Below are 106,926 nucleotides of genomic sequence, written 5' to 3'. Positions count from 1 at the left end.
TCTTAGGAATCCGTAGACTTGATACTGTGAAGTTTTGCGAGATGGCTCTAAAGGAAAACATTTTCCCCACAAGAGATTACAAAGAGCTATTGAAACTGGCTTTTATGTACTTATGTCCTGAAAGAGTTTTTCAAATTCAAACTCCAGGGTGCGTGTCGCATGCACGTTTTATGTCCAAAGCTATCTCAAGATTAAAATATTGAGTTCGCAACTTTCATATGAATTGACAGATAATCAAAAAAAAAAGTGCAGTCTACGGCCAAGTTATCTCAATCTTTTATTCAGTCTTATTTTTAAAAACTTCTTTATCTTATGCTGCGCCTTACCAAGATATAAAAGACTATTAGCAAATTTTGTTGTTGTTGTTAATTCACCACCTCAAAGCTGAGAAGGCCACTACAGGCGAGGAGGCTACTTATTTGTGGTATAACCCTCTCTCAACTCTATTACTCCGAAACACGAACCTTGACAAATAAGGCTGCTTCGCAGAGAAATGAGTACTACCAGGGACCTGGTGGGGATCAAACTCAGACCCTCTCACTTATGAAGCGAGCGCTCTACCACTACGCCACTACCACATAATTGCAAATGATGAAATATAAAGAATACCAAGAACAATATGTACAGAATTCTGAAACAATTTTAAATGGACGCCAAAATGGTTTATATTAAATCACATTCATTGTACCTTGATGAAATCTTGGTTCCACCTGCTTTTTTACATCAAAAAATTTCTGTTTCAGAGAGAGAAGATGTTGTAAAAATGCTCTTCTCAAGACCAGTTCCTGAATTTTTTTGGCATTCCTAGAAATTGAATTTGTTAAAAGCTCTTAACTTTAAGCTAGAAAAACCACCAAGTATTACATAATTAGTGGGAGAAAATTCTTGGTTCATATTTAGTTTGCTAAACCTCACTAAACTGAATGATAATTTTTGGTTAAACAGACTTACACCACTAAGGGAGTATGTTGACCAGTTTGAGATTTTTTCCCAATTTGACTCCAACTTTGCAGTGATTAACAGCATTTCTGAAAGATCTATTAAAGTTCATCAGACTTTGTAAACAATATTCACAATGAAGATGATTGTCAGGAGGTACTCCTAGCTATTTACCAAAGGAGAGAAAGCCTTCACTAGGCAAAGACTAAGGAAGATTTGCAATCAGCATATGAAGCAATTGCATAATATATAATATTGTTTTTTAATGAGTTTATAAATATAGTTTTTAATAAAGTTTTGTAAACATTTATTTAATGATGAAATATTGAATTGTAAATATAAATTTTTTATTTAATAATACTTAAACTTTTTTTTTTTTTTTTTTTGCTTTTTTACAAAAGCAACTATGCAACAATACCACGAGAATCATTTAAAGTTAAAGAGTTACAATATTCTTGCTAATCTTGACGCAACAAAACTAATAACAATACCACTTTTAACCATTTTGCAGTAAGTTCATTAAGATTTTTTATCGTAAAAAAAACTAAGATAAATTATTATTATTAGGCTTTTAAGGTTAGTGTAAGAGTCAGGTTATCTCCAAGGGTAAAAGAAATTTATTTAAAGACCTATATAAACCTCATTAGACACTATTATGAAAACTATCCAGGTTATTGTTTTTTCAGCGTCTGAAAATAGTTTGTTAGAAAATCAAACACATTTTTATATTCCAACAAGTTATAAAAAAAGTTTTTGTAAAGAAAAATTTAAATTTTTCACCGTTTTTAGAAGAATCTGTAGACTAATTTCTTAATTTTTTCAACTTTTTATGTGTTTAATATTCAATCCAACATCTAATATTTAAAAGAATAAAAAATTAGGATAAATTTTAGGGTACCCATCAAGCATTTAAAACACGCAGCATTTTTGGCCCAAAATCAAACTGAGGAGAACCCTAAAAATTATAATTTTTTTTTTATGCTTAAACTTATTTTCATATTTAAATTTTGTTTAAAAATGGAAATTTCGATTCGCGAGTTTAATTTCAAAAATTGATAGCGTATGAAACACCCTTTAGTGTAGTCATTAACCAAAAGGTAAATATCTTATATGCATTATACTAAAGTTAGCCACAGTATCATACAAATTTTCAAGAGACAGTTCTTATAATAGCTGCATTGAGTATTGTTACTCTTTTTCCTTTTTTTTTTGTAAACAAAAAAATTTTTTCTTAAAGGTGTGAATTTCATTCATGCACACCTTTAAGTGTTCCAGTATTTGTAGAATTGTTCTCAAAGACATACAATTTTGAATAAGGCCCAGTATGTTTTTTGAATCAAATTTTTAAGTTTCTATGCTTTAAAAGTTATTAAAACCAAAAGTGTTTCAGAGCATGAAATTGGTTTTAAGCAACAAAATAAATAACCACCAATATTTTTTAATATCTCTAGTCAAACTTTTTTTGTTTAAATTCAAAGTAATTCAACTTTGATTCTGTAACATATTTGAGCTAGCTTTTAGAATCAGAAGATTATATAAATTTTATGTATGGATGCTGTATCCATCATAGGTCATTTGTAGTATGGCTGTGTTGCTGGATGTAAAAAATTAGTTTTAAACAACAAAAGAAATACTCTTTGGTATCTCTAGTATGGCTTTTGTTGTTTGGATTTAAAGTAACATGTGCGTTTTTTTGATAACAAAAGTTAAACACTTGAATAAATTATGGGTTTTTAAGTCTAAAAGTCATATCAAGAAATTTTTATTTTAAAACTTGATATATATATATTAGTAATAATTTCAATAAGGTCTGTATAATGCCTGGATTATCTAGTTACTCAGCATTTGTTTAACTAAGTTAATTTTTTGCATTTTAAAAATAATTGTAAACACAAATCATTGTGTTGATAAATAACTCTGGAGCAATAATATCTATTATTTGATTTTTTCACATTTTAAAAAATTATCCATTAATTTCATAACTTCTCCTAAACTGTGGGTATACTTTTGAACAAATAATAAAAAGTTATACATAAAAGTATACTCATGCATTTCATTGACATATTCATATAAATATTCATATAAATATCCATATAAATATTCATATAAACACAATACTTGTTATATTAAAGTTATACAAATAAATTTTACAAACAGATAGCAATTTATATTTTTGTTTTTCTCCTTAAAAAAAAAAGATAAATAGAGTATAGAAAAATCATTTTTTTTAATGTCGACTTTAAACTATTTTTTTTTTTTTTTTTGCTTTGCCTTATCTAATTTTGTCGCTGAAATTAACAATCACTCTAAAGAAAAATAAGAAAAAAACAGAGCACAAATTATTTAAATTATAAATATTTTTAAATTATTTTCTATTCAAATTAATTTTAATTTCTAGGAAGGCCTAATTTTTTACCCACTACCAGAAATGTTTAATAAGTTAGAATATAGTGTATTAAGTCTGAAATCATTATTTTAAGTTTATGAAATTTTAATTAAAGTTTTAATTTAACTTGCATGTTGCATCTAAAGTATCATTTGCAATTTATTTGTAATTTTTATGAATAGTTTACTGAGGTTAGGGAGGCAGTGTACACATTTTGAAATCCAAGTTGCGAACATTTGGAAATCAAAGTTTTAAAATTTAATCTGCAAAACATAGTTTTGCTTAGGCGTTTTTGTCATAGAAGTTTTACTGACAAAATTTTTACTGACTCAATAGTATTATTGAGTCAGTAACACTCCTCAGGAAATTCCCTATAAGCAAGACAAATTTTGAATTACAGTTTTTAAGACAACTCAAAGCGTCTGTCATATAAAATGAAAGGATCTTGGTTGCTCTTTCAAAATTAAAATTGTAATGGTAAATTATTCAAACTGCCTCCTTTAGAATGGGAGGAAGTTGGAAATTATATTAAATATGAAATTTTTTCATTAAACAGTCAAATTTATAATTTACAAGTACAATATGTTAAAGTCAGCAAAGATAGTAAATGATGAAAGATGAAATGTTTCGCTTAAAACAAGTTAATCAATAAAAATCAACATGGTTTCGTTACTAATAAAAGTTGTGTACTAAAATAAAAAGATTCTCTACAGTATGCTTCGTTTTGCTTATTATGAACAAATTGTTACTACAATTAAAGGTGTAAATACAACAACTATAAGTTTAGGTAATATTAAACATCACTTGGACCTTATCACATTGATGTATCCTGTGTCTCAATTTTGTAGCCATAAATCTTGACTTATTTCTAGGAATAGTTACTGACAACTGCTCTTCTTCTTCTTCTTCTTCTTCTTCTTCTTCTTCTTCTTCTTCTTCTTCTTCTTCTTCTTCTTCTTCTTCTTCTTCTTCTTCTTCTTCTACTTCTTCTTCTTCTTCTTCTTCTTCTTCTTCTTATTTCCCGTTTAGGGGTCACCACAGCGGATCATAATCCTCCATCCAGCCCTGTCGTGAGTGTCCTCCTCTGACACACCAGCCTATCTCGTCTCCTACTGACAACTGCTCTGTAATGTTTTTTTCCCAAAAATATATTTGTAAAAAAATCTCTATTTAGAGATGTCAAGTTTAAAAAAATGTATAAAATCAAATGTATAACCACAAACTTAGGAGTGAGAGCAAGTCTAACTGCATTTATAATATGTTTTTGAATTATGTTTAAAAGAAATATAAACATACAACATAGAAACTTTTTTGTTTATGAAAGTAAGGACAACTCCACTTAACTTTTTAAATTTGTGTGGGAATGCAAAAGTAAAGCTTCAGAACCTATACAAAAATGTAATATGTTCGATCAAGCAGAGCCATACAACCTGGTGGTAAATTTTGCAATTTATGCTTGACAGAAAAGTACCACATTATTACATCACCATAAAATTTGCTTAACAAAGGAACCGAGCTTGCCATGAAAATACATTTCTAATAAACCTTAATGTTATCAAAGCAGACACTCCATAGCATTTTTTGTATATAATTTTTGTGGTTACTTTTTTGTTGTTGTTCAAGTATATATATATATATATATATATATATATATATATATATATATATATATATATATATATATATATATATATAATATATATATATATTCTTGTAGCAGCAAAATATTTTTAAATATTTTTAGATTTTCAATCAGTTTCATATGTATTTTTATCTGCTAAAAGTAAAAAAAAAAAAAAAAGTAAAGTATTTTCACATTTGATCTTTCATTTTGATCCTCCCCTCTTTTTTTTGTGTTTTAAAAATTCTAAAAAAACAACACAAAGGACTAAAATAATTTTTAATAATCAACTGTGTTCGCATTTTTTATAATTTTCTTGTGTAATTTTGTTTAATAAAACTTAATCAAATGTTATTTTCAAAAAAATTTCATATTTGACCCTCCTCATAACCCTTTTACAGTGTTTTTGCCCTAAAACAATCCTTAATATACTCCTTTTATATATATATTATTTATATGCAATATAATTAATTATTATTATAGTTACAAATAGTTTTGTAATAAATAAAAATAAAAATTTAATAAAAATAAATTGGCACCTGGTTTATGACCCCCTTCCCCTGTCCCCCATCCTTTTTAATAATACCCTTGTTGTATGATTTTTTTCTGACTAAATATGGAACTTTATAAATTATAATTTATAATTAAAACAAAAAACTTGTTAAAAACTCAATTATCAAACAAAGAAGCAAAGAAATGATTGGTGTAAATTTATAATATTAAATCACAATGGGAATAAGTACTAAGAAATTCAAAATCTCATTTTTTTTTAAATTATAAAAACAAAATTTCAATATTTAAAGGTATAATAGAAAAGAGATTGTTTAGAGCATATTTTCAAAAATTAAGTTTTTGAATTACTTGTTTATTTATGTGAGGAAGAACTTTTCAGTGGTGTTCTAAAAGAAATTCTTTCTGCTCTTCGTCTTTTGTAATGTTGCATAGTCTTGAATTAGTTTAAGAGCTCGTTCTGCTGTATTGTTTACAGATTTCAGTGATTTGATATGCTCAAACATGTATTTAAAATTTCTGTTAGCTTTCCAAAACTTTATGGATTTTGGTCCAATTAAATCAGTCAAACAAGTACTCCGCTTCATAAGTAGAAATTGTGGAAAGCCTATATCATGTTCAAATTTTTATTTTATATTTTTCAAAATTGTTTTAGCAATTTTAGTTTTATTAAGATCAGATACCTTATCAAAAAATAAAAAGAGGACATTTCTTTGGTTAAGAGGACATTTCTTTGGTTAAATACCAAAGAGAATAGTAAAGTAAGTTTACAAAACCGTGGTAATTTCTCAATAATACTTTCTTCATACTCTGCCAGGTCAACAAAAACAAACATTTTTGATGTGTACAATCTGGTACACATTCATCTAGCATGATGGAAGGCTCCAGGTTTGTGCCACTGTATATTAATTTGTTTTGGATTGATTAATTCCAAAGCACGTTGATAACATTCTTGATAATCATCTCCTAATATTTTTTGAGACTTCTGGTTATGTAAACCAGGCAAAAAAATATAACTTCTGCTTGTTTGGTCTTTAATATTGGTTCTTTGATTTTTGTTTTTCTAAAAGTAGTATCTAAAGTTAATGAAAGTTTGGTCACTGAAACTAGAGCCAAGCCATTTAGTGGTTAACATTCGCAAGCATTCACCCACTAAATGGGTGAATGCTTGCGAATGTAAATGACCAGGCCAAGCATGTGACTATTGGAGTCATTACGAATTAAAGGAAGATAACCATCAACGTTATGATCACAAGATGAAACAGCTGAACTCAAATTAGTCTCACTAAGAGCAAGTATGTCTGGTGAATTTTGCAAGAGATAAGACTCAACAGAAGAAAAGTTACTTCGAAGACCACGAATATTAGTGAATGAGAATATTAGTTTTAGAGAACTTGGTTATTCATTTTTAAATTTGTTAAAGAACTTGACTTGAAGCATTGACTGTACTCAGTACACTGTTTAATAGCCCAAGCAATTGCCTCATTACTGATAAAAAACCCTAAGCTGTAACAAAGGGTTCCAAATGTGGCCTTGACAATGCACACCAAAAATACAAACAAATATACCATTTATGCTCAACATGCCACTGTTGATACTTCAATATTTTTTAGCTGGCAATGGAATCAGTTTCTCTGAGACCTACATCAGAGTTAAGGAAACCTGACTACCAGCCGGCCTCAGAAAACTGTGTTTTAAGGAACGCTATGTCCTCAGGAGGTAATAGAATGAGTTGCCTAGTCATAAAAACGGAGACACAAGCAAAACCCATTCATTGACTCAAGAAGATCCAGCATTCAACATCCTAAACTGGAAACAATATATTAAAATTACATCTGCGCCAGCCTAATAGATGAAGAAGGATGCCGGAGGCTGGTTAACAGATAGAATCTGTTTACCCCTTAAGTCTTTGTCTAGTAAACTTTGCCTACAGAAGATAGTAGTCGGATGCATTTAACATCTGCCCAAGATGAGTGTTTGTCAAGACACCATCTCTAGCCTTAACTTAATCATGAGCCCCAAGGCATGAGGTGTTTTATGTCAGAGTTGGCTTCTCCTAGCCTTTGCCTAAAAAAGTATATCCTACAAGGCAGTAGGACATGAGGCAGGTTGTACTGGGTTACACGTTACCAGTAGCATTTTAGTTGAATTGTTCAACGATATTTTCTTTATGTGTTCCAAAATCCTGCACCAAAAAAAAACACTATGTTTATTAATTTAAGAAATATGTTGTACTTATCTTTCACTGATTACGATAAATAAATTAACAGTTTGGCTATTGTAAAGTGATTTTTTGTTGATCTTTGAAACTTTTTACTTCATTTTGGTATCAAACGATGTTTTTATTTAAACACTGCTACTGGAGTCTTGGATCAAGCAAATCCAAATCTAAAATAGTTTTCTTAAAAGATTGGGTAAAGGACTTTCGATCTTTTGTTGTAAACTAAACTAGACCCAAACAAATCAATGTAATTCAATAATATATATGCACATTTTTCTGTGGTTATTTTAGGTGATCGAAGATCTAGTGGTCACATCACTTCAGAAGGGCATTTAACTTAAAAGTTTGTGCTTGCTTCATATTGAAAAAAAGCCTAGAGTAGGCATCGAACTACAGATCTGTGAATGATCCAGCTCATTATCTCCCAGCGTACATAAATTGTGACCATATAAAGTATAAACCTCCTCAGTTTGAGGGAGTCACAAATTTTATTTGCTCATGATTTTTGAACACTTAGAGATTGTAAAACAATACTGAAATTTTATCAATGAATATAAATTTCGTTATGAATAAGTAAAAAAATTATTTCATCAACTTCTTGCTCTCGCGTTTGGGGCAGGGGGATAAAATTTTAGTGCTTATTTGTTCCCAGCCTCCATTCATTGCAACTTTTTTAAAGCATTATTTCTTGACATAAACATACAAATGCTTCGATTTTACTCCATGTTAGCTATCTCAAACACCATAAAATGCTGGATCCGTCATTACCACAGATCTTATTTTTCTTAATCAAATTTGCCTCAGACTTCAGCGTTTAAGCACTGCAAATGTACAATAAATATTTATATACATATAAGACAAATATCTCAAGAAAATATGTAAAAAAATAATTTTTAAATGTAGTTTTAAGGTTCAGAGTCTGCAGTTAGGTTTCGGATCAAAATTCAAGTTGTTATATCTATTTAATAACAAGAAAGCGAGAAGAGTTGCTGTAGAAAAAAAAGTGTGCACCGTAGCAAGCTCTTTTAATCCACTCTTCTTTTTTAATGTTTTTTTAAAGAATCTTTTATTTGAAGTAGCTTCTGAAGCTTCCTTAAGCTTATCACACATTCTACATTATCCTGAATAAATATTAAAACAAAAAATAGATTTCTTGTTTTGAGAAATAAGATTTTTAAACTATGCTTAATAGATTTACGATTTTGCTGTGAGTTCTGATGAATTGTAAGCAACTTTAAAAGATTTTTAAAGTTTTGAAATTCATTGTGTCCAAAAATTCTACAGGAGTTTCATCCATAGGCATTTTTCAAACTATGACCTAGAATATCAAAAATTAACTAGTAGACTGGTGAAGTATACAACTCAAGACCTAGTGGCTGGTCTTTATCATCAAAAACTGCTTTCACAAGGATTTCATCTCATCTTTCTGAACTTTTCAATTCATCCATAAACATTTCACACTATATTTGTCAATTCTAAACCCTCTCCCTCCTTTAAACAATCACATATACCCCTCTTCTAAACTGTGATAGCAATTTTTACGTCACAAATATTTTAAAAGATTTAAATGTACTTTGCAGCATTTTAAAAAATTAACCTTATGAAAATAAAGCAATACGCATAAACGTAAGAAGTGTAAGTAAATACTTCAACAAACCAATCACATAATTAAGTAATAATAAAGTTGTAATACTAAAATAATTTTTTGAAGTTGCTCTTTGTCTGGCAGAAAAACTGTTATGGATTTGATAACTTTGATGAATGTTATGAAAAATCACTGAGGAAGAGTGCCACTAGTTTTTAAAAATTTCCTTTGTTAATTATTTTTAAAAATTGTTTTTAACAATTTTTAACAAATGAGTTCAATACTTTTGCAATTCTTTTCTTATGTAACTCTAACTCTTAATTATAGATTAAAAAATTCACGATAATAATCGCTTAATAATCGCTCGATAATGTAAGTGATGTAATGTAAGTAAAATATACAATATCAAAAAAAATTTATTTTCCTTAGCCGGTTAACTCTGATAGATTTTTATATATTTTTAAATTGGTATAGAATTCGCAACATCTTGTGAAAGTGTCTAAAACAAACCGCTTCCAAGCTCTTTTGGACAAACTCAAAACTTTTTAACTTATTTTGTTCATTAGACTAACAGCTTTTATATAAAATAGCTAAAAGTTTAATTTAAAGTTTAAATAAGCAAGTATTTGGTAAAGTTGTTGCGCATTTAACATTAAGTTAAAAATGAAATTGCCCATATATATATTATTTTTATGTTTTTATTTTCTCATTAATAACTATAATAATATATTATTAGTAAGAAAAATAAAATAATATGACAAATAAGTTTGTTTTTTTCAGCGCGTTTTTAAAATGCACTATTTTTAATATATGCAAAAAATTGCGGCAAAATAGACAAAAAAATATATGCGTGGTAATTTAAGGCATGCAACCGCACGCTACTCCTGAGAAGGCCTACTTATTTGAGAATCCCAATTATTTTTTTATTTTCATATAAAGTTATCTAATTATTGCTATAAATTTTTTTAATATTTATTGATTTCTTTTAAAAGAAATAATGGAGAAAAGAAAACCTTCAGGTTGTGAGTTTAAACAAAAATGCCTACGAAAAGAGGAACAATTGAAATCAAATCAAACATCTTAGAAAAATTTCTATCAAAAACTCATCATGATAAAAATGTCAAAGAAAGTACAATAGTTCAAGATCTGGTTGATTCTGGAAATGAAAGCAAACTGACTCTACTAATTCAATTGAAACTATTCCAACAATTGAAAGATTGACTGAAACTGGTGCTACCTCTGAATGCTTTGACGATATTAGCGATTGGAAGGAAAATTTAACCTATGATTTCATACAAGATGCTGTTATAATAGGTCCTAACAGTATCAAAGACGATTCTAATAACTATCCAAGAATTTTTGATAATTTGAGTTTTTCAAATCATTTTTTTAACTGCATCATGGATAATGGTGAAAAAAATCATAAGAACATGGTTAGTTTATTCAAAAAAAGCTAACAAAGTTTTTTGTTTTTGTTGTAAACTTTTTTTTTTAAATCCTATTATGTTGGCTCATAATGGTGGTAATGATTGGTGCCATATTTCCATTTAATTTTTAAAAGACACAAAAAAGCCTTGATTATTTTGACTGCTACAGCAAGTGGATGGATTTAAAATATAGATTACAAAAAATCACTTTAATTGATAAAATTTTGGATAGAAACTTATTTAAAGTAGAACATTGGGACAATGTAGTTAGAAGAATAATTTCCCTAACTATTTTGATGGCAAAGCAAAATCTGCCATTCAGAGGCTCTTGTGAAAAAGTCTATCAAAATAATATTAGAAACTTTCTTAAAATTTTAGAATTTTTTGCCGAATTTGATAAAAGATAAGATTGAAGGTAGAGGATAAGATTGAAATTCATATTAATTAAAGTTTTCTTGGATTTTACTTAATTGAAGGTTCGACAGGACATGACTTTTCAAATGAGATATTTGACTCCCTGGTAAAAAATAGCTTGTCAGTGGAAAACTGTAATTTTCTTGCAGGCAGCACAACATTACAATTTTAAAATCTTACTTTTTACTCATTTAAAAAACTTTACAATAATTTTGCGTTCAATTTATACATTACAAATCACCTTAAATATGCTCATAAAAAAACCACTTATACTATATATATATATTTTCTTAAGGAAACTACGTCAGTCAAAACCTCCGTACATAATTTCTCCCACGCAATTCAATTACAAAAACATAAGAGGTCAGACCTATGACAATTGTGCAAATGCGTAAGAAATGGTGATCAAGCTTTTATTCTTAAAAAAAGCAGCTGAGCGGTTTATATTCCATGCTGCAGACACACATTAAATCTGGTAGTTGTTGATTCTAAGAGATGTTCACCTAATATTTCTATGTTTTCTAATATAATTGATCAAGTTTACTTTTTTTTTCTGCTTTAACAATATGATGGTTAATTTTGCAATCAAAGTGTCAATCTTTAACAGTTAAACCATTAAGTGAGACAAGATAGGAAAGCCACATCAGCGCTATAAATACTCTTCAATTTCTGGCGAGGAACTAAGCTTTGAATTAACGTCTCTTTCTTTTCATTTTACTAAAAATATAGATCCTGAAAATGCTATAAAATATTTGTACACAAACGATTTGAATGAAATCCACGCAAAAGAATCTATTGCATTAAGAATTCTTCTCACATTACCAATAATAGTAGCTAGCGCTACCAAAAATTATTTAAGTCAACAATGGGTTAGGACAGGTTGAACAATCTTGCAATTTCCATTGAAAATAAACTTGTTGCTGATTTAAATATTGTAGATATCTGGTTGAAATTTTCGAAAATGGAAGCTCCAAAAGTACTAATTTCGAAATAATTTATTTTATCGAAAAGTTTGTGTTAAAGTAAGTTAAAAATATAAACTTTGATTTATTAACTTTGATTAAGGCTCATAATTTTGAAAAAAACTAGTGGAATAAGAGTTTTTGGAGCACTTAGGAACAGTCACAGAAAAGATGAGACTTAATTGAATGACGAATAACGAGAGAATGAATTTTAGTAGATGGCACTAGAGACGCAAGCTCTTTAATATATGGTTTCAATGAGAGTAAAGACGTACAATAAAGAAGAATCCAAGATGATGTAAAGTAGAGGACTTAGTAAGAGTGTTGTAAAATGATGACTTAGTAAGAGTGTCATCAGAGGGTTGGGTAAGGTGTTGTCATTCATCAGTATCAGAATATCCTCAATATTGCAATAAAAATTTGCATAAAAAAATGAAAGTTTTTAAGTGAGTTGTTTTTATAAAAAAGATGAATATTTCATTCATTGCGTTTAGAAATAGAAGGTTCACAAGTACCAAATGAAACCTTCCATTCCTACCTGAATCCAAAAGAATGTTGAGGAGGCATATTTTTCAGTATTAAGATGAAAAACATCTGCTGAAGTACCATTACAGTACATTAGAGTCACATAGTTGACTTAATGAATTGGAGATTGAAAAACACAAAAACAGTGACAACAGTGTTAGTTGTACTAGAGTTAAGCTATTCAGTGTGAGGAGCATTAGTTTCATCATGATAATTTATCTATAACCATGTTACTTAATCAGGATTTTTTTTTATTAATATAATTGATTGATGTTTTCTAGTCATATATTTCTATTGACTTATATTATTTATGTTATATGAATATATAATTCTGTGACTTAATACAGAGCACAATAATTTTACTTTATGTTTTTTCTTAAGATTCGTGTTTCTTTGTTGTTATGATAGTAATGATTGCATAACTTTTTATTTATATTATATTACTCAAAATAATTTTATTTTGACTAACAACATTAAAAAAAAAAACCTTCAGCTGGATATAAATCAAGCTAAATTTTTCAGGTTTTTTTTTTTAATGTTGTTAGTCAAAATAAAATTATTTTGAGTAATATAATATAAATAAAAAGTTATGCAATCATTACTATCATAACAACAAATAATATTAATCTTAAGAAAAAACATAAAGTAAAATTATTGTGCTCTGTATTAAGTCACAGAATTATATATTCATATAACATAAATAATATAAGTCAATAGAAATATATGACTAGAAAACATCAATCAATTATATTAATAAAAAAAAATCCTGATTAAGTAACATGGTTATAGATAAATTATCATGATGAAACTAATGCTCCTCACACTGAATAGCTTAACTCTAGTACAACTAACACTGTTGTCACTGTTTTTGTGTTTTTCAATCTCCAATTCATTAAGTCAACTATGTGACTCTAATGTACTGTAATGGTACTTCAGCAGATGTTTTTCATCTTAATATTGAAAAATATGCCTCCTCAACATTCTTTTGGATTCAGGTAGGAATGGAAGGTTTCATTTGTACTTGTGAACCTTCTATTTCTAAACGCAATGAATGAAATATTCATCTTTTTTATAAAAACAACTCACTTAAAAAGTTTCATTTTTTTATGCAAATTTTTATTGCAATATTGAGGATATTCTGATCTGATGAATGACGACACCTTACCCAACCCTCTGATGACACTCTTACTAAGTCATCATTTTACAACACTCTTACTAAGTCCTCTACTTTACATCATCTTGGATTCTTCTTTATTGTACGTCTTTACTCTCATTGAAACCATATATTGAAGACTGCATTCTCTAGTGCCATCTACTAAAATTCATTCTCTCGTTATTCGTCATTCAATTAAGTCTCATCTTTTCTGTGACTGTTCCTAAGTGCTCAAAAACTCTTACTCCACTAGTTTTTTTCAAAATTATGAGCCTTAATCAAAGTTAATAAATCAAAGTTTATATTTTTAACTTACTTTAACACAAACTTTTCGATAAAATAAATTATTTCGAAATTAGTACTTTTCGAAGCTCCATTTTCGAAAATTTCAACCAGATATCTACAATATTTAAATCAGCAACAAGTTTATTTTCAATGGAAATTGCAAGATTGTTCAACCTGTCCTAACCCATTTGTGATCTTAAATAATTTTTGCATAAGCCACTAGCTACTATTATTGGTAATCTGAGAAGAATTCTTAATGCAATAGATTCTTTTGCGTGGATTTCATTCAAATCGTTTGTGTACAAATATTTTATAGCATTTTCAGGATCTATATTTTTAGTAAAATGAAAAGAAAGAGACGTTAATTCAAAGCTTAGTTCCTCGCCAGAAATTGAAGAGTATTTATAGCGCTGGATGTCCTATCTTGTCTCACTTAATGGTTTAACTGTTAAAGATTGACACTTTGATTGCAAAATTAACCATCATATTGTTAAAGCAGAAAAAAAAAGTAAACTTGATCAATTATATTAGAAAACATAAAAATATTAGGTGAACATCTTTCTGAGAATCAACAACTACCAGATTTAATGTGTGTCTGCAGCATGGAATATAAACCGCTCAGCTGCTTTTTTTAAGAATAAAAGCTTGATCACATTTCTTACGCATTTGCACAATTGTCATAGGTCTGACCTCTTATGTTTTTGTAATTGAATTGCGTGGGAGAAATTATGTACGGAGGTTTTGACTGACGTAGTTTCCTTAAGAAAATATATATATATAGTATAAGTGGTTTTTTTATGAGCATATTTAAGGTGATTTGTAATGTATAAATTGAACGCAAAATTATTGTAAAGTTTTTTAAATGAGTAAAAAGTAAGATTTAAAATTGTAATGTTGTGCTGCCTGCAAGAAAATTACAGTTTTCCACTGACGAGCCTATTTTTTACCAGGGAGTCAAATATCTCATTTGAAAAGTCATGTATGTCGAACCTTCAATTAAGTAAAATCCAAGAAACTTTTAATTAATATGAATTTCAATCTTATCCTCTACCTTCAATCTTATCTTTTATCAAATTCGGCAAAAAATTCTAAAATTTTAAGAAAGTTTCTAATATTATTTTGATAAGACTTTTCACAAGAGCCTCTGAATGGCAGATTTTGCTTTGCCATCAAAATAGTTGGCAATTATTCTTCTAACTACATTGTCCCAATGTTCTACTTTAAATAAGTTTCTATCCAAAATTTTATCAATTAAAGTGATTTTTTGTAATCTATATTTTAAATCCCATTCCACTTGCTGTAGCAGTCAAAATAATAAAAAGTTTTTTGTGTTCTTTAAAAATTAAATGGAAATATGGCACCAATCATTACCACCATTATGAGCCAACATAATAGGATTTAAAAAAAAAAGTTTACAACAAAAACAAAAAACTTTGTTAGCTTTTTGAATAAACTAACCATGTTCTATGATTTTTTCACCATTATCCATGATGCAGTTAAAAAAATGATTTGAAAAACTCAAATTATCAAAAATTCTTGGATAGTTATTAGAAATCGTCTTTGATACTGTTAGGACCTATTATAACAGCATCTTGTATGAAATCATAGGTTAAATTTTCCTTTCCAATCGCTAATATCGTCAACAATTCAGAGGTAGCACCAGTTTCAGTCAATCTTTCAATTGTTGGAATAGTTTCAATTGAATTAGTAGAGTCAGTTTGCTTTCATTTCCAGAATCAACCAGATCTTGAACTATTGACTTTCTTTGACATTTTTATCCATGATGAGTTTGATAGAAATTTTTCTAAGATGTTTGATTTGATTTCAATTGTTCTCTCGTAGGCATTTTTGTTTAAACTCACAACCTGAAGGTTTTCTTTCTCATTATTTCTTTTAAAAGAAATCAATAAATATTAAAAAAATTTATAGCAATAATTAGATAACTTTATATGAAAATAAAAAATAATTGGGATTCTCAAATAAGTAGGCCTTCTCAGAGGTGTGGTTGCCTTAAATTACCACGCATATATTTTTTTGTTGATATCTTTGCCGCAATTTTTTGCATATATTAAAAATAGTGTCTAAAAACGCGCTGAAAAAAACAAACTTATTTGTCATATTATTTTATTTTTCTTACTAATAATATATTTGTATAGTTATTAATGAGAAAATAAAAACATAAAAATAATATATATATGGGCAATTTCATTTTTAACTAATGTTAAATGCGCAACAACTTTACCAAATACTTGCTTATTTAAAGCTAAATTAAACTTTTAGCTATTTTATATAAAAGCTGTTAACTCTAATGAACAAAATAAGTTAAAAAGTTTTGAGTTTGTCCAAAAGAGCTTGGAAGCTGTTTTAGACACTTTTTCACAAGATGTTGCGAATTCTATACCAATTTAAAAAATATATAAAAATCTATCAGATTTAACCGGCTAAGGAAAATAAATTTTTTTTGATATTGTATATTTTACTTACATTACATCACTTACATTATCGAGCGATTATTAAGCGATTATTATCGTGAATTTTTTAATCTATAATTAAGAGTTAGAGTTACATAAGAAAAGAATTGCAAAAGTATTGAACTCATTTGTTAAAAATTGTTAAAAACAATTTTTAAAAATAATTAACAAAGGAAATTTTTAAAAACTAGTGGTACCCTCAGTGATTTTTCATAACATTCATCAAAGTTATCAAATCCATAACTTTCCAGACAAAGAGCAACTTCAAAAAATTATTTTAGTGTACAACTTTATTATTACTTAATTATGTGATTGGTTTGTTGAAGTATTTACTTACACTTCTTACGTTTATGCGTATTGCTTTATTTTCATAAGGTTAATTTTTTAAAATGCTGCAAAGTACATTTAAATCTTTTAAAATATTTGTCAATTAAAAATTGCTATCACAGTTTAGAAGAGGGGTATATGTGATTGTTTAAAGGAGGGAGAGGGTTTAGAATTGACAAATATAGTGTGAAATGTTTATGGATGAATTGAAAAGTTCAGAAAGATGAGATAGAAATCCTCTGAAAGCAGTTTTTGATGATAAAGACCACCACTAGGTCTTGAGTTGTATACTTCACCAGTCTACTAGTTAATTTTTGATATTCTAGGTCATAGTTTGAAAAATGCCTATGGATGAAACTCCTGTAGAATTTTTGGACACAATGAACTTCAAAACTTTAAAAATCTTTTAAAGTTGCTTACAATTCATAGAAATATGGCAGGTCGTTGAGAAATCTATTAAGCATAGTTTAAAAATCTTATTTCTCAAAACAAGAAATATATTTTTTGTTTTAAAAACTTATTCAAGATAATGTAAGAATGTGTGATAAGCTTAAGGAAGTTTCAGAAGCTACTTAGAAAAAGTTGTTTAAAAAAACATTAAAAAAGAAGAGTCAAGAAAAAGAGCTTGCTACCGGTGACTCTTTTTTTCTACAGCGAGACTCTTTCTCTTTGCTTGTTATTAAATAGATATAACAACTTGAATTTAATGCGATTCCAGACTTCTGAACCTTAAAACTACATTTAAAAATTATTTTTTTACATATTTTCTTGAGATATTTGTCTTATATGTATATAAATATTTATTGTACATTTGCAGTACTTAAACGCTGAAGTCTGAGGCAAATTTGATTAAGAAAAATAAGATCTGTGGTAATGACGGATCCAGCATTTTTGGTGTTTGAGATAGCTAACATGGAGTAAAATCGAAGCATTTGTATGTTTATGTCAAGAAATAATGCTTTAAAAAAGTTGCCAATGGAGTGTAGGGAACAAATAAGCACTAAAATTTTATCCCCCTGCCCCAAACGCGAGAGGAGTTTGATGAAATAATTTTTTTACTATTCATAACGAAATTTATATTCATTGAATTGAGAAAATTTCAGTATTGTTTTACAATCTCTAAGTGTTCAAAAATCATAGCAAATAAAATTTGTGACTCCCTCAAACTGAGGAGGTTTATACTTTATATGGTCACAATTTATGTACACTGGGAGATAATGAGCTAAATATCACCAATCTTGTAGTTCGATGCCTACTCTAGGCTTTTTTTCAATATGAAGCAAGCACAAACTTTTAAGTTAAATGCCCTTCTGAAGTGATGTGACCACTAAATCTCGAATAGCCTAAAATAACCACAGAAAAATGTGCATATATTATTGAATTACATTGATTTGTTTGGGTCTAGTTTAGTTTACAACAAAAGATCGAAAGTCCTTTACCCAATCTTTTAAAAGTTGTTTAGATTTGGATTTGCTGAATAAATCAAGTAGCAGTGTTTAAATAAAACATCGTTTGATACCAAAATGAAGTAAAAAGTTTCAAAGATCAACAAAAAATCACTTTACAATAGCCAAACTGTTAATTTATTTATCGTAATCAGTGAAAGATAAGTTGAACATATTTCTTAAATTAATAAACATAGTGTTTTTTTTTGGTGCAGGATTTTGGAACACATAAAGAAAATATCGTTGAACAATTCAACTAAAATGCTACTGGTAACGTGTAACCAGTCAGACATGTCCTACTGCCTTGTAGGATACACTTTTTAGGCAAAGGCTAGGAGAAGCCAACTCCTGACATAAAACACCTCATGCCTTAGGGGCTCATGATTAAGTTGAGAAGAGATGGTGTCTTGATAAAAACACTCATCTTGGGCAGATGTTAAATGCATCTATCTTGTAGGCAAAGTTTACTAGACAAAGACTTTAAGGGGTAAACAGATTCTATCTGTTAACCAGCCTCGTACCCCTTCTTCATCTATTAGGCTGGCGCAGATGTAATTTTAATATATTGTTTCCAGTTTAGGATGTTGAATGCTGAATCTTCTTGCCTTAATGCATGGGTTTTGCTTGTGTTTTAATGACTAGGCAACTTATTCTATTACCTCCTGAGGACATAGCTCTAAAACACAGTTTTCTGAGGCCGGCTGGTAGTCAGGTTTCCTTAACTCTGATGTAGGTCTCAGAGAAACTGATTTCATTGCCAGCTAAAAAATATTGAAGTATCAACAGTGGCATGTTGAGCATAAATGGTATATTTGTTTGTATTTTTGGTGTGCATTGTCAAGGCCACATTTGGAACCCTTTGTTACAGCTTAGGGTTTTTTATGAGTAATGAGGCAATTGCTTGGGCTATTAAACAGTGTACTGAGTACAGTCAAATACTTCAAGTCAAGTTCTTTAACAAATTTAAAAATGAATAACCAAGTTCTCTAAAACTAATATTCTCATTCACTAATATTCGTGGTCTTCGAAGTAACTTTCTTCTGTGAGTCTTATCTCTTGCGCCAGACATACTTGCTCTTAGTGAGACTAATTTGGGTTCACTGTTTCATCTTGTGATCATAACGTTGATGGTTATCTTCCTTTAATTCGTAATGACTCCAATAGTCACATGCTTGGCCTGGTCATTTACATTCGCAAGCATTCACCCATTTAATGGGTGAATGCTTGCGAATGTTAACCACTAAATGGCTTGGCTCTAGTTTCAGTGACTCTACTGGCGTTAAAGCCCTCAACTTTTGCCTTTTTTCAATCCCTAACTCAAAGAGTCAACTTTCCAACTTGCTTTCCAGACAACACGAATCATTTATCTTCTCTACTCGACTTATGCATTGTTTCTGATCCTAGTCAGTGCTCAGTTTCTCCACATTCACCCTTAGGTGCTTCTGATCACGGTTTCATCTCTCTAAAACTATTTTCTCTCATTCTTCTTCGTCATCCTATCATCGTACCTCTTATAACTACCTTAAAGCTGACTGGGGGTCTTTCTCTGATTTTCTTAGTGATGGCCCTTGGGTAGAAATCTTTTGTCTTCCTGCTGGCAAATGTGCTACTTAGATAACGTTGTGGATTCAGGCTGACATGGAATCTTTTATTCCCTCTTGACAATCAAGGTCATTGAAGCCTCAACTCTCTTGATAGTTTTGCCTCATCTGTGCTGCTGCCATTGCCAAATTGAATCTTTCTTATTTCTGTATCTAAGAAACAGCAAAACAATTCTTTGAACAAACATGTGTTTATTACTGCTAGAAACCATTGTGAAAAAGGTTTTGTCTAACACCAAGCCCGCCATCTTAGGTCACAAAATCTTGTATTACGTCAAAAATTAGGTTACGTGACTTCTGTAGAATCTTAAACAGTCTCAATAATAAGGGCAAATCTATTATTCTAATTCTCTTTTATTGTTCAGACTTTGTCACCTCACCTAAAGATAAAGCTGAATTGTTTGCTAAGAACTTTTCATCAATATCATCTCTTGATTCCACTAGTTGCGTTCTCACTGATTTGCCGTCAACAGGTTGATCCATTGATTGACATTCGTATCACTCCAGCTTTAGTATCTAAAGTGATTTCCTGCATAGACTGCTTTACAGCTTGTGATCCATACAACATACCTGTTATAGTCTTGCAGAAGTGTTCTCCATAGCTGTCATCTATACTTTTAAAACTTTTTAATAAGTCCTTATCAGAGTCTTGTTTTCCAACCTGCCGGAAAGCGGCATCTGTTATCCTATTTAATCGCATCTGTTATCCTATTTAATCTGTTATCCTATTTAATTGCATCTGCTATAAATATTTTAATCATAAGGATAATATGCCAAAAAAATAAAAGTTAGTATAAAATGTTTTTCAGAATTTTTTCAAATTGATATTGTTTAAGATGGAATAAAGGTATTTTAGGATATAATTTTTTGACTCATTCAAAATGCATACAAGGCTCCTGTTCCATTCACAGACGCACTGTTTCTAGTAGAGTAAGAATGTAAGTCTACTTTCTGTGAACAAGTTTGTGATAGGAGATGGTAAGTTTTTATTTAATGAGTCAAAAACAAAGAAAATTAGCATACTTTACTAGCGCTGGAAATGTTGGAATAAAAAGTTTTTTGAAGGACTTCGATGTATCAATTGGTTGGAAGTTTATTATTCTAATGGATTGACTCTAGACTATAGCAACTACTAAATAAGATAGTTTCCAACTTGACTCCAAACTTGACAATAATATCTGAGATGAGAATAATGCACAGTAAATATTCTTAAGTGCAACTTTATTGACATAATGACGAATTATTGAAAGCATATATTCTGAAGCTCTTGCTTGGTTAATTAATGTCAATGTTCCATGTAAGATTACAATTAATACACCAAGATATTTAATATTCTTGAGGGATATAGCCATTTCTTATTAATTCTGATTTTATTTTCATCATTTTTACAGAGATAGTTTTCGAAGAAAATTAGTTCATTTTTTGGTGTTGAGACATAATAGTTAAGCATTTAACCAGTAACTTTACCTTTTAGATCCGAATTAACATTTTTACATAAATAACGATACGATTTGTTGATGTGCAAAAGATTTGTATTATCAGCAAACAGATGAACTGAGGAGAAGTGAACAAGTTGATTAGTTGTAACGTAGATTAAAAATAAAGAGGACCTAGAACAGAACCTTGAGGAACACCACACAAAACTGATTTATTCTACGAATTGAAAACATTAATACTTACAAATTGTTTTTGATCTGAAAGATAAGATCAAAACCAGTCATTTACAATACCGCAAATTCGATAATGTTTTAATTTAGAAATCAAAATACTATGGTTTTTGTAAATCAATAAAAACACCACAAAAACAAAATCAGTATCAAGAGCTTTCCTAATTTTCTTTGCTATACTTATTAATGCATGGCAAGTAGAATGTTTTGATCGAAAACCAAATCAAAAACCATTTAAACAATTGAATGAGTTAGAAAAGAGTACACTCTAGAATACATAAGTTTCTAAAGAAACTTAATAATGTTAGATAAAAGAGAGGTCTGTAGTTAGTGCATGAAAGTTTAGAGCCATTTTTAAATATTGGATAACGGGAGATAATTTTATCTCAAGAAAATTCATAGTTAAAATCTATAAAAATAATTATGGGAATGCTGTTTGGACCTAATAAAATAGGGGTTAAAAAAATTAAATAAAAAAAAGGGAAAAAAGGGATCCTGTATACAGGATTGCCATTTTTAGTATTTATGAACAAAAAATCAAAATCCTTTATAAATAATTTTTAATTATCCTATTTTTTTTTACGCACATTGACCACGTTGATGGCACTTATATACAATCATGCGTATGTTGTTACATTATTCTTGTTAACTTTAAAAAATTATAAAAAACAATGCTAGTCACTATTGCTTTAGTGGTTTATTAAATTTTATTAAATTAAAACAGTGTTGAATTATATGTATTATATATAAAAAAGTTGTATTGTTATTTTGTTCTTGTTAACATTAGCAAATTAAAAAGAACATCAAAAAATTAATATAAACAAAACAGTATTGATTTAATAAAATAACATTTTTTGAACAATAATTACATGATAACATGTCATTTATGTATCTAAATTATAATAATTACAAAAATAAAGTACATCTAAGCTTCTTGCTTAGATGTACTTTATTTTTGAATTTCTATAATTTAGATACATAAATGACAAAGTTTTTATATATATATTGATGCACTATCAAAATATTATACCCTGAAGTGATACTTTAAATTTATTGTCTTCAAATTTATATAAATAGTTATAAACGCAATGCTACAGTGGTATAGTCATGACATTTGCAACTCTAAAAATTTGGTGATAATCAATGAACCATTTTTCAAGCAACTGCTACTTTAGCATTGTTAATCACATAAAAATTTCACTCTGACCTGCTCATTCATTTATTCAGATATTCCTTCAACTGATACCCTAGGACTACACCGCCTTGAACTACCTATTCTTCTCCCCCTAAGAAGGATCAGGCATATTCAAGAGAAAGCAGTTCTTAACAGCAAAGGGGATATCGGAGGTACAAGCTATAGTTTAAGAGGTGAGGTTGATAAACTATAGCTTGTACCATAATTGTTGAGGCCATAATTGCCTAGTTAAAAACAACAATGATTTAATGAGAGACCAAGGTTTTATAGTGAACTTTTGATATCAAAGCTTAAACTGGAATTTGCTGAACAAAAAAAAATCACAATTCAAGAAAACCCATCAAAAATTTTACAACCTATTCAGTCAGAAAGCCCATTGCTTCTGTATCGTTGTGGTTGATTTTTTCAAAGCCAACCAAGTAAATAGCACCTTTTTATAGACAGTTCATTTGGAGAGTTGCCGACGTGTTGCTTCCCAATGATTAAAAATAGCCAGACCCCCTTCTGTTGGCTTCTTATCTAGGAGGACAAGACTAGTGCCAAGATGTTGATGAGTACCTTGATGTATGATGACTAGAGGTCATCAAAAACTTGAAAATGGCATTATTATATTATTCTACTAGACCTTCAAGGTTTTCAAACTAATTCTCAATATCTTTCGCTTCACTACAAAAGGTAAGAACTGGCTACAACAAAGTGAGTTCTCTGTGGGAAAGAGCAATGTGGAAGCTGCTGCTAGAACTCCAGAAAACACTGCCAATACCGAAAATCAATGCGCATATTTGTAAAAATCTTTTCCAGAACCTGTCTGAGGATAAGGTTAGAGCTTATACCTTAGCCAAACCACAGATAAAAAAGATCATAGAATCAAGATAATTATAAGACTGAAAACTCTGTGGAAAACAGTTTATCCCAGAAACTCAAAGCCAAGTTGTTTACAATGAAAACAACTACCCTTCTGCTCTGATGGTTCATTCTACGCATCTCAAGGACAAGACTCTCAAGTGCCTTGATGTATAACAACTACAGAGGTCATCAAAGATTCAAAATTGGCATCATTTTACTGGCCCTTATTGTATAATTTTCCAATTTCCTTTGTCTTTGGGACAGTAAGAACACTACCACAGAAAGAACTGCAGTTTTATGCGACTGAGGGTAGACGGGAGAGTTTTAGTGGGAGCAGCTGATAAACCCCAAGAAAAAACTGCCACCACTGCAATTCAGGTTTCATCAAAATCTTTTCAGAAGATGAGGCTAGCTTACAGAGCTAGTAACTTTGTTGAAACACAGATCAAAGAGTATCAGAAAATGATGCCCTCAAAGAGTAATTGTATATATGATAACCACAATTATAGGTAAATACAAGATTTGGCTCTAAATGCAAAACACAACAAATGGTCTGAACTATCAAGAAAAAGCATAAAATCAAGCCCAAGATGTATAAAGCCCTTGATCACAATGCTGAAGAAAATTTAGTGGCAAAAAGTCATGCAGGAAAATTATTACAATTATTTTGTAGAATAAAAAGTATAATCATGGATCATAAAACTTATGTAAAATTAATTTTCAAAACGATTCCAAGACATCATTTTTATATGGGAGTTTCCAGGAAAAAGGCAAAGGCTAAACTTTAATAGTCACTTCATAAAACTAAAAAATTCCCAAAAAATTACGGTTTGGCAAGCCAGATGTACGTGGATTGAAACATTAAGTCTTGTTACTTATTTCACAATAAAAAGGGAAATTTCCTTTTCAGGTATTAGCTCAGTAGCTTGGCCTCATCTTCTGAAAAAGATTTTGATAAAACCTGAATTGCATTAAATTGAATTATTGCCAATGTGGAACACCCATGACAATAATGCAATCTTTTGCCTGACCTAGCGTCTTGTCAATACTCCAAATCTATGTTATTAATAGTATAAAGATTATTCCTCAAACGCACGATCCTACAATATTTCCGTCCCATTAGGCAATTATTAAAGCCAAATAACAGAAAAAGTTTAGGCAAGCAAAACTAAGTACTGATCACAAAGTATGGATCTCACCTAGTACAAAATCTTATGACTCCAAATTGCAGGAAAAATTAAAAAATTTTATTGTACTAAGGAAACTTTTTATTTAATCATTTATTTATTTTTGTTATTAGACTTAATAAGCATTCAATAAAAAAAATCAAAAGAATGACAAGGTAAAACATTTAGGTTGATGAAAAAAAAGCAACTGAAAAGACATTAGGAACCATCAGCAATCTGATTAAAAAGTACAAAATGCTTAAAATCTAGCATAGACAAGAAGCGACACTAAGCATACGTCAACGAAAGTAAAAGTATTTATGCAGAAGCAGACTAGTTACATAAAATGGCGTTTTCAAAGCCTAGATTTTATTGCAATTGAACACCAATATGCGCCATTCTGGATCAAAAAAGTGACAATTTCTAAAGCAAAAGGAAGACTCAAATCAGTCCAGATACAACGAAATGAGTTGAATTAATGCAAAATCAACTTCAGAAAATCTAGAAGCACAAGATAACTCGATATTAAAAAGTCAAAAAATTTGATTACTTGAAGAAATGTTTAATACTCAAAATTTGTTTGAATACTTTTATTTAAAGTTCAAAAAAATGCATTGTTTGAATGCATCATTAAGTTTTTAGCACATAAAGTTAACTTAATTTATTTAAATTCTTTTAAGTTATTGAATTCTTCATTATATTTGCATTTATAACAATCATAAATTTTTTATATTAACTTATTTTTCTGAAATTTCTTGTCAAAGTTTTGATTTTTTTTTTTAATAAATTTCATTCAGGTAATTATATCTCCTACTGTATAAGATGTGTGACACAGATGAATTTACTTATATTGTTAAACATACTAAATACGAAAGAGATAGAGTCTATATTTTAGCAAAGTAAAGAAAAAATAGCTTTAAAAAAAAACTTAATGTTTATAAACTTTTGATTTTAATAAACATATACTTTTGATAAATAGATAAACTTTATCTAAAATGACTTATAATAATGCAACAAAGTGACAAGAAAACTACCAAAAATAAAAAACAAAAAAGAAGATACTTTGCAATTTTTTCAATGATTCAGGTTAATAAGAAACTTTAATAAACTATTTTCATTTTTATCGGTTAAACCACAAATCATTGATAAACAACTCTTCCACTTTAATTGTCTATAATCTCTTCAATACTTAAACAATTGTATGCATATACAGATGCACAAAACTCATTATTGTCAAATGTGCAAATTAATAAAAATAACCTAGATTTGTTTCAATCCTTTCAATAAATCCAAAAAAATTTTCTACATTTTCATCAAAGTCAATGATAAAACTTTGAATATCTTCTTTGGAAAAAATTACTCTATTTCAATAAACAATTGATATGCCGTTTACAAATGTTTAAAATATATATTCTATTGGAATTGTTTTCCATCAATTGATAAATCAATTCATTGTTTTTGATGATGTGATTTTGCAAAAAGTATAAAAAAATATTTGCATACAAATCTGTCATTGTTAAGAAAAAAGAACTTTTGCATAAATTTTTTGAATTACTAATAATCTTTCACATGGAAGATAAATAAAATAAAACTAATGCCATGGACTTTGCAATTGCAGATTCTTCTTTCGCCAACATCTTTTTTCCTCTAAAACGCTATTTTCAATATAATTATATATTCCGCTTTCATTGAATCCCATAATTTGAATGTTTATCTTATCACAATGCTCTGTAGTTATACTTTGGTACTTATCAATTGCATAAACTCTCACAACTACATATTTATATTTTTGAATTTCTGTTAAAGCATTAACAATTGGATAGTTTTTAACTCAAGATACAATTTATTAATTCATTTAAATATTTAAACTCATATTAGTTTCATTCAAGTACAAAGTACCAGGTGGATTACATACAAAATCATTTATAACATCTTTGTAGAAAAAGTTTACTAATTGATTAATGTTACCGATACTAGGACATAAGATAAGCCTCCTGCATTCCAAATAAAAAACAAGTTTAAGATTTCCCCAAATTAGCCATTGACCAATCAAGCAAACAACCATGTTTTCCAATACCAGCTATTCCAGATATTAATGTTACAGATCTTTCTTTCATAAATATTTCACTATATAAATGGTTTATATCGCAATTGCTTTTCAAGAAATTCTTTTTGATTCAACACTAAATACAGCATCTGTTTTTGAGTATTAACTGCATCAACGATACATAGATCAACAAATTTATGCATTAAATAAACACATTTTCCAGGAAATTTTAAGGGTGGTTGAACTTCACATATTTTCCCATAGTTTATAAGATAAAAACTTTTGAGTGCTGTGCATATCTCTGATATATCTGATATAACTCATCATCATAATCATCAAATCATCATCATCATTATCATCATCATCATCATCATCATCATCAACTTTAACACTACCATCATCATCATCATCATCATCATCATCATCATCATCATCATCATCATCATCATCATCATCATCATCATCATCATCATCATCATCATCATCATCATCATCATCATCATCATCATCATCATCATCATCGTCATCATCATCATCATCAAATATAAAAGATTACAAGTCATTATCATGGTTAAATATGAAGACCTTTCAATATTTTAATTAACTAATTAAAGAAAAAGTTTAAATAAATATGTACATATTTTTTATTGAAAATATATGCACCAGATTAATCTGCCAAAAAGTTGTTCTTTTATATTTATAATAACCTAGACAGCCAAGTCGAAACAAAAATTGAATAAAAAAAAAGTTTGTTTTCTATTAAAAAACAGACTTAAATTTTAAATATTTCATTATATGTCTAAAAAACTGGAGATTTGGTAATACTAAACCATATATCATTTTGAGTGCATTTTATTTATATTTAATTTTAGTTTAGCAATTACCAAGTTTTGTAATAATAATAATAATAATTTTAATAATAATAATAATAATTTGTAAATATAATAGTAATAAATTTCTACCAAGTTTTACTTATTTTTTTTGGATTTATGAACAAGAAATGTAATGTTAAACTTTTTTTCTAATTTACAGAACTAAAATAACTTGTGAACAGTCACTGTCAAGCCATTGAGATGTTATTATCCTTACTAATGCCTTTATATTTTTTTTATAAAATTCTTAACTAGATGACATGAGCCCAAAAACAAGTAGACCATACCATTAAGCTGATGTTTTCAGCTGAGCGGTATGGTCTTTTGTTGTCAACTGATTCTCATACTATATCATCTAGTAAAAAACTATTATAAAAAATTAGATTCAGTTTTCCATTTTTTTTCACTTTCATTTTTTTCCAATAAGGGTAAATTTATGTCGCTAGATCAATATATGCATGATAGGGCGAACCCTATGTTACATGCTCAAGAACAAGATTTTTTGTAGTTTGTAATTTAAAGGTGATAAACGTTCATAATAAGGTAAATCAGTTAGAACATTTCCACATTAAAAGTAATGCATGTTTTTATAATTATTTAAATACTAATAGCTTATACCCATTCTCAAAATAGCCTGCGTCAAGGAACAAATCTCTTATGCCAAATCTATTTTTTTAATAATTCATTATACTGGCCTAAATAAAAGCAATTTTTATAAAAAATTTATATTAACCACTGCATATTATTAGTAGTAAATATAACTTATTCACAATTATTACAAATTGGTAATTTATGGGTCAACCATAAATTACACAATGCAATTTTTAACTTTTGCACCAAGCTCCTTTGTCACAACATTGTAACTCCTTAGTAACAAGTCCCAATCAAGTAAATATAAAAAAAAAAAAACTAACCACTCTCCTTCTCTCTCCCCCCATCAAACCATCCTCCTTTCCCCAGAGTGTTATGTAATTTATAGACAACCCCTTAACCGCTATACATTATAAAGAGAGAGTGGTCTAAACAGGTTTGATGTCATTGACACAATTTAAAATCGAACTGACAACAAAAACTAAATTAGTATAATCTGAAAAATATTTTGAGGTTTAAAATATAAAATATATTTTTTATAAATTTAGTCATTTGAAATATTTTACAATTTGTTATAAGTTATTGTTTACTAAAAATTTTATATTGAAATGACATGTATTAAACTGAATTATATCTTAAATAAGAATAACAAATGCAGAAACAGGTCAGGTGACAGGATCATCATGATCACACTGGTACTGGTACCATGTAACCAAGTACTACCCTGTCCCATGCCCTGCTGTCTTTTAGGGTTTATTTATTAAAGCAAAGGTTAAGAGAAATATACTCTAACTTAAAAATTTCCCTGTCTTGGAGCAAAAACTAGAGATAGTGTCTCAATAAAAATACTCATTCTGGACAGGCGTTAACTGTATCCAGCTGAAAAATTTTCCTTCCTTGGGGCTCTTGGTTGAGTATAGGCTAGAGATGGTCTCAATAAAAATATTTATAAGGTGCAGATCAAGCTACCAGTCGTCAGTTACTGTCTTGTAGAAGGCCTCCAAGGCAAGGACTATAAGGGTAACTAGAATGATTCTATCAATTAGACTTGAACCCCTTCTTTACCTATTAGGTTGGCTTGGATGTAAACATGCTTACATTGCTTTATAGTGACTCTTCCTTTTAACTCTTAATGAGATACAGCTCTAAAACTCAGTTTAGTGGTTCTGAGGCTGGCTGGTTGTGAAGTTTCCTGAACTCTGTGATAGCTCTCAGAGGCTGATTCCATCTACAGCTGTAAAATATCAGAGTATTAACAGTGCCATGTTGTGCATGGATAGTGTCTATCTTAATGCTTAGTGTGCATTAACGAGGCCACATAAGGAGAGCTAAGTCACAACTTGACTTAATTGGCAGGACTGACACAACTGTCGTCTCTATATATGAATGAGTCAAGTTGCATTTGTCTGTCTATGAATGAGTCAAATTCTTTTTAAACTTCAAATTGTGCCTAAAGTAACCCAAAATATTAATCATAAAAAATCGTGTTCACCACCTTACTGTTTCAATACAACTTTCACAAATAATATTGGTCTTCGAAGTAACTTACCATCAGTCAAATCATTCCTCTTACAAAATTTTGCCAGACTTGTTCGGTTTTGGTGAGATTAATTTAAATTTAGCATTTCTTCTTTGGATTTCAGCATTGATGGGTTCAATCTTTTGATTTGCAAAGAGTTCGTTGCATGTCTAAATTCAAGGAATATACTTAACTATCAATTCACCCATTATCATCGAACCTCTGATCATTCTTTTATTTGCTTCCACTTAGCACCTCTTCACTCTAACACTATTTTCTTGGTTCTTTAACGCTCTCCAACTTTTCAAGACTTTTTTTATGATGATAGCTTTTTGATGTTAATTTCTTCATCTAAAAGCTTACATCATAAAAATTAAAGCTGTCTTTTCTCTTTATCCCCTGCCAATATTGTTGTTATTGGTTACTTTAACGCTCATCACACTAAGTGGCATGGCAATTCTTACACCACTAATAACCTTGCTGGCACAAGTTTCCTGCCTTTCTCAGAGAGTTAACTTTGTGACGAGGTAAGTAGTTAGGGTTTTCTTCCAGAAAACCCTAACTACTTACCTTGACTCCTTAATTTGTATCTTTTCTCAAACCCAAGCTTGTGTTCGTGCCTCCATTTTTGGTTTTCAAAATGACTCTACAATAACTTCTTATGTACCTAAGAAAAGTCATATTGTTCTCAGCATTTAATAGTAAAATTCTTATAGACCAAAATGAAAAATCACATATTTGTGGATTTTACACAAATATTGGGTGGAAAAGGAAAAATCCAATCAACTTTAAATTGAGATTTCTATAAAACTACAAATGCTTTTTACTTCTTTTATTTTTTTAATTAAACGATACTTCCTTATCTATAGTTATGATAAACTTTTGTTGACAAATCCATGATTTGCAAAATGTTTGTAAACTAAGATAGCAAGCTAAAGATCAAAAGTTCATTCATTCAAAATTAAATTTTCTCGTTAGCTATTAGGACTGAAATTTTTTACTTGTGTTCATTTATTATCAAAAGCAGTTTACTCTTTTTTGCCAAAAAATAAAAGTTAGCTTTACTCTGAATGGATATTTTAAAATCGCTCTATCTTTGAATAAAGCAAATGACATACATTCCATTGTTATAAAATTTTACAAGTTTTTAAAATAAAATTCTGTAATGACATTCATTTTTTTTCAAACTAATATTCAGTTAGTAACCAAAGAACAGTTATGGTTTACATAAAAAAGCAATTTCTTTTTAATTTATTTTATTGTCCTGAAGAAAAAATGAGGCAGCTTAAATAAACTTAAAATTATTTATATACAACTGGGTTATTCCATATGAAATCACCTAGCTATTCAAAAGTGCCCCAGGGTACCACCTCAAATTTGCTTCAAATTTTGACCACTCACAGCTTTTATGAAGAAAATACAATCCTGAAAGATTTTTTTCTTTTTACACTAAGGTGTAAAAAGAAAAAAATCTGCGAAATGATGGCATTAACCTGCTATAGAATTCGATCTCTTGCTAAACATCTAAACAGCCCATCAAGCCCCCTAAAATTAAGTAAAAACTCTAATTGATGTAAATACATTTAATGTTAACAAATTTGAAACAAAATCGCAAATGGAGGAAGTTTTTGTTTAACAGTGAAAAGTAAAAAAAAAAAAATTTTATGAAGAAAAATAAATCAAAAAACATTTTGGTAATAAAAGTAATGCGTAATATAGGCTTTAATATTGTATGTAGTAGTGTATGTATAATATTTTATGAAAAAAAAAGAAAACAAAATTTTTATTAATTTTATACATTGTTTATGCCATGTATTTATGAATATAAAAAATGCTGAATGCATTTTTTTGTTTGCATTTTTCTCTGTCAATTTAGTTGTTGTTGCTTTTTCTATATCTTGATATTTACTTTTGTTTAACTCATCTATGTAATGTGTAATGTATACTTTAATATTGTATGTAGTAGTACGTATATACTTTTTTTATTTAAGTTTGCCTTTATTTTGCTTTTTTATATTTTTCTGCGAATATTTTCTTTCCTCACTCTATCCTTCTGAACTTATGTGATTAAAATTTTTGTTTTCTCTTAAACTTTTTTCTCATTATCTTATCTCATCCGTTCATTCTTTCTTTTTTTTCCATTTTTCTGAGCCTTACTCCCTTTTATTTTTATTCTGATTCCAACTTTTTTAATACTAATGTTCCTATTACTTCTTTTTTTTTTACTTGTATTGTAGTTTATCATTTCCTTGTTTTAATATTTTTTAATCTTATTTGTTTACGTTATGAAGGTGTCACTCCATTGACTAGTTTTTAACTATATGAGTGACACCAAACCAATCTTTGTAAATTATAATTAAATTTGCAATTTTTGATTTTGAGGTTAAATAAATGGACAAAAAAAAGAAAAGAAAAAGTATAAATAATAACAACAATAAATATAATTTAGATATTAATAATAGCATGGTATATGTTCAAGAGTGTCTCAAGATTAAAATATTGGCAAACTTCAGCCAACATGCGATTAGATCTACATAGTTTCATTGCTAAGTCTTTACATTGGAATAAAAAGGAAAGATTTAAATCAATTTTTATACCTAGATAATTAATTGAGTTAACAGGTTCAATTTTTTTACTAAATTTTTACTAAAGTTCAATCTATTGATTTTTGTTCTATTTGATTTAAAGATAATGAGTTCAGTTTTATAAGATTTTAGAAAAAGTTTGTTGGAGCGAAGCCACTGAACTAGATTGGCAAGATCATGGTTTATGTGTTGGTTTATTTTTTTAACGGATTTATTAATTAGCATTAGATTAGTATCATCAGCAAAGTGATATATAGTAGTAAACTTGATGGATGTATGAAGATCATTTATATAAAGAAGGAAAACCAGTGGTCCCAATACTAAACCCTGAGGAACAGCATTTGAATATTTTACAAGGGTAGATTTTGAGTCATTGATAGAAACAAATTAGTTCTTTTGTTTGAATATGTAGTAAACCATTTAAGGGGTATGCCTCTGATCCCATAATATTCTAATTTTTTCAATAAAATTGAATGATCTACTGTATCGAACGCTTTCTGTAAATTGACAAATACACCACATGCAAAATATTTATCATTGATTGCTTTTCTAATCAATTCAGCAATTTCAATGAGAGTATGAGTTGTTGAGTGATTGGCACGAAATCCATACTGATGGGTGTAAAAGCACTTAAGTGTTAAGCATTTTTAAGAAAAGCATAAAGCCTATTAACCATCACCTTCTCAAAGAGTTCAACTATATTAGAAAGCAGGGAGATGGGTCTGTAATTGGTGAAATCTAGTTGAGAGCCTTTTTCAATCATCGGAATGACTTTAGCAACTTTAAAAATATCTGGGAAAATACCACCTTTTTTGAGTTATTTATAACAGTACAGAGCGGTATTGAAATAATGTAAAGGAATGTAAGTACGCTTTTAGGACCAATACTTTCAGTTTTGAGCATGTTTGTAATGAGACCAGATATTTCATTTTCAGTTATAGGATTAATAAAAAAGGCATTTGGAATGTTATTCACTAAATACATGTTTAGATATTCACTAAATACATGCTTAGGGGGTATGGCTTTACTAAGTAGTTTGTTATGTAAAGTGCTAAAAAAATTATCAAATAAATTAGATACAGCAGTGTGATTGGTGATAAAATTTTCGTATAATTTAAAAGTATAGTTTCGTATAGTTTAAAAAATGTATTGTGTGTAGAAGGTCTAATATTAATGATTTCTTTTATACCCTTCCAGGTGCTTTTAAAATTGTTCCGATTCTTATTAAAATATGTAATAATGTATGTTTTTTTGCTATATTTTAATAAACTGGAAATTTTGTTTCTATAAAATTTAAATTTTGCAAATAATTTGTTTTTCTTATAAAAATTGTTGATTTTATGAATTTTATATAAACTTTGTTTTGAAATGAAATTTTACGTATTCCATACATAATCCAAGGTTTTGATTTCAGTTTCAACTTGTTGGTTGGTTAGTATTGTGTAAGGAGCATGTTAGTCTAAGATTTCATCAAATGTTTTTAAAATGAAATTCATGGATTTATTAACATCATCATCTTTTTTTAATGGAGAGTTCCCAGTTGGTATCAGAAATTTCTTCAATAAATATACTTTTATTAAATTTTTTGAAGCATTTTCAGAAAGTTTTTTCTTTTTTGGAGTGGTTGGGTTTGCCAGGAATGCAAAAAAATTGTGCCATGTGGTCTGAAATTGAAATTGTAAGCTTACCAAAGAATTAATCAGCTGAGTGAAAGTTCGTGAATATGTTATCAATGTTATTGATGTAGCTGTTATGTGTGATGGTAAAATTACAGAAGGACTTAGTGATTAAGATGTTAAAGATATGTAGAAACAAGGTTAGATTCACTGTGACTTAATGGATCCATACTAAAATCACCCATTAGAAAGATTTTTTTTTTCATTAATTAACTTTTCAAGTAGAGGAGTTAAGTGGGAAGAAGTTAATTCATGTTGATTCATTGAGGGATAACAATAAATGCAACCAATTATTATATTTAATTTGCAATGTTTTGCAATTTCAAAAAAAAAAGACTCTAAATATTTAGAAGAGTAAATCATAAGGTCAATGCGAACCTTAAATAAGAACGTATATTTTTTTACGTACGTTTTTTTATAGGGAGTCTATCTTTTAGCCAGAACCGCACTCCTTGCGGGTCTGGCTAAAAGATAGTAGATGTAGCAGCACTCCCTTGCGGGTCAGGCTATTTGTCAGTCGATGTAGCAGCACTCCCTTGCGAGTCAGGCTATTTGTCAGTCGATGTAGCAGCACTCCCTTGCGAGTTAGGCTATAAGATAGTCGATGTAGCAACACTTCGCGTATGATTTACAGTAAAAATATATATATATATATATATATATGTAAAATACATATATATATATATATATATATATATATGTATATAAAATATTAGAAAATCACTAAACAAAATAATTGTGAAAAATAAAAACTGCTAGAAGCATGAAATGAAGAACTGCCAAAAAATAAAAAAACGTTAGTAAAACCAAATGAAGAATTACAGTTAAGGTGAAAAAAATTATTGTTAGAAGAATGGAATGAATTTTTTAGAAATAGAAAAAAACTTGCTAAATACGATAGAACAAAATGTTTATAATAACATTCAGAATGTTTTAAAAACATTCTGGCATTCTAGTCAATTAAATTTGCGTTTTTGTGGTTTTTTTAAAAAAACGATTAATTTGTAATTAAATTAATGGTTTTTACTTTCGTCCAACACGCAAATGTTGGATGAAAGTCAAAAGTAATTAAAAGTGACGTATGTGTTGGCGTAAGAAGCATTTTTTTCCTTCCGTGCTTCCCAAATGCAACAAACTATATATATATATATATATATATATATATATATATATATATATATATATATATATATATATATATATATATATATATATATATATATATATATATATATATATATATATATATATATATATATATGAGAACTGTATTTTTTTTCAGTAGAACAAAATTAATCTCAATATACATTAATGATGGAATATAGACTATAATGATTTTAATGTTTAACAAATTTTTGTTACAAATTTATCTTTTCACTTAAATTTAAAAACATCTTTTTAGGCGGAAAAAAGTTATAATTATGGTAAAAACAGAAGAAATTTTTATAGATAAAGCTATTATGCTTTATAAAACAAAATTTTTTATTTTTGATACAATTTTCTCTAAAAGCTATAGCTTCTAAACACAAACTAAAGAAACTCAAACAAGGCCTCTGCATGGTTAGATGAATTGAGCATGATACTTCCAATGACACAGTGAGGTCTTGGTCATAATTGTTTACTTTTAAACAGATTTTAAAAAGATTAAAACAACTAATTTTTTTTTTTTAAATCTCATGCTTTTAAGTAAAACCAAAATAAGGCATCACTTGATAAATGAATATAAAATATTTGTGTTGTTCAATCAAGTAATTCTTAAGAGATTTTTTAGAAGTTTTGAAGCAAGCAATGATAATAAGCATTGATAATCAATGATCGTTTACATGTGCAACTGACAAAGTAAACAAAACTAATGATTGTAACATTATCAAAGCAATCTGAGCTAACACGATGCTAAATTTAATGTACAGTATTCTTTTACAATGTAATAAAAATCATATTATCAATAACCACTTAAATATCTGTCTCTAAATCATCTGAAATATCCATTGCCATTTATAACATAATTTTAAAGCAAACAAAGCATACTTATTCCTGATTGTTAATGTTAAATAAAACATATGAATTACCTTTCTTAGCAGAAAACTTTGTAGAGTTTACTGGTGAATTCGATGTTTCTAAACAATATGTAAAAAAATTTGTATATATTTATTAAAAAGAACATGAAAAAATTAATGACATTGATTTATACTATTTTTTACCGCAATTTAATTAAATATTTAAATATATAAAATTTTAAACTTTAAACTTTACAATTTTCGAACGCTGAGAGATAATACTATGAAACTTAAAATTATTATATAAGTCTAATTGAGAAGAGTTAATGTTAAATAAAACATATGAATTACCTTTCTTAGCAGAAAATTTTGTAGAGCTTACTGGTGAATTTGAAATTTCTAAACAATATATAAAAAAATTGGTGTATATTTATTTAAAAGAACATGAAAAAAATAATGACATTGATTTATAGTATTTTTTTACCGCAATATAATTAAATATTTAAATAAAATTTGAATAATTAAAATTATAAAATAATTAAATATTTTAATGTAATAAAAGTCACAATAACAACACTGAAATAAATAAAATCATCATTTTCTATTGTACTTTTAAAACAAACAAAACTGAAACTTAATTCAGGAGAAACAAACTCCTAAAAATAGGGTATTTTTATGTTGGAGTTTGTTGTCTTAAGGCTCTTGATTAAGTAAAGGTTAGAGATGGTGTCTTGATAAAATAACTTATCTTGAGCAGATGCTAACTGTTTCCAATTAAAAATCCCCTGCCTTGAGGCTCTTGGTTAAGTAAAGGCTATAGAGAGTGTCTAGATAAAGTTAAATATATTGGGCAGATGTTAACTGCATGTTGTTAACAGCTACAGCCTTGTAAAATAGGCAATCCTAGGCAAAAAACTTCAGGTATAAGTAAAATAATTCTATTGACCAGCCTCAAACCCCTTCTTACACAGTTCAGGAAACCTGACTACCAGCTGGTTTTAGAACCATAAAACTGAGTTTAGAGCTGTACCTTCATTAGGAGATAATAGATTGAGCCATAAAGTAGTCATAAAAACAGAGACACAAGCAAAACCCATGCATCGATTCAAAAAGATCTAGCATTCAACATTAAACTAGAAACAATGTATTATAAATACATCTGCGCCAGCCTAATAAATGAAGAAGGGGTGTGAGGCTGGTTAACAATTAGAATCTGTTTACCTTTTAAACTCAACACAAGATAGGATCAGGTCAATTTGATCAGAAATTACATCTAAAAGTTTTTGGTCTTGGGAAGAAGGAGAACAATAAAGAACAAAGAGAATTAAATATGTTTTTAATATGTTTAAAATGAAAAGAATAATTTCATTATTTTTTCATTTTTAACATTAAAATTATTTCATTATTTTTTTCATTTTAAATATTTCAAAATTATTTCATTACTTTTATATTTTAAAATTTCAAAATAATTTCATACTTTGTCATTTTAAACAATTTAAAATTATTTCATTACTATTTTCATTTTAGATTTATTGTTTGAAGTATTTTTATGCTATCAAAGGAAATAGAGGGCTAACATCCTATGGTGAGCATAGAGTATGGATCTGAAATAGGGGCAAATCCCTTGTTTCATTTCAGAGCATCTTCTATATAAAAGTTGCTTCATATAGAAGATGCTAAGAAAGGATTAGAAAACATTTAATGACAATTTGTACTTTGTTAACCTAATTTTAGTTTTTATTGAATATTTTTTGTAAATAAATTTTTTTCAGTATATTATTTTGTTATTTTGTATAAATTATGTATAAAATACAATTTTTTTGTATATAACAATGTAAGCATTGTTAAAAAAGGTAAAACAGTCAAGATGTTGCTGACTGTATATTAAAAAATATTTTGAATTGCCTACTAATGGCGTAAATATGCATTTAATGAGGGATGGGGGAAAGAGTGTGTCACATCCCACACACTCCTCACTTCACGCTGAAGTTATATATATATATGTATAAACAATATATACAATTTTTTGTATATATTAATTTGTTCTTTTGTTGTTGTTGTTGTTTTACTATCTGCTTATCCTGATTAAAAACCTTTATTATTTTTGAATAAAATTTACCTAATTCAATTCATTTTTTTTTATTCATATTTTTGTATATAAAATATGTATTATAGAATATGCAAAAAAAGTAAAGTTTGAAGATTTATTGTAAGTTTCATCATAACAAAACAAGTGAGCACTGCTTGATCCTAAGCAGTGTATATTAAATATGTACATAGAAAGCTGTCTACGATAATAAATATCGTTTGTAGAAACATTAGGACAATATATATTTTTAGCAAAGTCAAATGCAAGAGCTGCTTGGCCGGTATTTTCATTTTGCATTTTTGCATTGCAGTTTTTGCATTTCAACGTGTTTCTTTCTTTCTGGCATAAAACACCTCTGCTTTCCGCAAGTGAAGCTCTTTTTCTTGACGACTCTTGATGAATTGTTTTACAGAGGTGCTTTGGTTTTTAAGTATAATATTGAGCTTGTCACATGTGAAGCATGTATCTTTATGAGGATAACCAAAGCTAATGTTAAACTTTTCTACAAATATTTTACTGGTAAGAAAAAAAAGTAGAAAATTAGATAATATCTAATTATATTCTGAAATAATCACACATTATTAAAGTGTCTGTAGCTTTCTTGACAAACTTTATTCAGTGGGAAGCACTCCTTGTACATATTCTATATTTGATAAATTAAGATCCTCTGGTAAATAAAGCTTTTTAGTGTCATGTAATACATAATGACCTTTTTGTCCTTTAATGCTTTATAGTAGTTTTTACTGAAATATAATTAAATATTTAAATAAAATTAGAATAATTAAATATTTTAATGTAATAAAAGTCATAATAACAACAAATCAGTGAAATAAATAAAATCATTTCTATTGTACTTAAAACAAACAAAACTGAAACTCAATTCAGGAGAAACAAACTCTGACATAAAAACAGGGGATTTTTATGTCGGAGTTTGTTGTCTTTAAGGCTCTTGATTAAGAAAAGGTTAGAGATGGTGTCTTGATAAAAAAAATTTATCTTGGGCAGATGTTAACTGCATCCAGCTAAAAATCCCCTACCTTGAGGCTCTTTGTTGAGTTAATGTCTCGTAAAATAGGAGATCCTAGGCAAAGATTTCAGGAATAAGTAGAATAATTCTATTGACCATAGAAGTATAGATCTGAAATAGCATAGAGTATGGATCGGAAATAGAGACAAGAACAAATCCCTCGTTTCATTTGAGAGTTGCCTCATATAGAAGATGCTCAGGAAAGATAAGAAAACATTTAATGACAAATTGAACGTTGTTAGTTTTAGTTTTCATTGAATATTTTTTGTAAATATGTATATATATTTTTAAGTACATTATTTTGTTATTTTGTATAAATTAATTATAAATAAAACACCATTTTTTGTATGTGTTAAAAAAGGAAAAACAGACTATTTTGCTGAATGTATCTAAAGAAAAAATTTGATTTGCCAACTAATTGCATAAATATGCATTTAATGAGGGATGGGGGAAAGGGTGTGTCACATCCCACACACCCCTCACTTTGCGCTGACCTTGCATATATGTATAAACAATATATACAATTTTTTGTATATTAATTTGCTCCACTTTTTTCTTTTTGATTTACAAACAGCTTCTCCTGATTAAAAATCTTTATTATTTTGGAATAAAATTTACCTAATTCACTTCATTTTTTATATTCATATTTTTGTATATAGAATATGTATTATAATAATATTAACTTTGTGTTTAATTTTTGTGTTTCAGCTGCAAATAATAAAGAATATTCTTATTTTATGACTAATAACAATACATTAATGAAAATTAAAAAGACTAGAAAAAGACATTGGTGTTTATATATCAAGTGATTTGAAATGGGCCAAACAAGTAAAATATGCAGCCAGTAAAGCAAATAGTATGCTCTCACTACTAAATAATACATTCAAGTACAAGGATAAAGATCTAATATGCAGCCAGTAAAGTAAATAATATGCTCTCACTACTAAATAATACATTCAAGTACAAAGATAAAGATCTAATAAAAACACTGTATTGTACGTATGTTTTCGATTCAATTATGGAGCTTGTATTATACAAGTTGTTAATGAAATGAAAATGTGTGGTGTGTTGAACTAGAAAAAGTTCAACAAAGAGCAACCAAAATGATAGCGGAACTGAGCATCTTGAGTACGGAAAAAGATTAGAAATTTTGGATATTACAACTTTAGAGACTCGGCGGCTAAGAGGTGACTTGATCCAGCAATTCAAGGTATTTAAAAGTATTGAAAAGATTGATATTAAACAAAATCAAGCAATGAACTCTATTTACTCATCAGGTCCAACATCTAATATTAGAGGAGCTAAACATCGACTGAAACCTGAATTGGTTAGAAATTGAATGAAAAGACAATATTTTTTCAGCAATAGAGTCGTTTATGAATGGAATAGTCTACCAGCAGAAGTCGTTCAATCAATTACACTTAACAACTTTAAATCAAATTTGCAATCGGTCGATTTAAAAACAATAGCAAACAGGACAAAAATCAAGAAAGCTTATTATTAACACTTTTTTATTTAAAACTGAACAGTAATTAATATAAACCAGCTGTTATAGATATTGCTTGGCGCTTTATCTCATCAGCATTAACTATTATTATTATTATTATTATTATAAAGTTTTATTTAAATATAAAATTAAAAAAAAATTTATAATTGATAAATGGCAAATTTTAATTAGGATAGGTGAATGCAAATTTTTTAACATTTGTTTCTAAATATTAACAATTATAATTGTAATAGTATATATATTAATATAATATATATATATATATATATATAAATATATATTTTTATATATAATATAAATTTTTAAATATTATTATTAATAATTATAATAGTAATGGTAACTAAAGTTAAAACAAAAAATATTTTTACATTTTAACTTCTGTCAGATTGCAAATTTTGTTTAAAGAAATTTAATGATTCAGTTTTCAATTTTAATAATATTTTATCAGATAATTTTTAGGTTAACAAATAATTGAAAAACTATGGTTGCATGCTTCATAGGGCTTCATATAACAGTTTTCTATTTAAAAAATTGTGTATTCTACATCTTAACTTAACTTGTTAATTATAGAATAAATTAACTAAAGTTCTTGAAAAAATTTGTTATTATAACATTAGTGATATTACATAATTAATTGTTTTTTATAACATTATACTAGTATTACTATTTTTTTTCCGAATAAGTAAACTCTATAGCTACTATAAAAAGCCACTTGAAAAGTCACTGAAATTCTTCAGAAGACAATAGAATTAAACATAGTAACAGAAGGCAACAGAATTAACATATTAAAAGAAGGCAAAAGAATTAACCATATTAACCATAATAAGAAGTAGAAACAAAAAACTTTAAGAAACTTCTTAGTACAAAAGATTCTTAAAGATGTTTTCCTATAAAATGAACTTTTTATTGCACACATTAGTTACCATCACATTAGATCACTTTTGGTCACATTACTTCACTCTTAGGTCACATCTTTTTTGCCAAAAGAGATTTTAGATTTAAGTTCATAGTATGCAAGCGCTGATCCGATGCAGATTATGGAGCAACTGAATAAACATGTACATTTGTGTTCAGAATGGCCATAATATTTTAAGCACCGTAACCATATCCAGCGTGTGAGCCTAATATATGCTTTGTGTATCTTTTAAAATATCTTTTAAAGCTATAGCTTCAAAGCATAAACTCAAAAAATTCAAACAACGTTCTCTGCACAGATAAACAAACTGAGGAAGGTACTACCAAGGACATTTAGGTCAATTCATGTCTAATCAATCAAAGAAAATATTTTCAGAACCATGACATCTCCTATTTTCAGAAGCATGACATTTCGGATTTTGATGATTTTTGGAATACAAGCTTAAATTAATTAAAGAAAACTTCACTAAAAATTTAATGTCTGACTCCTTAAAGTTTCAGAGATATCAATACTCAGTCCCAATCTCTTTTTTTATTGTTTTTATTAGCGCCATTTAATTTTAAGGCTAATTTTATAACACAACTAGCTTTAACTTAAGAAATACTTGCTTAAATATTGCTAAAAATTTGTACCAGTCTATTTTTACACCATTTTGAAATTGAATTTTTATATAGAAGCTTTAATTTTTTAGTGTTTTAGCCATCATTTTTGAGTTCCTCTTCCTTGAAAATAAGTCACAAATTTTCAACACTATTGAGCAAGTATTTTATAAGTTAAAGCTAATTAAGTTATGCTATCAGCTTAAAAAATTAATGGCGTGGAAAAAAATGATCAAAAAAGAGATTGGGACTGAGTATCCATATCTCTGATTTCATTAATTATTTTTTCATTATGAATCAAAGATTCATTATCATAAAAGTAGAATTTTTAAGATTTTAAATTGCGTCTTTTGGTTAAAAAGTAATGCTGATTTAACAACATTTTGATTGACCATGGAAACTTCTTAGGTTTACTTAATAAGATATTTTTTATTTATTAGGTCAAATTTAGACAAGATTAATAATATAATCTTGTATATTAAATTATTTTATAACTCTTTATAAGATGTTATTTAAAGTTTGTAATAAATTTGACGTATTAAATAAAAAATACCTTAATACAATTATTAGGTAAAAATGATCAAAATTATTATTGAAAAAAAAATTTGAAAAAATTCATGTTTGGATTGGATTTATTAAATAATAAATTACTTCCCTCATCTCCACTAGATCTAGGGTTAGTAGATATGGTAGTGTTTTTGTATATTTTTATTCCTAAGCTCTACATAAAATATTTATATTGAATTGTTTAAAAAAAAAATCAACAATTAAACCTAGCATAAATGAATGAAAGTTAATTTGGCCCCAAAAAATCCACACCTATCTCCATGTATCTATAATAACCATGGTAAACATCAAAAACTAAAAAAATCTCTACTCAATATTTACTCTATATTTTCATAAATACATTCAAAATTATATTTAAATAGAAACTTACATAATCAACTATATTTTTAAACTATTTACTAAATATAATATAACTATGGTATTGGTGACATTAATCTTTTACTGAAGCCCAAAAGATTAGTAACAAATATATAATGTTAATATTTTGATAACTTTATTTTTAAATGTATACTATGCGACTGAGACTTTTGCTGAATTAATTTATTATATTAACCAGTGTTCCTTATTTAAAAATCATACATATAACAACTGCTTAACATTTCATTAATTTTTTAATCATTTCATTCCATAAATAAAAAAAAGATGCATTAATACTTCATGTTGTAATACACATGAGGTATATTATATTATTTTAAAGATTATTAATGTTAATAGTTGATATTATTTTATTATTATATGCTAATAATATATGTAAGTACTTTTTTATCTCATTTTATGTGATTATTAACTAAAGAACCAAAGAATCAAAAAAAAATTGTAGTAGATAATGTCCTCCAAGATTTATAAGCAAAAAATAACTGCTAAAGAAACCTAAGCTTTTAATTACAATTTTTAACAAAAAAAACAACCTTTTAGAGCATCAATAATTCACCTTGTACATCTATAATTCTGTATTATATGTACATCTTTATATCTGATTGCAGTATTATAAAGCTGATTGAATCAGCTAACAACCTCCCACAATTTCTTACAACTATTTAATTTATGTTTGAAGAATGCAGTACCAAGGCATTTAAAGATTATTGTCATCCATCATTAGTAGTACTGCTTGCATTTTTTTTGGGGTCAAAAATATAGAGATGCAGAAAGAATTCTTTCAAATATTCAGGTTTCATACACATATACAGTCCAATAGTATCTATTTGAAACTATGTATTATTTGTGAATAAAATTGAGTGAAAATTGTAACACTACTAAACCAGAACAACAAAAAATAAAACTTACAAAACTCAAAAAACTAATGTTTGAAAAAAAAAATTTGTTAAAAAAGTTATTTGACAGGAAGTAATGGACAAATAAAACATTTAAATGACCAATACCACAAAAATTACGTTTGATAATTTTTTTTATGGTTTATGAAATTAGGTATGATTTTAAAAACACAGTACAAAGCTACATTCAAAGAGTCTGTTGAATATTTGGTTTCTATTATCAAAAATGTTATACTTCATGGTAAACCTGTGATTGCACAATGAGGCAAAAGGGATGATTGCAATGGAAGTCTTGAAATGATGGTTTTATAAAAGCAGATAAAAGCTTAAACGCGTTATTAGTTTACTGAGTTTATGCTGGAAACAAAGATATAGAACACCATTTAAAAAGTTCAGGAATGAAAGTAAATAGTACATTTTAAACAAACAATAACAAAATAATTAAAGTAGTTAAAAGTATTTTTCAGGAATAGTTGACCAAATAAATTTTCTCATTTGGGAGCTGATCAAATGAATTTTCTCTTTTGTGAACTGATCAAATGAACTTTCTCATTTGTGAGGGTAAAAATTGTCTACACACAGAAAATAATTTTTAAATTTTAAGAAAACTAATGATCTAAGTGGCGAAGTGATAGGTGATAAAAAAAAGTGATATTGTTTGAAAAAGAAAATCGCAACCATTATTACTTCGTTGGTCAAGATTAAAGGGCACATCAACTATGCTTGTGGATAACATTGTTGAACATTGAATTTTTTTTTAGTTTTAAAACTTATTTTTATAAACTTGTGAATTTTAATTTTTTCTACAGTACTTGAAATTCCTAAAACTTTTAATGACAAAATCTAAACAATACCTTTCTCAAATATTTGTTTTAAACAACAGCAATTACTAACCATAATTACTAAAAGGGTTTTATCCATTACTAAAAACAAGGCCACAATTTTATTTTTAAGTATAAAATTTGTTTTTTTAAAAGGTTTGGAGAGGATTTACAAGTCTGTGTTTAAAGCTCATAGCCCCCTCCCACAATATCTCTGTTGATACATTTTCACTATTTACCCCCTCCCCCTCTTCCACCAAAAAATCCTGGATCCTTCACTTAAAATTGATAGGTTTAAACCTATTATTATATAAAAGCACAGCAAGGCAGAAATCTTTTGGCAGCAATTAGTACTGATGCACTATTCCAAAAAGAAAATGGATTTGTACATTCAAAATAGCATCAAAACCATCCTAAAAGATGTGAATCCTTGAAACTGCACTAAGCAGCGTACAATCGAGAGATACTTTTAAAAGGAATTTTATTGAAAAGCTCTGAATTTGCAAATGATGATGAAGAACTTACGCAAAAATGGACAGCAAAATCAAAAAAAGTTACTAAAGCAAAATACTGGTAATGATGGCACCTACTCTCAAAAAAATTCAACTAGTTTCTAAGCATCTTTTAAAACATGTACTGAATTGTCATAAAAAAAACTTTCAATAAAGATTTAAAAAATCAGTTTAATATAGACAGTGTAAATGCTGTAACTGCATGTACGAGTAATAAAGACAAGGATTTTCTTCTTGCACAGAGAAACTGGTAGAATAGGAGTAATGAAATCAATGGACAAGATCCTAGCCGCTAAAAAAGCACTAATTGAGCAAAGAAAAAGCTCAGAAACACTGGAATTAGCACATTGAATCTTGGCACACTCAAAAAGCTGAAGTAGCATTACATCTTCTGCATTAGTCCAGTTGGAAACGTCTGACAGCAGTACTAGTAACAAGGAATTATATAAAGAGAATTCTGGTGCTTTGCCTGAAGTTATAATTCCAAAACCAATGAAGCAAAAAAGTGCCACAAAAAATATACCTATTGCTGCACTTTCAATGGCCTTAGACAGGTCTAATGTTTCTAACAGAAATGCAGTTTAGACAAAAAATTATTAGTTCGTCCACTTGTTGCGAGTGCACAAATCACTGCACCTAGATTGTTAAAAAACTGAAAGCTGATTTTAAAGAAGATGCTCCCATAGTTGTTAATTGGGGTCGCAAGCTGATGCAAGATTGACAATTAAAACTTATGTTGAGCAGCTGTTGACTGTTGCAAAAGTAATAAATCTCAAGCAACACTGTTGTAAGTGCCTTCGAAGAATGGGACTTACAACTGTTAAAAAAATTATTGGTTCGACATTTGACACAACTGCCTCAAATACTGGATAAAAAAATGGGGCATGTATTATTATTGGAGCTAAACTTGAGAAGGACTTACTCTATTTTACATGTCAGTATCACACCTTGGGGGTGTTAACTAAAACTTGTAGTTTTAGCTCTCATAGAATTATTCAATGTGAAAATGTCTGGGATCTGACCAGACAATACTATTCAAGAGATTTTAAGTGCAATTGGAAAACATTGACAAGTTCCAATTCCTATGTTGTTTCTCCAGGGGTGTGGTATATGCAGTAATTTACCATGTATGCAGGATGTAAAGTCCTATACATACACACACACATATATATATATATATATATATATATATATATATATATATATATATATATATATATATATATATATATATATATATATATATATATATATATATATGTATATATATATATATATATATATATATATATATATATATATATATATATATATATATATATATATATATACAATGCTGCTCAAAAATTTAGCACACATAAGATTTAAGTTTCATTTTTCTTCTTTTAATTGAATTTTTAGGCGGTAAACTTCTTATGCCATTTTACAACAAAAAAGTAACGACAAAAAATGTATACAAAAAATATTATGGAGTGTCCACTTTGATGACATTAAGGTTCTTTATTAGAAATTTATTTTCATGGCGAGCTTGGTTCCTTTGTTAAGCAAATTTAATGGTGATGTAACAATGTGGTATTTTTCTGTCAAGCATAAATTTAACATTTGTACTCAAAAATGCTTTTGCTACGTTTGTTATGACATTGAGCGAAAAACATTGAGGTGGGTTAAACCAGATGTTTCTTTTTTGAGATTTTGTATTATATTTTTGGATATTTCGCATAAAGTTTCTAAAGCTAAGTTTTTATAGCTTATCTTTGAATGCACTAGAATTGAGAGAATTATTATAAATGGTGCTTTTTTGCTTATATTACTGAACAAAATTAAAAGCTTCTTTGCTTAAAGATACATTTTTGGTATTGATTTAATGATGCTTGGTCTCAAATATCTTCAGTTATATTAAGTAAACACAGTTATGATGCTTAAAAATATATGATGCCTAAATAAATATTAACAATTTTTCTTGAAAACATTACAATGAAAACATCATGAATAAATATCAGAAAAACAACCGTTGCTGACAATTAATTTTCTAATGTATTTATGATATGATACAAAACATTATAAAAAATTGCAAATTTTAAATTTTAAAAGACTAAAATATATATTAAAATATATACTAAAACATCTTTAAAAAAAAAAAAATAAAGTAAATATAAAAATATTTGTGGATTTTTTTTAGAAAAAAGTAAAAAGTGGTAAAAGTATTTAGATAAAAAGTAAAAGACTCATGCAAGAATCTTGAAAGCCACCACACTCTTTTATTTCTCAACTACATGAATGATCTTTAATATTTTTTTTACCACTAAAGTGGCTCTGTTTGCTTAATGAGACTTTGCTCAAAAAAGTTAGGAGATTTTAATTACTGCAAAAAAGCAGCCATCTTGAATGTGATCACTCTTCTAAGATAGCTCCTGTTTTCATACACCTCATTCCATTCTATAGCTCTATAAATCTAATATTCATACTTGTATGGAATACTGTTGTCATACTTGGGTTGGTACTTTCAATTATGCTCGTTTTCTTTTGAACATAATTCAAAAACATATTATAAATGAAGTTAGGATTGCTCTAGCTTCTATGTTTGTGGTTCTGTCCCATTTGTCATATGGTTGCATCTTTTTCTATTTTCTAAATTTAATAACTGCTCAAGTGATGTATCTCTCAAGTCTCAAGTGATGTATCTCTCACACATCTCTTAATTATTCATAAAAACTTTTATAATACTAAAAAGTTTTTTACCTCAAACACAATACTTTAAAATATAAATGTTTTGGAATGTAAATACTTACAAATATAAACACAAAACTTCCTGTCTTTTTGTTTTCTTTACTGATTCGTCTAACTACCTGATTCGTCTAACTTATCTGATTCGTTCAACTACCATCCCATTAGTCTTCTTCCTATCATAAGCAAGGTGTTTGAATCTTCAATTAACAAACACTTAATTTCTCATCTTGAACCTACTAACTTACTTTCTGATCATCAATATGGATTTCGATCTTCTCGTTCTACAGCTGATTTGCTATCAGTAATTACTGATAGATTTTATTGTGCATCAGATAAAGGTGGAGAAGTTAAGGCCATCGCTCTTGACATTTCAAAAGCTTTTGATAAAGTTTGGCATGCTGGTTTTCTCCATAAGCTTTCTTCATATGGTGTCTCTGGCAACAAGATTATTGAATCCTTCATTTCCAATAGTAGCATAAAACTTGTCCTAGATGGAAAGCACTCTTCTTCTTATTCTGTAACTTCAGGGGTTCCTCAAGGTTCTATCCTTGGCCCTATACTCTTTTTAATTTACATTAACAATCTTCCAGATATTCTCACATCTAAGGTGGCATTGTTTGCTGATGATACTACCATTTATTCTTGTCATGATAAGAAGCCAACACTCTCTGATTGCTTAAAGGGGGCATTTGAGCTTGAACAGGATCTCACTTCTGCTGAAGAATGGGGCTCACAGTGGCTGGTGAACTTCAATACTGATAAAACTCAATTTTTTTCAGTCAATTGTTATTGCAATAATTTAGATCTTCCTTTATTTACGAAAAAGTAATGTACTCGATGAGTCATTGACTCTTCATATTTTAGGATTAACTCTTACTTCCGATCTTTCTTGGAAACCATATATCAAATCAGTTGCAAAATTAGTATCTGCTAAGGTTGCATCTCTTTATGGAGCTTGACACTTCCTTACTTCCGATTCTATTCTCTATCTCTATAAATCTCAAATCCGGCCTTGGGTGGAATACTGTTGCCATATCTGGGACGGATCTTCTAGTGATCCCTTTTCTTTTTTTAGACAAGGTACAAAAATCCATTGTGAACATAGTTAGACCTGCTCTTGCAGCTAACCTCCAACCATTATCACATCATTGTAATGTTGCTTCTCTTTCTCTTTTCTATAAATACTATAATGGGCACGGCTCTAATGAGCTAGCGTTTCTTGTGCCATCTACTAAAATTCATTCTCACTTTACTCGTCACTCATTTAAGTTTCATCCTTTTTCTGTGACTGTTCCTAAGTGCTCCAAAAACGCTTATTTGTCTAGTTTTTTTCCTCATTCTTCAGTTATCTGGAATTCGCTTCCTTCATCTTGCTTTCCTGATTCATATAATTTGCAATCCTTTAAGTCCTCTGTCAATCATTACCATGCTCTACAATCTTCATCTTTTCTCTTCCAGTAACTTTCAACTTTAATTAGTGTTGCAGCAGCCTTGTTGGAAGCGAAGATGTTTAAAAAAAAAAGAACTTATACAGTTTACAGATACAAGTAAGCTAAAGCTGATAAAACTATTTAACATGCAATATATATATATATATATATATATATATATATATATATATATATATATATATATATATATATATATATATATATATATATATATATATATATAGGCCTTGTTAAGAAGCATTATGTTGTTTGCATTTTACATACAAAATGGCGATTTTGCCTACGCATTAAACCATTTTTTAAACATTGTCACTTCCAACAAGGCTGCAAGTAACCACTATTAGAATTGGAAGTTACTGGAAGAGAACAGATAAAGTTATTAAAGCAAGATAGCGATTAACAGAAAACTTAAAATAGAGTAGATGGCACAAAAGAGTAGCATCTATTATAGTATTTAGAAAATAGAGAAAGAGAAGCAACATTATGACGCCTGACAATGATTGAAGGTTGGCTGCAAGAGCAGGCCCAATTGTATTTACAATGCATATTTGCAGCTTGTCTAAAAGTAAAAATCATTTAAAGATGAAAAGCACATAAAAGAATAGTCTGTTGATTCAAACTTTCCCAACAAATGGGTGAATGGTTACAAATGTAAATGCCAAGACCATGCATGGGACTATTGGAGCCTTCACAAAGTAAAAGAAGATTACCATCAACACTAAAATCACAAAATGAAATAGCTAAACTCAAAATGAAACAGCTAAACTCAAATTAGTCTCACAAAGAGCAAGTAGGTCTGGTAAACTTTGCAAGAGATAAGCTTCAACAGAAGAAAAGTTACTTCGAAGACCACAAATATTTGTGAATTATAGATTTTAGAGAACTTAGTGATGGCAATGGTTTTATATTTTATAGGTATTATTACGTTATGGTATTATTGTTTTTGGTACTTTAGTCAATTTTGGATTTGTTAAAAAACTTGACTTTAGGCACAGATAGTATTCAGTACACTATTTAATAGTCTAAGCAAATGCCTTATTAATATTATTAAAGCTGCAATAAATGACTTCAAAAGCGGCCTGGACAGTGCACACCTAAAGTAAGAACAGGGACGCCATACATGCGCAACATGGCATTGTTAATATTATGATACTTTACAGCTGCTTCCGCCTCTCTGAGAGCTACAAAACTTAGGTATTGATTCAGGAAGATCCAGCATTCAACATCCTAAACTGGAAACAATGTATTATGAATACATACTACAACAGCGTGATAAATAAATAGGGGTGCGAAGGTCGTCACTCTACAAGATAGTAGCCAAATACATATAATGTCTGCCCAAGATGAGTATTTTTATCAAGACACTATCTCTAGCCTTTGCTCAACCAAGAGCCATAAGACAGGGGGTCTGTTAGAAAAGATTTGGCTTCTCTTATCCTTTGCCTAAAAAAGTTTTTCTACAAGGCAGCAGGATATGATTATTTATATTACGCCTAAATTTACATACTGCCAAAACTTTTTTAAATTGGAATATTTAAGCATTCTTTTGAAATAGTTAATACCGAAAACAGTAGGCAGTTATTATTTGTTAAAAACATTTTTACTGTAACTGTGGAATATTTGTAAAATTGTGGAGTTTTTTGTGATAAAAAAAAAATGATAGTTAATGTTTTTTCTTCTCTCTGTTTTTAAAAATTTTTTAATTTAAATTTATTCTGTTATATTTGAATAAAATTTATTAATAAATAATAATAAATTTTTTTTAATGCTAAATTTTCCGCACCATGTTAAAGAAAAGATAATTCTTTTTTTCATCTTGTTACAAAAGTGCTAATATGTAAAAGTGTTTAATGCACTTATAACTATATAGAAATAACTTTATGTAACAAAGTTATGAAAAAATGATTTTTTAGTTTTGATTTTGCGAAAGTTGACAAAGATTTATGAGTAGTATGCATTGAGTTTGTTAAAGCCAAAATGTTTTATAAAATGTTTGTATTTTTCTTGATTTTGACATTGAAGCCATTGAGTCGGCATGTTACAATAATAATAAAATATATACGGAATAATCATCAAACTGGAGCTTATACAGAAAGTGGAGTAACAAAATTGCCACTTCCTACTAAAACACACTGCAATTCTTTATTTGATTCACTTAAAAAATATGTCAAATATAATAAAATAATATGGAAGCAAATAATATCCCACTTTTATTTAAAAGGTCTCTAAAGTCTTAGGAGGGTAAAAATATATGAAATCATCCAAAAAAAATAATTTTCGACACCCTTACGTCTCAGAATTTGTTTATTTTTACACCACTTGCAGTCCATATCAGAAAAATAATAACTGCGAAAATTTTAGTTAAAAATACCAATGGGTTCCAGAGATATCGTCACTTGAAATAATGCTGACTCAGCATTTTAGTGATTTTCTGAAGTGACTACAAAGCAACTTTGACATACAGTATCTTCATAATGGCTTGGGGAAATTTCCTAAAATTTGGTACTCTAATAGATTTTAACTTGAGAAATCCAAAAATAGCACTCTTAAGACTCAATTATCTCAAGAAATGCCTCATTTATCCAATTTTGTTCAAAATTATTGACTTGTAAATTAGTGATTTTTGGAGGTAAAATGAAGACTGTGGCCCAAAATCCCGAGTAAAAAGTTAAGTTGTCATCTTAGGTCTACTGAAAAAAATTAGATTCATCAATTGTCTCTCTAATACATGACCAAAATTTGCATTTAAAAATGGTGTCTTTTTAGAAAAATTTAAATTTTGTAACAGAGGCAATTAAAATATTTTGTAAAACATTTATTTGAATAAAACATCAAATAGTGTTATTTATTGACTAGTTTAGGATATTTATAGCCATGGGCCAAGGAAGACGCCCTCCCCTCCCATGGGAGGCCCCCACGCCGCCGCCCATCTCCCTAGATTTTTTTTTATTTTTTTTTTTTACATAAAATGAATAAATAATAGTTGATTGTTAAAATACATTTTAAAAACATATTTTTTCAGTTTAAGTTTGAGAAACAGTTTATTTGCGTTACTTCAAATCAATAAATACTTACCTCTTATTTCAAAGATCTTTTTATGATTTTAAGTCATAAATTTTAAAACCAAAGATATTAAAACATTTTTAAAACATTTTGACAATCAATATCTTTATGTAGTTTTAGACTAATATAGTCATTGACATAATAAGATGGGAGTGATTTGTGATTTATTTAAACCCCCACCCCTCCTTTTCAGCATACAATTCAAGAATTTGAAAAAATAAAAGACAATTTATATGCAAAATAGGTAAAGAAAATAAAAACAAAATTATTTTAAACATAATTAATTTTTTTTGTAACCAACAGCTTATATTCTTCAAATCTAAATCAGATATGTTGTATGTATGACCTGATATTGTTCGCGTGTAGAAATTAGGCATATAACTTCAGAATTGAGCACCCAACACTCATCAGTTCTCATTGGCCAAAAGAAGTTTTTACCTGGTCCATGTGGATGCATGAATCTGACTTTTATATCAAGCTCACTTACATCTTCAGCAATCCCTACCCACCAAAATCCATCATAAAAACATGAAATATAATCCATTTTTTTAATATTTAATGAAATATCTACATAATGTTTGCTTTTTGGAATGATATCAAATATTTCAGTGCATGCATCAGTACTTATTTTTTTATAACTTATAGTGTTTGGAGCAATTGGAATAAAATGATGATACATCCTTGTGCCAGGAACTGTTCTTCCACCTAAATATCTTTTTTCTAATTGTGCTCGTGTTTGATCAATTTCTTCTTTTGAAAATAACTTAAAATAAATTCCATTTATCTTGGCTTTACAAAAGAAGTACACTAAATTAACATCTAAAATCTGCCCAGTAGTTATTTGTTTTAGACTTTCTTGACATACTACTCTTTTAACAGTCCCACCAATACCATCACAGGGGGATTTACCATGACTGGTAGCAAAAAATACCCATTCAGCATTTAAATCAAAGTCTTTACTGTGATGACAAAGATTGATAAAATTTTTAAAATTTTTAAATTGTGCTGCACAACCATCGGAAAAGTATTTCACACTTGATACATCAGATAGATTTTCTTTGATATATCTAGTTATATCTTCCTGAGTCTTGTAAATAAATCCTGTGTCATGATCAACATCTTCTGAAAGGTAACAAAAAGATTTATGTTTGAGAAGTTTGTTCTCTATAAAATAAAGTACAATTGTATAAAGTGAGCATTGACTTTTGCTCCAGTGATAACTTTAAACCTCATCCTGAACAACATATTGATAGTTTTCAGCAAAATCTCCTAAAATTAAGCATTCGTTTTGGTTAAGATTTTCTTTACAGTTTTTTAAGTATCTACTTTGTGTTTTTGCAATATATGAATGAGTGGTAAGGTTGTCAATGCTGTCACATAATAAATCATTAAATTCATCTAGTGGCAATGACTGTGAAAGTAGTGTTGTACGATCGGTACTCTGCCATTGCTTAAATACTACATCTTCTTCATGCTCATGGTCCATAAACTCCTGCACTAAAAAACTTTTTAACACTTCAATACCAGGGCATTGGTTACATCGATGCAACATACATTCTGCATTTTCAAGAGAGCAAACAATCAATGCCATGAAATCTTTATAACTTTTATTCCACCTAATGGCATCAATGAGAAATTTTGTATTTTGGTGATGTATGCAAACACATACATTGTGGGTACCTGACGCATTAGTTGTAATACACCATTTAGGTTTAAGAGTACAAAATTTTGACAAACTGACTTTGACATTAGGGTAGTCTTTTTTAAATGCAACATGTAATTCATTAAGATTGAGTAGCAATAATCTTTTTTGAACATGTTGGTCTTTCTTAATACTTACATAATCTTTTTTTCCTGGCATCATTCTTGAAAATTCATCACTTTGATAAAAGTTAATCACTAAATTAAGTGTTTCTGGTGAAAGTGGGTTTCCAGTTTTTTTTCCGGGTAATGATAGAATTCCATTCTCATTTTTAACTTTTCTTGCTGTTCGAACAAGATACTCAGACACTTCAAAGTAGCTTGATATCTTTTAACGTGTCCATGATTTTGGTGCGAGTGTTAACATTTGCACCTTATGGCAATAAGAGTCAGTCTCTGAAATTTTATTTTTTACTTCATACATTAAAATGTCTAGATCATGGTCATTGTTAATGTTGTTGTTTAAAATGGGGCTTTTTATTTCTGTTGTTAAAAAAGTTTCTTTAATATTATATGCTAATGAGACCATTTTTGCAACTCTGTCAATAGTGTTCTCAAACTTTTGTTTTGCTACAGGCAATTTGCTGTGTTTTGAAAGACTTTTTAGTTTGACTGGTGAAATTCCAAGCAATTCTATAGTGGTATCTAACTTAATTTTTTCTCACTTTTGGATTCCCATTCCTCCTGTGAATTTAAATCTTCATCAGTTTCTATTGCTTTTTTGTAATATTTACTGCAGAATTTCCAACCTGGGGTTACATAAACATTATTTTTTTGCAAATAGTTTGCCATGTCTATGGAAATCTTTATATTACCTAAAAAACAAATTTAGTTTTACGTGGTTAAAATAACTGAAATTATCAAACATTTTATAAATAATAAATTGTTTTCTTTTAATTTCCATATCAATTCTGTTGTAAATAAGGTAAGATTACCTTTTATAGCAATTTTTTTACTTTCCTTGTGTGTTCCAAAAAGATTGCAACACTTTGTAATTTTTCTCTCAAAATATTTTCCATAGAATTGCTCATGATAACAACATATAATTCTTATTGAACTATATTTTTCCTTTAAATTTGCTCGCCATATTATTTCTTCTTGTTTTTCACAAGGAAGATCTTTAAATTGAACAAAACCTTGTTTTCTTGAAAATCCAGTTTTGTGGCAATGAATGTTAAGACTTTTTCCAATGTCACATTTCTCCATATTAATTATTTTTATTATTTATTACCTAACAAAATAATATAAAAACTATAAAATTAAAAGTAAAAGAACAAAACAAAACTTATGTTTGTTTTCTATATAAAAGGAGGTTTTAAGTCACCAATTTGAAATAATGAAAATTTTTTTTTTTCAAAATTAAAATTAAATTGTATGTTTTTGCATTATTTATTCATTTTATGCAAAAAAAAAATAAAAAATTTTCATTATTTCAAATTGGTGACTTAAAACCTCCTTTTATATAAAATACAAACATAAGTTTTGTTTTGTTCTTTTTAAAGGTATTTACTTGTTTGTATTTTCTTAAAGAATTACTTTTAATTTTATAGTTTTTATATTATTATGTTAGGTAATAAATAATAAAAATAATTAATATGGAGAAATGTGACATTGGAAAAAGTCTTAACATTCATTGCCACAAAACTGGATTTTCAAGAAAACAAGGTTTTGTTCAATTTAAAGATCTTCCTTGTGAAAAACAAGAAGAAATAATATGGCAAGCAAATTTAAAGGAATTTTAGAATTCTTCCGCATTCCTTACACTTTCCAGAAGGATCACGCTCACCTGGAGATGTGTCATTAGGAGTTTTTATTTTGTCAAACTCTTTCCACAATGATTTTGTTGAAGGAGCCTGTATTTTAAATTTTCTTACCGTCACGGCTCTTTTCATATTCGTCAACATCAACCAAAGCTTGGTAAAGTTCCAGTGAATTCGCGTCATCTTGCTCAGTTTCTGCTAGCTCAGAGGCTACCACTCTTGCAAGAATTCCTTTGTGACACTTTAAGTGAGACCTTAAAGCGCCAGTTGATGAGTTTTTCATTTTTAGAATTCTTCTGCATTCCTTACACTTTCCAGAAGGATCACACTCACCTGGAGGTGCGTCATCAGGAGCCTTTATTTTGTCAAACTTTTGTTTTTCTTTTAGCAGTTTTATTTTTATTATTTTATTTTTTCAAGGGAAAATAGGGGTATGGATGTTATTTAAAGTTATACTAATGCTATTTCCATAAAATGGTTATTACTACTTTGAAATTTCTGTGATGCTATTAACTATTTTTGTTCTTTTTTAGAAAATTTAGAAAAATAAATTAAAATTGTGTCAATGCCAACACTGACATGGCATGTCACATGTTATTGTATGTAAAGGTTAAATTTTGTTATGAGGATTACAATTGTTATGAAAAAAAAATAGGTAAATAGTATTGTTTGTAAATATATATTTTGTTTACTTTGAATCTTTTTAAATTTTATTGCGTCCTTTTTTAAAAATTTTGTTTGCACACGTTTATTGTTTGCATATATGCTTTTTTGATATGTATGTGTATGTGGTAATAAGTGCTTTATAGTTGTTTTATCAATGTGTTTTTATAATAATGTAAAGTGTTTTTATGTGTTAATATGTGTTATATAATTGTTTCAAAAATGTGTTTAAATATGTATATAAGGTATATATTTAACCTTATATACATATTTAAACACATTTATTGTGTTTATAGTTGGTACATATGTTTATATTATGTTGTTTCCGTGTTTTCAAAGGGATGTAACTTGGTAAACGTGTAGAGCAAGATTTGTAAACTTTGCCAGCCAAGTGATGTACTTATAACAGAGGGTTACATGATAGAGTTTAGTGTCAAACTATTACTGATTTAGGTCTAGCTATTTTCAAGCCTTTATTATTAATTATTCTAAAAATACATAATAATGTATTTTAATAACATTTTGCCAAATGTTGTTACTTATGTTCTGTTATATTGAATGTTATCTTACTTGAGTTATGTAATATACATAATATATTAACTTATGGTGTGTGCTATTGTTGTGTGTTGTTGCTGTGATGTTTTTTTGTTATCTTTTGAGTTGATAGACATTTGGCTTATCTTCATGTTGGTGTCTATTGTTAAAAATGGTAAATAGGTAATTTTATTAAAAATCACTGCTTTTAAGCATTCACTAAAAGCCAATACAAATTATTTTGCCATATATACAATTTGTTTTATTTCAATTTGATTTTTTGTCTTGAGCGTTGTTTACTACATAATTTTGCTATATATATTTTGGAATAATGATGTTCCAGCATAAACTAGTTTGTAAAAGCTAACATGAAATAATATTTTACAACTACTACCCTGGTAAATCACAACAGCTTTTCTCTAATGAATATACCATTCATTTTCATTTTTTGTATGTAATGTTTTTCTTATTTACTTATTTGTTACATTTTTTATTTTAGATTTATCAGATGATGTATTTATGTGGTATAGAAGAACAAAATATTGTAAAGTTTTGTAAATTTTTTAAAAACGTTTACTAATAATTTTTTTGAAGAAATTTTAAATTTAAGTTTGCAAAAAAAGGTTTACAACGTTTTTTTAAATTTTTCTTTGTTAGCAGTATGTTTATTATTAGAATAACATGTTTTTAATAATTTTTTAATTATTATTTGCTAAGCTAATTTTTTTCAAACATCTCCTAGCTGATATATATATATTTTTAAAGTTATAAGATTATTGTTAAGTTTATTTTAAATGACAGTCTGTTATATATAAAAATTATTTGCGTGTGCTAGTTAGAGTAGAAAAAAATTATTTAGGAAAGATCACAATATTCGAGATTTGCTTATGATTTTTTGTGACTACTTTCAATTAAAAGTGAAGTTTAAATGGATGATATTAGGCTAGGAGCAGATATTAGTTTAGAAAATGGAAATGTTAATAGGCAAGTTAATTGGCTCAGAAATGAAAGAGATAGGCTAAGGCGAGATGAAATTAATAATCAACAAAATGTTAGAAATGCTGCTTGGCAAGCAGCATTTCTAACATTTTGTTAGAAGAGCTTTTTAGGAGAGCGTGGTTAGGCGAGTTGAAAATATTCGTTGCAGTAATGAAAGAGACTTAGGCGAGATGAAATTAAAAACTGACAAAATGCTAGAAATGCTGCTTGATACGAAATAATGCATCATAAAGAAAAAAAATTTACTACTCCAGATTATAATTATTTAGGAGAAATGAATGATATTTGTAGGCATTGTGGTGCTAAGAAATTTCCTGATGAAACACATTTTTTATGTTGCCATAAAGGAAAGGTAGTTTTGTCGCAATCTTCATCATTTCCACTAGATTAAGAAGATTTATTTAAAGGAAACTATGCAGATAAAAATGCCAATCTGAATTTTTTAAAATATATTAGAAATTATAATGCCTGTCTTTCTTTTGCTTCATTAGAACCTAATGTAGTTCAACCCATGAATCATGAGCCGCCATGTTTTAGAATATGTGGTCAAGTTTTTCATTGTATTGGTAATTTAAGACCAAATCAAGATGTTCCGCCGACATATTGTCAATTATACATCTATGATCCACTTGCAGCAGTAAATTTTAGAATGCAACAACGTGGTAATGATCTTTGCTTAAATGATTTAATGTTTTAATTGCAAACTATTATTAGTGAAGAGAACCCATTTGCTCTTGCATTTAAAAACATGGCTGAAGTGAAAGATGAAGAAATTTGTCGAACAGCTCTAGAAGGTCGCTCAGTGTCAGTTGTAAAAATGTCTTTACTTGAAGGGCAAGATAGATGTCGCTATAATCTCTCTTCACATAATGAAGTTGCAATTGTATTTGTTGGTGAAGATGGTGCACCACCTGTTTCCAGGGAAGTTGTAATTTACCCAAGAGATCATCCTCTTAAAACTATATCAAGTATGTCTGCCAACTTAGATCCTATGGTTTATCCTCTATTTTTTCTGAGGGGTGATGCTGGTTGGCATAATCAATTGTTTCACAACCCTGAACGTGCTACATTGGTTAGAAATCATGTTACATTATCTCAGTATTACTATTATAAACTTTCAGTCAAACAATTTTTTTCTTCACTCTTTTATGGCAAAAAACTGTTTTAGCAATATGCTGTTGATGCCTATGTTAAAATTGAAGGCCAGCATCAGAAATAACCAAAACAAACTGAGAAGCGAGCAGTATGATGTCTTACACGAACATGTAAACAACCTTGGAAATGATCATGTTAGACCAAGCGTGTTATAGTTTTGCCATCAACTTATGCAGGAAGTCCTTGAGCTTTAAAAGAAAACTTTGAAAATGCTATGGCTATAATTAAAAAGTATAAAAAACTAGATCTTTTTATTACTTTCACTTGCAACCCAAAATGGCGCGAGATAACTGAAAATTTATATCCAGGTCAGACAGCAAATCATAGACCTGACTTGGTTATTCAAGTATTTAAACTCAAATTAAATAACCTTCTCAATGACATTTTTAAGCATGGTGTATTAGGGAAAGTTGTAACACATGTTCAGGTTATTGAATTTCAAAAGCCTGGTTTGCCACACGTTAATATATTATTGAACTTTGCAAATGATGATAAGCTTGAAACAGCACATGATATCAAAAATTTAATATCTGCAGAAATTCCAGATCCAATTGATAATCAAGACCATTATGACGTTGTTAAAACTTGCATGATTAACGGTCCATGTGGCATACTGAATCCAAGATCTCCCTGCATGAAAGATGGGGTGTGCAGCAAAAACTATCCTAAAGAATTTAATCCTAACACAGTAGCAGTTCCTAATGGTTATCCACGCTATAGACGTCGTGATAATGGTTTAGCTATCAATATTAAAGGTAACAATGTAGATAAACGCTGGTTGGTACCTTACAATCTATGGTTAACAAAGAAATATCAAGCTCGCATTAATGTTGAAGCTTGCATGTCTGTTAATGCTGTTAAATATTTGTACAAATACATATACAAGGATCACGATAGTGCCAACATTTTAATAAATGAACAAATTAATTATAAGCCATCCTTTAAATGGAGAAAAAAAATTAATTGGAAGTTTAATTTATTGAACTCACTGCTTTTAAAATTTACTAAAAGCCAAGACAATGTCACTGAAATATCTCTCTCTAAATCATCTGATATATCCATCACCATTTATAACATAATTTTAAGGCAAAAAAAGCATACTTAATCCTGATAGTTAATGTTAAATAAAACATATGAACTACCTTTCTCAGCAGAAAATGTTGTAGAGCTTACTGGCGAATTTGAAGTTTCTAAACGATATATAGAAAAATGTCATGAAAGTCACAATAAGTACAAATAATCACTGAAAAAAATAAAATCAGTCATCATTTCTATTGTACTTTTAAACAAACAAAACTGAAACACAATTCAGGAGAAACAAACTCCGACATAAAAATAGAGGATTTTTATGTCAAAGTTTGTTGTCTTAAGGCTCTTGATTAAGTAAAGGTTAGAGATGGTGTCTTGATAAAATAACTTATCTTGAGCAGATGTTAACTACATCCAGCGACAAATCCCCTGCCTAGAGGCACTTGGTTAAAAAAAGGCTAAAGAGAGTATATTGATAAAGTTATATATATTGGACAGATATTAACTGCATGTTGTTAGTTGTGCAGATGTTAACAGCTACTGTCTTGTAAAATAGGCAATTCTAGACAAAGACTTTGGGAATCAGTAGAATAAATCTATTGACCAGACTCAAACCCCTTCTTCCACAGTTCGGGAAACTTGACTACCAGCCGGTTTCAGAACCATAAAACTGAGTTTTAGAGCTGTTCCCTCATTAGGAGATAATAGATTGAGTTGCCATAAAGTAGTAATAAAAACAGAGACACAAGCAAAACCCATGCATTGATTCAAGAAGATCCAGCATTCAACATTCAACAACTAGAAACAATATATTATAAATACATCTGCGCCAGCCTAATAAATGAAAAAAGGGTGTAAGGCTGGTCAACAGATAGAATCTGCTTACCTTTTAAACTGAACATAAGATAGAATTACAGAAAAAGGCATAAATCAAGGAGAGAAGGTATAAAAGTCACAAATAAAAACAATCTTAACAATATTATATTTTATTCATGTAAATTCACCTAACTTATAAATATAGGGATTCACATAAAAGAATAAATTTTTGAAGGGATCATCAAAAAGTCTTCTTAAACAATAAGATGCAAATAACAACCTTCACGTAATAGTTGCAAATAGTAATCTTTGCCAAATAATTCCAAAAAACTACCTATATAACCAAGCAATTTCAGAAAGGCACAAAATAGATTCTTTTTGTTGTAAGCACACAATTGATTTTGAAAAGTGTAAATATTTCTGCATAAAAATATTTTAGGTTAGGGTAGTTTAATACCCCAACTTTTTTTTCCTGCCCTTTAACGGTTAAAAGCTGAATATTATGATATTTTTTCATAAATATCTAAAGCATGTAAACTTTTATTAAAAAGTTTCGCTCGAGCTGAAGTTAAAAAAGTCATTAAATAAATTGTATTTAATATTGTTCTTCTTCATTTGAATATATATATATATTCAAATGAGTGTTTAATGTTCTTAAAAGAACAGAGCAATTATATATCAGCAGAAAATCACTTAACAAAAATTGTTTTCATTTTACACTGTATTTCACCAACAAAGATTCATCAGAAATGAATGATCAAATTAATAAAACTTCAATTTATACAAAAATTAAATGACAGGAAGTCGCAAATGTCTTAACTACTGTAAATTTTCACACATTTTCAAATTCCATAAATGTGTGAAAACTTACAGTAGTTAAAACATTTGCGACTTCCTTTAATTCCATTTAAATTTTGTATAAATTGAAGTTTTATTAATTTGATCATTCATTTCTGATGAATATTTGTTGATGAAACACAGTGTAAAATGAAGAAAAGATTTATATATACAAAAATTATATATATTTATATATACAAAATTAATTTCAATATACATTATTGATAGAATATAGACTATAATCAATTTAATGTTTTAACAAATTTTTGTTATAAATTTATCTTTTCGCTTAAATTTAAAAACATATTTTTAGGCTGAAAACAAATATCATTAGGGTGAAAATAAATAGAAGAAATTTTTATAGTTAAAGCTATTATGTTTCATAAAACAAAATATATTTCTTATTGTTAATACAATTCTCTCTAAAAGCTATAGCTTCAAAACACAAACAAAAGAAACTCAAACAAGGCCTCTGCATGGACAAATTGAGTACGACACTACCAATGACACAAAAAGGTCTTAGTCATAATTATTTACTTTTAAACAAGATTAAAACAAGTAACTTTTTTTTTTATATCATGTTTATAAGTATAATCAAAATAAGGTATCACTTGATTAATGAATATAACAAACTTGTGCTATTCAATCAAGTAATTCTTAAAAGAGATTTTAGAAGTTGTGAAGTAACCAATGATATTGACCATTGATAACCAATGATCGCTTACATGAGCAACTGACTAAGAAAACAAAACTAATGATTGTAACATTATTATAGCAATCTGAGGTAACATGATGCTAAATTTAATTTACAGTACTCTTTTACAATTTAATAAAAGTCATATTAACATTAATCACTGAAATATCTCTCTCTAAATCATCTTACTGGCGAGCTTACTGGCGAATTTAAAGTTTCTAAACGATATATAAAAAAATTGATATAAATCAAGGAGAGAAGGTATAAAAGTCACCAATGAAAACAATCTTATAAAAGGGGTTAAGAGAAAGGGCATGGTCAACTTGATGAGAAATTGAAATTCTTCCCAAGACTACACTCTAAAAGAGTCTTGGGAAGAAAGAGAACGATAAAGAACAAAGAGAATTAAATTTGTTTTTAATATAGAGAATTATTATTATTATTATATATATATATATATATATATATATATATATATATATATATATATATATATATATATATATATATATATATATATATATATATATATAATATATAAAATATATATAATATATATATATATATATATATATAAATATAAATATATATATATATATATATATATATATTAGGGTGGGTCAAATTTTTTTTTTTTTTATGAAACATGAAAATAAAGTTGCATTTTGTTGTCTCTATAAATGATATGTAAAAGAAATGTAATAAAAATTTGATTTAGTTTTGCCAACTTTAACTTGAATTTTACTATATTAGGTCAAAATGATGCTATTTTACAACAGTTGTATAATTGCAGGATAAAAGCATTAAGATTTAGGTTTTTTGATGATTCATGTTAATAATATTTTATTAATAGTATACAGAACTTTGCAAAAGTTTAGAGCACCCTACAAAATATAAGACAAAAAGCTGTTAGTGTTGTTTGTTGACTTCCGATAACATGATCCTGTACTTCATTATAAGATATATACTTGTATATACTACATTTAAATTACGTTGTTTGTTTTTTTGTTTTAGTTTAATTAGTTAAAATTGAAAATAAAAATGGCTACTGTTAAAACAAGAAGTGAAACTGAACAAGGTATACTTGGACAACCTAGACCATTCCAAACAAATCAACTGCCAACTTCTGCTGATGTTTTCAAAGCATATGACTATTTATTAAAAAATAACAATTGCGCAAGTGTTACTGAAAGAGCAACAGTCATAGCTAATGAAATTAAAGCACTGTACAACAAAGCAAGTATTCCTACCATTGCAGTCAGCAGCTTAGTTATTCGCATAAAGAGACTAATTAACAAAGTACATGAGCTTGGTAAATACTCTGATCGCAAGAAGTCCTCTGCAACATTTAAATCAAGTTTACAGATGTTAGACCAACTATTCTATATTTGTCTATGTAAGTGTTTTAATAAAGGTGTTCGAGAAAGGTCAGCTTGTTCATGTCCACTGCCAAAAAAAATTCCAACACTTGAATGGGAGTTCTGGATAGATCAAAAAACGGTACGGAAGATGGTAATAGGAAAAGTAGACAAAGTAGAAACAATTAAGCTGCAGAAGAGAGAAAAAAGAGGAAGTAAAACATGCAATTTACCGATTACAGATAAGAAAATGAAGTTTGATAAAGAAATTGATCCAAATGAAACATATTGCAGTGATAATGAACAGTCAAAGCCAGATGAAGAATTTTTGCCAATTCAGATGTCAGATGGTAAAGTGATGTCAAGTTATAAAGTGATGTCAAGTGATAACGAGATGTCAAGTGATGAAGAGATGAAGGTTTACAACACTAAACAATATCCTTGTAAGGCTACGGATAGGTGTAAAATCAGTAACAGGGATGCTTGCCTAATAGCAAATGCTGTACTAAAAGATTTAGATCTTATAACACCAGAGAATGCTATTGATCTAGCAAAACTTCGTCGTCAGAGAAATATGTGGAGGAAAAAAGAAGTTAAGAAGCATGCTGCTGAAGTCCAAAAAATACTTTGCATTAGATTTGATGGAAAGCAGGATATCACTTCCGTTAAAACAAGTGGTGTCCAACGAAATTTCAAAGAAGAACATTATTTGATAGTGTCATTTCCGCAAATCAAATATGTCAATCATGTCACGCCACAAAGTAGTAAAGCTGTTGATATTGCACAAGAGATATTATTGAGCATCAACAACATCAAATCATCAGACACTTTAGCAGCAGTTGTTTGCGATGGTTCTGTGAATAACACAGGTCAACATAATGGAGTAATCAGAAAATTAGAAGAAGGTCTTGGGAGAACATTGCAATGGTTGGTCTGCTTGTTACATGCAAATGTACCACGTCCCTGGTAGTACCGCGCTCAACTTGTTTCTCCGCGCAGCGGCCTTGTTCGTCAAGGTTCGTGTTTCGGAGTTATAGAGTTGAGAGAGGGTTATAACCACTATTAAGTAGCCTCCTCATCTGTAGTGGCCTTCTCGGCCTTGAGGAGGTGAAAAAAAAAAAAAAAAAAAAATACCTGGTAAAGTTGAGGATGTAAGTGTTGATGTCAAGAAAGATTTAAGCTCTGATCAGATATACCTTTTAAAAACTTGCTTAGCTGTTCAGCAGGGATACACTGCTTGTGATCAAATATTGTTCCTCCAGACTGCTATGCCAGGAAATCTGAACCATGCAAGGTGGCTAACAAAGGCCAATCGTATTTTACGTTTGTATATGTCTAAGGAAAATCCTTCAAAACCATTGCAAAGAATTACAAGATTCATCGTAAATGTTTATGCGCCATCGTGGTTCAACATAAAGCGTCATTCTTCCTGCCTTGACGGAGCAAGAAACTTCTTTTATCTTATGAAGCAGTGCTATGAACTAGGGAAAGAAGAGTGGAAAATGCTTGAACCAGTGTTGCAAAACAACTGCTATTTTGCTCATCCTGAGAACATTCTTATTGGAGGAGTTACAGATGAAAATGTATCAATTCGTCAGTTTTCGTGTGACAAAATAATTGACGCACGAGCTACATCAAAAAGTAGCAAGATACGTGTCTTTGATAAATCAAGCATCAAACTTGATCCGGAAGCTTCATCATTCATAAAAATGATTGACTGGTCTGTTGCTATTGCAACACCACCACCGCTTTTATCAACTGTTTCTAATGATGATCTTGAACATTTCCAGTTCCACGTTGATGTCTTGAATGGTATTCCATGCCATTCTCAGGCAGTTGAACGTACTATTAAAGACATCTCAGCAACAACTATGAAAGTTTTCGGGCACAAATCACGACATGGAATGATTTTGCAGTGTCGTAAATCTCGAGCAGAATTACCAAAAATTGACTCTAAATCTGACTTCTTGAGCCATAACAAAAAGCAAATAACTGTAACAAATTGCTGTTATGTGTTGCCTACAACACTCTGACTATTTCTCCTTTAACAACTACTTGCATTTTTAAATTTAATGTAACAAGATGTCGAGTAATGGAATATAGCATTAAACCACGTGTATTTACATTATACGATTATACAGTAATTTTAATTCCCAAAGTTGCGGATCCAAGACACGCTTCAATTTTATTTCAAAAGGAGTTTTTTTCATAAGTAGACTGTAATGCAACATTTTAGTAATGTTTCACAGCCTAAACTTAACATTTACATCATAATGACCCACCCTAATATATATATATATATATATATATATATATATATATATATATATATATATATATATATATATATATATATATATATATATATATATATATATATATATATATATATATATATATATATATATATATATATATATATATATATATATATATATAAAATATATATATATAAAATCTATATATATAAAAATAAAGAGAATTAAATATATTTTTAATATGTTTAAAATGAAAAAAATAAATTCATTATTTTTTCATTTTAAATATTAAAATTATTTCATAATTTTTGTAATTTTAAATATTTCAAAATTATTTCATACTTTGTCATTTTAGGCAATTTAAAATTATTTCATCTCTATTTTCTTTTTAGATTTTATTTTGATTTACATTTCATTGTATTAAGTATTTTTATGCTTTAAAAGGAAATAGAAGGCTAACATTATATGGGGAGTATAGAGTAGGGATTTGAAATAAGGACAAGAACAAATCCCTCATTTCATTGGAGAGTTGCCTCATATAGAAGATGCTCAGAAAGTATTGCAAAACATTTAATGACAATATTTTATTTTTAGATGTACTTCTTTAGAAGTACTTTATTAACCTTATTTTAGTTTTTATTGAATATTTTTTGTAAATTTTTCAGTATATTATTTTGTTATTTTGTATAAATTAATTATAAACAAAATACAACTTTTTTTGTATATAACAATGTAAGTAAAACAGTCTACGTGTCATTTTGCTGACTGTATCTAAAAAAAGTTTTCGATTTGCCAACTAATGGCGTAAATATACATTTAATGAGGAATGGGGAAAAGGGTGTGTCACATCCCACACACCTCTCACTTCGCACTGACCTTGTATATATGTATAAATAATATATCATATTTTTTGTATATATTAATTTGTTCCACTTTTTTCTTTTTGATTTACTAACAGCTTCTCCTAATTAAAATTCTTTTTTTTGAATAAAATTTACCTAATTCACTTTATTTTTTATTATTCATATTTTTGTATATAAAATATGTATTATAGACTAGATGTATTATAGAGTACGTATAATAATAATATTAACTTTGTGTTTAATTTTTGTGTTTCAGCTGCATAAAGTTTTATTTAAATATCAAACTAAAAAAAAATTACAATTGATAAAGGACAAATTTTAATTAGGATAGATGATAGTATATAATAGTATATATATATATATATATATATATATATATATATATATATATATATATATATATATATATATATATATATATATATATATATATATATATATATATTAATATAATAAATGCAATTTTTATATATAACATCAATTTTTAAATATTATTAATAATAATTATAATAGTAGTGGTAACTAAAGTTAAAAAAGTAAAAAGTATTTTTCTATTTTAACTTCTGTCAGATTGCAAATTTTATTTAAAGAAATTTATTGATTCAGTTTTCAATTTTAATAATAATTTAATAAATAACTTTTAGGTCAACAAAGGATTGAAAAACTATGGTTGCATGCTATTTTTAATAATAAACCATGCAGGCTAGTAGTTTCTGGCTTAAGGGGTACTTTTCTTTTAACAGTTTTCTATTTAAAAAATTGTGTATTCTATATCTTTACTTAACTTGTTAATTATAGAATAAATTAATTAAAGTTCTTGAAATAAATGTTATTACAACATTAGTGATATAATTACTTATTTTAATACTATACTATTTATTATAATATTATTACTATTTTTTTTTTTGATTAAGTAAATTCTACAGCAACCATAAAAAAAATTAAATATAAAAAATATATTTTTATTTTTTTTATTTTTAATTTTATAAATATAAGCCACTTGAAAATCACTGAAATTCTTCAGAAGACAATAGAATTAAATATAGTAACAGAAGGCAATAGAAATACCAGAACCATAATACCAGAAGACAAAATAATTAACCATAGTAACAAAAGGCAATAGAATTAACATATTATTAGAAGGCAAAAGAATTAACCATATTAACAGTTAAGAAATGGGTAGAAACAAAAAGAAACTTCTTAATACAAAAGACTCTTAATGATACTTCCCTATAAAATGGACTTTCCATTGCACACATTAGTTACCACCACATTAGATCACTTTTGGTCACATTACTTTACCCTTAGGTCACTTTTTTTCGCTAAAAGAGATTTTAGATTAAAGCACATAGTATACAAACGCTGATCCGATGTGGATTATAGAGCAACTGATAAATATGTACATTTGTGTTCAGAATGGTCATAGGGCGCCATAACCACATCCAGCGAAGAAGCCTAATGTATGTTTTGTTGTTGAGGTATAAATTAGAGGCAGTTGTAGCTCACCAATCACAAAGAAATTAATAAATACTGTTTCTGCAACACAGTCATTGCATACAGGTGACTAACAGAGTCGCCCAGTTAGGTACACACGGAAGTGATAATACTAAGAACAGATTGTGGAGCTGTTAAGAAATATCTTTAATCTTTTGATCTTCAGTAAAAGGAAAAAGATTAGAGTGTGAAACAAATAAACAAGCACCTTTATGTAAAAAGGGAAGGGGAATATCTTAAAGCATGTAGATGAAATAAATGTGAAAGAATAATTACGTCATTTTTTTTCAGCAGTTGTATTAAAATCTTTTGAATTGTTTTGTATTTTGTTTACAATGTGTTGTGGTTTCAAAAAAATATCTTAGTTTTTGGATTTAACTTGAAATTAGTTTTAAAAATGACAAAAGAAGAAGACGTAAAAGCAAAAATTATGCACAAATATTTACAAAATCCTAATAGAAGCTACAATTCGATAGCAAAATTGTTGCAAATACATCCATACACCATTATTCGTGTTGATCAACTTTTTCTCAAACAAAATCGATCAAACGCAAATCTGGTGGTGGAAGAAAGGAAGGTTTTAAGGATATAAAACTAGTTAGAAAACTGGTTAAAAGTTTTAAGCATAACCTAAGCCTTTCACTAAAAGAACGCGCAAAAATATATGGATTTTCTCATAATTTTGTTGCAAACGTTAGAAACAAACATGGTTTTCATTCTTTAAAAGCACAAAAAGTACCCAACCGTTCAGAAACTCAATAAAAAACTGCAAGAACCTGTGGCAGAAAGTTGTATGACAATTTTATTTCTGAAAATTTATGTATTATTGAAGACGATGAAACTTATAACAAGTACAATCATCAACAACTCCTGGTGCTGTTTATTATATTGCCAAATATAGAGAAAAAGCAGATAAGAAACTTAAATACACAAAACATGACAAGTTTGCTAAAAAAGCCTTGATTTGGCAAGCTATTTGCAGTTGTGGCAAAAAATAAGCACCTTATATTTCTCATTCCACGCTTTCTGGTCAAATATATGTTAAAGAATGTTTACAAAAATGCCTTTTACCTCTCATTAAATCACACAATAACAGACCTGTGTTCTGTCCTGATTTAGTTTCAATTCATTATTGTAAACTAGCTACGGAATGGTATAAAAAGAATAATGTGAAATTTGTGCCTAATTTTATTAGATTCCCACAGGAATAATTAACTTTTTTTTAAATGTTTGATCTTCTTATATTATTGTTTTAAAATTATTAATTGGTTCTAAATAAAAATCGAGGAGTACTTTTTTTTAGCTGTTTTTCTACTTTCACATTTATTTTGTGTACACCCTTTAGCCACTATATAAATATATATAATAATTTAGATCTTCCTATATTTTTGAGCGGTAACGTACTTAATAAATCATCTACTTTTCATCTATTAGGATTAACTCTTTTCAGATCTTTCTTGGAAACCATATATCAAATCCATTGCAAAATTAGCATCTGCTAAGGTTGCTTCAATTTATCGTGCTTGACACTTTATTACTACGGATTCTATTCTTTATCTCTATAAATCTAAAATCCATCCTTGTATGGAATACTGTTGCCATATCTGGGGTGGATCTTACAATGATGTCCTTTCTTTGTTGGACAAGGTGCAAAAACGCATTGTAAACATAGTTGGACTGCTTTTGCAGCCAAACTTCAACTATTATCACATCGTTGTAATGTTGCTTCTCTTTTTACAAACAATTTTGGTTGTAAAAGATATTGTTTAGCTGAAAACAGATGGAATAAATTTGTGTAGTTATAGCTGTTGTGTTTTATAAAACAAAAACTTTTTATGTCTATTGAAAATTATCAGGTCTTTAAACCATTAACTTATGTCTTTGTTTCATTAAAAAATACATTGTCTTTGTTTCAACATTGTCTTTGCAGCTGTAGTCCTAATGTAGTGGAAAATAACAGTCTATAAAAATGTGGTTCAATGGTTATAATGGGTTCCGAGAAAACCAATTTAATGTATGATTATATGGATATGACAGAGCTATATGCAAAAATTCAAAATATTCAATATTGCTTTCATGAGCTATTGAAAACTTTGATAAAAAAATCTTCAATCAATTGACAGTTTTTTAACTAACAATTGATATGCAATTTATTATTTATATTGACAGTTTTTCAATTATTTATAAGCTGCTATATATATATATATATATATTATTTTTTTTTTGTTAATTCACCTCCCCAAAGCTCAGAAGGCCACTACAGACAAGTAGGCTACTTAATTGTGGTTATAACTCTCTCCCAACTCAAGAGAGGTACTCCTCAGTAACTCTGAAACACGAACCTTGACAAACAAGGCTGCTGCGCGGAAAAACAAGTTGAGCGTGGTACTACCATAAACGTGGTGGGGATTGCATTGGAACCACTCGCTTATGAAGCAAGCGCTCAACCACTACACCACTACCGCATTATATATAAATAAACCTAAATTTATTACTATTCATAAATTTATATCAGGTTGTTTATCAATTTATTTTAACACAAAAAATTTAAAAACCTTTTAATGGTAAATCACATGAACAAAATTGTGATATTACTGCATTTATGAATTATGACATACTTAGTGAACTCACATCATTCTTTTTACTTTTTGTTGTATTCACTAACTCATTGGCTTACCAAATGTCTAACATCAACTCCAACCAATAATCATCACTAACGCAAGGTCAACAAGGTGGCCGCTGCTATACAGAATACTTAATTCATTTTTAAATCATACTTTTAATGTTGATACAACCTCTCTTAAAGCTATAGCTCTAAAGCACAAACTCAAAAAACTCAAACAATGGTCACTGCACAGATAAACAAACTAAACAAGGTACTACCAAGGACATTTAGGTCAAATCGTGTCTAATCTATCCAAAAAAAATATTTTCAGCACCATGACATTTTGGATTTTGATGATTTTCGGAATACAAGCTTAAATTAATGGAGAAAAACTTCATTAAAATTTTAATGTCTGACTTCTTAAGCTTTCAGAGATATTGATACTCAGTCCCAATCTCCTTTTTGATTGCTAAAACACTACAGAACTTAAAGCTTCGTAATAAAAAATCAAGTTTAATACAGTGTAATAAAATGGTGTAATACTTCTTTGATGCCCCATACAAAAAAAAGTTTATCTTGAGATGCCTAAAAGATATGATTCTGAAATTTTTTCCTAATGTTCTATATGTAACAAAGATAATACAAAAAAACTGCATAGTTTTCTTTTTTGAATCTGATTTATTTGCATTGAAAAACCCTTGCAGTTTTTTTGTAACAAGGAATTTGTTATATAAAGAAACAAAGGAAAATTTCAAAATCATACCATTTAGGCATCTTAAGACTTTTTTTTGTACAGAGCATCAGAAAACTTATAAAAAGTGTTACACCATTCTGAAATTGAATTTTTATATAGAAGCTTTAATTGTTAGTGTTTTAGCCATCATTTTTGAGTTCCTCTCCCTAAAAAATAGTTACAAATTTTCAGCACTATTGAGCAAGTATTTTATAAGTTAAAGCTAATTGGGTTACGCAATCAGCTTAAAAAATAAATGGCGGGGTAAAAAATTACCAAAAAAGAGATTGGGACTCAGTATCCATATCTCTGAAACCGTAAGAATTGGACACTAAAAGTTTTTTTTTCATTATTTAGTCAAAATCTGAGGTAGCGTGGTGCCAAGCATAAATTAATTTGAGCTGAAATGACCTGTTTGTCTTTCTTCAAACTTTATGTTTTAAAGAAGAAGATCAAAACAAATAGTTATACTATGTTTATAAGAAAAATCAAAATAATGTAACACTTGATATATGATTATAACAAACTTTATAAAATTTTAATATATAACTAACAAATTAATGTTTTTAGTTTATAAGAAAAACAAGTTTTTGTTACTTAAATAGTTTTAAAGCAACCAATGATAGTATTCTTCCTCAATGATAGTAAAACAACAACGTTTAGTTTGCAGCAATAGCAACAATGTATAATATAATGATGAAGCCAACATGTAAAAATGTACTTATAATGGAAAAAAAAAAATGAAACTAATGTAACATAAATATAGATTCATAATGAATTACGTTGAATTTTTAGGATTTTAAATTTTATAGAAATTACTAAGTTTGATTCAAAAATAATAAATTTAATGTTAAGTATTCTTCCACAATGCAATAAAAATCATAGTAAAAATAAATAATCACTGAAATAAAAACTGTGACCATTTTTATAGTACTTTTTAAGTAAACAAAGCACACTGAAACTCAATTGTAAATAATCATGTTGGAAATTTCAGTAAATGTTGAGTTTTTTAAATAAAGTAAACATTACTATTACCTTTATTGACAGAAAATCTGTAAGCACTTTCTGGTAAATTGGAAGTTTCTAAATTATATATTAAAGTATTTACCTAGCAAACAAAAACTTTCACATGTTTAAAGCGAAAAAAAGATTTAAGACAAAAAGATATAGATAAAACATAAAGAAAAAAGACAGAGACTGTTGGGTGTAAAGGCACTATCTTCAATGTTAAAGTTCATATTTTAGATAAAGTTTAGACAAAGTTGTTAAAAAAAAAAAAAATTTTTTATAGTTTTTAAGTTATTAATAATTAATATTAATTAAATAAGTTACAGTTTTGCACAAAATAATAATGAAACCTAAGAAATTATTTTAAACTATTAAAAAAAATTAAATTGTTTATATACTAATTTACTTCCAACAGGGCTGAAAGCCTTTTCCAAGTTTTCCTAATATTTTATTTGGTACTGCTAATGAAGTTTCTAAATTTGTTAGTTAACAATAACTAATATTAATTAAATAACAGCCAGGCTCTTACCATGCATTCAAAACCCAAAAAGATTTACAAAAATTATATTAACAAGTGTTCCTTATCTAAAAATTTTACATATAACAACTGCTTAACATTTCATTAATTTTTTAATAATTTCATTCCATAAATAAAATAAAAATGCGTTAATACTACATGTTGTATACACATTAGGTATATTAGGTATACACATTTATTACACATTGTTGTATACACATTAGGTATATTAGGTATACACATATATAGGTATATTAGGTAATACACATTAGGTATATTAGGTATGTTTGAAGAATCCAGTACCAAGGCATTTAAAGATTTTCACTCACCATTAAGGCTTGCATTTTTTTGGGTGACAGAAATATTGAGTTTTTTTAAAAAAAGCCAATGCGGTGGAGAAAATTTAAAGAAACTGACAGCTAAGCATTAAGACACAAAAAGAATTCTTTAAAATATTCAGGTTTCCAACACATATTCGGTCCAATAGTGTCTATTTGAAACTATGTGTCATTTGTGTTTTATTTGTGAGGGTGAAAATTGTCTACATGCAGAAAATAATTTTTAAATTTGAAGAAAACTAATGATCTAAGAGTGGCAAAGTGATAGGTGATAAAAAAAAGTGATATTGTTTGAAAAAGAAAATCTCGACCTTTATGACTTAGTTGGTCAAGATTATAAGGGCACATCAACTATGCTTGAAGATACATTGTTGAACTTAAAAAAATAAAAATATTTCCTTTCATATTTTTAATCAGTTGATTTGATTTTTTTTTAGTTTTAAAATTTATTTTAAAAAACTTTGTGAATTTTAATTTTTTCTACAGTACTTGAAATTCCAAAAACTTCTACTGACAAATCTAAACAATATGTTTCTCAAATATTTGTTTTAAACAACAGCAATTATTACCCATAATTAATAAAAGGGTTATATCCATTACTAAAAAAAGGCCACAATTTTATTTTTAAGTATAAAATTTGTTTTTTTAAAAGGTTTTGATTGGATTTAGAAGTCTGTGTGTCGAAGTAGGCCATGATTAAAACAAATTTTGCTTTAATATCTAGGGCGAAAAAATTTTATTTGGTGCCAAAAAAATCCAAAAATAGTCTCAAAAAATCCTTGATCCTTCACTTAGAATTGATAAGTTCAAACCTATTATTATATAAAAGCACAGCAAGGCAGAGATCATTTTGGCAGCAACTAGTAATGATGCACTACTCCAAAAAGAAAATAGATTTGTACAATCAAAATTGCATCAAAACCATCCTGAAATATGTAAATCTTTGAAACTACACAAAGCAGCACGTAATCGAGAGTTACTGGGTACTTGTAAAAAGAATCTTGTTGAAAAGCTTTGAATTAGCAAATGATGATGAAGAACTTAAGTAAAAACAGACAGCAAAATCAAAAATAGTTACTAAAGCAAAACCCTGTCAACAATGTCAGAAATGCAGTGCTTGTGTTGACAGAGACATTGACAGCCCTTGGACAAAAGATTATTAGATCGTCCACTTGTTGCGAGTGCACAAATCACTGCACCTGGATTGTTAAAAAACTGAAAGCTGATTTTAAAGAAGATGATTCCATAGTTGTTAATTGGAATTGCAACCTGATGCAAGATTGACAATTAGCAACTTCCGACAATTAGCAACTCCCTGTCATAGTCTTTAGTTTGAGTAAAAAGCAAAAGTGTAAATCTCAAGCAACACTGTTGTAAATGCCTTCGAAGAATGGTACTTGGCAAAATTGTTGTATTGTCATTTGAAACAACTGCCTCAACTTCTGGATGAAAAAATGGGGCATGTATTATCATTGGAGCAAAACTTGAGGACCTACTCTATTTTACAGGTCAGTATCACATCTTAAGGGTGTACTCAAAACTTGTAGTTTTAGTTCATGGAATAATTCAATTTGAAAATGTCTGGGACCTGACCAGACAATACTATTCCAGAGATTTTAAATCCAATTAGAGAACATTGACAAGTTCAAATTCCTGTGTTGTTTTCTCCAGGGATGTGGTATATGCAGTATTTTACCATGTATACAGGATATAAAGGCTAATACATATATATATATATATATATATATATATATATATATATATATATATATATATATATATATATATATATATATATATATATACATATATACTTTTAACAGCAGCAAAAACGTAATGACAAAAATTATATACAAAAAATGCTATGGAGTGTCCGCTTTGATGACAATAAGGTTCTTTATAAGAAATTTATTTTCATGGCAAGCTTTGTTCCTTTGTTAAGCAAATTTAATAGTGATGTAATAATGTGGCATATTTCAGTCAAGCATAAATTGCATAATTTAACACCAGGTTTAAATGGCTCCGCTTGATCGAAAATATTCCATTTTAGTACAGGTTCTAAAGCTTTAATTTTGCATTCCCACACAAATTTTGAAAGTTCAGTGGAGTTGGCCTTGCTTTCATAAACAAAAGAGTTACTATGTTTATACCACCTGTCTTTGAATTTTTCTCAGTAAGGCCATTGCAATAATATCCTTTTTCTTCTTGGTGAGTTTTTACGTTGCAAATATAAATAAGATTTTTTGTAAGGCATTTTCCATTGAATGGGCATAAGGTGGTTGGTCGACAATTGCATAATTGATTGGCATTTTCATGAGAATTAAAAAATATACTTTTATTATGAGAAGTAATAATACTCTTGATGTTTGGAAGACAGCTATAACTAACCTTTAAGTTGTTTCAGTTAGAAAGTTTGTGAAGTTTGTTGCCTTAAGGGAAACATTTATTAATTGTACTCAAAAATGTTTTGCTACGCTTGTTATGCATTAAGCGAATAAGGTGGGTTAAGCCAAATATTATTTCTTTTTCAAGATTTTGTATTATAATTTTGGATATTTGGAATGAAATTGATCTTATCTTTAAATCCACAAGAATTGAGAGCATTATAATAAATGGTGCTTCTTTGCTTGAAGATATATTACTGATATATTACTGATCAAAATCAAAGGCTTCTTTGCTTGAAGATATATTACTGATGCAATCATTTTTGGTATCGATTTAATGATGCTTGGTCTCAAATATCTTCAGTTATATTAAGTAATTATAGTTATGATGCTTAAAAACATTATGATGCTTAAATAAATAATAACAATTTTTCTAGAAAACATTATGATGAAAACATTATGAATAAATATCAGAAAAACAACTGTTGATGACGATTATTTTTCTAATGTATTTATGATATTATACAAAACATAAAAATTTGTTAACTTTAAATTTTAAAAGACTAATACAAAAACATCTTTCAAAAAAAAAAAAAGATAAAGGAAATATTTGTGGATTTTTTTCAAAAAAAATTAAAAAGTCTATATTTAGGTTCATATTCAAATAAAAAGTAAAAGACTCATGCAAGAATTTTGAATGACTTATAAAGCCACCAAATTCTTGTGTTTCTCAACTATATGAATGATCTTTAAAATTTTCTTACCGCTAAAGTGGCTCTGTTTGCTTATTGAGACAATGATATACTATAGCTTTCTATAGCTCTATAAATCTAGTATTCATCCTTGTATGGAATACTGTTGTCATACTTGGGTTGCTTCTTCTAATTATGCTTATTTTCTTTTAAACATAATTCAAAAACCTATTGTAAATGTAGTTTGACCTGCTCTAGCTACCAAGTTTATGGTTCTGTCCCATTTGTCATATGGTTGCATCTTTTTCTATTTTTTAAAACTATTATTATGGTCACTGCTCAAGCAATGTACATCTCTCACAGATCTATTGTTTATTCCCAAAAACTTTTATAATCCTAAAAAGTTTTTTACCTCCAACACATTACTTCAGAAGCCCTGTCAATTTTTTCTTTACTCATGCAGTTTACATTTTTTAAAGTCTCGTTTTCTTGTTATTTAACTTTCTTCTTTGTTATCTGTTAAACTGCATGAGTAAAGAAAGGATCAAGATTTTATGACGAGTTCTCAAATCTTGCTGCTGAAAATAATCTGGTTAAATCTGATATAAACAGATTTAACCAGAATGCTTTTACCTATATCAGTGTTGATAGTAAGAATACTTCTTGGCTAGAACATGTGGCCATGCTGTGGATAAATTAATAGCAAATGTTTCAGTATTAACAGAAGTCATTGCATCAGACCATAGACCATTAGTTTTTTCAATGCTCAGTAAATAGCAAAGCCGCTACAATAGATAGTAATTCTTCTTTCAAAATGTTGCATAGTAGGCTGGATTGGCAAGCTTGTAACTATTCCACTTTAACTCAATATGGATTATTTACTCCAAAGAGTAAAAGTACCTCTTAGTATATTTAATTGTTTTGTACTTTATGAATGTATTGCTTCTGAAATTGATCTTTTTTACAATAACATTATAAAATGTATGCAATCTGCTGTGGCTGACGTGATAAAAAGTACCTCTTAGTATATTTAATTGTTTTGTACTTTATGAATGTATTGCTTCTGAAATTGATCTTTTTTACAATAACATTATAAAATGTATGCAATCTGCTGTGGCTGACGTGATACCTCATAGGGGTTTAAAAGTAAATTCAGAATTTAATATTTCTGATTGAAATGACTATGTTGCAGATAAACATGAGTTAGCCAGGGATGCATTCAAACAATGGGTAATTGATGGAAAACCTAAACATGGAATTATCTTTGAAAAAATGAAAAAAACTAAGGCAGTATTTAAACTTGCTTTTAGACACTGTAAAAATCTTACTGAGCAAATTAAAGCTGACATGTGTACAGAATATCAATAATGGCAATCCTTTAAAGTTTTGGAACAGTGTGTATGAAAACAGTAATTTAAAGGCAACCAATCATGTTGCTAGTATGTTTACAGATGCGCACAGAATATCAATAATGGTGATCCTTTAAAGTTTTAAAACAGTGTATATAAAATTAGTAATGTAAAGGCAACCAATCATGTTGCTAGTATTGGTGGAGTTACTGGTGACAAGGACATAGCTACTATGTGGAAGAAACATTTTCAAGCACTATATAATTCACTTAATGATAACCAGCATAGAATACAGTTTGAACAGAAAGTGCATTCTTCATTGCTAGACATACCTGTTAGAGTTACTATTAGACGTTACTAATTACCTATTAGAGAGTTATTAGATGTTACTAATGCTTTGCATAAGCAAAAATCTGCTGGACCACATAACTTGCTTATGGAATCATTTATATATGGAGGACTGTCTCTCTATCTAAGTATTTTTTTAATTTATGCTTGTTGTATGGACATTTGCAATCAACATATTGTGAAGCCACGATAGTACCTCTAGTAAAATCTGAAATTGGAGACTTAACAGATGTCAATAATTATACAGCAACCGCAATCACTTCCGCTTGTTCTAAAATACTTGAAGGTAATTTATTAAAAAAAATTGAATCTCATGAGAATGCTGATGATTATCGGTTTGGTTTTAAGAAAAATCATTCCACAATGCCTTGCACATATTATTTAAGTTGAATACTATATTTCTAGAGGAAGCCATGTATTCACATGCTTTATAGATTTCAACAAAACTTTTGATAGCGTTAATTATTGGAAACTGCATTTTAAATTAATTGATCAGGGTATTGCCAAGAATGTTGTCTGTCTACTTGCATCTTGGTACAAGAATCAAACTATGTTTGTCAGATAGCAGAAAGTAAATTTTGATAGCTTTAACAATGGTGTATGGCAATGGTGTACGGCAAGTTGGAATTTTTTCACCGTTCTTGTTCATATTTTATATAATAACACGAAATTTTGATATTACAAATATGCATATTGGATGTAACACAGTTCCATCCAAAATTTTTTTTCATTTTATACACACTGCAGTAGAGATGGTCTACTATTTTTTTTTTTTGCAATTCTTTGTCTCTCTTAATCTTTTATTTTCGGTAACATAACTTTTGATTAATTAGCGCATATGAGCAAATATTTAGCAGTAAAATACAAAAAAATATAAATTATATATAATACCACAATTATAAAACAAAAATTAGTAATTTTTGTTTTATAATTGTGGTATTATATATAATTTATATTTTTTTAATTTATATTAATCTAAAAACTTTCAAAATTACGGAACAGTAATTTTGAAAGTTTTTAGATTAATTTTAAAGCTCTCTTGATGATTTTGGCATTAACGACATAAGATGGCAAGTTATGAATCGTCTATAAAGTAAGCACGCTCGGATGCGGGAGAAAGGGTCTGCAAATGGAATATATGAGATGTGGGGCAGGAGACAATTATAAAAGTAAGGAAACACTAAATTAAAAAAATATCATAAAATGTTGGGTACGTAGATTAAAAGTTTAGGTACTTTTAGTGAGGTGGAGGGTACTCGAAAAAGAGTATGTAAAAATGCAGGGAAGGGGGGCAGTTGAAATAAAAGCGTATGTACTTTATGGATGACCCCTTATTCTAAATATTGCTAATTTTTCGCAATTTGCTAAATCTGAAAAAGTATCAGGTCTTCAAATATTTAGTTTATGCAAAGCCAAGTACTTTGTTTTCAAGCAGCAAATAATTATAAGTTTGTTATCTAGAAAAAAACAAAACAACAAACTTACGACTACAATAGTAATAACACTGAATTATAAAAGTAATACAAACTATAATAGTGTTATTACTTTTCACTAACTGAATTATAAAAGTTATAAAAACTATTACTATTAATAAAAACTAGTTGTAAACTACTATTAAACTATACTATACTACTAGTAAACTAACTTTTATAAAACACTTATTACTTTTAAAGTATATTCTTTGTTCTTTTTCTGGGATTACTTATGTTATGATTACTTATGTTGGACCATTAGTAACATTTTTCATAATGCTAAACTTTTTATGCAGTACGTTCTTGTAAGTTTTTTAAGTTCCGTAAGTTTTAAATATTATTTAAATATCCATTCTATTTTTCTAGATGCTTTTCTACTTCAATTACTTCAAATTAAAATTTGGGATTACTTATGCTGCTTAAACAAAGAATGAATTATAAAAGTTATAAAACTTTGGTTGAATTTGGTTGAAAAAGTTGGTTATAAAAGTAATAAAACTATTATAGAATTATTACTTTTAAAATGCAGTGATATTGCTAGAGTGTTATTACTTTTGTTGTTGTAAGTTTATTGCTTTATTTTTTATAACTTTTTCGGAAAATCATTCTTTTTATTGTAAACTTAAAACTGTTTGTTTTTTATTTTTGCTTCGCCTTATCTAATTTTGTTGCTGAATGTAATAACTACTGTAAAGAAACAAAAATAAAAACAGTACACAATTTATTTGAATTATTAATTTCTTTTTATTTTTTCCTATTTAAATTTCTTTCTATTTTCTATTATGTTAGTTTTGGTTTTTTTGTTTATGAAACTTTTTCCGCAATGAATATTTCAAAACTTGCAAACAGCCATGACCAATTTGTTTAAAATAAAATACTTGTGTGTGGTCATACAAGATGAAAAACTGCATGGGTTTCCTGGGTAGGTTTGTTATATGTTATAGATTTTATTATGTTATGGTATTTTTTGGTACTTAAGTCAATTTTAGTTTTGTTAAAGAACTTGACTTTAAGCACAGATAATATTCAGTACACTATTTAATAGTCTAAGCAATTGCCTCATTACTTCTATTAAAGCTCTATTAAAGGGCTTCAAATGTGGCCTGGACAATGCACACTGAAAGTAAGAACAGGGACACCATACATGCACAACATGGCACTGTTATTAATCTGATACTTTACAGCTGTTGATGGATTCCGCCTCTCTGAGAGCTCATTGCACCCTCATTAGGAGACAATAGATTGAGTTTCCTAGTCATAAAAACAGAGACACAAGCAAAACTTAGGTATTGATTCAGAAAGATCCAACATTCAACATCCTAAACTGGAAACAATTTATTATATTATATATCTATGTCAGCCTAATAGACGAAGAAGGGGTGCAAAGGTCATCATTCTGCAAGACAGTAGCTGAATGCATTTAACGTCTGCCCAAGATGAGTATTTTTATCAAGACACCATATCTAGCCTTTACTCACACAAGAGTCATAGGACAGGGGGGATGTTAGGACAGAGTTGGCTTCTCCTACCCTTTGCCTAAAAAAGGTATCCTTCAAGGCAGCAGAACATGATTATTTTTGTTATGTCTAAATTTAGATACCACTAAAACTTTTTTAATTTGGAATATTTAAACATTCTATTGAAATAGTTTCTACCTATATATTATTATATTATATATTATTAAAACATTAGGGAGATAATAATTGTTAAAAACATTTTTATCATAATTGTGGAAAATGTTTTCTGTGATAAAAAAAATGATAGATTAATTATTTTCTCCTTTCTGTTTTAAAAAAATTTTTAATTTAATTTATCTTGTTATACTTAAATAAAATTTATTAAATAATAATAAATTTAAATTTGTTTTATTAAATTTGATTTAAATTTAAAAAAAAAATTAAAAACGCTTTGTTTTACTTTTTATTTTACTGCTAAAATTTCCATATTATGTTAAAGTAAAGAAAATTCTTTTTAAAAATTAAATTCAAGTTTTTTCATCTCGTTACAAAAGTGCTTATATGTAAAAGTGTTTAATGCAGTTATAACTGTATATAAATGCATAACTTTATATAACAAAATTATTTATTAATAATTTTTTAGATTAATAGAATGAAAGTCGCTTAGAAATGATTAACTAGTTTATGAGTAGTATGCAAAGAACTTAAAGACAAAATGTTTTATAAAATGATTACTTCTAAAGCTAAATTTATAAAATTTCCAAATTACTCTAATGTATCCACATGTTAATTTGATATTAATAAATATACTGCAGTTTTATTTTCAGGTAATTTTCCATTAGGGTCCTTTCAGGTAATTTTCCATTTTCAGGTAATTTTCCATTAATATTACAAAAATATGAATATCTTACACAACTGGCAAAAGAAGCAACAGAATCTTTAAATCATAAATTTGTATGCAGAGTAAAAAGCTTTGTGACAATGAAATATGAAATCAAATTACAAATATTGTCATCTTATAGAGTTATAGTAATAACTTATGGGTGTGCTGTTCATATAGGAAATCTTTTAGCTAATGATCTTGACATTGAAAATATGAGCCAGCATGTTACACAAATAATAAAATATATGCAAAATAATCATCAAGGTTATAGAGAAAGTAGAGGAACAAAACTATTTTAAATAAATGCCAATATATATATAATTATAACAACACTTCCTGCAATTTAAAATAAGTCTACTTTCTACTAAAATTTGATTCACTTAAAAATAATAACCAAAGCATCACTTCACAATGTTTGAAAAATGAAGCATCATTTCACAATGTTTGAAAAAAATAGAGACTTAAGTCCCATGATAGAAAAGTGACATCATTGACGACAGACAAAGTGAAGATTCTTATACTATTATTATTATGTATTTCGCAATAAAGAAAATATTTATAAAATTAGACTTGAATAAAATGTATACACATGGCTGGGGCAAGAAGAAGACAAATTCAGTCTTATCGCCAAGTCCCTTTAATATTGAAAACACTAAAACTAATTGGAATCAGACTATATAAGTTGCAAAAAGATGAATCAAAATTAGGTGACACTGTTAAAATTTTTAAAAAGCTGATAACGAAAAATAAAAATAAAAAAATATTGGAAACTAGATATTCAGAAACTTTCAACGATGCTTGTTTCATTGCAAACACACTAGATCCAAGATGTTTTTCTGAAAATAAAAATGGAACTGAGGGGCTCAAATTAATAGTATCGCAATCGCTACGCATGATTGCTTTTGGCATCATTGATTTGGCAAATAATATCCCACTTTTATTTAAAAGGTCTCTAAAATGTTAGGACTGCAACATTTTAATTGATATTGAAGGTTCATTAAATGCATAAGCTTCTAGTGCTGGAATGAAAGTAATTTTTTAGCTTTCGGGCTTATTCATTCAAAGCTAAGAAATAAGATGGTTATAAAAAAAAAAAAAAGGCAAAGTTTTTTTTTATATACGGAACATTAAATAATGATGTATTGATTGATGAATTTTAGCAGCAATATTGATAGAAAATATAATTTACTCAAGTAAAATGCCTGACAAATTTTTTTAAAAAGAACTTTAAAAGGTCATACAACCTTCAACTCATGATTTTAAAAGGTAACCACTTTTATCATTATTGTTCAAAATATTAAAGTAAAAGTGCTTAGATTATCTTAGCTATGTAATTTAAAGGTGTGCAGTTCTCAGCAAATTTTCAGCTCTTTCACCAACTTATAAAAAATAATTTTTTTTAAAATAAAATAACTAACATAAAAATATTCTTCTTCTATTTAGAAACAAATATGCAAAGCAAATAGTGATGTCGTCAATGGCCAATTGCAGCTAATGATAAGATTTAATGTGTATATAAAGGGTTTAATGTATATATAAAAGTAATATCTTAATATTAGGTATGCAATTTGCATAAGGTGTGCCTATGCACCAGTTTAGTTTGGCATAGCCAAATTAGCCAATGCCGATGCATTAGTCAATGCCAAATAATCAACTGATGCCATCGGCCGATTAATCGGCCAATGGTTAAGCCGATTAATTCGTTGTGATTGCCAATAGCATAGGCTAGTAGGTCTTATCACTTCTGATGAATAGGTAAATGTTAAATATGTAATTTAAACCTTAATATTATTATAATACCCTTAAATAAATACATTAAATTTATTATTAGCTACAATAGGCATTTGCCATAGGTACATCACTAAAAGCAAAATATCAGTTGTTTGTACAATTTAGTTATGAGCCATTTTTTGAGCAAACTAAGCAAAAGTACTGTTGGCTTATAAGTAATATCCTTCAATAACGCTCAATTTTTTATATAGTAATGATGATAGAGTAAGAAAGAAGCCTTTAAATTACTTTTTTTCTAAATATTTGTTGTTCTAGAAATATGGTCGCTTAATCTCTTTACCTTTTAACACTTAAAAAGTCGCTATTAGAATTTTATAACTTTTAAACTAAATTTAAAGGCAATAAAACACCTGTATCTTAAAGGCAATAAAATACCTGTATCCTGTGTGTTTTTTTTATATATTATAGAAGTAAAGGTAGAACTTTATAAAAAATATCATAATTTAAATTAATAAAAATAAAGGGTTTACCTCAGTTTTTTAAATTATTTTTTTCAGAAAAACTTTTTTTTTTTTAAACTGAGGTAAACCCTCTCTTAGTTTAAAAATCATAAGCTGAAATATCACATCTTTGAATTTTTAGTATACTTTAAATACATTTAACTATGAACATAAAAACTTCCTGCGAGATATCTTATTGTTTTTGGAAAGGGAAATCCATCGTAATTTTCATGGTTTTAAAAAAGGGGGTACGTCAAAAAATTAATGGGTACATCAAAAAATGTTTTAAGTAGCATTCATAATTCAGCCACTATGAGAAATGGGAAAGGTCTTAAGTTTGAATTCATAGATTTTCTATCACCCGATTGCATAAAAAGTCACAAAAATTTGACTCAAATCCATACACAATTTGAGTAACATTTTGGTAATGTGTTATGCAACATCTTGGAGAAAGCTGCTGTTAAAAATGAAATCAAGAATACATTTTGCCTTTTCTGGATCCATTTTATTTTGCTTAAATTCTTTTTCAACAGGAATAAATTTCATCTTCATTGTTTGAATTCGATATATCTTGTATTTGAAGCAACTGAAAATTTTCAACTTCATGCTCAACCAAAGACCAAACAATATTTTTATCAATAAAGTTATTTCCTTCATAAATTTCAACCAATTTTTTTAGGTACCCTATCGTTGTCTCAAGTTACCAAAGATTTAATTGAAACATTTTCAATTAAATTTTTACTCTGATCAGGAGAACCAGTTTCAGGGAACCTTTTTTTAAACTGTACTTCACTTAAATCTTCTAAAAAAATTTTTTTCCATTTCTGACATTTAATAAATTTTTATTTTAAAAAGGGCTGATTGGGAGTGCTTCTGTTAAGTTGTTACAAGTAGATGTAGCTCCTTCAACCTTTTCTTTAGAAAGTAAAATTTCTAATGGCTCAAAATCAAAATCAGTTGTGTTTTCAAATAAATCTTTGATATCTACAGTAATTGTTTTAGTTTGAAATACATAGCATAATTAATTATGCTAACAAATTCGGACTACAGATTTTTAATTACTTCAAATTACCAATTTTTTAATGCTATAAAATTAAAAAATTAAAAAAATATCAGTAATATCACATTGTTGAAATAACATTAAGCAAAATAATGCTAAATCTGAATTTTTTTAAATTTATATGACATTTATAAAGAAGATTTTGTGTTGAATATGATTTAATTTTATAATAGAAAAAATATTATTCACCATTTCTTTTTTCAACCTCACGTATTTATATAAATAAAAAAAAAAAATAGTCAAAACACAGACTATTTGAAAAAAAAAATAATAATAAAATTAGAAATCTATTATTATTATTATTATTTCATTTATTTAACACCCAATGTAATTTACAAGGTAAAAAAGAAAAATAAGAAAGTTATTTCTCGTGATTTCACTTAAGAATTTTTTCTTCCAGAATTTGTTTAAAAATTCCACTTTGCCCTTTCGCATTTTAGCACTCTATTGCATGTTTCAAAGTTTGTTCAACTTCTATTAACTATAAATTATAAATTGTAACTTAAATATTTTTTTTAAAAATTGTAATTTTTTAAAAAAATTGTAATTTTTTAAAAAAATTGTAATTTTTTAAAAAAATTGTAATTTTTTAAAAAAATTGTGATTTTTTTAAAAAATTGTTATTTTTTAAAAAAATTTTAAAAGAATTGTAATTTTTTAAAAAAATTGTAATTTTTTAAAAAAGTTGTAATTTTTTAAAAAAATTGTAATTTATTAAAAAAATTGTAATTTTTAAAAAAATTGTAATTTTTTAAAAAAATTGTAATTTTTTATAAAAATTGTAATTTTTTAAAAAAATTGTAACTTTTTATAAAAATTGTAATTTTTTAAAAAAATTGTAATTTTTTATAAAAATTGTAATTTTTTGAAAAAATTGTAATTTTATAAAAAAATTGTAATTTTTTAAAAAAATTGTAATTTTTTAAAAAAATTGTAATTTTTTAAAAAATTGTAATTTTTTAAAAAAATTGTAATTTTTTAAAATAATTGTAATTTTTTAAAAAAATTGTAATTTTTTAGAAAAGTTGTAATTTTTTAATAAAATTGTAATTTTTTATTAAAATTGTAATTTTTTAAAAAAATTGTAATTTTTTATAAAAATTGTAATTTTTTAAAAAAATTGTAATTTTTTATAAAAATTGTAATTTTTTAAAAAAATTGTAATTTTTTATAAAAATTGTAATTTTTTAAAAAAATTGTAATTTTTTTTAAAAAAATTGTAATTTTTTAAAAAAATTGTAATTTTTTAAAAAAATTGTAATTTTTTAAAAAAATTGTAATTTTTTAAAAAAATTGTAATTTTTTAAAAAAATTGTAATTTTTTAAAAAAATTGTAATTTTTTAAAAAAATTGTAATTTTTTAAAAAAATTGTAATTTTTTAAAAAAATTGTAATTTTTTAAAAAAATTGTAATTTTTTAAAAAAATTGTAATTTTTTAAAAAAATTGTAATTTTTTAAAAAAATTGTAATTTTTTAAAAAAATTGTAATTTTTTAAAAAAATTGTAATTTTTTAAAAAAATTGTAATTTTTTAAAAAAATTGTAATTTTTTAAAAAAATTGTAATTTTTTAAAAAAATTGTAATTTTTTAAAAAAATTGTAATTTTTTAAAAAAATTGTAATTTTTTAAAAAAATTGTAATTTTTTTAAAAAATTGTAATTTTTTAAAAAAATTGTAATTTTTTAAAAAAATTTTAATCTTTTTTTAAATATTCAGATTTTAGTTTTTAATTGAAATGAAAGGTTGTTAAGAAAGCCACCATGCCCATGGTTCCAGACTTTTTTATATTTTTGTACTTTGTAAATATTTATAAACTGGTCCTTTGCCCACTCATTTGAGATAAAATCCTCTAAACATCTCAATATCTTTAACTTTTTTTACCGGTGCCCTGAACTGTAAATGTATTTAAAGTAGGCCCCGAAATTCAAAAATGTGTGATTTCAGCTTATGATTTTGAGACTAAGAAAGGGTATATTCCAGTTTTTAAATTTTTTTTTCAAAGTCCTACTTTTAATTCCCTAATATAAAAAAAACAACTGAGGAAGCAGGAGTTTCATTGCATTTATATTTAGTCTAAAAAACAAAAAATTCCATTAATGACTTTTTAAGTATTAAAAAAAGAGTTTAACCAACAATAACTCAGGAACTTCAAACAATTGGAAAAAAAATTACAGGCTTCTTTTTTACCGTATCAGCATTACTATATAAAAAATTGTGCGTGATTGAAGTATAACGCCTTTGAGTATTTCCTGGATTTTTGGAAAAAGGCTCCTAAAAACTTATTTTAAATTATCATATAAAAATTATAATAAATATAAAAAAACTCAGCAAGCATCCAAAATAATTTGCATCAAAATAAAATTAATTTAAAGTGATTTAAAAATAAATACTTGTTAATTCATCTATTTTTCTTATTAAATCCATTCTCCTCATGTTCCTTAAAGCTATTTTTAACCCCTCAAGTGTTGGATTTTCATTAATTTGCATCCACTTTGTTAGAATTGAATAAGCTTTTTCATTAGTTTCAGTAATATCGTGATCAATAATGTCAATATAGTTTTCTTCGATATTTAAATAACGTCCAAGAATTCTCCAATCTACTCCAACGCTTTCACTAAATTTTAGCTTAAACACTTGACTATGAAGAATGTTATCTTTCTTAAGACAAGAAATACATTGTCCCATTTTGATGTTTCTACTAAAAAGACATACATGTTTATAAACATACATATGTATGTGTGTGTGTGTGTATATATATATATATATATATATATATATATATATATATATATATATATATATATATATATATATATATATATATATATATATTTACATTTATATACATATATATATATATTTACATATATATACATATATATGTAATATATATATTTACATTTATATACATATATATATATTTACATATATATACATATATATATTTACATATATACATTTTTTTTTTTTTTATTTTTTTTTTTATGTTAATTCACCTCCCCAAGGCCAAGAAGGCCACTACAGACGAGGAGGCTACTTAATTGTGGTTATAACCCTCTCTCAACTCTATAACTCCGAAACACGAACCTTGACGAACAAGGCCGCTGCGCGGAGAAACAAGTTGAGCGCGGTACTACCAGGGACGTGGTGGGGATCTAACTCGGAACCTCTCGCTTACAAAGCGAGCGCACTACCACGACACCACTACCGCATATATATATATTTACATATATATACATACCTTACATTACATATATATACATACATATATATACAACCATACATTACATATATATACAACCATTACATATATATACAACCATACATTACATATATACATATACATACGACACCACTACCACATATATATATATTTACATATATATACATATATATATTTATACATATATATACATATATATATATATTAAATTATATATATATATATATATTACATATATATACATATATAAATTAAAGAAAAAAAATTTTTTTTCTATTGTACTTCAAGTTTTATCCCTATAAGGTTATCATCAGCCATTGAATACAAAATCAAAAACAAAAAAAACCTGCTAAAAATTACAAAACACTGTGAAGAAGAATCTCTACATCACTTAAAGACATACTTGATGGCACTAAAGAAAAAACAAAAGACTAGCTAATCACAGGTGTCAAAAATTGATAAGAGGAATTTATTTTGTGCCTGCATTTTGAAATCAATTCAATTTGGTTATTTAACAAAATGATTTGATTTAAGTTTTCACCTTTATATGTTTAAATAAGAAATTTTTGTATAAGCAAAGATTGCAAATTTTTGACAAGGAGTAACAAAGATCGCAACATTTCACAAACTTCCACTTAATTAAGGACATTAAAGATAAAAAATATTTTATCTATGATGTTCCAAATTTCTTTAGACGACTTGGTATCAATTTTATATTTATTAATGTTAAAAGATTTTAGGTGATTAGCATACCGAATTTGAATGGAGTTTCACATAAGCCAAGCTATACTTTTTCTTTATTGTCAGGTTTATTTGAAAACACAGTGGCTTGATAAATGCTGTTCTTCAAAGGATTTGTTGGCACATTTGCATGTTTTTCCCTTATCTTTACCTTGGTTATTTAATTCCTGTGAATGAGCGAATTAATGATGAACTTGATGTTTGGCATACACGAGTAGTTTATTTTAATGGTATTTTGATTAAATGTCTTACGAAGTTTGTGACCAAACAGAAAGTGCTGTTTTACCATGTTCAAAAAGCAACTGCATATTTTTGTTGCAACATTGGTACTAAAAGGTGGGTTAAACCATATTATGTTTCCCTTGTGAATTTTGACTAGGATTGGTTTGGTTTTTCTTCGTTAGTATATATACATATATATATGTATATATATATATATATATATATATATATATATATATATATGTATATATGTATATATATATATATACATATGTATTTATATATATATATACATGTGTGTATATATACATATATATATATAAATATATATATATATATATATATATATATATATATATATATATATATATATATATATATATATATATATATATATATATATATATATATATATATATATATAATGTATATTGTTCTATTTGAAAAATCTTTTTAATATTGAGCACTCTTTTATTACTATGAGTTTTGTTTTATTATGCAAAACAGCCATAAATATGAATATATATATATATATATATATATATTTCGAACATTGCATTAGCAATAAATTTGTAAAAATTTTAATAAAAATCACAATATTTTTTATTCTTGACATGTTTCGTAGTCATACTACATTTTCAAAAGATTTAATTTACAATTAAAACTCTGGTAAATAAATTTAAACCTGAAGACAATACAGAGAAAAAATTAACGGACAAATAAACTTGTTACAAACCAATTAAAAATTATATTACAAATTATGACAAAATAAACTTCCTAATATTAAAATATTAATAATAATAATAATATAGTAAGTTAGATAGATAAATTTATAATATAATGAGATGTTTGTTTATTTAAAGAAGGATTTTCCCATTTAATATGAAGTGCTTCTTTTATTTTTAATTTGTTAATGGTAGAGGCAGTATCTAAAATCTGAAAGCAATCATAATTAGTTAGTGTTTTACAATTAATGGATGAATTTAAATGTTTAAAAATATGCGATTGCTTGTCACTCGTAAGGTGCTCATTAATCCGTGTTGTCAAATGTCTGGAGGTTTCTCCAATATAACTGGCGTTACAGCCAGCACAAGAAAATTTGTAGACAACGTTAGATTTAAGCATCTTAGGAAGTGGATCTTTTATGCAAAAATTGTTTTTTAATTTATCGGTTGTGAATATAAATTTGATTATTACATTTTTACAATACTTTTTAATAATTTTATCAATTTTAGTTTTAGTGAAGTTTGAGTAAAATCCAATAAATGGAAGCTTAAAATATCTTATATTAATATTATCAACAGTATTTATAACAGGTGGATTAATTTTCTTTTCAACATATAATTTAATTTCAGTGTCGATAACTTTTTGCGGAAATTGATTATTTTTTAAAACTAAAGAAAGATTTTTTATATCCTTATCAAATCCAAACCACGTGTTGTTAATTTTATATGTTCGATCAATCAAGCAACGTATAAGACCAGTTTTGTAACATGAAGGGGCAAAACTAAAGAAATTTTGTAAAAGACCCGTGTATGTTTTTTTGTGATAAACTGATGTAGAGAGTGAATTAGACTTATTAATAAGAACATCCAAAAATGGAATTTGGTTGTCTTTTTCTTTTTCCATAGTAAATCTTAAGTTTTTGTGTTGTCTATTGAGATGTTTAAAGAATTCTTGCGCTTCAAACTCTGAATTAAAAATTGCTATTATGTCATCCACAAAACGTTTATAAAAAATTGGTGTGGAGGATGAGCAATTATTAACCCACGTTTGTTCATGAAAACCGATAAACATATTAGCTAAAATTGGTGCTAAAGGAGAACCCATTGCAATGCCATCTAATTGATCATAAAATTTTCCGTTAAATAAGAAATGAGAACCTGACGTTGAAATTTGAAGTAATTTTTTGAAATGAGTTTTAAAAAAATATTTTGAGCGAGTTTCATCTTTAAAAAATAATTCTGTTGCTATATTTATAGTTTCATTAAGTGGAATGTTAGTAAATAAGTTTTCAACATCATAAGAAACTATAAATTTGTTAGTTACGTCAACTTGTTTTAAATCTTCAACGAATGAAAATGAGTCAAAAGTGGTATAATGTTTTGGTAAATATGGAGTTAATAAATCTGAAAGATGTTTAGCAAGTTTATAATTATATGTACCAATTGTTGAAATAATTGGTCGAAAAGATGGTAGAGAAGAATCTTTACTAAGTTTGTGCATCTTAGGTAGAGCATAAATTCTTGCTGTTTGTGAACCAACAGGATAAATTTTATTGTAAATGTCTTTTTCAAAACATTTAAGTTTTTTAAGTTTTCTAAGATATAAGATATTTTTCTATGCATTACGACGTGTTAGAGCTTAGTTAAACTAATATATATATATATATATATATATATATATATATATATATATATATATATATATATATATATATATATTTATATATAAAAACATATAGTTCTATAGATTGTTGCATTTCGGAATACGAAAGGAAAAAAGTGATTCTTACGCCAACACATACGTCACTTTTAATTACTTTTGACTTTCGTCCAAAATTTGCGTGTTGGACGAAAGTAAAAACCATTAATTTAATTACAAATAAATCGTTTTTAAAAAAAACCACAAAAACGCAAATTTAATTGACCAGAATGTTTTAAAAACATTCTGAATGTTTTTAACAATATAAACAATGTTTTTATTTTTATTTTTTTTAATAAAATGTTTTTATTTTTATTTTTTTTTACTGTAAATCATGCACAGAGTGTTGCTACATCGACTATCTTATAGCCTGACTCGCAAGGGAGTGCTGCTACATAGACTGACAAATAGCCTGACTCGCTAGGGAGTGCTGCTACATCGACTGACAAATAGCTGCAAGGGAGTGCTGCTACATTTACTATCTTTTAGCCTGACCCGCAAGGGAGTGTTGCTACATCAACTGAGGGTTTGGTTGGGGCAGGCAGTCTATCAATTAATAAAAAAAAATAATTCCGGTCTTGCATTTTAATTTTTACTTTTTGTCAACAAAATATGGAAAAAACTTTCGGACAACATCTACGGGTTGTCCGAAAGTTATTTACAACCCGTTAAATATCTTTGAATTATCTTATTAATATTGAGCACTCTTTTATGACTATGAGTTTTGTTTTATTATGCAAAACCGCCATAAATATGTATATATATATATATATATATATATATATATATATATATATATATATATATATATATATATATAGATAGATATATAGATATATATTGATTGCAACTTTTTATTTGTGGTTTTTTAATATTGGATTTTTTATTACGACCCCCATGGTTATGACCGCCATGACTAGAATTGTAAGTCATTTTTTAGATTCTTTATTTTTTTTGGCCAAAAAAGCCAACTGCATGGTTTTTTTGTTGTTATTTTTTTGTTGGTTTTTTTAAATTACACTTTTTCTTATTTTTAATACGGAAATAATTTTAAAAATTTGTTTTTAGGTGATAATTATTAGAGGAGAGTTTTCATTCTTTTATTTAAGATATGACTTTATTAGTAATGCCTTTAAAGTAGCAGAGTCAACTTTACAGTCAATTTTAATGAAAAGCTAAACAGAGATTAGTAATATGAAAACTGTTCTTGTAATTTAATTTAGTTTTTTAAATAACTTTAGTGCACCATCATATATTAGACTTACCAAGCAAATTTCAAGGTAGTTTGGAAAGTAAAAAAAGTCAGGTTTTTGCAAGAAATTCGAGACTTAAAAATACCTTGTTTGCTATTTCACCACTGTTCAAAAAACCATTTTTTTTTTGTATTTTTTAACCAACTTCTTTAAAACTTTTAACTTTAACATTTAAATATCACCTTAAAAGTGTGTTTTTAGGTGAAATTTATTAAAAGACTTTGTCATTTTCCTATTGAACACAATTTATCTGCCTTGTTTTACAAGTTCTTCAAATGTTCATCATATACCTTTAATAATTATTTATAAACTTTGGCATATAAAATTCACCGAATGGTTACACACGAGCAGTGAACCTCTAAGGGAAGAAATGAAGTACATTAGAATAAAGGAGAGTTGTTTTTCGAGCAAAGCATATTTTGACAGTTGTCAAGACAAAATTAAAAATTAAGAGAGGAATATTTAAAAATGAATAAGACAGACAATGCACCTAAACAATAATAATAAACAATAAATTGTTTTATAAACACAAATATGAACGAAAGTATACAAAAAATATGTCACCTAACTAAAAAACAAAACAAAAAATAAAACAAAAAATAGATTACAAAAATAAAAAGTATGCATACAACAATGAAAAGCCTCAGAATGGAAAAAAAACATTAATGCTAATGTGTAAACATAATTTGTGTAGTGATTAAGTAATAAACATTTCCTCAGAGTCGCGTCTATTATTACTGGCGTTTTGATGAGGATCAGCACTAATAACTAGTTTATCCCATAAGACAAACGTCAACACCACTTATGCTTTACCCTGCGACTTACCCCAAATCCATACTGCAGTAAAAAAGGACTACAAACAGCCAAAACCCAATCATACCCAAATTTGTAAAACACTAATTTTTTTTTCATGATACCCAATCATATCCAAATTTTTTTCATGATACCCAATCATACCCAAATTTGTAAAACACTAATTTTTTTTTCATGATATGATATAAAAAGTATAAATTTACAGCAACAATATTAAAAAAAAAAAAAAATTAAATAAATCACTTACCATACCACCGGTAAAAAAAAACTAAGCACAATAAATAAAAATTCTAATAAAGATGCCAGAAACAAAACTAAAACAACTAAAGTATTCAAACAGAAAATACTACTAAATTTCCCTTAAAACTATTTTTAAAAATAGGTACTTCCAGCGTAAATAAACCAAAAATAATGAAATGGCAATAAACCCTCTAAAAAACCCAATAATACATAAAATAACATAAAACACAATTATTTAATAATTAGAAGATTTTATATTATAATTAATATAAATTAAAAGTAGTTTAATAACTGTTCTTCAATGACTTAACTATAATAATAAGCTAATTATAAATTTTATTTAAATTTAAAATTTAAAGAAATTTTTTTCTTATAAAATACAGAGACATCATAAGTAAAGGAGATTTGTCTTTTTTTATTTATTTTTTTATGTAGATATGTTTTTTGCATTTATTCTGTTAAAACATTAAAAACAAATTTTGAACAGAACAAATGAAAACTAGTTTTTTCATTTGTGGAACGAATGAGAACTTGAGTTTTTTAATTTAAAAATGAAATAACACTGAATTGCAAAATTTCTAAGTATTGTATAAGTTTTGCATAATTTTAGTGTTTTTTTTTTTAATTTTGTTATCTTATTTTAAGCTTTTTGTTTTTTATTTTTATTTCTGCAATTGCAAATAAATTAAATTTGTCAACATAATAAGTGTATTGTAGTATTTTTATTTTTTCATTTTATATCTTTATGGTAACTGTTTTGAAACAAAAATATTAATGATGATATATCGTTGTTTTAAAAACCTTAATGTACCAGTTTATTATAAATTATAGTAAATTTGAGTAGTACTATTATTATTAGTTTTTTTAATAATTGAATTATGAAAAATTTTTAGAATATAGCCATTATAAGATATTGCAAGCATTAATTAAGCACATTTCTGATCAAAATAATCACATCATCGTGAAGTTGTTTGATTAGAACATAATAATCATTAAACATCATCAAACTGGTGGAAGAGATTATGTTCGTCTACTGAATTATCAAAAGTAGCAGCAAAAATTCTTCAGCTATCTGCTAAAAGTGCTGCTTGTGAAAGGAGTTTTAGCAGTTATGCAAATATTCACAGTGCCAAAAGAAACGGATTTACAAATGAAAAAGCTGCAAAATTATGTAAGCAACACAACAACCAATCTTGCCTAAAGAACCAATAAGTATTTCAGATAAATCCTACAAATCAATAAATATTTCAGATGAAGAGTCACCTGAACAAGAATTTGAGTCACTTGACAAAGAATCAGAGTTTTCTATTTTATTCTATATCTTTCAAGATTTTTCTGTAGATGAGTTTTAAATAAAAAAACTTAAAATAAAAATGTTTCTTATCAAATTTTGAATTCAAATTTTGAAAAGAACAATAAATTTGATAACCATTTTACAAATAAAAAAATTAGTAATTTAAATCTTTTGTGAACTCTGTTCACACTTTAATAAAAACAAATTAATTTTAATATAATCTAATATAGAATCTAAAATACTCAAATAGAACTAAATAGAAACATTTCAGATAAGTGGAAACATTAAAAAAAAGTTAAAAGTACGTAAACAAGAACACTTAAAAGATCTGTAAAAGCCAAAAAACAAAACAAACATAAAAACAAACAGACAAAAAAAACGTTTTTTTGGGTGAAAAAAACACAAATGATTTATTTTTTAACCATGCTGTTTGCTGCATAAAGTCTGACAAAGTTGTTTTGTTCAAAAGTGGTAAAAAGTAAATGATACGACCGTCAAGTTTTTTATTTTCCTAGTTTCCTTATTAAAATAAATTGAAAACTTTTCAGAATGTGATACCAACATAGATTATTTTTAGAAACTATAATAATTAAACTTTATCACTGCTAAGTTTATTATTTTACTAGATGGCTTTTTTATTGAGTTTTTTTATGTCTAAAACTTTGTTGTACTTTGAGCATAAAACTAATATCGAAGGTATGTCCTTTCTTTTTTCTATACTGTTCTTTCTTTTAAGTTTTTTATTTATCTATGCACTTGTTAAATTTCATTGAAAAATATTTTGTAGCGGGTGTCTATTTTTTGTCGCACTTTAGGTACCAAGTTTTTATTTTTCCTAAAATGGTTGCAGGAGACAGAGGGGTTGATTAAACATTTTTTATATTTGATTGAGATTAAATAAAATTTTCATTAAAAAATGAAAAATAATGAGAGAAGTAAAGGTTTTCAATATTGCTTTACTATTTATTACAACTTTGAAATAAAATTACTTCAATGTAAAGTTATTAAATGAATTTTAATGTTTCCTTACTCTTAAGTTGATTTTTTTAAAAATGCAAGTTATATATTAGTAATATTAATACTAATTTTAGTAATATAATATTAGTAATATTATTACATATTTTATCTTACATTGTAAGTCTCTCCAATAACATTCAAAATATGCAACTATTTGTTATTGTATAATGCATCCATTGCTAAAAAAGTCTAATTGAAAACTAGACTTTTTTAACACAGTTTATCTATCAACTATAATAAATAATATAAACAAAATATGGCCATTTATAACTATTATATATTAGTAACATTATCACAACTTAAACTTTTATGTATAATAAATGTAATGTAAATAATGAAAAACATATGTTATATTGTTTCAGTAGCTCAAAGCATTCCAATGGTAGCAACTAACAATATCAGTCAGCTATTATATACATTCAATAACAATTAGTTTCTTTTAACTTGATATTAGTAGATATAGTCTAGACAAATGTTTTTATTTTTTTTGTTAAAAAAGGTTTTTTAAATTGTTTTTTAGATAATAGATTTTAGATGCTTTTGATAGGATAAGTCAGTTTTTTAGTCTTTTGCTCTCAGTATTCAATTATAGATCTTTATTATGCTATGTTGTTTTGCAGATTGTTGTTCACAAAGTTTTTTTACATTTGTTTAATACATTTGTCATAATGAGTAAGCTAAGTTTTTAATATTATTATTATTCTTAATCACTCCCAACAACCTAATAGTGGTTGCTGCAAGCAACTACTTTTAGGTTGGGAGTTACTAGAAAAAAAGAAAGGGAGCATACGCCCCTTTCATAAGTCAATGTAAACATCACTTGTATACATAAATTCTTGTGTAGCATAATTTTATTTTGTATACTAATTGAATTCATTTTAATAAAGATAAAAATATTTACAAAAACAAATCATTTTTGATACTAGGGTGTATCAAACCATCACCACCACACCCACCTCCATTGTTAACAAACGCCTCTCATATACTTTGGTGGTTTAATAAAAATTTTTAACAACTTTTTTTGTATATTTAAACTACTGTCTATGTTAAACTATGTATTGAAAAAAAACTTTTTTCTGAAAAGAGTGTTCAATTTCTTATAGTAAAGGTGGTGGTTTGTTGCCCCTCTATCTCCTTGGATACGCCTGGTGGTTAGTGGTCAACATAAATTTGTAACCCACTTTTATACCTATCTTTTGATATAAAAACTTTGTATTTCATAAAAAAATTAACAAAGTTATGACTATTTAAGCTAAAAAAAACTTAATTTTGACCAACAATTCCATGTATCGAAAAATCAGTACTCAAACCTTATAAATTTTAAAGGAATATATATATATATATATATATATATATATATATATATATATTTATATATATATATATAAATATATATATATGTATATATGTATATATATATACATATATATTTATATATATATATACATGTGTGTATATATACATATATATATATAAATATATACATATATATATATATATATATATATATATATATATATATATATATATATATATATATATTCATTCGCCTGATATAAACTGATATAAATCGCCTTGACAATATCTGTACATATGTCAGTGACAATGGTGATATTTCTTCATGGTTGGACCACATTCTATGCAGTCCAATTATTGATAATCTAATTATATCTATTATGGTTTTAAACAATGTTACTGCATCAGACCATAAACCATTAGCGTTTCTGATCTCTTGCTCATTACAATCTCATCCAAAATATATTATAACAAACCTTATTTTAATATGACAACTAGATCTCCTAACTGGCGAAATTGTGACAAAGCTACCTTAACACATTATGCAAAAAAAGTAGATTCTTTATTAAAATCCGTACATGTACCCCTCTATCTACTTACTGAAAATATTCCAAATGGCTACAATATAACTCACGATATTGATTTATTCTTTAACAACATCATAAATACTATGCAATCTACTGCATCTGATACCATACCTCATTGTAATTTTAAACATAAAAACCATGAATATATTACTCCAGGTTGGAATGAATATGTTAAAGATAAACACGACATTGCAAGAGATGCCTTCAAGCAATGAATTTTTCAAGGAAAAAAGAAACAGGGTGACATTTTTGAAAACATGAGGCGCTTTCGTGCTACTTTTGAACTAGCTCTTAGATATTGTAGACATCCATAATCAACAAATTCAAGCCAATCTATGTGCAAAAAATATGAACAACACAGACTCGAGAAAGTTTTGGAATAATGTGGGAAAGATCAGTAACAATAATGCAGCGAGCTTTGTTGCTAGTGTTGGAGGTGCCACAGGTGATAGTCATATTGCTAATATGTGGAAAGAGCACTTTCAAAATTTGTATAATTCAACTAACAGTGAAAAATATTACCTCAGTTTCATAAAGGAAATGGAATTTTCCACAGAAAACTCTGATACTATTGTGAGTTGCGTTGACATATCCACTGCAGTAAAAACTCAGAAACTAGGAAAAGCAGCTGGACCTGATAACCTTTGTATGGAATCTTGTATGGTGGAAGTAGATTGCAATTTTTTATTAGTATTTTTCTTAATTTATGCATTAAATTTGGTTATTTACCATCAAGGTTTTGTGAGGCCACGATTATTCCACTAGTAAAATCTAAAATGGCTGATTTAACAGGTGTGAACAACTATAGAGCCATAGCTGTGTCCTCTGCTATGTCAAAAATTTTTGAGAGTCTTTTATTGCAAAAAATCAATTTGTACAACATTAATAAAAATGATGATTACCAATTTGGCTTTAAACAAAATCACTCAATAACGTCATGCTCAAACTACTTTAAAAAGACTGTGCAGTATTACACATCTAGCCAAGTATTTGCTTGCTTCATAGACTTTAATAAAGCATTTGACAGTGTCAATTACTGGCTGTTGTTCAAAAAATTATTAGATACTGGTCTGCCCAAAAAACTTGTTTGTTTGCTTGCATTTTGGTATAGTAATCAACAAATGTCTGTTCGATGGCAGAAAACAAAATCAAACAGTTTTTGAATTGAAAATGGGGTTTGTCAACGAAGTATATTGTCACCACTTCTATTTAACTTTTGCATACACACTTCTATTTAACTTTTGCATACATTTGATTTCATCAATATCAAACCTTTGTATTGGATGTAATGTAGGTGGTATATTCCTGGATGTGTTAGCCTACGCTGATGATATGGTTCTAATTGCACCTTCTTGGTTTTCTCTTCAAAAACTAATTAGCTTTACATATAAGGAATCTTCTTTAATTAACATGTCCTTTAATACCAAGAAAACTGTATGTATGGTGTTTAATCCAACTCAAAAATCAAAAGTTATATCAAACTCCTTCCCAGAATTATGCATGTCAGGGTGTGAAATTGCTTCTTTTGAATCTTCTAAATACCTTGGTCATATAATTAAAAATGACCTTACCGATGATCTTGATGTAATCAAAGAGGTGAAGGGCCTCTACACATGTACAAATATTTTAACTAGACGCTTTCATTTATGCTCTACCAGAGTGAAGGTTAAACTGTTTAAAGCATATTGCATTTGTTTATATGGTGTTCTTTTGTGGCAAAATTATAATGATAAAACAATGGCATGCCTTCAGTATTGCTACAACAAATGTGCTAAAATGTTTTTCGGATACAACAAATATGATAGTATATCTTACATGCTTTTAGAGGTCAGATTACCATCTTTTCATACAATTATCTTAAACTATAGACATGCTTTTCGTAAACAGTTGATGGCTTGTACCTTGGTGAATCACTCTATGCATTCACTTAATCAAAGTTTAAAATAATACTTTTCTTTTAAAAACTATGGACCTGGCACCTAATTTGTACATGCTTGTTGTCTGAAATATATTTAATTTATTTATTATATATATATATATATATATAAATATATATATATATATATATATATATATATATATATATATATATATATATATATATATATATATATATATATATATATATATATATATATATATATATATATATATATATATATATTATTTTAAATATCCAATATTTTGTTTGAAAAAAGATTCAATACTTTCTTTATTTCTTTATAAATTAAATACTTAATAGTTTGTTAGTTAACATTAAATGAAAACTTAGTCCCAGTTTTCATAAGTTTGTCTAAGTCTTAGAAATATTTAAAATTTACAATCCTTAAATTAAAAAAAACGACATACTTGTTTAACTCAACTTTCTGTTGATACCAGATGCAAAAAAATAAATTTTAAATAAGGCTGAAAGTCTATATACTAAATTACTTCAGTTATTTTTCTTAGGGACTTTAAAATAATGCCTCGCACCCATTTAATGACAAATACAGATTAAAATTGTTTTGACTTTTTCCGTTAATGTACGCACGCGCAGATTCTTTGCAGTCAAAAAGTTAATTTATTTTCTGCTGGACTTTGTATGAAACATCTGAAGATGTGGCCAATGTTTTTTGTATATAATTTCTTTGTATATTAGCAAGTTAAACAGTAGTGATCAATTAGATTACAGGAAGAAATTAACATTAGCAAAAAAGGAAACGTTACCGGACCCGCATTCAATCGATAAACCTTATTGGAGTTCAGATTTGACAAAAATCCCAGATACATCTTTTTGAATTTAATTAATTTTTACTTCATCAAAATAATTTTTTACGCATTTCCTTAAGTGCGCGCGAATTAATGATAATTAACAGGCAATAACCGAGCGATTGTAAATTGTTATCTATTGATACTAAATAATGAATTTTTCTCAATTTAGTTCCTTAAATTTATTTACAAATAAAGAAATGTAAAAACTTAAAGAAATTAAAATAAAAGAAGCTAAAAATAAAATATAAGTTGTTTTGACATTTCTTTTTCAAAACTTTTAAAAATAATATATTTCTTTAAACTCGCTGTCACGTCCCATAAAATGCGGGTCTTAGTAAATTTAATCCACACCGACCTTTTTCTATACTTATTCCTTACTTCAAATATTTTAGTAAGTGGCAGAAAAATAATTAAATACACATATTAAAACTATACTCATTGTTTCCTTTTTAAAGCTATAAAATAATTTTTATATTATATTTAACTTTAAAAAACTTTTAACGTTTCGGTAGACTCGCTATTTATCAACAATTGGATATTAGTAAATTGGAAAGCATTCTATTAGCTCGACTTAGTTTGCAAGTTTTTTCGACAATATTAGGGACTTTACCCTAAATACTTAAGATTTGAACCTAAATAACTTTACAACTTGAACTGATGGTAAAAAAAGAGTTACATATTTGAAATCAAAATGAGAAATGCTATACAAAAAACAAATTGTTTGCTCGGCACCAGAAAAAAAATTTTTTTTGTTGACCTGTGTAATAGAAGGTCGTGTATTTAAGTAGGCCATGATAATATTAAGAGTGGTAGTGGTAACAATATTAATAATAAAATGATAAGAGTATAATGATAATAATAAAAATAAAATGACAACAATAAAAATAATTACAATAATCATAAAAAGAATAATAGTAATTTAGTTTTAGTCAAACAAATACACATTTTATTAATGTGATTTATATTATTATCATATTTCATTAATATATATATATATATATATATATATATATATATATATATATATATATATATATATATATATATATATATATATATATATATATATATATATATATATATATATATATATTCTTTTAAACACCCAATAATTACATAAATTGTAGGTAAAAAAAACAAATAAAGAAAATGCTATGTGTATTCTTGTACTGTTCTTGGAATGTTTTCTTCCATCAAAGTTCTAAATATAAGTCTTTGTTCCTCTAAATTCCATAATTGGACAGATTGTTTTAAAATTGCGGCGATATTGGCATCTAACACTTCCTTAGGGCGTGCAGTTTTAATTTTATTGTCCTCGATCATACATTGCAGCATATTAATACCAAATTGCTTGCATATTAGCCATATCTCACCAACAAATAAACTTTGGTTATTTATACATGGCAACTGAGTCATTATAATGGAGTAACATATGGGGTCATTAAGTAGCCTGATAAATAAGTTTAATTTGTTATGAATAAGAATGTTCGATACAGAGTCTACTTTGAAAAAAGAATGGAGGTAATTTTTACTATGCTTAGAAATATTAAAAAATGATTTTAAGACAGATCGTCCAACTTTATCAATATTCTGTAGAAACTTATTGTTGCAACTACCCAGTTCTAGTCCGTATAATAGCGTTGGAATAGCTAGGGAATTAAATAAATAAATAATCGTAGCAGGCTGGCAGAAGCGAATTCCGTTTCTTATAAGAGCTTTTGCAACAGATAAAAATTGCGTTATCCTTTCATTTATATTCATTTTTTGGAGTGTTGCCGTCATATTTTTGTTTTTATTATCCCAAAGGAAACCAAGATGTTTTAAATTGCTTTGAAACTTAATAGGAGCATCGTTAACATAAATCACCTTATTGATGATCGAGCTTACTCCAGATATTAAAAATTCAGTTTTTTCTGCATTTAGTTTGATAAAGTTTGATATTACATACTTTTGTACGATGTTAATAAGATTTTGAAGACCAGATATAGTTGAACTTTGCAAAATTATATCATCTGCATACGCAATGACACCAGTGTATACCCCATTTATTGAAGTTCCTACTTTGGATTCTGAGACAATTTTCTCTAAAAGATTTGTAAATTGATATTAAAACATGTTGGGGAACATAGTGTCGTATTAATGACAGCATACTATTGGCACGTGAGAGTTTTTTTATTTAATTGAATTAGTTGATAGTACCATGATGTTTTTGTCAAAAAATATCCTGAGGTGCTTTATATATTTAGATGGGAAAAGTCTTTTACCATTAATTCTAATTTTCACATTACTACTATCAATCTTTTTTTTGGAGGGTGAAAAATAATAAATTCAGTTTTATTGATATTTAGGTAAAGACGGTTACTATTTAATCAATGACAAAAATAATGGAGATCTGAATTAACGTTTTTACAAAGCTGCGCGAGTGATTTATTTATGCATAGAAGATTAGTGTCGTTAGCGAAATTATGAACAATCGAATTATTTATAGAGTGAGGCAGATCGTTAATACAGTAAAGGTCCTAGAACAGAACCCTGTGGTATACCATACTTAATAACTTTACATGTGGATTGAAACCCATTAATTGAGACAAACTGAGTGCGATTGTTAATATAGGGTGAAAACCAATCATTAGCGATACCCCGTATACCATAGTGATACAATTTTTCAGTTAAAATCTTATGGTCAACTGTATCAAATGCTTTTTGGAGATCAATAAAGACGCCACAGGCAAAAGAACCACTATCAATCGCACCGCGAATCATTTCAGTAATGCGAATAAGTGCATGGGAAGTAGAGTGTTTTAAATGAAATTCAAACTGAGGGCCGTAGAGACACTTAGAATTATCAAGAAAGTGGTAGATACAAGAATACATTAATTTTTCATGAATTTTGCTGATATTTGATAATAATGATATTGGTCTATAGTTATTGCAGTCAAGTTTTGAGTCCTTTTTATCGATTGGTTTAACAGATGCAGTTTTTAAAATATTAGGGAATATACCAGTAGCGAATGAGAGATTAAATAGTTTAGAAAGTACTGAGGAAATATCATTAGCAAGAAGTTTTAGAATAAAGGTTGGTATGCTGTTTGGACCAGAAGCCTTGCCATCATTTAGAGAAAGAATAACTGATATTATTACATTTTTTTCATTAGGTTTAATGAAAAGAGAGTCAGGGTTTGATGTCTTTAAATACTTATGGAAGTCAGTATGAGATGAATGAATATTTTTTTGCAGTTCTTTACGGTTTGAAAAAAACAAGGAGTTGAAAATTTCCGAGATTTTAACTGGATCATTGATAATGGTGTTGTTTGAAGATATACAAGATGTATATAAGATATCATTCGAACGTATATTCAAAAGAGTTCTAATACCCTTCCACGTAGCTCTCAAACTATTGCTATTGGTAGTAAAGTAGTTAGAAAAGTGTTTTTTGTTTCTTCTTCGAATAAGTGTTACAAGTAAATTTCTTTTTCAAGAATTAGTTTGTCATTAGGATTTTTTGTTTTAAGGAACTTCTTAAATATATTGTTTCGTTTTTTTTATCGAGGTTAAAATTGCTGAAGTATCCCATGGATTAAAGCCTTTGAGTTAAGCTTTACTTAGTTTACTTACTTAGTTTACTTACGGTTACTTTGTTTTTTTAACGGCGCGTGTTTGTCTAGAAGAGAGTTAAAGGTAGTGAAGAAATCTTCATATGATTTATTTGTATTACTATTGGAAACTTTGATTACTTCATCCCAGTTGATTTCCATGTAATCATTCCTGAATTCTTCACTATTTAATTTTTTAAAGTTTCGAACAATAATATTGCTTTTTTAAGAATTAATAAATCTTTTTTTAAAAGATGAATAAATTAGAAACTGTGGCAAATGATCCGATATTCTAATAGTTAGATTGCCGGAAAAAATATCTTTAGAAGTTGAATTAGAAAATATATTATCAATTAAAGTACTTGAGTGATTGGTAATTCTTGTTGGTAAAGATATAAAAGGAAGAAAGTTATTTGAACCAATGGTGTTCAAATACTCCGAGATTGATTTATCTGTGCTTGCTTTTATAAGATCGATATTAAAATCACCCATTATAAAGGAAGTTTTATTTTTTTCAACAGCAAGTTTTTCAAATAGAATAGCTAGATAATGTTATATGTTTTTACATAAATAAAACTCATTTTTTTATTGTGAAACTTATTTTTGGTGTCAAACATGTTTTTTCAACGTAAGACTTTTTTAAAAAAGTAGTTTTGAAGTATAGATATAAAAAATATAGATATTTCATAATTTTTAAACGGAAATTTTTCCTTATAGTAACACGTCAAAAAATTGAATACAAAAATCAAATTTCAAGCAGGATCTTTAATGGATAATATAAAAAGTGCCAATCTACTTGATTATTTACAGCTTACTCATAAATATTCTTTGAAAGCTGCTTACAAACATTGTAATTTTTAAAGTTTAATAAAAATAAAATTTTTTATATTTCAAAACTGCGCATTTATCTACGCTTCGAAGTCTTTTTTGAAACCTTCTCTCATAACTTCTTTTGTTGTTCTATTGTCTTGTTTATTTTCTTGTCTATTCTCAAAGTCTTTGTATATATATAGTCCAGTTCCACATATACAGATTACATTGCATAAATTTACGGCGTTGGTATGCACAGATAGGTTATTTAAATGTATAAATAGTATGCATACAATTAAATAACCTATACGCGCATATATACAAAGAGGGTTGGGATAAAAGTTATGTTAATTTTATTTTATCAAATTGAAAAAATTCAACAAAAGATCCCAACTTTCATGATAAATGCATCATGATTAGAAGTCAATTTAGATTCATATTTTAACTTTGTAAACGATTTGTGAACAGATATCGTTTTCATCAATATCCTAAAAAATATATTTTTAGTGGTAAAAATAAAATTCTTTCACAATAATAATCATAGCGATGAAAACATGGAGGTGGGGGAATTGGAGTATGCCATATTTTTTGTATCAACATTCTCTCTCCCCACCCCATTAAAAATTTAGTAAGTCCGTCACTGAATATTTAAAGTCTAAATAAGAGTTTTGAAAAAAATTCAACATTTTGTAGAAGAAACTGGAAATAATTTCAATAAAATTTGCTTAAGAGTAAGTTATATATATAAAAAAAACTTTAATTCTGATTTCAGGGCCGACAACGCCAGGGCTGCATGCCCTCAAGTTTTTTTTTAAACAACATTTTTTTTTTTTTTTTTTT

The 106,926-nt window shown here is 27.6% G+C and overlaps 2 protein-coding genes across 2 annotated transcripts; both read right to left on the bottom strand.

Annotated features, from left to right (window-relative positions):
* Positions 1-26,873: 26,873 nt before the first annotated feature.
* Positions 26,874-101,428, bottom strand: LOC136077142 (uncharacterized). The gene is made up of 7 exons (XM_065791829.1): positions 101,282-101,428; positions 88,213-88,520; positions 73,118-73,165; positions 60,538-60,585; positions 36,385-36,432; positions 36,106-36,153; positions 26,874-27,103 (listed from the first exon to the last, which is right to left on the bottom strand). The coding sequence occupies exons 2-7, from the start codon at positions 88,505-88,507 to the stop codon at positions 26,874-26,876; spliced, it is 717 nt and encodes a 238-aa protein (XP_065647901.1). The 5' UTR covers positions 88,508-88,520; positions 101,282-101,428.
* LOC136077140 (uncharacterized) lies at positions 89,402-92,234 on the bottom strand. Its single transcript, XM_065791822.1, has 2 exons — positions 91,025-92,234; positions 89,402-89,457 (listed from the first exon to the last, which is right to left on the bottom strand). Exons 1-2 carry the CDS (start codon positions 92,232-92,234, stop codon positions 89,402-89,404), a joined length of 1,266 nt encoding a protein of 421 aa, XP_065647894.1.
* Positions 101,429-106,926: the final 5,498 nt, after the last annotated feature.

The sequence above is a fragment of the Hydra vulgaris genome, chromosome 02 (genome assembly GCF_038396675.1).
Source record: "Hydra vulgaris chromosome 02, alternate assembly HydraT2T_AEP".
Classification (NCBI taxonomy): Eukaryota; Metazoa; Cnidaria; class Hydrozoa; order Anthoathecata; family Hydridae; genus Hydra; species Hydra vulgaris.
The sequence above is the reverse complement of the archived record's forward strand: the minus strand, read 5'-3'. Positions and strand labels throughout refer to the sequence as shown.

Bases quoted from the DNA above. Each gene is read 5' to 3' on its own strand.
- LOC136077142 (XM_065791829.1), bottom strand. From the start codon at position 88,507: ATGGGACAATGTATTTCTTGTCTTAAGAAAGATAACATTCTTCATAGT. The intron at 36,433-60,537 runs GTAGTTCATATG...TATATTGTTTAG, and splicing joins AACATTTTCTGCTGAGAAAG to AAATTTCAAATTCACCAGTA. The intron at 27,104-36,105 runs GTAATTCATATG...GAGTTATATCAG, and splicing joins AAAGTTTTCTGCTAAGAAAG to ATATATCAGAGATATGCACA.
- LOC136077140 (XM_065791822.1), bottom strand. From the start codon at position 92,234: ATGCACAAACTTAGTAAAGATTCTTCTCTACCATCTTTTCGACCAATT. The intron at 89,458-91,024 runs GTGACAAGCAAT...TTTTTTCTTTAG, and splicing joins GATTAATGAGCACCTTACGA to TGCCATCAAGTATGTCTTTA.